Source organism: Chenopodium album, chromosome 24 (genome assembly GCF_948465745.1).
Source record: "Chenopodium album chromosome 24, dcCheAlbu1.1, whole genome shotgun sequence".
In the NCBI taxonomy this organism is placed as follows: domain Eukaryota; kingdom Viridiplantae; phylum Streptophyta; class Magnoliopsida; order Caryophyllales; family Amaranthaceae; genus Chenopodium; species Chenopodium album.
The window spans coordinates 34628988-34751343 of record NC_137857.1 but is presented as its reverse complement, the minus strand read 5'-3'; the positions used below and the strand labels follow the sequence as shown (position 1 = coordinate 34751343).

Genomic DNA, 122356 nt, shown 5'->3' with positions numbered 1-122356 from the left:
TGTGGTTTACTCTAAAAGACCAATAAGAAATTTGAGTGTGGTTTACTCTGAAAGACCCAAAAGAAATTTGAGTGTGGTTTACTCTGAAAGACCCAAAAGAAATTTGAGTGTGGTTTACTCTGAAAGACCCAAAAGAAATTTGAGTGTGGTTTACTCTGAAAGACCAATAAGAAATTTGAGTGTGGTTTACTCTGAAAAACTAAATATTTGATTGGAGCTTGGTTTTGCTTTGGAAAAACCACATATTATTATATTTGCAGGTTCGAAAAGAATGACGTTCCTGTTTGATGATGACAGATGAGTTCAAAAATTAAAGATGAATGTTCTCATCATTAAAGAAAAAACAAAAATTGAAGGCGCGCATCTCGGCTTCAACAATTTGAAGAATTTCCAATCGCAACGTTCGTGTTACTGCCGTTACGATTGCGGGAGGGTGTTAGAGATAATATCGGAAAATATATGTGTGATATATTTTCCGTATTGATCTTATTAGGAGAATAATATATTTAGGTTTATTACATGTTAAGATATTATTTAAGTATATCTTTTAGGAAGATTGTTTCCTATCTTATGTTCTTAGGTTTTGTATAAATACTCTACCTATTGATGAATAATAATCAAGCCATTCTATTCATTCTTCCTCTCTAATTTGTCAGACAGCGAGACCCAGTGATTGTCGTTCGAAAAGTGTTAGCCAAATCAAGTCAAATTCCAATAGACTTTATTTTTCCTCTTTTAAACTGGCTTGGTACATTTTATGCCATTCTATTTACCATGTACACATAGTAGTTCTTCATGTCAAAATTTTTTCCTCGTGAACTTAATGATCCCATGACAGAGTTAATCACTAACACTACTTTTTGGAATCATGTCGTATAATACTAGTTAACATGAGTTCTCTACACGAAATAGATCATAAATAAATTGATGCCCCTTATCTTAACTTTGTGTTTATAAAACAAAGATGATGTCATAGCTCATAGCAGTCTAAACAAGTTCATTAATTAACCCGCTGATAATCATTAAAATAAATGAACAATTGGATACATACACCTAACTAAAAATGCAGCACCTGCGTGCAGGATGCCTTATTAGGAAGCTTACAAAATACAAGAATTTCCAACGAAGTAATGAATTGAAATTTAGTTAGTCGAAGTTTCCGAACAAAATGACAGCTGCATTGACTTGCTTGAGGATTCATCGGTTTTAAGTTCCTTTATCATAGCACCTGTTTCAGATTGATTGTAAACGAACAAACCAGGTTGTTGAGGTGTAGGAAGTTCGGTATCACTATTAAGACTAATAGCTATTGAAGCCATTGTAGGTCTTCTTTCTGCATCTCCTTGAACGCATAATAGCCCTAGTTGAATGCATCTTATTACTTTGTTTCTTGTGTAAGAATCTCCTAAACATGAATCCACAATTTCTAAAGGACTTCCCTCTGTCCAATGCTTCCAAGCCTAAAAACATTACCAAGAATATTTTGTAAAACATTAACCGATTTATACAATTAAAGGAATTAAGAGATGGATATATCTATCTACATGTACTCACATATGTAAGAAGTTGTTCTCCTGTCCTTGATTGTCGAAAGCTGGTCCCTTTTCTACCACTTACAATCTCTAAAACCAGAACTCCAAAACTATATACATCCGATTTTAATGAAAACTCACCATTTAGCAAGTATTCCGGAGCCATGTAACCACTGGAAAACACATAATAGTGAGATTCCTTAAGACAAGTACATAAAGATGAATAATTTTATTGATCAACATATATATTGAAAGTAACTTACATAGTTCCGGCGACCCTGCTTGTGTTGGCTTGGCTTTCATCAACATTGAAGGGTCTTGCTGTGCCAAAGTCCGATATTTTAGGATTCATGTCAGCATCTAAGAGTATATTGCTAGCCTTAAGATCTCTGTGTACAATTCTCAAACGAGAGTCTTCGTGTAAATAGAGCATCCCTCGAGCAATGCCACATATAATTTTGTAACGTGTTGGCCAATCCAATCCTTCTTGTTTTCCATGATCTAACAAGTAATTTTAGGATTATAGTGTATTGTATATATATATATATATATATCATTTCAACCTAGCAATAATGAATTAGCTAAAATTAATCATCTTAAGTATTGTATTGTAAGTACTCATACCAAATAAGACGAAGTCAAGACTTTTGTTGGGAACAAATTCGTACACAAGCAACTTCTCGTATTCAGCCAAGCAAAATCCCAATAGCCTAACAAGGTTTCGGTGTTGGAGCTTGGCTACAAATACTACCTCGTTCATAAATTGCTCTACACCTTGATTAGAACCCACGGATAACCTCTTTACTGCTATTTCTTGTCCATTAGGAAGTATACCCTGATACAAGCAAAATCTCAAAATATCAAAAATGTTCATACAAAAGCCATACTTGGCTACAGCGTGTGACTAGGTTTTTAGTCTAGAGTTTAACTACCTTAGCTTCTGCATTTAGACTGGTTATATCCCAAATTAGGTGGCCGATTTTACCAAATTCATTAGGCCAGGACAACCTTGATAAACTTATTAATTGCATACAAAGAACACTACAAGTACATTGGAAGATGAAATTGTGGAAGCTAAGTCCAAAATTCTACCTTGTAAACTCCTCCAAATCCCCCTTCTCCTAGTTTATTATCTTCGGAAAAGTTATTTGTTGCCATTTGAAGTAATTTCAAATCATATTGCAGAGACTCAATATTTGGGAACTCTTCACCATCTGCATTGCAAAAAGTACTGTTTATTATATGATCAAACTACACTCAAAACACTGTTCATTTATAACATATATAAGAAGAAGCTTTTAGATGTATGTTATTTACTGTGATTGAAACTTGGGATATGATTCACTTGGTTTTGATTTTGTAGTAGTACTTCAGCATCTCCCAACTTTTTCCTCCCTTTACTCCACATCAGGTAGATACACACTGATAATTGAACCACTAAAATTGCTATTAAAGCAACAAGTGCAATCGTTACAGAACTTGATTTTCCCTTTCGTCCTGCAATAGCAAAATTAAATTGCAAAGTCAAATAACCACTTCTTTAATGCCAACACCCGTGACAACTGTTCACTTTATACGACCAAGGAGGTTCCATCTCAAAACCATATGACAATGAGGGGAGTAGCCTTTAATCTTATAAAGTGGACACAACTTTCTACTTTCTTTAGTGTGGGATACACATCCTAATATAAACTTTCATTTATGCACTTGATTTATGTGGGACAACACGTGCACTTATACTCACATGTGGGTTTTCTCATAGGCTCAACATTAGGGAGTCAAATTATGAGAGTTACAAAATATAAGGATTTTGAAATTACCTTTAGAAGACGTTGGTAGTTGTGATAAATGTGGTGTAGTAGTAGTAGGCAAACTAGGCACCAATGGTAGTGGCGGTGATGAGGACGAGGGCGATGGAGCAAGTTCATAAAAAGGGACGAGCTCATATATAGCTTTACAGCTAGGAGTCAACAATTTGGCTCCTTTGCTACTACTACAACAATCGGGTAAATAATTATTGGCAGTCGTTAAACACCTTAGGCACTCCGTTGTTGAAAGATCTGGTGTACATTGAGCCTCAGCATACACGGTCAAGAAGCTAGTAAACTTGGCCTCTTTGGTTGCATATTTCTTTGAAGATGTCGCGACATCATTAGCCAAGGTGTGCATGACTTCACCTACTAATTGATTGAAGCCGCTAGCATTTGTGGTGATGTTGTCATGGTTAGTCATGTACAACGGTGGAGAAGGGTCCATAATTCCGAAGATGGACTCGTTGGAGTAACGGACCATACAATCAATATACCTATTAACAAAATGTCAATACGTTCACACATGTTGTTACCGTGTGAGATATGCTTAGACCCATTGGAGACTAGACTTGGGAGTAAATGGACCATCCATTTAGAGTAATCAAAAGTAGTTTGTCTTTAAGGAAAAACATCTAAGCATGATTTGTCCAAAGTAGCTGGTCTTTATGGAAAAACTCATTTAAGTATTTACATGCATCCAAAAGTATGTACTTTATTGAATAAAAAGGGCGTATGGACTAAAAACACAGAATTTTTTATTTTATTTTATTTTATTTTATTTATTTATTTATTTTTTGTAGTAGGACTGTACTAGGGGCCGTTCTCTTACGTTGAAATTCAGTTCAATTCAGTTCAGTTTAGTTCAACTCCATCCGCTCAATTTAGTTCAGGTCAGGTCAGCAGCAGCTCCTAATTTCCTTCTCTTATAAAATATTCATTTCAGTTCAGTTCAGTCAATGAGAACAGACCCTAACTTGTACCGTATTATACAAGTTTTGCAAATAGCTACTTTATAAATTTCTTTTTTATTTTTAAAATTTTTTTTTTTGAAAATAACTATATTATACAATGTTGACTAGCTGTTAGCATACCTCAAAATAAAAATCATTCAAATAATCGTTATATTTGTGATGTACTGATGTTAGTAATGGGCCCCACTAACAAAAAGTTGAATGACTTCCATTTAAAGTAGTGATTTTCAATATAAAATTTATAAAGTACGTAGTAGTTTCTTGTAAAACTTGGTTATATAAGGTAGTTCTTTAGAAAAAAAAATCTTTTATCTTATTAATTAGCAAATAATCACGAATAATCTAATATGTAAATTGTACAAAAGAAGTAAGCCGAATGAACTATGATCAATTACTTACAATTTTATTAATTAATTACTTCACCTTGATAATTATTATTATAATACTGTATTATAATTGTTATTATTATTGTAGCTACTAGTACTTCTTAAAAAATTTTCTCCAGAGTATCAATATATATATATGGTGCCTATAAATCTATGATTAATATAGAGTTGATTAGGACTTACCAAACTGTAGCTACAACAGGCCGAGATGGGCATTCCTGTAATAAGCTCTTAATGGCTTTCGGCACACATGTTTGGCAATCTTTGTTCGAATCATCTCCACGACAAAGATAGAGGCCGAATATGGTGGAAGAACGACCGTGATGATCATACCTTACAACAGACGTATTGAAAAATCTCGTCTTGCCTAGGCCTTGTGTCGCATTTGTGGCTAGTGAAGAGAGGAGGGCATTAAGATTGGCCTCGTACGTGCTATTCGAAGCATAACTATCATTGGAACAAGCTGTTTTGAGTAAAGTATCGCCTGCAAGGCTTGTGTCGATGGTGTTGGCTATACAAAGCGCGAAGAACAAAAGAGCAAGAAATGGCCTTGAAGTTGTAATGTTGGTATACTTAGGCATACTTTCAACTTTCAAGTGAAATTTGAGATAATAACTAACCCAAAGAAGAAGTGGAGGAATAAATTAGACTATCAATGGAGAGTATAAAGATGAATTCTTTGCAAATTTAAAACATGGAATTTTCTTATATTTGCTTATTAGTGGTCATGATTGCATCATTAAGTCAACTTGACTTGCAAAAATTGTAACTAGACAAAAGAACAGGTCATAAAAAATTATATGTAATTCACTTTTCTTGTGAAATTAGAAAAAGTGGGCTTAATTTTGGTCAGCAAGATACAGCTAAAGAAAATTTTGATTGAAAGAAACTTCTTGGCTCGTTCAAATTGTCACTGGAGGTCCATGCACTTAGGTTCGATGGTGCAGATACAATGTTTTCTTAAATGGGCCTCTCCGGCCCAAGGTTCTAGATGCATGGTTGGCTTGATGTACTACGTAGCTTTTTTGGTCCATAAAAAAACCTCTACTAACTATCTACGTGTTTGTTCGGTAGATAACAAAAAAAAATTAAATACGAAGTACAAATATGAGAAATGAAAATTCATTGGAATTGAATCAACATACAATGATACAAGTATATTTTGGTTAGTTGTTTAGTTAATACAATACATTTGGGTTTATTTTAAGGTAAGGAGAATTCGCTTACAAGTAGGGGGAAATTAGGAATCCTACTTTGCTTAGGGTGAGAAACTGAGAATCAAACCCCTTTTACAGGAGCGGAAAGTGGGCCTCCAACTACTAGGCCAACTTTGGTTCACTTATTTGGTTTTTTTTTTTTTTTTAATCACAAATAAGATACATGTAAATATTGTTATGAAACCAATGAGGGTATTTTGTAAAAATTATATGATTCAAAACAGCTTCATAGTAAATCTTATACGAAGTATGTAATAGTAAGTGAAGCAGGAGTGATAATTACATTGTACTCTACAAGACTACACACCAATTGCTGTAGCAAGCTTGTGATTCTTCGATTATGATTTTATGAACATAATCAATGTTATCTAGGAACTACTGTTGAGGTTGTTAGATCATTTACAGAAGAATTACTAGCTGCTATCATATGATCAGCATCATTTCTTACAGAAATCGAAAGCACATTTGGCTGAGGGAGAGTCAATGATTCACCACTGAGTAAAGAAACCACAGTTGCCATAGCAGGTCTTTCTGCAGGGTCCTCTTGCACACAAAGAAGCGCGATATGAAGACATCTAAGCACCTCTTCCATTGAACATGGCACAGCTAGTAATGAGTCAACGAATTCCAACTCTCTGCCTTCATTCCAAAGCTTCCATGCCTACAAAAACAGCAACCATTATAATTTTAGTTAATAAAAGTTTGAATCCGGCTAATAAGTTCAGACAAAAGTTTTTTCGGGTTAGATGTATGAAGCCTTACATATGAAACAAGTGACTTAGAATGCTCTTTGAAGTAATGACTGCTTCGTATCCCACTGATGATCTCTAGAACAATAACTCCAAAGCTGAACACATCAGATTTTACAGAAAATAGGCCTTCCATTGCATACTCTGGCGCCATATATCCACTTTTAAATTAGACAAATTAAATGTCAGTTATAATTCAAGTCAGCATGCATAGTTTAACACAAATTTATTCAGGAAATTGTAGGAACTAGGAAGTCTACTTACTAGGTTCCGACAACTCTCTTTGTGTTAGCTATATTTTGATCAACACAAAAAATCCTTGCTATGCCGAAGTCTGAAATTTTTGCATTCATATCTTGATCCAATAGAACATTACTAGGCTTCAGATCCCTGTGAATGATCCTTATCCTGGCACCATCATGTAGATACAGAAGTCCTCGAGCAATTCCATTAATGATGTTAAATCGCGTCTCCCAATTCAGGTCTACACGCTTCTCTGCATCTGAAAATTATGTCAATTCAGCACTATGGTAACCAAATTGTAGATGCAGCATCTTATGAAATAGATGTTCATTATACCATAAATATACAAATCAAGGCTTTTATTTGGCAATAATTCATATACTAGAATCTTTTCTTGGCCTTCAATTCCACATCCCAACAGTCTGACAAGGTTCCTGTGCTGGAGATTTGCCATTAATATGATCTCGTTTTTTAATTCTTCTCCCCCTTGCCATGTTCTTCTTGCCAGCCTTTTTACAGCTAGTGTCGTTCCATCAGGAAGACGGCCCTGTAATCTTTCGTTTAGTTTCTTCTCAAGCAATAGATTATAAGGATAAATGCACTAACAAACACGAGTAAGGAAACGTTTAAACCTCATAGACAGCACCAAAACCACCTTGTCCGAGCAATTTTGCATCAGAAAAGTTATCTGTGGCATCTTTCAGGGTAGCTAAATCCATAGATGTCAATCCTTCAGTACTTACTAATTTACCTTCTTCTGTAACAACTACATCTTTAGGAATGGTTAAGGCCGATATCATCTCACTTTGATTCAAGTCATTACCTGTAAGAAATGTATTGTACCACAGTAAAAAGAAGTGTGGCCTGATACACAGCACCATTTCTATATATCGAAAATTGAAGTTGATACTTACCCTTTTGTACCTTCATCCGATAATAGACAGCAAAAAATGCAGCGATAACTATAACAAGTAATGTTGGAACACCAATTGCTATGATCAGCACCCAGGTTCTGCTTCTGCTCTCGGATGGAACGAATATCTCTGCTTTGTAATAAAGTTTATCAGATTTAAAGTTACTCATGAAGTTTAATAAAACTAACTCCAAACTTTAAAAAAGGGACTTAATGAAGAACTCACCGTTGACAGCAGTGGCATTATAAAAGCGGTATGCCTCAAATCTCATACTACAACTGAAGCTAAGAATTGATCCTCCTTGATGCAAAGAACAACATCCATCGAGATCTCCAAATGCAGAATTCAGACAATTGCTGCAATCAGAAGGGGAGATATCTCTAGTACATTGTACTAGTCCATATATCGTAGAGTCTGAAACTTTCGTCTGTCCAACAGCAAACATTTGACTAGAAGAATTAGAAGCAGCCTCAAAGGACAGTTCATGCATCAGACGCGACAAAACTTTACTAGATATTGCAGGATTGACTGTACGATTCTCATTTTCGTACTTTCCTCCATAAGTCATAGAAGAGAAAAACATGTAGTATGAGTAATGAACTTGACATAAATCAAGCCATATAGTTGCTTCTATTGCTTTACACTGTCTGAAAATTTCAAGGCTTGCATTCCGAACACAGAGTTTACAATCAGATGCTGACACATCTCCCCTACAAAGTGCTTGAGCATATACTTTGTTTTTATCACTCCCTGCAGAACCATTATAAAAACCTGAAATGGATGTATTCGAAGGAAGAGAATCGAGGAGGGTTCTAAGATTATTTTCAAACCGGATATTTCCTGTATAATTCCCGATTTCATTTTCAGTACAGGAAATAGAGATATGATCTGCACTTAAGACAGTTGCTGACAGAAAATACAAAAGTAGCAAAAATAGATTAATTGATAGTATTTTGCAACTCTTCATGTTTATATAAGGAAAATGTCAAAGGATTTACATCTTTGGTAGAGATAAAGGTTTTAAAGCTTTCAGATAAGATAACAACTGCCTATAAGTTGATTCCAAAAAAAAAAAATGCTGTTATTTCAGCATTGAAAATCAAATGTTCAAAGAGTTGACTAAGCATATTCCCTCATAAAACAAAGAAATGTCATATTTTATTTCCTAGTTGAGTTGAATGCAGTGAATTTCACGCTTTATCTAGTTTATTTTATGTATGTATTAATTGTACGATTTCTAGGAGATGTATAATAAAATTCTGTAAGTAAGTAAAACTCTAGTCGCCGTGTAAGTTGTATTCTGGATTTCTCAGACTTTACATTCTCTACTCATGGATGTGGCAAACAACCAAACACATATCAGTGAGCCACAGAAATTCTGTACATGTGTTGTTCTTTGCTGTTCGTAACCACTTATTAAGCTAAATCTTTCTCGCACTTGTTACAATAATGATTTCGACATAATTGTAGCCCTGTTCTTAAAGATGCCCAACTGCACATGGTTGCTTGCTTGAAAAAATAGCTAACAACAATTTGTATTTGTTTAATAAAAACGGTTTTAAACAATTATTGGAAATACAGAACTTGTCAGATTTCTGAAGTCAAATCTTCTTTGTTAAATTTAAATCTAGTATTTTACATATTATCTAAGTAGATGCACTGCATTTACAAAAGCAGTGACGTCCATCTCTTAATCTAAGTATCGTAATTGTTGTCCTTTTGTACGATGCATTCCGTGTATTTTTGTAGAAGTCAAGTCACACATTCAGGACATGAAAATATTGTGCTAATAATCTATCGCGGTCAAGACTTGATACTCACATTTTTATATAACGATGTAGTCTGATAGTTTGTCATCCTTCTGAATATATTAATGGTTTCAGACTAAGATTGCACAACTGAGAGGAAACAACTAGTACAATCAAATAGCAATTTCTTTACAATTTACAATAAAATAGCAATTTCATTCACCAAATACATCAAAAGTCTAATGAAATATAGCTTTAAATTAAAGATTGTACACTTAATCTATGAGTCAACTAACTAAAGTAATAGGACTGGCTTAGCTATATTTGTAAGCAATTGCATCAAGATTCATCGAGCAGAAATATCTGAAAGGGCAAAACATCTTAAAGGGGTTGGTGTTCGAGAACTTGTTTCATAGTGATCACCAAATCTTCCAACAGTAAAGGCAGGTTGTTTTGGAGAGTGGAGATTAACATTTTCGTGTTTTAACATGTGAACCACGAATGACATTGTGGGGCGTTCAGACGGATCCTCTTGAACACATAGTAATCCTATGTGCAAGCATCTCAAGAACTCGGTAGTGACATCACACGAATCATTACTTGTCAACATTGGTTCCATCAATTCTTTCCACCTTCCTTGGATCCATAATTTCCATGCCTGTATTTTCGATCAAATCTTTAGTGTATGAAAAAATTTAAACAACAGGAGATGAGAAAAAGCAGGACATTTTGGTCACTTACATAAGCTTGGAGGCTAGGACCATTTCCAGTAAAATGAAATCCAATGCTTTTTCTTCCTGTTATCATCTCTAGCAATATAATTCCGAAGCTGAATACATCAGATTTGACAGAATACATTCCTTCCATTGCATACTCCGGTGCCATATATCCACTGTTAATTGCAGCATTAGTAAACAGCAACTAGTACTGCTAGAAAATTATATTAGAAAATGGAAATAAGATCGAATTGTTAAGCTGATAAAGTACTTACTATGTACCAATCACTGTGATAGTGCTTGCTTCATGTTCTGTTGTTCCATAGATTCTAGCATTTCCAAAGTCTGAAATCTTAGGATTCAGGTCAGAGTCCAACAATACATTGCCAGGTTTTAAGTCTCGGTGTATGATTTTTAGTCGAGAATCCTCGTGTAGATACAGGATTCCTTGAGCAATCCCATTGATAATCTCAATCCGTTTGCTCCATGTAAGCTGTGCACTCTTCTGTGGATCTATGATCAGAACAGAAGTAAACAAATTTCAATCAAACTTTAGCTGGTTCCTGTTAACCTTATCAGATATGCTGAAATTGTGAATTTCTTTAAAGAACTAAAAGGCCTTTCTTGTCGTCGTACCATAAAGCCAAGAGTCTAAGTCACCAGAAGACAAAAGCTCATAGATAAGCAGCCTTTCAGCTCCATCTACACAGAATCCCAACAGTCTGACAAGATTCTTATGTTGAAGCTTCATGATTAGCAGAACTTCATTTTTGAATTCTTCTGTCCCTTGATCAGATGTGTTAGAGAGTCGTTTGACAGCAACTTTAGTACCATCTTTTAGGACACCCTATAGAGTTCATAACAAAGGCAAAGTCTTAATTAATTCGGTTCCAACATTTTGAACTGTCAGACTAAAAAAACCAAGGATTTACTGTCTTTTTTTCGTATGCTAACCTTGAAGACAGGGCCAAAACCGCCTTCTCCTAGCTTGTGTTTTTCAGAGAAGTTTTCTGTGGCAGCTTTAATACTTGCCAAATCAAACAAGGGACTGTCCATTCCTCGAAATTTTTTAGCTGCATATAATATGACTTATATGAGGCTGCTGCTTTATCTGGCCGAATAATGAGTATATGGAATTATGAACTGCAAGCAAAATTTAAACTCTTACCTTGACTTTTACGCCTTAGAATGATGTAGAGCACACAAGATCCTACAAGAGTTGCCAGGACACAAGCCAGCCCAATCGAAAGAATACGAGTTGTCCATTTCTTACCTAAAATCATTAGCAACAAAAAAAAAAAAAAAAAAAAAAAAAAAAAAACTTGAAGGTTAAAACAAATTTACTTAACAAAGTATAACTGTACACAAATTCAGAACTTACCCTGAATTGCAGGATCTTCTGCCGTTTCCCCATCATAAAAAGCGTAGAACTCATACCTTAGATAACAACTTTTACTATAAAGCCTTCCACCACGAAATTTATAGTTTTCTGAACCAAGAACGTCTACAATACCCTTGTGCAGACATCGTTGACAATCGCTTGGAGACAGGTCTAGAGTACATTGCACAAGACTATATACATGATGTGCACCTGAAAAAGGCGTTGATTGAGTTGCATACATATGATCCAAGGAAGTATTAGAAGTAGCCTTCAGAGCAAGGTCATGTAAGCTGGTGTTTACAACTGTTCTAAACTTCTCTGGTTCTGATACATATTTTTTGTTATACTTGTTGATATTTCCTGTCATATCTAAATGGCCGAAGAATCTTTGATTTGATACACGAAGCTGACTTTGTTCCCCCCAAACTGTTGCATCAGTTGAATTCGGACAAAGCCTACTAATTGCTTGTGTTGCCATGATCATACTTGTCCTGCACGTCTCGAGTGTGACATAATCGTAGCAAAGGTAAAGCCCATATGATGTAATACTGCCATTTCTGGCAGATGAGTTGTAGAATTTAGAGACAGAAGCATTTGAAGAAATTGAATTTAGAAGGCTGTTAACATTCTGCTGGAAAACACTTTCTGATGTACTGTTGTTGCTGTTAGCATCTGGGCAATACCAGTATGGTGGATCAGCAAGAACAAGAATGTTATTGAAGATGTTGATCATAAGCAAAATACTGAGCAGAAGATTATGCATTTTAGCTTATAGATTGTATGAAATATGAGGAAGGACTACATTAATAATAATAATCATCTAGTATGTATGCATAATAAAACAATCACAAATTAGAAATACAATATCTGAATACAGTAAGACTTTTTTTGTTGACAAGCAACTAGACTTTAATCAAAGACTCCCCCTATATAATTATCAAATACGAAGTATATTGATTTAAGATGTCCAGAAAAAATTGTCATATATTCCATCTAAGCACTTGACTGGATTTGTAAATCGGGCCTTAAACTATGTGACGAGAAGATGATAACAATGACATAACAAAGATAACTATATGTAAATTTAATATTGTATATGGAGTACTTATTATTTATTAATACTATGTAAATTTCAATTTTTATTTCATTTTATTTTATTTTATTTTTTTTTTTTTTTTTTTTTGCTATACAGAGACACAAGGGCTTTGTATTTATATCTCAAAACTTTACCAACTAAGGGTCTGTTCTCATTGACTGAACTGAACTGAAATGAATATTTTATAAGAGAAGGAAATTAGGAGTTGAATTGAGTTGAACTGAACTGAATTTCAACGTATGAGAACATGCCCTAAGTTAGCTGATATACAAAAGCAAAATCTAATGTAATATTGTTTGCAGTTACCACAATCAGTGATTCTGTCAATATGTGTAAGATGGTTATCCACTTATGTGATAATTAACTATTCTATTTTATTAAATTTTTTCAAGTAGCTTATCAATAGTTGAATTTTTATTGGATGGTACAATTCTCCGTAAAAAGTTTGACTTAGGATAAAATAATGGAATACAAGTAGTATACTCTTGATCGTTGTATTATTTTATTCAACGCATTAAACTTCCATGAAAGATTGTTTAATTAGTCAACTTTAATAATCTTAGGGTGTGATCAGTTGTTGGCTTGTTGGCCAAAGATTAGACAATAAAGATATCATTCGTAATGAAACGAGTAGACAAACCGTTATAACAGCTACTGATATACATGTAATCTTGTATATAGTATAATAGTATCTTCAACTAATTTATGTGTACGTGAGTTTATTTAAAGGGTAAGATGGGCATGGGCCGCATGCCGACATAGCGTGCCTGAGCCGTTGTTGAGACAAGGCCATAAAATTTCTATTTTATTGGGCTTATGTCGATCTTATATAAACAAAGCTCATGCATAGCTTACCCTATGTGCTATGACGGGTAGAGCCATGCTAATGTCCCCGATAATTTTCTATGTTTTGTTAAATTGGTAAGAAAATAAGTGTCAACAAACGGGCTGGCGCATAGTGCTTGTGTTGCATTTGTACCAAATCTTGAAAATGAAGCTCGTGAACAGCTCATGGCCTACCGGCTTCTCTCGTGCCATTCTGAGCTTGTGATGGGTTCAAGCCGTGTCGAGTCATTTTCGTGTCGTGTCTAACTAGCCCTTTGTGCCTAGGTATTGTAGTATTATAGTCGCATTGACTAATTTGTAGGCTCACAATATGTTGCTCAAGCCATGTACAAATTTAAATTAATATTCCTTGTGTTCTCTATTCAAAATAAAATATGGGGCAAACAAATAGAAATGGAGGGAGGTGAAGATTTTGTGTGCATCATATTCTTAGCGCATTTTGTATTCGGCTGGCCATATCATGTGACTGCTTGTAAAAAAAACAAAGTAACCCTTATAACATTGATTTAGTAATACTTTTAACACTGACAAAGTAATTCTTATACTCCCTCCGTCCCTAAATTACATTCCTCTTTCTAGCATTAATTCCTCACATAATAGAGAGAAAGAGAAATGTAATTTAGGAACAGAAGGAGTAACACATAATTTTCATGATGGTTGAACACTCCGGCCAACCACACATAAGAATTTGTGACTCTCATTGTTAGCGCTCAATCATTCATTCTAGAGAAAGCACCAAAAGGGCAAAGGTCCAAACTTTGAACACTCTACACAAATTCACGAAGAGAGAGAAAAACTCAAGATCATCGATGGCATACCTGGTACGAAACTTGAAGTTATTGGTCACCAAAATCTCATCTTCCAATACTTCGTCATCTCAAATTTTTCGAAGAGTAGCAAACTTACAAAGTTCTGCTTCGCCTGTTACCACGTTTCGTTGCCTCAATACGTTTCGTTCTTCAACTTGCTCGTTTCGTTCCTTTGGATCTGCTGCTTCTGGAGCTGGTAATCCTACTATTTCGTATCTTCAATACCCATGTTCTTGTTTTACGACTGACGTATTCAGAAATCTTAATTATACTTCAATTATAAGATGCACTCCAAGTGTTTGTGAAAATGCGTGAGTAACCAAAAAGTTATCTTTTTGGAAATTGTTTGCTACACTGTAGTAATTTAGATATTGGGTCTATATGTTTTACTTGATTGGCCATTTTGTATCATTATTTAGACCAATTTTCTATGTACAACGGCTTGTACATTGTGCGTAATACAACCAAGATTATTTGTTTTCCCATATGCTTGTTCCTTTGTACGATAAGAGCAATTTGAGATGTCAAAAACCGTTCTGACCCAAAAAAAGTCAAAAACTGACTTGTTTGGACACAATAATTAAGCATAATGCAAATTGAAAATAGACCCGACCCGACTTCACAAAGCTGACCTGATACCCAAATTGACACCTCTATGCAATTGTACAGTGTTGATCTTCATTAGTTGGGGATAAAGATTGTGTAAATTTTGCCTTTCCGTTCAATGGTAAAGCCTTAAAAGTAAGCTTTTGCAAATGTATTTGATATGACATATTCTATGTTGCTTAATTGTATGTTATTTTGTTATGAACAGAATGTTATAGAATGAATGATGATGATTATTGTCTTATTAGTTTGACTTGTATGTGTTTACCAAAAGCATGGTACATCGTTTGGGGTGTAATTGTAGTAAAGACTTTAAGATTTGTGTTGTTGGAGGTTATAGAACCGGTTCCATTCAATTCAACTAAATTGATTTTGTGTAACTTGTAAATAAATATAGGAAGAAGGGGGAAGGCGGGAGCCTGAACCTTGTTACATTGTTAGAGACATTATTGGGTAATGGTACAGATGATGATTAAATTCAGTTGTTAATTTGGCAGTAACTTGTATCATATTCTCCTTGTTTTGAGACTAGACAATGACATGGTAAATCATCAAGGGTTCCAGATGTGGAGTAATGGAGGTGGCTTATTTCACACATCAGCCTGTATTGATCCGACAGTAGTTGTCGAACTTGGTGCTGTTGTCCACCCAAAAGCTACTTTGGGTGCAAATGTTCATGTTAGATCAGGCGCTGTTATTGGACCTAGTGTTACAGTGGGTCATTCTACTACACTTGGGTATGCCTTCTTTGTCTTTTTACCCCTTGTCAACTTAGATTCTAGCTGTTTTCCTTGGCCTCCATTATAATTATTATATCAAACTAGTGGTTTTTATGCTTTATTATTTCAATACACATTGGAAGTATTCAGTCAAAGTTATGCAGCAGAAGAATGTCGAAAAATAAGCTTAAAGCACACCATTGATACGAGACTTTCACTTCTCCATTGTTAGATTATGAACTCCGGCAAACTATAACTAAAATTTAGACAGAAATGTAATGAGATAAGAGAGAGAAGCTCTCTTATAGAATATCTTTATGAAAATAATATGTGACTATCACTATTTATTATAGAAAATAAACTCTTAACAGAATGGCTTAACAGAATAGCTAGAGGGAACAGGGAACTCTGTTATGGTGTAAAAGAGGTTATTATTTTGTTCTTTGTGCACGGTGTCATGCCAGCTCATCTTCAATATACTTCGTACTTAATGTGTTCTCATAGGCTTACTCTGATGAAGTAAGTTTTTGATTATATCAATATATTTCTACCTTGGCTTGTTTATATGAGTATTTTCACCTGGCACATAGTTTCATCCTCTTTTTTCGTATGGATTTATAGAAGTGCACTTTGAGTGATAAATGATTAGTATTATAATCTTACTGTCAAATTGTCATTTCCTATTTCTACATCAGATTTCATCATCTAGTATTTGATCAAATTGTCTACTTTTTTCCAGATACAATGTTGTGCTGAGTAACTGCTCCATAGGTGATCTATGTGTTATTCATAGTGGAGTATGCATCGGACAAGATGGTAAATTAAACTTTCCATATGCTTGAAACAATTACAGTTTCTTAACTCACTTTGTCATCATTAACTATGTTCTAGGCTATTAAACTTGCTGTATGGAATTTTATTTGTGGCTAGAGTGATGTAAAGCTCTTCTGGTTTGTTGACTTTGTGTTGAGGCAAATGTGTCTTCCCTTACCCACTTGCCCATTTCTACAACTACAAGACTGGTGTCTGTGAATGATACCCTTTTTAATACTTTGCAGGATTTGGTTTTTTCGTAGATGAACATGGTAACATGACAAAAAAGCCTCAGGTTGTTATTTTTTAAACTCAATCACCGTCATTAAATTTTTGTCTAGATATGAAAATTTTTGTCCCTTTTTAGCAAATTTTATGTCAATTAGTGTTTGCTGACACTCCTATTTCCTTGTGATGGATTTACCTGTCGTGAAACTGGTTATGATGACCCTATTGTATGCTCCTTGTAAAAGTTATGGTTGTAGTCTGCTCTTATGCAGCCACTCTATTTTTCCTCTCTCGTATAGTGGTCTTAAAGGTTTTGAGATAATCGTGATATTACTATTGCTCAACTGTTGTAGTAATGCTCAATGAACCACATAAGAATCTTCTGAGGGAGGTCATTGGGTTGCAAGTACCACTAAGTGAGTTAGCCAAATTTACAATGTGAGTCTTGAATTATATCTCCAGACTTGACCCTGAGTTAGCCAAATTTACAATGTGAGTCTTGAATTATATCTCCAGACTTGACCCTGCCAATGAAATTTGAAGTTTGACCTGACTTCTTTATTAAGGCACTTTGTTGTTGTAATTGTTTGTTAAATTTTATACACTTTGACTTGTGCAAATGTTCATCAACATGTAGAATTTAGGCTGCAATGTGCATATGGATTAATATACTGGGGTTATTAAATCTTTAGCACCGCATTAAAACATCCCGCCTAGAGTAGCTGTTAATACGAATAACAGAAACTCTGTTAGAGCCATTTCTGTACTGTCCAAAATCCTTCCCCTCATCGGCTTGGTGGCTTGGAACCCTTTGTTTTTCTGTGGTTTGTGTTTCAGAAGGAAATTAGTGAAGTATATTGGTTATATTGGAAACCTGTATAATTAAAGATGTAATGAAGCCTGGCCTACAGTTTTTTTTTCTGCACTTTAAAATTGCTTATCTTCTATGTATTTCAACCCTATCTAACCCCGCCTCTACTCATTTTCAGACACTTTATGCAAGAATAGGAAATCATGTGGAGATAGGGGCAAATTCATGTGTTGACAGGGGAAGGTGAGTGTTCCTTTAATGTCAAATATAGGATGGGATCTATTTGTATATTTCCCCCTGCTAATTGTTCTTCTTTTTTATCCTATGGCTGAAAATTTTAATGTTAGCTGGAGAGACACGACAATAGGAGATTATACCAAAATAGATAATCTAGTCCAGGTGGGTTGTTCTGCTCCATCTGAAATTTAGCATTACTCTGAATGTTCAAATTTCATGATTAATGTCCTCTTATGTAGATTGGCCACAATGCAATAATTGGCAAGAGTTGTATCCTGTGTGGACAAGTTGGAATTGCTGGTTCAGTGACGTAAGATTCTGTGTCCTACAATTATTGCTTTTTTATTTTGGATGGTATTACCCTGCCATCTAGAGAAAATTTAGTTTTCGGGTGAAGGTTAAATCAATGAATATTGTTTTTTTTTCCCTCTTCCTTAGGATAGGTGACTATGTTACATTGGGTGGCAGAGTTGCAGTTCGCGATCATGTCTCTATTGTTTCAAAGGTACATGTATATTAATTCAGTTCTTTTCAGACATAACTTAGTGGATGTCTGTCATCTCAAAGTAAAATTTAGAATTACCCTTTTATTCTTTGCCATGGTTTTTGAAACTTTGGATAAACTTGGAATCAAGTCAATCAACTACATTGAGGGCTGCTTTGAGTTTTTGTGAAACTTTTTTGAACTTTTTATCAAAACTGCTGTATCTAACTTTCTAGCATTAGGTTCTTTATTTTATTTAGCTCCTAGATTTTCAATTGTAAATTCGTTTATTACAAATTAACTGGTGCTTGGTCTTTTTAGGTTCGTCTTGCAGCAATTAGCTGTGTCACAAAGGACATCAAAGAGCCTGGAGACTATGGTGGCTTTCCTGCAGTATGTTTCTTTTATTGTTAAGACCAAAAATGAATTAATCAAAGTTATTTGAATTGTTTCTATCTGGGACTGAGAATGCTCTACAGGTCCCTGTCCAGCAATGGCGCAGACAATTGGCCACTCAACGTCGGAACTGTAAGGACATAAAGAACTCTTGAGACTGTTAACAGCTGCTTTCTTAATACTGGCTTCCTGTGTTCTTGGGTTGAAACTTGAAAGAGCTATCATGGTTACAAATGTCTGTTATTGTGATCTCCTTGGTGAGTTGGTGAAGGCGTGAAGCTGCTAGAAAGGTAAAAGAGTTTCAGCTGTGAACTATCCTTTTGATGCAATTACTGCTTTCAAGATAAATTTGGCTGATGCATGTTGGTTGTTGATATCTACGTCCCATATGAGACATGGAGCTAAATATTTGAGAGGATTTTAAGATGCAACTTCGGGAACTTTTGAAGGAAGAAGCATGCAGTCTACAATTTGTCAGATTACCAAGTTTCTTTTTCTTCAGAGGGTTCTATTTATGACAGTGTTCAAAGGTACAGAGTACTTTTTCTCTTCATATGTACTAGTATATTTTTTCTACAGCAGTGATATCACAATTCACGAATATATTGAACATTTTGGAGTCTATTTTGAAGAGCTTGCTTACAGGCATACAGTAGTTAACTTGATTACTTTAGTAAAGCTATAAACTAAACTCCTTAATTAACATGTTTGTTATGCATGAACAGTTATTGCTGAAAGGATAGATTCAATAATTCTATAATTACTATGTTTCCCTTGTTACCAACTTACCATGAACAAAGGTGACTTTTCTTTGCTAACTTTGGAGTTATAAATGTAAGAATAATACTTCATACATAACAAAACATTTCTTTTACATGGGATGATTTGGAGATGTTATTTAGCATGACCCATTGCAGAGCTTTACCTTCTTTTCCCCTGAAATCTTTCCATCTGATCCAATTTTGAACTGACCTTGATATCTTAGATTAAGGTTCTTAGATTTACGACCCAGATCTTGATATTGAATTTCTGTCTTGAGTTCAACCTTCAACATTGCTTCTGATGAATTTGATATTGCCTTTCGAAGGAATTCCCATTGATGAACATCAGCATCAAAATGATCAGATACCATGTTTGTTTTGTCTTTAGGTAGTAGAAACCCAGGTGCAATAAGATTATCTGTCTGTCCCAAAGTATGTTTACCGTAGTTAACAGTGAATGAACTGTTATCATAGATAATGCTGTGAACTTTGTTTGGATTTTTTACGGCAAGTTGTATATTAATATTAAGGTGATGTTCAGTGTCAGTTGAATTTGGCACAGAAAAGTTAATGATGGTGAATGAAGGTGTTTTTGGACGCAAATCCAGCCAGAGAGCTAGTGCTAGGAGACCTAGGAGGGCGAGAATTGCGAAAATCCAAAATTGAAAGCTTTTGAATAATGTCATTTTTCCCCCCTCTATTATATGAATGAAAAGTTGCTGGTTGAAAATTGAAGATGACAAAATAAACAAATTATTATTCTACTCCGTAGCTTATAATAAAGCAAAGCTTCTAAATTACAATATGGAAGTATACTTGCTGAAGTAAACAATCAATTGATGAAAAGTAGATTCAGGGAATAAAAACAGAAAAACTAAAAGGAAAATATAATAAAGCTTGTAGATTAATTTTTGGCTTGTAAGTCGTAAACAAAGTTGAAGCTTCTCAGTGTAACAGGAAACTAGTGTTTTCTTCCTTCATGGTAATTCGATTGTGCATTGCTAGGAGGTTGGCATGCATGATGAAGACTACATCACAAATACGTCGACCTCACGTTAGTTTCATCGACATGATATCACACATTCGAATTGGGGAGCCGTCGGTTTTTTTTAAGGAAGCATTGCTCAAATGAATAAGAATGGTTTACCTAATCTACACTCCCTAAAGTGCTTTAGCTGAATTTATAACAAGAATTTTTACCTGTATTGTAGGCAGAACTATAACATACTTTATATCTGAGATGTGTTACATCATTTCGGCTCTTAAATTGTATGAATTCTTTACTTTATTCTTTGCCATATTAATTGGTTTGACTATACTCTTAAGTATTAAATAAACTATTTCTACAACAGTTTCAGATTACCAAGTTTCTTGTTCTTCAGACTTTAAGAGGGTGCTATTTATCTCTGTAATCTGTTATCTCCGTTTTAAGTTCATATCTGTAATCTGTTATCTCCGTTCTGATTTCATGTCTGTAATCTGTTATCTCCATTATTTTGAGTTCGGAGGTACAAAGTACTTTAAAGTAGTGATATCACAATTCATGAATAAGTTGTATATATTGGAGTCTTTTTTGAAGAGCTTGCTTACAGGCATACAACATTTGTTACTTGGACTTGGGTCTGATACTACAGGCACATGTCCAAATGTATGACTCAGTTATTTTGTGAAAATTTTCCTTGATTTTGAACTAAAATGATCAAGGCCGAACTGTCCTACCCAAGTCCAAGTGTACATTGAAGGTCTAACACGGGTACATGAGATGAAATGAAGAGTTTCGGTAACAAAGCATTAAATACGTAATTTGATACTGTTAATAAAGCTGTAAATTATACTCTGTATTTAACATGTCTGCTCTATGAACATTTGTTGCTAAAAGAATAGTTTCAATAATAATTCTATAACTACTATGTTTTCTTTGTTACCATGAACAAAGGTGACATTTCTTTGCTAACGCAAGAGTTATAATAGTAAGGTTAATACATCACAAAGCATTTCTTCTACATAGGATAATTTGGAATGCAATCTAGCATGACTTTTTGCATAGCTTTAGCTTCTTTTTCCCTACAATATCTCCATCTGACCTAATTTTGAACTGACCTTGATATCTGAGATTATATTTCTTGCTCTTATGACCCATTTCTTGATACCGAATTTCTGTCTTGAATTCAGCCTTCAACATTTCTTCTGATGAGTTTGATATTGCCTTTTGAAGAGCTTTCCATTGATGAAAATCAGCTTCAACATGATGAGATACAACTTCTGTTGGCTCTTTAGGTTTTTGAAAATTAAGCTCGACAAGATTTTGTGTCTGTGCCAAAGTATGATTACCATAATAAACCGTGAATACATTGTTATCATAGATGATGCTGCGAACTTGGTTTGGGTTTTCTACATGTAGATGTATTTGAACATAAAGGTGGTGTTCACTATCAGGTGATGGTGGCACGGAAAAATTATTGATGGTGACTGAAGGTGGTTGACGGCGCAAATCTAGCCATAGAGCTAGTGCTACGAGACCCAGGACAACGAATGTTATGAAAACCCACAATTTAAAGCTTCTAAATAATGTCATTTTTTTAGCACTCTACTACTATCAGAAAGAAAGGCTGCTGGTTGAAAGGTGAAGATGGACAAAATAAACAAATGGTTATTCTAGCTTATTATAATAGAGCAAAGCTTCTGAATTACAATATGGAAGTATACTTGCTATAATAAGCAATCAATTGATGAAAAGTGGATTCTAGGGAATATAAACATAAAAAATTATTAAAAAGTAAAACTTGTAGATTAATTTTTGGCTTGTAATAAGTAGCAAACAAGAATGAAGCATGCATCTCAGTGATTTTGTTACCACATGGTAAATTCGATTGTGCAGTGCTAGGAGGTAAATTGGCATGATGAAGACGATATTGCAAGTTCATCAACCTTCATGGAATCATGGATGTTTTGACTACATGATATCACACATTCGAGTTGGGGAGTCGGTTTCTTTTCAAGGAAGCATTCCTCAAATGAATAAGAATAGTATGTTCACCGAATTTCGCAGTGCTTTAGCTGAATTTATACAAGAAATTTACCTGTTTTGTAGACAGAACTATAACATACTTTATCTCTGTTATATCGAATATGTGCTTGCTTTTATAACAAAAGTTGTGTTACACTGTTGATTTACTCTTCCTCGTATACTTGGTTTGACTACACTTTCAGTATTATATGATAATTGATAAACTATTTCTACAACAGTATCAGTACACTTGATGAAAAACTAACAGTTTCATGCAGGTCTGCTTTCAGAGAAGCTTCTTAAGAATCTAACCAAATTCTGCATCCCTCTCTTGTTGATTTGCAGCTTGTTTATCTTCTGATCTTGAGCTGTTAACTGTGATCGATACCTGTTTCCAGGAATAGCTTTATACAATGCAAGGATTGTTTAAAAACTCGATCACTACAATAGTACAATATATATTTCTCTGCTGTACTGAATGATTGAATGTTACTAACTTATCTTTACTAAAACATTAGTCATTAACATAAAGTTAATGATAAGCAGAAGCTACTTTGCATGACCCTTTAGGCCTTTACTAGCTTGACCTTCTTCTTTTTGCCCAAAATCTTTCCATCTGATCCAATCTTGAACTGACCTTGATACTTGAGGTTATACTGCTTACTGGTACGGCCCAGATTATGATATCTAATCCCGGTCTTAAGCTCAACCATCAACAAAGCTTCTCCTGATGACTTTGATATTGCCTTTACAAGGACATCCTGCTGCTGATCATCAACTAGTACCTGACAGGTTACCGAGGTTTTTTTGTTTTTAGGTTGGTGATTGATTACTATATCTGTCTCACCCAAAATACGTTGTGCATACTTAACAGTCAGTACACTGTAATCATAGGTGATGCTGTAAGCATTGTTTGGGTTATTGACATCGAGGGCTATGTATATATCAGTGTGTTGGGGACTGCGGCCATTTGATGTTGGCACAGAAACGTCGACAATGGTGAATGATGGAGCTTGGTGGCGAAGATCTAGCCATAGTGCTAGTGCAACGATACCTAGCAAGAATAAGGCTATCAAACCCCAAATATAAAATTTTCTGTTTACTGTCATATTTTCGGCTTTTTTACTGCTACAGAGAAAGGTTATTGTTTGAAGATTTGAGAAAGTTAAACATTATGGTTATTCTATTTTTATAATGAAATCAAGCTTCTAAATTACTGTAGGAAGCTAAGTATACTTGTTGAAGGAGGCAATTAGTTGATGTAAAGTAAGTTAAGGAATAAAACTACAAAAATGGCAACCTTTTGTTTTGTTTCAAAGATGAAGATTATCAAATTGGCAGAAAATTTGTGCTTTTCTTCTTACATAGTTTATTCGATTTTGTACATTGTTGTATGAAATTGACATAACTACTTTATTCTAATGTACATATTGTTGCAAGGAAAAGCATTAGATTGTGCATGCTTTTGAGTTCAATTAAGAACTTTTCTCCTTTTTTTTTTCCTACCTAAAAACAAGAAATACTTTTTGCCGCTTTTAAATTCTATATCACAAACAGCTTAGGGGGTGTTTGGTTCAAGCATATTAGGTATAAGGTATGGGTTTGGAATGACCAAAACCCATACCTTGTGTTTGTTTCTTGAAATTTCATTTTTCAAACCCATACCTCAAACCCCCAAGGTATGGGTTTTTGAAACCCAAGGGAGGAGGTGGGTATGACTCATACCCATACCTTTAGGTTTAAAATTAAAAGGAAAACTATCATTCCTAGATAAGAACCAAACACATGAAATCAAGTATCAAGTTCCAACCCCATACCACCCAGGTTTCATTCCTCATTCCAAACCCATACCATTGTTTGAACCAAACGCCCCCTTAATGATTTTTTGAGGCAGAATACTTGTATTTATTCGAATGAGGACGTATAAAAATCATTCATTAAAAAAAGGTAATTTATGTCACATTACATTATATTCGATCAATAAACATACTCTCAACTTACATTATTAGATTAGATAATATTTCTATTTAAAATAACATAAAATAAGTTTCTCCTCTTACAAACATTTTCTTTTGATTAGGGAGCCGGTCAAGAGCTAGATTCTATTCTAACTATAAGGGGCAAAAACAGCTACATATGCACCCTTCTTACCTTCTTTCAAAAAATCCCTTATTTTTTCGGATTTTTCATAAAACGTAAAAAGGATAGTTTAGAAGATAGATACCGATATAGTAACCACACATTGCTTTCCTAGGGTTTATGTTTCCCAGGCTCGAGCTTTATTCCCTCATCACCCAAGCCTACCCTTCCACTTACATCAATTGGCACAAATGCTTCAAGATTAAGAAAGTGTAATTTTGTTGTCCATCCAAGTATAATATATCTCACCTTAGTTTCCAACCCAATCTTTAAAGTGCCACTTTCATATTTACCTCCAAATTTCATCTTATCATGGTTGAAATTCACAAGCACCAAATATGTATTATTGCTCTTACCACTTTGAAAGAAACCTTGCAATGTACTCATACCAACCAAAGAACCATTCTTATACAAAGTAATCTTGGATTCATCATATACAATTTCCTTAGCTTTGTTCGAGTTTGTAATCAACAACGATAAAATAATCGTCGAGTTCATCTCTAGCTTGACTTCGTCGTGATCTTGCATCGACAAGGCGGTGTTGTTGTCTAGGGTGCGGGGAATAGCGAGGTTTGTGATAGTGTATGTTGGAGGCCTTGGAATTACACACAATGTTATTACAACACAACAGAAAATAAGAACAGTAATAACTTCAAGGAACCAAATGTAAAGAGGGATTAGAGAAGGGTTTGTAGTTTCTTTGGAGATTGCCATTTTTGAAAATGAGTGCGTATACGATATGATGTTGCATGATGACTAATTTCATTCATTATATACATATTGCACGCAATATTGACATAACTACCACAATTATTTTTTTCTAAATAAGAAATGTTTTTTTTTTTTTTTAATTTAACCTCCAAATCAGAAAGCACTAACGCGTTTAATTATAAAAATATAAAAAGGCATCTTTTTGCAATATTCTTTTTTGTTGATGAAAAGTTATTATAGTTGAGATGTTCTTCTTTACTTGTTAAATAAGGGTTTTAGATTCTTTAACTGTTATTTTCATTCGTCTTAGTTATGCAAGTATTTTCACCATTTTGTTTTTCCTAATGTTTTCCGTTCTTTTAAATTAAAATGTGTTTTGATTTGAAAAGTTATTCAAGTAATTAATTGCGAAATTACTTTGTTTGAACAATGGACATGTTTATACTATCTCTTTCATCATCGCATATATCATCTTTTTATCTTTTTTCTCCTTAATTACCATACATTCCTTCATTATGCACCTAAAAGAAAACAGAAGAAGAAATTTTATTACTTACAAGTAGAATCCGAATTAGTGGAAGTTTGTAAACCGTGTTAAGATTGAGTAGGGAAAGAACAAAGAAGATATTCGTTTCAAATGTACTAACTTTAATTTATTCTGCTTAATTATTGTGTAATGCATACTACTACCGTACTATATTTAAAAGAAATAAAGGAAAAATACTCCATAATTGCATGCATGTGGGTTATTCCTTGCATTGTTAAGTAATAAGCTAATAACACAATTAATTAATAATTAGAATTAACATGGAAAGTGTGCTTTCTATAAAGTTAGTTGAAAATAAAGAAACAATTTAGAATACGTTGACTTAATGAAAGAGGTATGAACAGGACCTGATGAAAGAGGTATGAACGAACAGAGATACGAAGTATGATTTATACTACAAATAAAAAGGTGGTCAATTTCAACTCTCAAAAACCTCAAAAATTATCCGATTGGAAAACCTGACTTTGATATGACTTGATTTCTTTTATTTTTTTATGGATTTGAAATTGGTTTTTCATCCTAAAATACAATTTAACTTAGCTTGGACTTCGAAAAATTGGTATAACAGTTTAGGTAACTCGTTGGCTTAAATGAGAAAATGCTTTGAATGTTTGAACAACTAGCTAAAATTTATGAAAAGTTCTTAAGATTCTTAACAAAGAAAATAATTACAACTCATTTCTATGTCTCTTTGGTTTACAAACACGGTTATTTATAACTTAGATAACATCTTACTACTAATAATTAGGGTATTGTTCTCTCTCACTTATAACTAGTTTTGCTTAGCAAACGATCTGGAGTTAAATTTGGGAAGTCTCTTCTCAAATAATTAATCGTTTATGTGACTTGCAATCTAAAGTAAAATCCAATAACATCTATCATCTGTGTATATATGTCATTATTAATGAAAAAAAGTTTCCGCTAAAATTACATATTACATCATCATTTATCATTCCTATTCTTTGTTCTTGCAAATTCAAGGATAAAGAAAACAGTTCTTTATAAAAATGACATTGTGAATATTAATTAACCAAAATCATATTAATGCCTTTTGTTTTCCTTTCTCAAAAACTATCTTTTATGTAGGTTATGTATTTGTTGCAAAATTAATTACTTTCTAATTAACCTTTTAATGAATTTTTTTATTTCTATTCTAAATTCTGCAATGCCGAGTATTAATAATCTAGTTAACATGCTAAGGGCCTAAGGAAATCAATAGTTTGAACTATTCGATCAGATCAAGGAATTGATCAATGAAGCATAACCAGAGTTGTTATTTTCCAAAATTAAATTGGACAATTTAAAATCTTAAAATTTTACCGAAAGTCATTAAACCTGTTAATTTTTAAATTATACTAATAAAACCAAGTGACCCATACACAAGATAAAAAAAGCAAATGCATGTATAAGAAATTGCTTCTTTTGAAACTTTTAAACAGATATCAACTTGTTTTAAAAGTAAATCAATTAAGGAGCAGAAATATTACAATTAACAACATTTAATTAAAATCACAATTTTTTATAGAAAAAAAAAAAAACCACTAATATTAATTACAATAAGCAAAAGAAGCCTCCAAAGAATTCCCAAAAATATACTTATTACAATACATAAATAAGATTTTTATAAAAAAAATAATTACATCTCACCAAATGCCCTCAAACATTACAAAAAAATAATCAAAAAAAATAAATTAATTAATTAATTAAGTAAAATAAACAGGGCATTTTGTTCCGACTAAATGAGGCAAGAGCATACCATTAGGGCCCACTTGAGCAACACAATTAGCATGCATTTTATGTGTTTTACTCTTAGTACCCCACGATAATATCTCGAATTTAAAAACTGATGTCATTTGTAGTCGAAATGGGACGAACCCAGCCGTTAGATCTTTTTGCATCTCTGCCCACCGTTGAATCTTGACCGTCAAAGTGGGCCCTCCTAAACCCGTTTGAAGTATTGTTGTAGATTTGGACTCTTGATCAAATTCACTCGTTACCAATGGGATTCCACCAATTTGTTGTTCTTTGTAGAAAACTGCACATTCTATTGAATCATAGTGGACTGTAACCTGGAAATCAAAAACATTTAGAAATGTTGCATGGATATTTTAATGTTTAAGTAGAGCTGATCATTAGTCGGGTTAAAATGCATTTCACGTGTGGATGCAGTTATATGTGCTAGATTAACATACAAGGTTTTGATGTGCTCTTTTCATCTTAACTGATATACATTATACGTATTAGACTTGATTAGGTCTAATTTACACCAGATTAGGCCTGAACAACTAACCTTGATAAAATCAATAACGAACTTAATTTTGGTAAAGTAAACATAACACATCTATGATATTATGCGGAATATGTCCATATGAAGTCTCGTATAAAGAAGGGGGGGGGGGGTTTAAACTTGCAACTTAAGCAATCTATATGCTTGGTGTAGTTTAACTTTTCTTATTCTAACTAGCTGAATTATTAGTAAGATTACTTATTTTAGTAATCAGTAAATCAGATTAAACCTAGGATTATGAAAAAATAGATTACGCGACATTAAATAAGAATTTTGCGTTTAATATATCAAATTTGTTACAAAGAATAATTAAGTATAGACAAATTTTATAAGTAATTAACCCTCAATGTAATTATGTATATAGTAACAAAAGTAGTTACTTGAAACCTTAACTAAACATAATTATCATCAATTTACATGTAATTTAATCATAAGTTTTTAACTAATGTAGTTTGTCACTTAAAAGAACATTTAAGTTGATACTTATAACTAACCCTTTAGTGCTATGTAACTAAGTAAGTATATTTACACTATTATGGAATAAGTAAATGGATAATACATAAATCATACCTTATGATTGGGATTGCGGATTGTGACATTAAAATTGACAGCAACACTTTCCGGTGGCGCAGTTTGTTGGGCCTGGGCCAAAGCTGGAATGGAAAACTCCTGAATGTGAAACCTGGGCCTATGTGGACGGAGGCCCAGCCAAATGATAAAGGCGATTAGGCCCGCAATAAAGAAGATAAATAAAAAGATGGTGCATATGAACTTGGAGACTCTTGTGCTTAGGCTCTCCTTGACCCGGTGGGCATAGTACCGGACCGTGTGGGTACGGTGGTAGTACGGTTGTTGTCCGTTATGGTCTCTGTGGATCGGGAGGTGGTCGTGGTTGGGGTGGTTCATTCCTCGTGGCTATTTTTTTTTTCGCGCGTTTTTATATGGAGGAGTGGTGAAGAAATGAGAAGGGTTTTCAGTTTGAGTAAACACATTTACACATTGGTGTTTTAAGGTTATGTGTATATGTAGAGTAACACTTGAAGTATAGGATAGTTGCATGTAGAAAGAAAGGAATATGATAGATTGTAAAATGAATGGAAGTTTGTAGCAAAAGCTAAAGCCTAAAGTTATGTTTTCTTACGGGATCTTGGGCAAGCATTATGTTCGTTCGAATTCTTAGAATAATGATTTCAATATTCTTATATAAAAATGTACGTTCATGTTGGCTTGTAGGAGGATAAAGGGAGAGGCAATTTATGTCTTTTTGTATGACATACGGAGTATATACTTGAGCACCAAACATGGACTTATATATTCTTCAAAAAAATTAATCATCATAATTAATAAAAAATAAAAAACATTCACATACATCAATTCGATCATTTGATGATTTTTTTTTCAGTTGGTAAGAAAAAAAAAAGGCTGAGCAGTTTAAGGATGAGAAAAAAGGTATAGAAATCTCCACCTTAAAGAACATCTAGTGAGGTTTGATCTTGCAACCTTATGACAAGAGCAAATAGAAATTTTATTCGATTCATAAAAAATTCAAAAGTACATTATTTTTTACATATTTGTTGTTGCCTCAAGGCTTGTTACATTTCTTATCGTTTGGCATTGGTGAAATTCCTTGCGGATAGTTGAAAACATTGCAAGGATCAATGATTGTCTTGGCCTTGATTAATCTATCATAATTGTTAATAAAGTACTTCTCACCCCAAGATCTTTCTTTCTGAATTCTAGAATCAACATCATCATAGTTCTTTTCTCCAAGATCTAAATCTAAGTAGTTAATGTAGGTTGCCCTTGGATTAGACGAAACGTAGGGAGTCATGAACTTGTATAAACCCCTTACCCAAGCTATATATCTATCGTTGTTCACATCATCCTCTTTTCCCCATACCGCCGAATATTGGATGGTGAAGAGGTTTCCTTCTCGGTGAGGAAAAGCAATCGAGTCGTTGGCTATTCGAGCCATTTTTCCTCCATAAGGGTCCAACGTGATATGACCCTTAGTCTCCTTGGCGAGTATATCCATGACACCACGTACGCCATCTATGGGAATTGGTGTTGTTACATAGTCCGACTTTGATTTGAAATAGACTTTATTCCGAGCAAATCGATTCTTTAGATCATCAATTGTGCCTCGTTCACCTAGGTTGGTGAAGTACAAAACCGACTTTATCCAACTCACATATTTGCACTCATTTTCCTTGATTCTCAACTCGGGATACAATTCGTTCATTATAGAGATTGCTTCAAGTTTTGGGCCGAGGTATTGCCCAAAAATTACTGCATCAATATTAGTACCATTTCCGCTAGTATTATTAATTTTAATAATAATGGAAAGGAAAAACTCATCAGGTAAGAAAGGCCCAACCTTTTGCCATTTGTACACTAATTGAGAAATCTCGTTGACTTGACCACTTCTTAAGGCTTTAAGAGTAGTGACCTTAGGAGGCACCTTCACCAAATTAATCTTCCAAGCATACACAATTCCTAAACTACCCCCACCAACACCGCGAATGCCCCAAAATACATCCTCCCCCATGGCAGCCCGGTCCAAGACTTTTCCGGTTGGGCTCACGAGGAGGGCGTCGACCACATTGTCTGCAGCCAGCCCATATTTTCTAGACAAAAACCCAAAACCACCTCCTAATACGTGACCCCCAAACCCCATTGACCAGCACTTATTACCACCAGAGAACCCATACACTCCCTTAGATTGTGTTACTACGTTATAATACACTTGACCTGTGGTTGCACCACCCTCAACCCAAGCTGTTTTCGATCGTAAATCCACCTCCACTCGATCTAAATTCATCATATCGATGATCACAAATGGCTTCCCATCAGTTGAAACCGATGAAATGGCCTCGTAACTATGCCCACCACTCCTAATCCTGACCTCATAACCATTTTTCTTAGAGCAAAGAAAACTGCTTACAAGTTGTTCTTTGCTCTTAGGGAGTATAATAACAGATGGTTTCGGGTTTTTGGGGGTCGAATATCGAAGATTTTGAAGAGAAAATTCGAGAAGATTGTAGTATGATGTTGTGTTGAGTTGATTATGTGGAGTTGGTAGAAGAGAGAAATTTGTGACAAGGTGATTACTTAAGCAAGAAGTGATCGATTGTAATGGTTGTGACAAAGAAACAACACAAAGAGAAGTTAAAATCGTTAGTATGAGTCTAATAAGATTGAAAATAGCCATTTGTATTATATGATAATCTTTGCTAAGAAATGTGTTATTAGGAATTGATCGATTTACAATACCAATTTATAGAACAACTATGTGAAGAAAACTTACAAGATGTTCAACATGCCTAAAACTCGTGAGCCACTTATTTTTTTGTATTTAATGCTGAATTATTTAAAAGTTTATCATATGGTCATGGTCAATTGAATAATTAATGTCATAAGACTCATAACTTCCTAGAGAATAATTGAGATGTATTACCTTATAAAACATACAGGTATAACAAATATCAATTTTAAGTGAGATATTTTCATTTTTCATAACAAATCAAGTGAGATTTTTTTATTTTTCATAACAAATCAAGTGAGATATAGTTTCTCTATTCTTTTTTACTTGACCCGCTTTGATTTTTATATTATTCAGCACCCTCTTTTGACTGTGTTTTGTAAATTTTTTGTAAGGAAAAATATATTATGTGAGATCTTGTTAGAATTGTCTCAATATATGAGTGTTATCATAATATATAACTTTTATATTTTTTACTTATGCATGCAGATTAAAAGATATTAAATGTTAAAGTTTTGCATTGACAACCATGATAATTTAAATGAAACTAGTCAAGCAAAAATGAACAGAATATACTTTCTCCATTAGCACCATTACACATTTGACTTTATTCACTAATTTCTTTTTAATGTCAAATTTTTGATATTCAAATAATGAAAACTTATTAGTCATTTTGTTGCTTTTACAAGGAGCTTTATAGCCAAAACCTAAAAGAAAAACAAAAGTTAATAATTCCAACTATGGGCGATTTAATTTTAATAATCCCAACTAAGGTTTATTATCTAATAATCCCAACTATACTACTGCCTCCGTCCCCTTTTGATAGTCCCTTTTTGGCATTTTTCACGGGAATTAATAAACACAAATAAGAATGGTAAAAGTACATTGAAAAAGTAAATTGACATTAGATATGCAAAAAAATTAGAGAGAAAAAGTAATAAAAATACATGGGAAAACAAAATTTACATGGGAAATTTAAATTTGCACAAGTATTGTTGCAAATTGGAGGGAATTTTGGTAAAAAAATTAATATTAATGATTGTTGGAAAAAGCGAATGGAGTGAACATTTTGGAACTAAAATTTGTCTATAAGGGACTATCAAAAGGGGACGGATGTAGTATGTGTTTGCTTCTTATAATCCCAACCGGTCAACACCAAGTCAACGACCTGTTATGACAGGTTACCATGTGATTAGTCCAAAATTAAAAAATTAAAAATAAAAATAAAAAATAAAAAACTGATTGTTGCCACCTTAACCTCCACCACTCCAACTCCTTACCTACACCGCACTCACAACAACCATCACCCACAACAACAGCCGCTACACACATCAAACCACCACCAGTCTACCACCTTCACCACCAATCACATCGTCATCATCCCTACCACCGAAACCTGGCTGGTCGAGCCACTACCAACTCCACCGCATCATCACAACAACAACAAGGCAGCGGCGACCGCAACTCCAGCCACCAACTTCACCACTAGAACTCGACAAAAACATCTCAATCGCATGATCATCGAGACCCCCCTTCCCGAATTTTCTTCCTCTCACCTTCTCTGTCTCCCAAACACCCCCATTTGACGCGCGGCCGGAGTTTCGACGACTGAGAAACCATTGATTGGGTTTGACGTGCGGCCGAAGTTTTGGGGATTAAGAACGTTGGACGGCTAGTTTTGATGGCGGGAGGGATGGCCGGCCGTTTTCGGGGGGGGGGTTAGGAAGGTGGGAGGTGGCCGACCGCCGATTTTCGTGGGGCCGAGGGTTGGCTTAGGGTTTCACGGTGGGGGAGGGGGAGGTTGACAATGGTTTTTGTTTTTAGTTTTCTTTTTTTTTTTTTCTCTTTTGTTTTAATTTTTTTAATATTAAACCAATCACTTGGTGACACGTGACTTTAAAAAAAATAAAAAATAAATAAAAAAATTACCCTTTCAACAAGTCACTGGTCTTTGGGACCATTGGAGGTAAACTGACCCCATAGTTAGGATTATTAAATGATAAACCTTAGTTGGGATTTTTAAAAGTAAATCGCCCATAGTTGGATTATTAAAGTATACTTTTTCAAATCATAAAATATCCACACAATAAAAAATAAATAAATAAATAAATAATAGATTTATTTTGGGCTTAGCAATAAGCAAGAGTTCTACCTTTCGGGCATGCCATTGCAAACTTATTTTATATTAGTCTGATTTGATCTATTTACCTGAACTAGCCTTTGTCGCCATATTATATTAAAATATAACAATTCTAATACGAGTATATATATAATATTTTTTAAAAAAAAAAAAACAATTATATTGTATAGTACATCTCTTGCTTCAATAATTGTGTAGAGCATCAACAAGCTGAGCTTTCAAAAAGATATGGGATCACAATGACTACCCCATTTTGTTAAGAAAAATAAAAAAACAAAAACAAAAAAAAGATCGAATACCTTTTCGCTTACCAATCATTCACACACTCACACATTTCGGATTATAGTTTGAAATTAGTGAATAAGGTAACACTTTTTGTCTACGCCCAGTCTCCCACCATACCACATTTTCTTACTTCGTTTACTTGTCTAGTTGATGACTAGTTGCAAACAAATCATTTATAAAATTCGGATCATAGTTGCGTATGATCTTGATGATAATTGATCTCAAACAACATTGGATTATTATTATTATTTCTCTTTTCATCAAACATATGTACACTTAATTTACAACTCATCATGATATTGTACACTAGAAGAGGGAATCCCCTGTATATGATTGAATACATTTTGTTGATCAATAATGGTCTTGACTTTCACCAATCTATCATAGTTTCCCAAGAAATATTTCTCCCCCCAAACTCTAGCCTTTTCAACAATATCATCATCTTTATTCGTAAAATCGATTGTTCCAAGATCAAGGTCTACGTAATTGACATAAGTTGTCCTAGGGTTAGAAGCTACGAAAGGAGTCATGTAATCGTAAACTTTCCTAATCCAACTCAAAATCCGATTCTCATCATCTTGCTCTACCCAAAATGAAACGTACAAAATGTTGTATAGGTTGCCTTTTCGGTGAGGAAATGCTATCGAATCATTGCTTATCCGATCCATAATACCTCCATAAGGATCCAAGAGTAGAAGCCCCATAGGCTCTATAGCAACCATTTCAAGCGCACCCTCTAGTCCCTCGATTGAGATGGGTTACCGAACATAATCGGACTTGGTCTTGATGTAAGACTTATCTGCCCAATACCGCGATGTTAAATCATGGGTTGTACTCCCTTTAGGAAGGCCCGAAAAATACAAAACAGACTCAATCCAACTCATTTCGAGATACTCTTCTTCACCAATCTTCAACTCCGGATAATGTTGGTTTATAATTGACATCGCCTCAAGTCTTGACCCTAGATAAAACCCTTTAAAAGTAACATAAACTTCTTTACTTGTACTAGCAGTAAGATAGACTGAGATATGAAAACCATCATCCAAACTTGGTGCAACAAATTGCCACTTGTATACTAATTGAGCCAACTCATGAATTGGGCCTTGTTTAGTAACACTAAAGCAAGTAACCCTTTTAGGGACATGGACTAGTTGAACCTTCCACCCATAAACAACCCCGAAATTCCCGCCACCACCGCCTCGTAAAGCCCAAAACACCTCCTCCCCCATCTCAGCCCGGCCCATGACCCGGCCCTTTGCATCAATAAAACCCACATCCAACACATTATCAGCTGAAAGCCCATACTTCCGGCCCAAATTCCCAATCCCACCACCAGAAAAATGCCCACTAACACCAACTGTGGGCCCTACTCCAGCAGGAAACCCATAATAGCTACTGTGGGCTGCAATTGCAGAGTATAATTCCCCTAATGTTGCACCACCTTCAACCCAAGCTGACTCAGATTCAAGATCAACAATCACACGGTTGAGATTCATCATATCAATGGTAACAAATGGGTTTTTGCCACGTGGAATTGAGGATATACCTTCATAACTATGACCACCACACCTGATTCTAATCTCTAAGGATGATCCTCTGCAGCAGAGTACAGAGTTAGCTAACTGCTCCTTAGTCTCAGGTAAAATCACAGCCGTTGGTTTTGGGGTTGAATCTTTAGCAACCCTAAGATTTTGAAGAGAGAATTTTAGAAAATGATTGTAGTGTTTAGAAGAAATGTGGTTTGAATTTGGGTGTAAAGTAAAGTTTGTGATTTTGTGATTATTTAGACAATTAATTATGGGAAAATATGTGGTTTGAGAAAGAATGTTGGTAAATTGATTAAGAAAGATGAAAATTTGAAGAAAAAAGATTGGATTTTCATGAAATTTCGACATTGATGAAAGGAATTACAAGTAGTGGAAAGAGATAATGTAACACTGATGCTAGTGAAGGAGATATATAAATGGAAATTTATGTAAAGTGGTTGAGAATATTCACTATCACGTGTTTCATGGCGAAAATATTGTTGTCAGAAATTTTACCCCATACATTAGTTCAGTACTTCAGTGTGGCGAAAATATTGTTGTCAGAAATTTTACCACATACATTAGTTCAGTACTTCAGTGTGGTTCCTAAGTGGGTAACTTGCATGGTACAAACGGTGCACGGAAAAAACATATTATTTAAATGTAGAGAACATATAAATAGAGTGAAAAGAACATATTATTAAAATATACTTTCTCTGTTTTTTTTAGTTGACATCTTTCTATTATTACGCTTGTCAACGCACGTTTTTAACGCTAAATAACTTCAATTATCAACATTATAAAATTACAAAAAGTGGATATTAATCAAATATACATATATACGATTCAAATAAAATCTCACATGAATATATTTTATCGTATCTATATAAAATACAAAAGTGAGTCAAAGCGTGTTGTGTAAATAGTGTAAAAGTCAAACAGTGTCAATTAAAAAAACGGAGGAAGTACTAAACATATACCTAACGTTAAAAGAACATATTTGCACCAAAAAAAATAAAAAGAACATATGTCCATGTTCTTTGATCATCAGTGTAATGTACTTTTATTTGTGATATAATATTCATTACTTATTGTGAATTGTTCTTTAAATTTTGTCTTAAATTATGATGGGTATATTCAAGTAATGTTCATTAAATAGTAATATCATGTTCTTTATTAATATTACAGATATTCTTTAGATATAAAAGGAAAAACATAAAATTGAATGTTCTTTACAAAACTGCTATATGTTCTTTACAAAAAAACTACATGTTCTTTCCGCATTTTTTTTTTTGTCATATTACGTTCTGTGAGAGATGGCTATTAATTGATAATCATTGAATTGTTTTAGAAAATAATGGAGTACTTAATTTAGTATTAAAAAACCTCATAAAGTATAACTCCACTATCATTCCTTGGCTTTCTTGCCAAAGAAACAAATACTATTTGTATGCTACGTCCCCTCGGCAGGTAAAAGAGAAAGCCATTCACATATTAGAATGGCCTATCGTGCCGACGAAATCACAATATGTATGGAAGACATTATGTCATTCTTTTGTCCATGGAATGGGCAATTATTTTATTTTTATTGGAAACGATATACAGCAATTAGTGACAAGATGGAAAACTTAAGGACATATGCAATACAGCAATAATGTTGTTCAGCCCTCATTAGACAGGGGTTGGTCGAGATTTGAACTGTTTTTTTTTTTTTTTACCCAATATATAGTGGGTTTTCGTATTCGTCACTTAGTTAAGTACCATTAGCATGATAGGATTGAGGAATGAGGAGATGGAGGGATGGTTCCCCCCATGTGATGGGGGGTTCGATTCCTCATAGCCCCCTTTTCTGTGATAGGAAGGGGCCCCTCTCTCCGTAGTTTACCGTCCAAAAAAAATAAAAATTAGCAGGCAAAGATTTTAACGTTGGTAGGGCACCACTAGTCCAATATAAGCATAAATAAATAGAACAACCAATTAGCATAGAATATCATTAAGAAAGAACTATGATTAATGAAGTAATTATCAATTTATTAGTCATAGAGCAATCAAGTTAGGCATGTTCTATTAAAATTACAAACAATCATGTGTAAAACAAAAGGCAATAAAATAAATTAATACATAAAAATGAAATGAAATTAAATCTAAAAATAAATTCACAAAAAATAAGAATTAAGAATTAAAACCTCTCTTTTCCTTCTTGAATGTTCTTCATTTGAGCTCGATAGTGATTCTCGATAAACTTCTTAGCAGCCTTGACTTTCTCCATGGTCAAAGTTGAGTAATTTTTTTTTTTTAATTTTAATTGGAATAGAAATCAAAACACTTTGTTTCGATAAATTCACCGTTCATTGGGCCACGTGGCTAAAACTCGTCCCTAAACTTTCCTTTATTATCAAGTCAGTAAAAATATGAAGCTTGCTAAAAATATTAAAATATAAAAATCTGACTCAAGGTCCCTAAATTATTGATGACTAAATATCCCTAAACTTTTTTTGCTGACTCACAGTCCCTAAACTAATGCTTAGTCATCAAAGTCCCTAAAGGTTTGGCTGACAAACACCAAAGTGGGTGGTTGAGGGACTAAAAAGGCTCAAAAAGTTAAAGAGGGACTAAAATGGCACAAATACGTAAATTCGGGGACTGTATTTGTGCTTTACTCGCTCCAAGCACGAAATATGAAGACAAAAAAAAAATTAATAAATAAATAAATAAATAAGGTACGTACGTGGTTCACCTATTTTACCCTTTGTGCTTTAATACCTTCGAAGTCGAACTACAGTAGAGAATTGGTTCTCACTATTTATGTAATTACCTATAAAGAATAGACGAAATCAGAAACTACTAACTAGCTAGTTAGATCTTAAATTCAGGATGTATCTTCCTTGTATTAAGAGACCACCACTCTTATTGTTACCTGAATTTCCGAGACTCAATTAATTTATATCGCTTAAATTGTAAGCTATACAAGGACGTTCATATTTGATCACCCAATGTCATGAAATGAATTACTGTATTACTTAGTTTTATAGTATGATGAGTATATAACTGCATAATAATTGATACCGTTAATCTTCAACCCCATGTGTTAGATAAGCAACACTTACCCAACAATAAAAGGTTGGTATAACTTTTTTTTTTTTTAAATCTATGTTAGTTTGAGTTTTGTAGTAGTTCTAAGTGAATGTTTTATGTAATTAAGTACTTCTTCCGTTTCTATTTAGTTAACGCGTTTGATTTAGGCGCATATATTAAGGAGAGGAGAGAGAGTGATAGAGAATAGTATTACTTTAATTTGTCCAAAATTAGCTGCCATATATTGTTTCAATCCTTAATGTCATATGAAAATGTATGAACGTGATGATTTAATTTATTCAACATAATTCATTCTTTATTTCTAATAGCTTAATTTACGACGTGACTAGTTCTAGATAAATAGAGTGAGCATAAATTTTGTTTATATATGATAAAAATTTTAAACGGTTATAGCCTTCATTGAATAAAAAATAGTTTATAAACCATCAAGCTAAGCTCAAGTAGATGAACAATACTAACTAAGTGACAAGAAAATCATGTGCATGGGAACAAAAAGAAATATTACTTCAAGTAGCAATAACCGAACGAATGGAAAATATTTTATAATAAGTATGTTTAAAGACTAGCTAAAAGAAGATATATATAAGAATGAAATCATGCTGCAATACGTACAATTCACAAAGCTACTACAAACACAAAGCTAAACCTTGTGGCTTGTAGTATTAGAAATGGCTATTAGTCTAAAGATTATTATTCCTCTCTTCCTTCACTTGGTTATAGTTACGCCATTCATCCTCCACGGCCGTAAATGGCTATGGCCTACATCCAGGGTTTTACGCGACATCATGTCCACAAGCGGAGGCCATAACAAAGAAGATTATCAATGAAGTTATTGCGATTGCACCTTCACTTTCTGGCCCTTTGCTTAGGATGTTCTTTCATGATTGCTTTGTACGGGTATGCATCATTCATTCTTATATATGTTTTGTTATTATTGAGATTACTTAGTAATTTCCAACAAATGAAATTATATATATGTACGTGTTTCTAAAGTATAGTTATCTAATTTTTCAGGGTTGTGATGCGTCTATTCTTTTGGATTCTCCAATCAAACAAGCTGAAAAAGATGCACCTCCAAATCTTACACTTCGAGGGTTTCGGATTTTTGACAGAGTTAAAGATGCATTAGAGCAAGCATGTCCGGGAATTGTTTCATGTGCGGATATAGTTGCCATAATTGCAAGAGATGTTGTGGCCGCGGTAACTACACTACTTCCCCTTCTTATATAACTTAATCATGCACCTAAATTATACATACAACAAGGAACAATATATCCATTTTACACTTAAATTAAGTTTTTAATATTATTATTCGCCTTGAATTTATTAATAATATTGTAATGTATAATGTATGATGTATATTTACCTCTATATATAGGTTGGTGGACCGTATTGGGAGGTCGAAACTGGAAGAAGAGATGGTATAATATCATCTCTCAATGAAGCCCTAATTAGTCTTCCATCACCCTCATTAACAATAAACTCCCTTAAAGCAAGTTTTCAACAAAAAGGACTTACTACCAAAGATCTCGTTGTCCTTTCAGGTACTCGCACTTCCTATATATAATTAAATTAATACTCCATCCGTACCATTTAATTTAGGTATACACATGAATTTAGATCTTATAATCTTGTTATTACGTGCAATGCTGCAGGTGCACACACAATAGGAATTTCACATTGTTCATCATTCATAGATCGTTTATACAATTATACTGGTATAGATAACACCTCGGACCCAACCCTAGACCCCGAGTACATGGATAGATTAAAATTGAGTTGCACGAAAGATGGTCCAAATGCATTGGTGGAAATGGACCCTGGAAGTTACAAGACTTTCGATGTGCACTACTACGAGCTTGTGTCAAAGAGAAGAGGATTATTTCAATCGGATACTGCTTTACTTGATGATCCTGAAACCAAAGGTTATGTTGAAGCACATATATATGATGATAGTAGAGAAACTTTTTTCCATGATTTTGGAACATCAATGGTTAATTTGGGTAGGGTAGGGGTCCTTACCGGTAATTTTGGTGAAATTAGGAAAGTGTGCTCTAAGGTTAATTCGCTTTAATTTAATTCCAACATAGCCAAATGTTTAATTTTCCCATTTAATTTTTTTTTTTAATTTATTTATTTTATTTTATTATTATTTTTTTTTTTTTTTTGAATTTTGATTATTATATTAATGTATGCGTAAATTGAAAATGTCTGAAATTTTTTTCCTTGTGTAACAAAGAAATTGCAAGCAGCATTCTTAACTTTGGACACAATGGCTCCACGTAGTTGTCATGCAAAAAGCTGGGCCTTAAATTGTCGGAAATTTAGTGCTAGAAAATTGGATCTAATAAATTCCAAAATTGACAAGTTGCTTGTTTAAAAGGCCCAATAGTTTTGGAATGACCTTTTAGAAAAGGCCCTTTTATAGCTTTCGTAGGTAGAACTAGAAATAAGGTAGATCCAATCGATGATTTAGCAATTAGCACATAAGTGGGTAATTTAGAATGTGCTAAAGTAGATTGCACTACCACTAACTTCTATTAGAGGTGATTGAGTAATTTACTCCAACAGTTAGACCAACGAATAGTCAATTATAACATATTGAGAGTGAGGGAGAGCTCAAGTGGTTAGAGCTCCCTTCTTGGTTTCAAGTGATTTTGAAATCGATTCTTATCACTCGCCGTTGTGGCTCTCTAAACAACAAAAAAACATAGTCGACTACTCGATCTGTATAACATAGTCTTAATCAATTATAACGATTAGAAGTAATCACAAAATTAAAAGAGAAAATCATTCAAGATCTGAGAAGCCCCTTTTCAAATTTAGTTCATTATTGTATATTTTACCATAACAATATTTTTACAAACTTTAATTTATTAATAAGTATTTTTAAATTGAAAACCATCCGTATTAAATGTTGTATGTATATTGACCTACACAACTCATAAATGGTGACACGTGATCAATTACATTGTCTTATAATATTAAGGAGAATGAAATTAAAGTTCAGATCAAAAGCCAACGAGGATGTTTTAATTTGCATGCATGTGGGATGTGATCAAATTTTCATGAAATCCTGTCAAATCCCTACACTGCATCCTGCCCCTTATTTCATGGGTGCTCAATAGAATATTCAACACCTTTTACATAACAAACAAACCTGCCGCTTATTTTTCTTTCTTTTTGTTAACGTATATAATGATTATTCATAACCAATAACCTAGTTTATTTTAATCACATGTAATAAACCATACCTAGGTTACGCAAATGCAAGAGATTTTATACAATTTATTACCTCTGTTTCATATTTTTTTACAATTTTGACGTATTATTTATGAGATATAAAATATTCGAAATTGCAAAAATTATGAAATGGAGGTAGTATAAAAAAAATAAGAATTTGTATATTAGAATAACGACTCTTTTATCTATATATACGAAACATATAAAATATATTTGATATATAAGATATTTTGAAAATGCAATACGTAATAATAATAGAAAGTTGCTGGAGATAATAGAAAGTATGAAATCAGAACATCCATTTGGAGCTATATATTGATGATATTATTTGATAAAACAATAATCGATAATATTCCAACATCCATTTTTGGAGCTATGCATTGATATTTTGATAAAGCAAATAATGTCATTGTTTACAACTTCCTCCTAAAATTTGTCTTAGCCCTAGTTTGCAGTTTGCACGCTAGTGCATTTGGATTTTTAGTTGTAATTTTGTTAACATTTGATCTTCATCTGTCCCTTCATCAGTTCATCCTCTCCTAGATTATAAAGACAAGAAACAGTAATATTAAAGGTATTTGATAATTATCGTACGAAAAAATGGAGTATCATAATTTATAATGAACCTAGAAATTAATTTCGGTCATCAAATGAATATAATTATTTATGATTGGACGATCAATGTGACAAGCTTGATGTGTGTGTTTTAATGGCAATTTGTGATTTTGCAATGTTTGTTGCATCCTATGGAGTAAATTAATTTGATTTATTTTTAAATTTTTAAATCAAATAAACAATCAACCTGAACTTATGTACAATAAACTTAGAGTCCATATCCCCTCAAAAAAAAAAAAAAAAAAAAAAAAAAAAAAAACTTAGAGTACATAAGTAGCTAAATAAAATAATTAAGAATTTAAAAAAAAAAAATTGAATGCTCCTTTTTTTTATTTAAAAAAAAAGAGCTAATAAACTTAGTTGTATGCGGCTCCTATTTTACGAATGGTTGAATTTAGGTTGAATTTTATTAGTTATATCATTGAATTTTTTAATTGGAACCAAAACATTAAATTTTATAATATTTGACTTTTTCCTGTATTACTATTGACCAATTTAATTGCTTCAGATGCAATTGGCTCTCGATTTTCAGATTTTATTTCTCATATTATTAAGAAAGATATATACCGAGTTTCATGATTTTGTGGTTATGAGATTAAATCATACTGATGAAGTTGGGGTACTTCGAGTGCAGTGGCATTGCTTGCCTTACTTAAATTACCCTACCCTCACGGCCTCACCTCCAATGTGACTTGAGTAAGTGTAATGTGCATACTAGATTAAGATGAGAGGCCTTAATTGAGACTCGCACTTGAGAAAATTGCCTACAAAATGAATGATCAAACAATAATTTTAGTTGTATGAAAACCTTCACTAGGCCTGTTCACGGATCGGATATCCGATCCGAAATGTGATTTCGGATCGGATATCCAAAGACTCGGATATCAAAAATTGATATCCAAATCCGATTTGAAAAATTCGGATATCCGATATTCGGATATCCAAAATTTTCGGATCGGATGCTTCGGATATCCATTATCCAATATTAAGTAAAATTGTTATGATTACTTTCTAAATTTCACTAATTTTACCGTTTTTTTATTGCTAAGTTGTACAAAATATTTTAACAAAAATAGTAGTCTTTTTGCAATTAATATTATCATCAAATATATTAAGAATATTACAATAAGTTAATAATACAGGGTTAGTTTTATATGAACAATTTAAAAATTTTATATATATTTCACTATTTTAGGCTTTATATTTCGGATATCGGATATCCAAAATTATGAAAATTAATATCCAAATCCGCATCCGATATCCGCTTTTTCGGATCAGATATCCGATCCGAAATGAAAACTCGGATCGGATATCCAAAAATTCGGATCGGTTGCGGATCGGATTATCAGATTTTCGGATTCTCGGATAGTTTTGTACAGGCCTAACCTTCACACACACACACAAAGGCAAAGCTATTATATGTGTACGAGTACAAGTTTGGAAAAGCCGTGATGATCTTGAAAGAGAAAAGGCTAGAAAATTTCATTAATTTTAATTGCAACCAAAAAAAAAAAACCATAATAAATGCACCAATTAACACTTATTAGTTATTACTTGATGGTTTGCATCTCAATTCTTAGCTCAAAAAAATGTGTTTCTTGATTCTTATAATTCTGGATCCACCACTACCAATCTTAATTCTTACATAGAATCATCATCATTCCACGAATTATTGATACATTTAAGTGTTTTTGTCCTTTATTTTTTGAAGGACAAAGTTCATTAATTAATCAGAATCTAATAAAGCATTTCTCTATCTCCATGATATGATGCTAAACTTTCCTTTCTCCTTTTCAATTTTTCTTTTTGTCATCTTATGAAGTGTTAAAAACATCAAATGTAATTTGTCAAAAAATAATTCAAAAATAACAAAATTAATTATATATACTGAATAAATTTACTAGGATGTACATGTTGAAGAAAAACAAAATTATTGTAAGAAAATATGTAGATACACTTAGATGTTTATCCCGTGATATGTGGTTGGTCAATGTCCTACAAAATTACAAATATATATACGAAAATTATAAAATGAGATCTTACTTTATTAATCAAATTATAGAGCTTGTCATTACCCTCTAACCAACCCCACCAACCAGATGATCCATATGGTACACATAGCTGTGTATTTGTTTTTGTAATGGTAATTTTGTACCTTCCTTTCAATCATAATCCTGTATATCACAGTCTTCGGTACATGGAAATCTTTTACAGTATATTTTTCTAAGCTTTACATTTTGAAAATCAATGTATATAAGTAGCGTTTTAGCAAGGATATACTTCTTGGCCTCGGATCCTTAACTTGTTTGCATTGTGCATAGTTTTAAATGTACACTACCTTTGAATATCAATATCCTTTGCATAATACAGTGCTCTTTAGTAAAATTATGATGCGAAGTTGATATCATGAATATATAAATTGAAACAAATCTTGTAATTAATTATATACTTTCTCTTCTTTATGATTTTCCACACGATTTTCAGGCATGCACTCAACTCTTCATTTTATCTCAAATACTTGTTTCGGATGCTCGAGTGCTCGACACTCCAAGATGGGTATGAACACTTCGACACTTCATTTTGGATGAAAATTTACACAATATAGCCGAACCATACAGGCATACACTGGATACCCTAGTTTAACTACCAAAGGCAACAAAAGTTTTTGATGATTGGTCATGCACATAGATAGTAAAAACAATGGAGTAATATAAAGCAATAATAATGGCTTTAATTGTTGGTAAATTAGCTAAGCTAAGTTATCTCCAAAAGGGGATTAGGTGTATGTATCACACCAATAAAACCTTTAAACTTAAATTGGGCCTTAAATGTAGTAAAGGCTTAATAATTAGGGTTAATGATTGTTCGTTTGTGATTTGACCTAACTATAACTAAATGCTACTCGCATATATTGGTTGTATGTTAATTCTAGCTATTAAAGTAAAATGACGTTAGTTGGTTAAGATTAATTCATGATTAGCATTTTTGGATCAATTTGTTCGACATTGCAGTGAATTGGAATATATCCTTTTTCGTAAAGCATATATAAGGAGGAATTGGAATAAGTTCAAGTGCCTAAAGGTATTGTTGGCTACGTACCCTTGCTGCAATGGTTCATCTTCTAGGGCAAGCTCGGACGAAAACGCGGCCTACGGAGAAGATAGCCATAGCCAAGCTAGACAGTCTACTGCTGGCCACTGGCCTAGGAATATATATTATTGCACTATTGCAGTAATGGTGCTTGTCTTTAAGATTTATCTCTAGCTTCCAAATTTAGGGTTATGGCGGAACCCTTCCTTAACTAGCTTAGGAGGTGGCCTCTCCCTATTCTTAGGGGTTGTTTGTACGATGAGTTGTCAAATTTGTATCATTTTTTAATCTTAGGTAAAAAGGTATATGGAACATAATATAACTTGTCTCATCACTTGCTAATACTTCATATCTAAAATTGCATTACACATATCGATTCAGGTTGATTTTAAACTACGTTACAATTACTACGTATAAAATATTAAAAGTTTAATAACAAATACGAATAGAAATTAAATTTTATTACAAACCGTGTCAAAAAAATACTTCATATGTCTTACAATCACAAAAAATAAATAAAAAAATAATAATAATCATCGTTATATTCAAACATGTGACTGCTATGGAATCATTGAAAAAAATTCTCATTAGCAATCATCTCTTTTAACAACATAACTAAGTTTCTTCGTAAAAGTATAAACATCTAATATAAAAAATATATTTAAGAATTTGTTGACCTCATTCCATGTAACAGGTTAAAATCAAAATTGACACACCATGAATTTCAAAAATAGCCAGTAAACTAATGTATAAACAATAAAGTCTTGTAAGGATGGTTTTAGAAGATCTTGTCAAAAAAAAAAAAAAGAAGAGGATGGTTTTAGAAGAAATCACTATTACTACTTCATCATCAAGTTATATACAACTAACAAGTATATAAAATGAAACACATCTCATTTTTCTTCTTCCAAAATTAAACACACGTAGGAGGGGGGGTAAAAAGATGGAATTGATTTACAACATCATTTTGCAATAATGTGAAATTCTTGATTACTGAACCCACAACAAGCAATCCAAAGAAGACCTATCCAAATCAAGAAATCAATTGAAGTAGAATTGCAACATCAAGCATGATATACATACAATTAATTAATTAATTATAATGAAAATAATTAATATATTATTAAAACATTTAGTAGGGTCTACAAAATATTAGAGAACGTGAAGGTGAATGAAAGGAATGTTGGTGGCACTTCTCATTCGGTTTGGAATGTACTTGTAATCGTGTATTTGTGGTGCGGATCATTTGCCGACCTCAACGCCCCCATAAAATGTCACTATTTTAGGGCCTTCACTTCAACTCCATCACTTTGTGTTAAGGCAATGAGTCAAATTTTTAATTTTTGTTTTTTTCTTTTGGTTATAGATTGTGTGTTTTTATATTTTTTTAAGGCTCAAATACCAAAGAGAATGATCTTTTTTTTGTTTTTCTCCTCTAATTTCTTCTCCTCAATCACTACAATCTCTAAAATTATTTGTTCAAGAGAGGTTGTTATTGGATATTGGCAATGGTAAGCATCGATTTTGACATAGATTTTTTCATTATTTTTTGCTAATAGTAGTTGTCTAATCTCTTTGAATTATTTTCTTTCAGCTAATGATGATTGATCTAGACTTGCTCTAATGAAGAGTATTATTCACCTTAATTGTTCAAATTATTGTGTGACAAGATTCTCACATTGATTTTTCTTTGTGGCTTGATGGGGTACGACGTGTTTGCACCATTTATCGATTAGCTCCCAAATCTTCCCAAGCTTAGGCTAATAGCGGAAGAATTGAAGATATTTGTTTGACATTTTTGTACATAATTTTAATTCTATAAAGATCATATGTGTGGTCTAAGGTATACAACATACATAAAAATCTAATTTTCTCAAATACTACGTATATCTTGAACACTAGGGTTTTTTTTTTTTTTTTTTTTTTTTTTTTTTTTTTTTTCTGTTTTTAGGAAAACGGATGGAATCCACTCCTGAATAAATTTCAATTTTTTTTACGAGTATATATATTTTTTACGGTTCTAAAATATCATATAAGATTAGGAACCTTAAATTGGTAGTAAAATCCTGTCCACCATGGTAATATTTTTACTAAAGACAAAAAAAAAATTAAACTTCTTCAATCTTTAAGCATTAGTCATTTAACATTTCTTATTTTTCCTTGAGAGAATCAGCTTGCAAACTTTAAATTCATGGATAATTTTATTAGTTCCGAGTTGGGGTCCTACTGCCCTAGAAAGCATCTCGGTGCATAACTTGTATGTCCAATAATAAAATGTTGTTTCAAGCCTAAATTTAAAGTCTATAATCCACAAAATTGGGTCATTTTCGAAGATATCGAGAATCAATGTCCAAAAATCAAATGATGATGGGAGGTGCAACCTGGGGTCAAAATGGTTGCTTAGAAATATATATACACCCACTAGTAAGTCACATAAAGGGATGTGATAGCCTTGAGTCAGTAATGGGAGGCATTGTCCTTAATTATCTCGCTAAATGGATAAGGAAGAGGCAAAGTGGATGGTTTCAACCACATAAGTGACCTCCTGGACTCTTATGGAATCCAAGGGAATCACCTTGACCTCTATCCTGTTCGGGTCCCGAAATGTTGAAAATTCTCTGAAAGTAAAGGCTATAAATGGTATTCAACCTTGTAGCCTAGAAATCTTTTCTTTATTGAATATACAAATAACACCGTGCACAATCTATAATCACAAAATCGAGCCATTTTTCAAAGATTTTAGGTTCAGGTGTCAAAATTTCAAATGATGGTGGAAGATGTATCTTAGGGTGATATAATATTGTTTGAAATCGTATATGTCAGTAATCAGATACATAAAGGCTGGTGATGACTTTAACTAGCTAAATAATTAGTTGAATGCAAATAAAGTGGCTGGTTTCAACCACCCAAGTGGCCAATTAAGCTCACAAGGTTTCACAAGTTCCATGGAAAGCATATCACCAAAATTGTTTCTTTTTTAGGCACGAAAATGTCAAAAAAATAAATAAATAAATAAAACAATCCAAAATTTAAAGCTATTATATATCTATGTTTTTGGACCAATTTTGATAAACAAAAAAATAGAATTGAAGTGGATGTATACATGTAGGGGTGTCTCCTAGGATCATAACAGTTTGCTTGGAACTACAACATGTCTTCCAACGATTTTATAAAATCTAAAGAAGGAATTTGGTTCAATTATTTAACTTGCCTATTAATAAATTCATACTTCACTTATTATATATGCCTTTTAAATAATTTCGTTTGAGTAGATTAAGATGAAAATCTTTAAAATAGAAAAAGAAACGTCATACCCAAGCTTCTAATTTAGAGTTTAGACCATGTAATTAATTGCACCCAAAAAAAAAAGAAAAAGAATAAAATAAAATCGTATTCCTACCAAACTAGTGATGAACAACTTTGCAACATTATAAGCGCACTTCACAATTTCTTCTTTAAATTCCTGTACACTACAAATAAAAAGTTATAAGGCCGGGCAAATAATGTAGATAAACTTTAATCATTATATCTATCTCTACAAAATTTAACCACCTAAACTTTTACATCTACCCCTTGAAAAATATATTTTCACTACCCTATTAGGAAATTAAAAGATCGATAAACCTTTAAATTAATAAACACATGCAAAGAATTCAAAATCGCTCGCTTGATAAATATTACTCCGTATTATATAACCTAATCTTTTTAAAAACGTGATTAGTTTTAAAATAGGTTTTAAAAAGAGCTTCATATGTTCCATCATCAATTCTTCATAATTTAATGGTGAAACGTATTGAGGAGATCATAATGATGTCTTATTGTTAAAATTAGCTCACAATCATAATATATACTCGTATAGCCTTAGAAAGTTATGGTGGATGTCAAGTTATGTAGCTCAATGATTAAATTAATAGGCCATCCCACTTCTGGAGGATCAATCGACCGAGATAGGCCATTTATCACTTAACTATTAAAAAAAACTTGATAGAGACCCCAAAACTATCATTACCTTGTTGAATTTATCGATCATATTCATATATATGCTAGCTACATGGCCAAGAATAGCATTAACAAACACTATCTCCCCAAGGCGCTAGATAATAATTAATCAAGAATTCTAGAATGACATTTATTAGGATATATATTGACGAATAATAATATAATATCAAGAGGAAACGCGTTGTTTGCCAGATTGATCAATGAAAAAGTTAATTATCATACGAATTTTAATATTAATTTTTACTTTCTTCGTTTCTTTTTAATTGACATGTGTCACTAGTCACATTTGTCAACATAAGCTCGACCATATATATTTGTATTGGTCGACAAATTTTTGAAATTGTTAAATTGCACATCAATATGAATTTAACAAAACCTTAATTGAATATATGTATAGTTACTACATACAAATTATAGGAAATATCCCGTCAAAAAAATCATTGAAAATATGGTCAAAGAAAAGTGAGTAAACAGTGTTAAAGTCAACATGTGTCAACTAAAAGGAAATTACTAAAGTAAAAGTATAATACTGGCATGATCTCATCTTTCCTTTTACGTTGCGTTGCACAAATAGAACCCCTACTTTGTTTGCTTTATTTCCATTACATTGAGAAAAAAAATTAGGTAAAAGGGATAATAATAAGGCTAGTTTTTGATAAGTAAGATAAAAATAAAAAATAAAAAATAAAAGGAAAAAAAAAAGTTTTAAATTCACATACTACGTATAAAGATTAATTAATAAAGGTTATCCAAATTTTGTTTTCAACTATTATAACTAAAGTAAATTTCAATAAATTTATATGAAGAAAGTTCAGGTGAATTGAATTCAGCATTGTGCTCTCTTATTTTCATTGATATGTCTAAATGTTTTTCAAATATTTGCATTGCACCTTTCAATTCTCAAGATATGGAGATCAAGAGATTGTTTTTGGCTGCTTCTCAATCCTAATCTCATAATTCATATATGATCGCATGGCTCTCAAGTCTTGCACTCGCTCTTGCGGCTTGCCCCATTAGTCTATAGGTCAAGTAGAGACGTGGCACTTGCTTCATATTAGTGGCCAAAGTGCATGCATTATTCGATCGTATAGTTTGTTTTCAAAACATAAATGGGACCAAAATGCGCTGCGAATTTTTGTGGTCTCTTGTAATTGCATTGAAACTTGAAATATGGGGCCAAAAAGTACGTTGATTTTTGATAGATTTTTCCCTATTGGTTGCACTCGTGTTTAGGCTTCCATGCAAATGAAAACTACTTCTTTCATGAAAAAAATCAAGATAACTTAAAAATCTTAAGATAAGTTATTTTCAGATTAATAAGCTCAAATAAGTAATTAAATTTCATTTACTTCAATTTGTATATTCAATTAATACTATTGCCTTGTTTAAATTTGCACCCAAGAGGTTAAATGCTAGCCAGAGATGTCAGTTGTTCATTTGTTTGTATGAGGAGCTTATTCGACTAATTCAATGAGTTAATATTACATGTTTGTCTCAAAATGTTTAATAAAAAATACTCCCTCCGTCCCCTTTTAATAGTCCCTTATGGGCAAATTTTAGTCTCAAAATGTTCACCCCATTTGCTTTTTCTAACAACCATTAATATTAATTTTTTTTTACCAAAATTTCCTCCAATTTGCAACAATACTTGTGCAAATTTAAATTTTCAATGTAAATTTTGTTTTCCCATGTACTTTTATTACTTTCTCTCTCTACTTTTTTTCATATCCAATGTCAATTTAATTACTTTTTCAATTTACTTTAAATATTCTTATTTGTGTTTATTAATTCCCGTGAAAAATGCCCATAAAGGACTATCAAAAGGGGACGGAGGGAGTAGTTATTAACTGATAATTGCTTTATCAAGTAATATGACTATAAGAATATGTGCATGTCTAGTTTAATACTTACTCCGTATTAGGATTTAGGAGAATGGTAGAAGATGTCTCATACTCTTATGGTTTGTTTTATTTTTATTTTTTTTCACACACCAATGCATTTAACTGAACACTATTTAAAAAAAATGAATTTAAATGAACACTATTCAAAAAAAAAAAAAATGAATTTAACTGAACTAATCAATCCTAAAATAATATTGATACTTTGTGAATAGATCAAACAAGTACTTGATTGATTTGTTAAAGAGGCAAAAATCAAAATATGATATGGAGTATAAATATTAAAGATATAGCGTATAATAATATTCTATTTTAGAATGATTTACTTATATCCTTGAAAGATAATATTTAAATATACAATGATCAAAGGTTAATTGCACTTAAACCTAATACAGGGGATAGGAATTCGGGCTTTAACTAAAACACATTAAAGTATAAAGGGCCTGTTAACTTCAGCTTAATTTCAATTTAGTTCAGTTCAGCTCCAAACAGTTCAGTTCAATTCAGCTAAATCAGTTCAGTTTATCAATAAATGTGAACAGGCTCTAAGGATCATTATACATCACTATTTGTTTTTAGTTTGCAAAATTTTCATGTTTGGTATATACAAATGTAACGTTCTACTTTTTACAACTTCATCAATCAACCAAACTCTTTGCAAAATTTTCATGTTCGACATATACAAATATAACGTTCTATTTTTACGACTATATCATAAGCTAAACTCATTATATCCATGACAAAACAAAACACAAAAGTATACGCCGAACATGAAATTTTGACATGTTTATAACTTCGTTCCATGAAGAGACGAGGTAGGCAAAAAACTAATACCTACTTAAGGTTTTGTACTTTAGTAGGTAAGAACTAGGAAGATCTAAAAATACTAATATTGCCCGTGATTGGGAATTATCCTAGAAGATTATAATCACACAAATATAATTAAATCTATATAATTATTCGTATAACCTATAGTTTTTATGAAATTATAAATAAGACCAACCTTCCTACTAGCCACTAGCCAAAGTTCTCTGTCTACCCACTTACATCATCACAACCTTTGCTTCATTTTCTCTCTCCTCAAAAACAGAGGCGTAGCAGTTACACACCAAGTTATTAAAATTCCACCCTTCATTTCTTTTTTATTCTAAAATTTCATCTTTCTTCTTCTCAAACTTTGACTTACACAAATCCAATCAACATCATAAATTACCAATCATCGATTTTTTTTTTTTTTGGGATTCTACAATTTATGATATATTCTTGTATACATATATTTCTTTATTAACCAGACATAGCCTAAATTCTTACATATCCAGAATTTTTATCATCTAAATTTGACTTTAAAGTCAGTCTCTTTCTTTTGTTCTTGAAATTTTATAAATACCCAGATTATAATTCTGGTTAATTTCGCAAATTTCTTCAATTTTTCCTTATTTTGGGTTTTCCGGCAATCAAACAGGGCAAAAGCTGATTATCCAAAAATGGTGAGCATTTTTTTCAGAAAAAAAGAAAAGAATACAAATTATTTTATCTGGGTTACTGTGAAATTCTATTTTTGGATTAACTGTTTTATTGGGTACTGTGTAAATGTGCAAGCAATCATTTCAATTTATTACTAATAATCTCTGTTTTTTTGGAATTATTTTCAGGAATTAAAGGCTGAATTTCTTGGAGAAAATTCACAGGGCAATAAAAAAACAGGGGTTTATGATGATCAAATGAATGGTTTTAAGTATGAAAATGGTGGTGATAAATCTGATTGTTACATAGTTGACTTAGAGAATTTCTCCAATTGTGGAATCGACAAACACAACTCAACTACTACAAATTCATCACGAATTACTGTAAGTTCTTTTTTTTCCTCTTCTTTTCAAATGGGCAGTTATTGAAAACATTGACGTATATTTTTGTCATACATTTTCCTAAATTAATACAAATACTCGGTAAATTTTTAGAATATTTTTTCATTTTACATTTCCAAATCGTTTTTGTTATGTTTAAATTTCCATTATTTATACCATTAATTCGGGTTTTTTTTTATTAAAAAAAAAAATTGGGCTAATTGGTGGTTGGATGGTTTCTAGTTATGAATATTATCTTACTTGGTCCATATTATGGAGTGATTATTGATTTATATGTGATGTCTTCATGTCTACCTTTTAACTTTCGGCCATAATTGGGATAAGATTTTAATTTTTTTTTTTCCTTGGAATTTTGTCATCAATTCTATCCATTTTACTTTTTCAATACAAATTTTTAATTTTTATTTAACTTGTTAAAGCTACTTATATTCCAATATACTTGAAAAGCAACATAATAAAGTCGATATAACTCACTTATAAGTAGATTCACTCATTCAAGATTAAAGAGATTATGTTACATTTTTGTAGTTTTGAAACATGTAAGGTTGCATATATTAAATTATACGATGTGTCGCTCTACATAAAACTTCCAAAATTAATGTGTATCCAAACTTTTAATTACAATAATAACAACCAAGTATGTTGGGTAATTTGGTTTGTAACTAGTTGTGTATTCCTTTTAAATTCCATAAATTTGGAAGTACATGTCAAGTAAAAAATTTCATATGGTATGTCCTAAATGAGGTAAGATATGGTTAGTAGAATTTTGTAATGTTTGCATAGAAAAATGGCATTTGGCATGGACTTGTAACGTGGGCTACTTTTTTGTGTGTTTTGTATTGAGCGGTTGAAAGAATTTTATAGATTTTTTGATGTATTTTTTTAAAAAAGTAAAAATTATAAAAATATAAAAATTTGAATAGTTTGTTATTATGTGTTTGGTTTAGGTGAATCATAACATTTGCTTGCTAAAGATGTTTCCTTTTTATTGATTTTGATTTTATTTTTTAATTTGTGGACATACAAAAGTTGCAAAGAAGCCTTTCTAGAAAAGTTTCTCAGCGTGGCGCCGAGAGGAAGCTTAATGATAGAGACACCCTTGCTCCTGCCTCATCCCCTAGAGGTATGGCTTTATCTTATATCTTCGGTAGTTTAATGTTAAACAACGTTGTATGTTACAGTGCACCAGACTCTGACTAATTTGAAATTAAGCGTAATACAATGTATATCATTGACTTAATTATATGTTATGTAGTTCAATCTATGACGTGACATCATAGTTTTGATTAAGTTGATGATTGTGAATATACTTATCCTTTGATGAGCCTATCCTAAGTAGCTTCTATTGTGGGCCCGTAGTTCTTACTACATCATTTTCATAAAAGGGGTGTGGGATGGGCAAGGGCACTTTGATTGAATTGGTTAAAACTAGATAACTCCACTCCTTAATCTGTTACAATACGTGTCATAAATAAAAAGTACATAGCAAATGGCTTGTTTAATAGGCGGTAATAAACGTACGTAATGGTGATAAGTTACAAATATGTTTGTAGTATGATTTTATTATATTCTCCTGTTAGATTTAACGTTTGTAGTAATAGCCATCACAATTTTGGCTTTTGTCAGAGAACTTGTGCAAATTAGTAGTTGAATGTTTTTCGGTTAGATGAGAAAATTAAAGAGAAATTCTATACTCCGTTTAAAGAGGAGCTTAATGATTAACTTATTATTGATTTTTAAATATAAAAGAATTGTTCTGATTACCTTATATTATAACGCGGTATTTGAGCAAATTTTATTACGAAGTACTTGATTTTTGGCAAGTCTTCTCATTTCTCAGCTGTCAGACAGTTCGAATTAGCATACTTTAGTAGTTTAGTTATACGGAGTATTAGAATATTAGAGTAATTAGACTAATCATAGGTTAACATACTGGGATCCTCTCCGGTACTTGACAGCCAGGTTACGGGTGGAATTAGGGATACGATGGTCTAGTAATCGGATAGAATCCTTGGTATAATAGTATGTCCTAGTTAATCCGTATCCATGTGTCCTTTGAAAGTGGTGTTTAACAATGATAGTATCACAGTTGGCATTAGGATTATGAGTACCATCATCATCATGATTATCATTGTCATTATCTTTTCCCTTATTGTTGGTGCTACTCGTTTAGTTGTTTTTGCACGTAACCAAATGTTTGTAGTCAACAATTAATCAAACATTAAACATCAAACATGACTAATTACAATTGAAAGATATGTTAGGATAACGCCTAAAGCACTACTCCTTTTATTTTATTTTTCTTAATTTATGTTTTATCAGAATTCACGATCATAAATCTGAACTGAGTCACATTGCACATTTGCACATCTATTTAGGTAGTGGCTTAGTCGTCTCTGTGCCAGGTAGCTTTATAGTCATTCTAGTTAATGAAAATTAAAATACTTAATCAAATATTTTATTTATGTGTGCAAATTGTTGGGTTGGTCCACAAAAATATTTTGCAATGGAATTAAACCACTTGCTCTGCTGTATTATGTCTGAGTTGTTGTTTTCAGGCCTCATAAATAACATAGATGTCAAAAGTTGACTTTGGATTTTTAATGAATTTATAATGCAGTGACGGGGTATGTCAAAGATGTGCTATGTTACTCAAACTCGGGTACAAGTATCAAGTATGTGTACATGTCAAGATGTTCTAGTGTCGGATTTGATTATCTTTTGAAAATTTTCCATAGTTAAGGCTCAAAATGAAATGTCTAGTGTCTACTCACACTAAGGCTAAGGCTTCTACATAGACCAAACGGCCAATTGAAGTAAAATGAAGAGTTCGAGTAATGTGTATCAATATGGTTGTGAGGTCCATAATTGTGTAAGCCTAAAATGAAGTTTCAGGAATCAGGACAATACAACCTTATCAAACTTATGCTTTTTTGTTTTCTTTTTTGGAGGTAGCATTCATAATTTCATTGATTGTTATTGTTAATAATGCAGAAAATGTATTGCTTGTATATTGTACCGCCTTTATACCACCAATGCAATGTTTGTATTGTGCACTTCTGAGGGAACATTGAATAATGGAAAACTTAATTACTGATACCATTTTCTTCCCCAATACACTAAAAGTTCCTTTAAATTTTGCAGCTGCACAAGTTATAAGCACGCCAGAAAAGTGTCCATCTCCTACACTACCTATGGGGTCCCAAGATCACGCCGCTAACAACCACCAGCAGCAACCACAGCATCAGATCACAATCAAAACAGGCAGCATGAACACTATGGCAGATGGTAGAATTGGAAAGAGATCGAGTTTCAAACGATCTTCATACAGTTGGTATTCTGACCCTAAAAGAATCCTCCTCTTCTTTGCCACTCTGTAAGTCTTTTTAGTTATTCTGCATTCAAATCCACTCTGTTTGCCAGACTGATACTGTCAACTAACGCGATATTCTGAAATTCTTTCAACAGATCGAGTATGGGAACAATGTTGCTCATTTACTTCACGCTGTCTACGAGTAAGGCTGATGTTGTAGAGGGTGTCTTAGATTGGCAGTAATGATTCAACACCAACACAAATGAGAATTGTACAGAGTATTTTGTCAGAATTCGAAACACAGTATGGAAAAGTTTCGTCTTTTTTCGATAAGGTGTGGCGTAGATTTGAGCTACACAGATGGAATGTGAGCTGCATGAGTTATACAGCAAAGAATTGCACTATGAAAGATTCATGCTTGAATTCTTACGTTATTAAAGAGAAAAGCAACATTTGATATATTTGTATAGTTTTGTTTTGGTCCATGCTTCTTACATACAAAGAATATGTTATAGAGAATGTTCAGAAAGCTTTAATAACTTTAGCTTTTTGCTGATCTTAGCAGCCCCATTAATCATCTTTTTAACTTTAATTTTTGTGTACTTTTGATAGTTAAAAAAAACCGCACCAAATTAGCTTTTTGTTGTGTGTGGGATTCATGTGAAGAAGTAAAAGAATAATTTTGTGTTGTTAAGCTCTTGCAACAAGAAATTCCCCCTATTGGCCTATTGTACTCGTGCGCTTGGATGCATATTGCCTTCATTTTGTCTGTTTGGTGAACACTTGTATCAGTTGTATGTACCCGAGTGCATCTAGAAATATTATTTTAATAATTTGATGGTTTATGAATGAGCAAAGAATACTTTTGAATACTTTTGGGTACAATTATCTCTCTAGATGCATAATCAAGGTTTCGTGCTTTTTTCTTTATTGCATTTTAGTGATGTTTTTGGTGTATGTTACTTTTAATATCCATGTGTTGAGTAGTATGCACTCAATTTTATTCACTTAAATATGCCGTTCAACCTTTGTGCTTGCAAAAGCAACATCATTACTACTCAATATATACCCCTTCTAGCCAGAAAAAAGTGGGCTTTGTTTTCCCCCCTTGTTACTTTTTGTTGGGGCCTGCCAAAGAAAAAATAATTTTGAAGTTACTTGTACTCACATTCTTCTGCTATTTAGAATGCTTAGATAATTAGAGAAACAAAGATAAGACTAAAACACCTTAATTAAGATATATAAGGGCAGATACGAAAGGCATAGTTTGCAAGTTGCAAATTAGAGCCTGTAAATGAAGGTGGAAAATATGTAGAGGAACATTTGCATTAACGGTTGCACCTTGTATGTTCCTCAACATATTTTTTTCCGTGTGCTTGAAAAAATATACAATGCATAAAAGTATATAAGAATATAAGATCCTCAAATATTTCATTTAATATCAACCTATGTTTTATTAGATGACCTCTCAATGTAACTTATTTTTTTCCTTGAAGTTATTGAAATGTACTCAATAACTAAATTCGATGGAAAAACAAGTACGACTTGAAGCTATTCATATCGTACCACACCATAACATTTTTGGGTGTGCAAACTGCAAAGGGGAGGAATAAGACCCTTAAGAAAGAGATTTTAAATCATTCCATAGTATAGAGAGCTACGTACACCCAACAGTATGTATAAGTGTTTTTGCCCATATCGGCCCTACAACATAGTAGCACTTTCCAACATGATGCCAAATGCAACTATAAGATATAAATTTTCCACGAGGCACGGGGCCGAAGAGAGAATGGTAGGTGCACATCCAAAGGTACAATATTGATAGTCATATGGTAGAGATAGTTGTTAGGGCTACAATAATTGGGACTATAGGGTTGGTGGTTACTTATTGACAATGGTAGTTTAGAAAGGAAAGAATAAAAATTTAAATAAAAAAAAGGGCCACCTCTTGATAATTTGATTCCTTCTATAATTTGATTTACTTTGATAATACCTGGTCTAAAGTCAAAGGATGTTTCTTTGGGCTAACAGATCTAGTGCTAGGCCCATGAGTCAGAGTCCATTTACGCATGTGGGACCGAGCAACGGTCCAAAATACATGGTACTTGTCTTAAGGCCTGCCTATAGGCCCATTTCAAGTCCATTGCCATTACTCTAGTACAGAGTATTGTACAATGTTGTGTGAATCAAATCAATTAATAGAAATTTGAAGCAACTAGAATCTGAAATGTAGCAGCAGCTATGGAGTATTTTGCATAGAAGTGCCTCTCAAGAACATGCAACTACCACACAGCATACGTTAAATGATTCACATCGCACATATATTGCTCAAGTGTTGACATCCCGTTATTGTTATGACTATGCAGAAATCGATAATAACCAAGTCCTGTGAATCTGTGATCCAGATAATTGATATTAACATTTAACAGCCATATACACAGCAGTATTGACTCTGGCAGTCGAGTCTGATGATGAAAGTATATCGATATTAATGACCATATATATACATAGGAGTTAGGACTACAGGAGTAAAGACTTCAATGATGTACTGATGTAATGCATGGATATGCAAATATGCCAATCAGCTTTGTCAAATAAGGGTTCAATGTCTTACTCTGCCTCCTTATTCACACATTGGAAACTTCTGATTAAGATTGATGATCAGTTCAACATCTCTAATAGCGCTTTGATATGCTGGGCAATGATCGCTTCTGCTTTCTGTCAGAATATAACCTTAAGATAACAGCTGCCGTCTCTTCGATGGCTTTACTAGTCACCTCTGTCATCAATTAAATTTGGTGTCAGAATATGGCTGATGCTGAAAGAAGTAAACCATCAGAAAAAACTGCGCAAATCTTTTTAATCCACAATAGAAATATGCTAATTTACACATGAACAATAGGCCTACTTGAGTACTTACCAATTACAGGCCAGCTGGGATTTTGTGCAAATATTTTACCCGCGTGTTCCAACTCCTTTTTCACATAACCCATCTGTGCGTAGTTGTGTATTTCATGTTCAGCTATGCCCAGTGTCTTGGCTCGTGATTTTCTAATTGTTTGCAAGACAACCGGATCAATAGTCAAACCAAAAACTTTGTGTGGATCTATCTCGAACAAAGTTTTGGGTAATTCTACGCCCATTACAATAGGAACGTTTGCTACTTTATATCCTTTTTGTGCAAGGTAAATTGACAGAGGAGTCTTTCCAGTCCGAGAGACACCAGTGAGTACAATATCAGCCTTGCGCAAGTTCTGAGGTAGAGCCCCATCATCTTGTTTTATGGTGAACTCAATGGCTTCAATCCTTTGGAAGTAGTCTTCACTCAATAAAATTCTACCTCCTGCACCACGGGGAAGCCCTGAAGGCGAAACACCAAGGTGAGAAGAAATTGCCTCAGTTATTGGGCCAAGGACATCAGTGCATTGTACACCCCATAACTGGCAGGCTTTTCTTGCAGCATCAGCCATTGAAGGATCAGCAAGTGTATAGACAAGCAGAGCATTTTCTTTTGCAGCTTGTCTCACAATTTCTATAAGTCGCTCAATATCATCTACCTGCTCAAGTATCAAGCACATATAATCAGGAAGCAAGCAGAATAAAGAGAGAACTATAGAAATTATTGACAGGACTGCAAGACACTGTTTCCACATTTCTGTAAGGTGTTATAATTACTCGAAATTAAAATATATTCACCCTTTATACAAAAGATGCGGTGTTTAACAGAAACAATTAATAATCTCTGGCTTATCTTACACATTGTAAAACAGATCGCATGCAGAACACATCTACAACAGCAATAGTAATAGTTGCAAGGTTCATATCACATCCAAAGTTCATTTTTTCAAGTTTTTTGCTTTTAACAATCTCACTCAGAAAGTTCTTTCACCTCAAGTAAAACACTTCAACATGGCGTATTACAAAGACAAAAAACTCATAATGTCCAAGCAAAGAGAATAGAAAACCATGGCCACCTTATCTCCCCTGCGCTTAATGGCCTTAATCTTAAAATAAGTTTTAATAGCACACATGGAAGAAAGATATGATTCTGATCATCAGTAATTCAAATATTGCAAATATCATATTTGTTAGTACCAAAAGAAAGCACTGATTAAAAATTCTCAACAACATACTCATTTTTCCACCTCTATGTTATTGTTCCATACACCAGGAGGAGTCAAGGAAAGCTACCTTTGAGGTTATGAGCTGTCTAACACAGGTCTAGAGATCAGACAATAACATAATTTTTTTATAAAATCCTTGATCTTTACAATAAAGGCCACTTCTAACTTCCATATGCTTAACCAAGAGACTCTTAACTGTCTAAAGACAAGGTACATTAACATTCAATAACTAACTAAAATCAATACAAACATACATGCACACAAGTACACGCTACAATTGTTGCTTAAACACTGTTAATTAGATGCAGATGCTCATTAACATTTAATACAAACCCCAGTGTAAGTCTGTGACTGAGATTCTAAAGCTATTAAGAGATTCAATGTTAAGTCGCAACTCTACTGCCAGGAGCCACCGAAGCTCAATAGAATTAACAAGATATATTCGCGGTGCCAATAGAATTTACAAGCTCAGTAGAACTCTAGAAGATGTATATGTATATCTAACAGACATTAATCAGGTCTTAGCTAAACCAATCAATCAAAGCCTTAATCCCATCCTCGTTCAAATCCATAAACCTCATTGCTTCTGTTTACAACACAGAATACAAGCAGAAATAATGTCTCATATCTCACTGTAAAACTTGACTACCAGCCTACCCATACTTATTAGCCTTGAACATGCATACACCATTAAGGCATTCAATCTCTTCACCTGACCTATTACATTTTATATACTACCTCCGATCCAAATTACTCGCAACTTTGGGTATTATTTGTGAGATATAAAATATTCTAAAGTTGCGAGTAATTTGGACCGGAGGTAGTATATTTCTTACATCAAATATCAATAGAATCTAAAGACAATGTTTTTTTTAAAAAAAATTTCACAATGCCACACCCCTTGTAGCTCAAAAGGTAACTTACCAATTTAATACGAAGTATAACACTACTATTGTTCAAAGATAAATTGATGCTTCTTAGGTGGTTCTTTCCAATAGCAAGGTATTATCTATGCTTACCCTCCTCTATCTATCAATCTATGGCTCTATGCTACTCAAACACATTATTTCACAAGTACCCGTGTTACATTCTTGTCTATCTATACCACTCGAATACATCATTTCACCCCAAGTACCCATATCATATTCTTTTCACTCCTAAGAACAGACGCTTCAACAATTCAATTGAGTCCGAAATAACAGAAAAATTTTCATAACATAATCAAGTCCAACACTTGAACACGTACGCGTACTCACATCCGACAAGGGTAAAATACCTCATTGAACCCGAACAACCATTAGGCAATACAAAACATGACAATTTAGAACTTAATTATAAAAAATAACAATTGTAATGGAAAACTTACCCCAGAAAACAAGTGAGTATTAACAGAACAACCATGATCAACTAAACAATGGTCAAACTGCCCTAACGCCGCACTAACGGAATGCTCCGCCGTCCAACCAGTGCCATCAGAAACCATGTAAATCGTTTTCCCCTCCTTCGTTTCTCCGTCATCTTCTCTCTCTTCATCAGATAAACCCTCACCGGTTCGAACCGGAGGTTTGTCTACCGGAACCGCTGCCTGAACCGGTTTATCAGCCGTCAGATCCAGTTTACGGCCGGACCGGATTGACCGAGCTCTGGACCAGAGGTTGAGCTTCGCACTACCCTTTAGTTTCCGAGGCTGTGGTTTGGAGGGAGGTTCGGAGGAGAGAGAAATGGTTGGTTTGGGTTCGGGTTGGCTCGGACTCGGGTTCGGGAGATTAAACCTAGTCGCGGCTAACATTTTTTTTGGTTTTTCTAAGCAAAAAATTTAATTTAAAATTAAAATTTGACGATATTTTTCAAGGGTCTGTTGCACTTGCACAATTGGGCTATTTGGGCCTTTGATTCTAGGTGAATTGGATGAACCTTATATGTAATCCTAAATGATATCTTCATTTGATATATTTTTAAGGAAAAAAAAAAGATGAAAGTATGAAAGACTTGTTTCAAAAATAAAATTATTGATAAATACTTAACTTCATTTTTTTAGTTGACACGTGTCCTTTTTAGAAATTTTATTTTTGTTGACACGTTTCCTCTTTTAAATAAGTTTGATATCTTCTTGCACTTAGTGTACCGGAAAATTTTTGTGTACACCCGGTTTTCAGTAATTTACTATACATCGGGTATACTTTTGCCAGATTTAGTGTCACTTTTGTCAAATTTAGTGTCACTTTTGTCAAATTTATCAATGAAGCATAAAAAACTCATATATATCAGGGTAACTTTTATGCGTTTTAGTGTAACTTTTACGTATTTTATTGTCACTTTATAATGGATGTCAGTAATTTACTGAACATCCGTTTTATTTAAAAGTTTGTGTAGTGTACCTTACTTGCTTTATTATTCTCTCTCATTCACTCTCCTCTCCTTAATATGTGTGTCTAAATGGAACGTGCTAACAAAATAGAAACGGAGGAAGTATTATCTGATAGAGAATATCCATAGAATATTCTCATCTTAGGTTTAGGATATATTTTGTATTATATTTTGGAAAGATAATCTTATACAAAATATATCCTAAACCTAAGATGAGAATATTCTATGGATATTCTCTATCATTATCATACCATGGAGCATATGTTATTGTGCTCGGGTTTTTTGGTAGGTGGCACATGAAATTTGTACATTGATACATAAACACACTTGCATTGGAAACAATTCAACAATATAATAGATCAAACTAATATACTAGTATTAGAGATCCTCCAACTTCTTTAACACGGGACAAATTTATAGTGGGTTTTAGTTACAAATGAGGAAGCGAGAAAGTCCTATCTTATGACCAAATTCTCTAACATCTTGTTGAACTTGTTGTCTATACTCTCCAAAGCTAAACTTCCTATATATCGAAGGCTCCGTATAACTTTGTATAATTGCATCACTTGATGGACTTAAAAAATATGCGATCGAAAACCTTTCCACACTTGGATTTGCGACAACTCTATGCACCACACTCTTATACACACCATTGCTCCAAGCCTGCAAATGAAATTTCTTTTAGCAACCTTCACTTTTTTTTATATTATTTGAAACAACAAGTTGAATTTTCTAATTGTGTTTTGTTCAAATCACATTTGCAGGGCTAATCATATCAAACTTGATCAATCAAATTATTTTATTTCAAATAGTGCTGTTTTAATAAATACGAAATACTTCCTCCGTTCTTTTTTACTTGACTCACTTTGACTTTTACACTATTCATCGCCCCTTCTTTGACCGTTTTTTTGTGAATGATATGTAAAAAATAATATATTTATGTGAGATCATTTTAAATCCGTCTCTATAAGTACTATTATAATGTACAACTTTTATAATTTTTACTTATGGAAAAATTAAGTTATTGATCATTAAAATTTTGCATTGACAAGCGTGATTATTAGAGTTTGGTTTGTTATATTTATGTTAATATTGTATTTTTGGCAAGATTATCTTTTAGGAGTTTTAGGCTTATTAGGTTTCCTAATGTATTGTGTATATATATGTGTTGATGATGGTTAAGCCATTTTCTCCACAATTTTATTGAGTTTAACATGGTATCAGGCCTCTCTTTTTTTTTTTTTTTTTTTTTGGTGCAAATGAGGGGCTAAGCCCCGGGAAAAACTAGAATAACAAAAAACTACGGGGGAACAAAACGTGACAAAGCCACACCTACGACATCATCATGTAAAATTCTCCCTAAAGCTAAAGGGGGACTTGAATCAACTCAATATCGTTGTTCTGAGAAACTCCTTGATTGGCTAACCAATCCGCTGCTCTGTTTGCTTCTCGATAAATATGATGTACTTCAAATCGCCAATTATTTTCTTCTAGGATCTTCTTACAACTTGCTATGTTATGAACTGCTTCACCAACATATTGATGCGGCTTCTTCAAAGTTAGAACCAAGGCTTGGCCTCTCTAATTTCTAGAGATTTTTTTTCAATCTTGGTTTGTTCTTCCGCTTAATTATCTATTCCGCGAATTAGTGAGATTAGGGCTTCAATTTTCTTGATTTTTTTACGACATCAATTTGGTTTCACTTTGGTTTTTTGGTCGAAATTAGGGCTCACAAACCCTAATTCTTCTTCGTTTTTTTTTTGGTGTGCTTCTTGTTTGTGAGTGCGTGGTGTTGTGCTCATCCAGGGTGCTGCAAGGTCACGTATTTTCTGCTCGAATTTGTTTGTGCGCTGCAGTGTGTATTGTGGTGTACGAAGTGTGGTGCTGCGGTGTCGTGGTGCTGCTGCGTTGTTTGTCTTGTTGCTGTGTGGTGCGTGGGTGCGTGCCGTGTAGCGTGTGGTGGTTTGTTGTGGTGCTGTGTGGTACTACTAGTGGTGTTAGCAAGTGCGTGCTGCTGCCTATTGTTGTGGTACTGCTTGTTTGTTCTGTGGTTTGGTTTTGGTTATAGTGTGCTACGGTGTGCGTGGTGCTCTATATTTCTTCGTGTGGGTAGGCTATTTTTTTAGTTGGTGCTTACTCTTTATTTTATTACTGGAAGTTTGGTTTTGGTCTTGCCGTTATTACTTGTTGCTTCCTTTCAATCACAATTTTTTTGTTTTGGGGTTGCAATTAAGTTGGTTTTCTTTTCTCTTTGTGGTGGTGTCCTTTTATTAGAAGATATAAGAGTTGGTGGCTCATTTTTTTTTCATTCCTTACTTGTTGTCATTCTTTTGTGGGAGCAAGTTCACTTTGGAGTATTCCTTTTTATTTGGTTTGTGGATTTTGGAGGTGCTATAATTTGGTGGTGTTACTGCTGCACACCGTCTCGTTTTTGGTTTATCGATCAATAGCTCATATCTTGGTCTATTATTGAGCTAGTTTGGTCTTTTGTTTGTGGTTGGTGCTCTGTTTTGTTTACTGGGTGTTTGCTATTGTTCGGTTAGTGTGTTGTTGAGCTGCTTGGTGTTCTTTTGCAATGGGGGCTCAATCTAACCGTACATTTGAGCGTCTTACTGCCGCAGATCGTAGGAGTGTTCCTACTATCACCGATGAGCAATGGAAAGAACTTCTGTCTGTCGTTCAGTGCTCGGGCTCTTCGTCTATTTGCACCTATAATTCTGTCGATTGGCTCATTGACACTGGAGCTTCAAATCATATGTCTGGTAATATTGATTTATTTACTCATTTATCTGATATTTCGTCGCCTGTTGGACTGCCTAATGGGAAGAGCACTACTGCTACCAAAGAAGGGAGAGTTATTTTGTCTGATAATTTAACTCTTGATAATGTTCTTTATGTTCCCGCTCTTAAATGCAATTTGTTGTCTGTGTCTCAGTTATTAGAAAAACAAACCTATTCTGTTATGTTCACTGACAAGCTATGCATTATTCAGGACCGCAGTTTGAGAAATCTGATTGGAGCGGGGGAGCAGTGTGATGGGGTCTATATTTTTCGTCCGGTTCGTGCTCGGAATCCTCAGGCAAACAAAGTAAACAAAGTGGTGATTTCAGATGCGAGTTTGTTATGGAACAAACGTCTTGGTCACCCATCGATGCAAGTGGTTAGTTCTCTTCCAGGAGTTTCTAGTAGTATTCATGATCATAGTAGTGTTTCTGGTTGTGCATTTGATTGTGATATCTGTTTTATGGGGAAGCAACCCCGTAACTCTTTTCCTCTGAGTACGAATAGAGCATCTGGTATATTCGATTTAATTCATTGTGATATTTGGGGTCCAAATAAGATTTTGTCTAGTTGTGATGCTCGGTATTTTCTTACCATTGTCGATGATTTTTCGCGTTCTACTTGGGTGTTCTTAATGGTTGGTAAATATGAAGCTTCTCAGTTGGTTCGTGAGTTTTGTGCTATGGCTAAGACTCAATTTGGCCGTAAGGTCAAGGTGGTTCGTAGTGATAATGGTCAGGAGTTCCACAGTTTGGGTTCTTTCTTTGCTAAGAAAGGCATTTTGCATCAAACGTCGTGTGTTGACACGGCTCAACAGAATGGTAGAGTTGAGCGTAAACATTGTCACATTTTAAATGTGGCACGAGCTCTTCGATTTCAGGCTAGGTTGCCCAAGTATTTTTGGGGTGAGTGTGTTATGACGGCAGTGCATTTGATTAATCGGACTCCGACTTCAATTCTCAATGGTAAGACTCCTCATGAGTGTTTGTTTGGACAAGCACTACTAAAATTCGGCCAATTTGCGACCGTTTTTCTACGACCGTCATGAAAACGGTCGCAAAATATGAAATTTGCGACCGTTTTTAAGGCGGTCGCAGATTTGCGACCATTTTTGGGTTATAAAACGGTCGCAAAGGTATTTAAATAATTTTTTATAATAAAATACATGGCAAAAATAATTCAAAAAAAAATAATGATATTGCGACCGTTAGTAGCGGTCACAAATTTATACAATTGCAACCGTTTGAGAGTCGGTCGCAAATTTCTACAATTGCGACCGTTTTAGAGTCGGTCGCAAATCACTAAAATTGCGACCGTTTGTGAGTCGGTCGCAAATCACTAAAATTGCGACCGTTTATTGCCTGTCGCAAAAGATTTATTTTTTGTTTAAAAAAAAGGTAATATAAAAGAGGAACACACCCTAACCCTAATAAGTGTACAGCCGCTCCACTTCCCCTCTCTCATTTTTTTCATTTCTCTTTCTTCTTCTCACGCCTCTCTCCTCTTTCCTCTCTCTCTTTCCTCTTCTTCTTTCCCTGATCTACTCCCCCTTCTCTTTTTGTTTCATCCCCGTTTTTTTTCCTCTTCTCTTTCCCCTCTCTCTTCTTTATCCTTCTCACGCCCCTCCTCTTTCACTCTCATCTCCTAATTCTCTGAATTTCACTGCCGAAAATGAAGCAAAGCACTTGAGAATTGAAGAATAAGAAGCCGAAAATCGCTGCTCATTCAAGCTTTGGCTCAAATCGGAAGCTTCGCTTGTGGTGTTGATGCCGGCAATTTCTCTCTCCTCCATGCTGCTTGCCACCGTCACGACCACACACTGTACACAAGACCTCACCGTCACAAGAACGAGCCTAAGAGAAGTCAAGGTTTTTTAGATCTGATTTTTTTTTTTTTTTTTTGAAAACTTCTAGATCTGATATTTAATTTAGGTTATATTGTTGATCTCAATTTATTGTTTCGAATTTTTTATTATGTATAATTATTTAATTGTAATTTTAATTTTTAATTTTGAAAGATCTATATTATTGTTTTATTTCTGATTTGTGTTTTTTTATTGTTATTTTAGTTTATAATTTTTGAAAGATCTATGTTATTGCTTTATTTGTAATTTGTGGGTAATTTTCTGTAATTTGTATAATTATTGTATAACTTTATTTCTGATTTTGTGGGTAATTTTCTTAATTTTTTTAAATTTTGTGGGCGGCGGTGGGTTGAGGTGGTTTCGGGTAGCGGCGCTGAGTTGAGGTGGTTACAGGTGAGCGGCGTTGGGTTAAGGTGGTTTCAGGTGAGCGGCGGCTGATTTACTATTTAGGGTGGGGAGTTGTGGTGGGTTGGCGGTGGTGGTTGGTTAGGTGGTTTCAGATGAGCAGCGGCGGGTTTTCGTGGTTAGGGTGGGCAGAAGTGGTGGGTAAAGGTGGTTTGGGTTGGCAGTGGTAGTGGGCAAAGGTGTTTTCGGTGGTGTGAGGCTGGATGTGAAGTACAGAAGTGTGATTTTTCTTTTTTTTTGTTTTTTTTAAAATTTTAGCGACGGCTTATGGCGGTCGCTAATTCCAAAAATTGCGACCGCTGATATTACCTGTCGCAATTTTTAATTTTTGCGACCGTTTTCTAAACAGTCGTTGAAAATAATAAAAACGGTCGCAAAAAATCTGCGACCGTCAAACGGTCGCAAAAATGATTTTTTGCGACCACGTGAATAACGACCACCACCTTACGACTGTTGACGGTCGCAATTAATTACTAATTGCGACCGTTTTTACTATAATCTGCGACCGTCAGAGACGGTCGCAATTTGGCCGAATTTTAGTAGTGAAGTGCCGTCTTATGATAGCTTACGGGTTTTTGGTTGTCTTGCTTATGCTACGAATCGTCCTCGGGTTAAGGACAAGTTTGGTTCTCGGAGTCGTAAGTGTATTTTTGTTGGTTATCCTCACGGGAAAAAGGGTTGGCGACTCTATGATTTGGAGTCGAATGATTTTTTTGTAAGTCGCGATGTGCAATTTTTTGAAGATAAATTCCCGTATTTAGAGTCTCTTCCGGATGACCGACGTTTATTGTGGGAAAAATACTTTGCGTCTCCGCCGATTTGGGAGGACGATGATTTTAGGCAATTTGATGTGTATGATGATCGTGTGGGGGGTGCGAATGCCGAAAATTTTGGTGTGCATGATGTTCGTGAGGGGGGTGCGAATGCCGAAACAGTCCGCACCACAGCCCAGCCGCGGCGTGCACAACCCAGCCGCAACCAGGCCGTGGCACAGCCTGCCCAGCACACCCCCACCCAGCCACAGCCTGATGGCAGCACGCTGGAATTTCCAGCAAAGGCTACTGCCCAGCCCGCTGGAATTCCAGCGGCAGCTGGCCTGGGCAGTGGCAGACAACGCCCAGCCAGCCAGCACTGGGCAGCCCACATCCCAGCCTGGACTGGCTAGGCAGCCTGACCCCACCGGGCTGACCACACCTCCGACAGTGGCAGCTCGGCAGTCTTTGGTGGCCGGCGATGGTGTTTTGCGTGGTGGAGCTTCGTCGGAAAATGCCACTACGAGTGTTTTAGAGCAAGAATTAAACGACGACAATATTTTTATAAATCCGGATTTTTTGAGGGGGAGTTCGTCGGATAATTTGGGTCGTGGCCATCGTGAAAAACGTCCTCCTTCTTGGCATCGAAATTATGTCACTCATACTATCATCACTGAAAATATAGACCCATCTACATCAACTGTCGTCCCTCCTCAATCACATTCCTCAGGTAAACCTTTTCCTATAGCTTGTCATGTTGAATATAATCGTTTTTCTAACAGACACAGGTGTTTTCTGGCGACGATCACTAAGGGAAAGGAACCGTCTTCATTCAAAGAGGCGGTTAAAGACGTCGGTTGGCGTAAGGCTATGCAAGATGAGATTGATGCTTTAGAACGCAATGGCACATGGACCGTTGTGGATCTTCCTCCAGGCAAGAGGGCTATTGGTAGTGGTTGGGTGTATAAAATCAAGTACACCGACAAATCTAAGGTGGAACGTCTCAAGGCTCGTTTGGTTGTTTATGGCAACCGTCAAGTTGAAGGTGTTGATTATAATGAGACGTTCGCTCCAGTTGCAAAGATGACTATGGTACGTGTTTTGTTGTCTGTTGCAGTATCTTTGAATTGGGAGTTGCATCAGATGGATATTCATAATGCATTTCTTCATGGTGATTTGGATGAAGAAGTATATATGCAGTTTCCTCCAGGGTACGGTACTCCGACACCTGGCAAAGTTTGCAGGTTGGAGAAATCTTTGTATGGCTTGAAACAAGCCCCGAGACAATGGTTTTCAAAACTGTCAAGTGCTCTGCGAGGTTTTGGGTTCAAAAACTCATATGCTGATTAATCTCTATTTAGCTATGTACAAGGCAGTGTCTCTTTGCATGTCCTTGTATATGTTGATGACTTGATAATTGCAAGCTCTTCTCATGATGCTATTGTTCGTTTTAAAGCCTATTTGAGCAAATGCTTCTATATGAAGGATTTGGGATTGCTTAAGTATTTCTTAGGCATTGAAGTTGCTCGGAGTCCCGAGGGCATCTTTCTTTCTCAACGAAAGTATGCTCTAGATATTTTGACTGAGGCAGGAATGTTGGGTTGTAAACCCATAGATACTCCGATGGAGCAGAATCATCGTCTTGCACATGCTTCTGGTGAGCCATTCACTCATCCGGAACAGTATCGTCGTTTGGTTGGTCGTTTGGTTTATTTGTCGGTCACTCGACCGGAGTTGAGTTATTTAGTGCATGTTTTGGCACAGTTTTTGAGTGTTCCACAGGTTTCTCATTGGGATGCGGCCATTCGTGTCTTACGCTATCTTAAAGGTAGTCCAGGGCAGGGTATTTTGTTGCGACCTACGACGGATTTACGATTAACAACGTTTTGTGATAGTGATTGGGCGGCATGCCCGTTGAGTCGGCGTTCGTTGTCAGGTTATTTTGTTTTCTTAGGTCGTTCCCCTGTTTCTTGGAAGACTAAGAAACAGCCTACTGTAGCCACGTCCTCTTCTGAAGCCGAATACAGGTCTATGTCTCTCACTTCTCGTGAGTTGAAATGGTTGAAAATGTTGTTGTTTGTTCTTGGTGTTAAGCATTCAAAGCCTATGCAGTTGTGATAATCAGTCGGCTTTGCATATCGCTAAGAATCCGGTGTTTCATGAACGTACGAAACATATAGAGGTAGATTGTCATTTTGTTCGTGATGAGTTGATAAACGGTAATATTTCTACCTCATATGTTTCGACAGGTAATCAGTTGGCAGATATTCTCACCAAGGCTCTTGGACGTCAGCAGTTTGGTTTTCTCTTACGCAAGTTGGGCATTCGTGATTTACATGCTCCAACTTGAGTGGGAGTATTAGAGTTTGGTTTGTTATATTTATGTTAATATTGTATTTTTGGCAAGATTATCTTTTAGGAGTTTTAGGCTTATTAGGTTTCCTAATGTATTGTGTATATATATGTGTTGATGATCAATACAAAGGTTAAGCCATTTTCTCCACAATTTTATTGAGTTTAACAGTGATAAAAGAAACAGGTCAAGTAATAAAGAACAGAGGAAATATATCATAATTGAAATCAAATGATAAGCTACCTGGAATAAATCTCCAATATTGACAATAAGGGCCTCAGGGTTTGGTCTAACTGAGATCCATTTTCCATCTTTAAAAAGTTGCAAACCACCAACTTGATCTTGGTATAAAATTGTGAGGAAGTCACTGTCTGTATGTGGCATCAAACCAAGAACATGAGAATATTTAGGGCATGGAGGGTATCGATTCATCCTTAGATAGCTAGTAGTTGACAAACACTTGTTCTCTATGAAGGTCAATTCATCATGCCCCACTTTTTCAGCCAATATATTTGCCAATCTATTTGACAGTTCAAATACAATAGTGGAAAATTGTTTCACCGTTGAGCTGCATAAAAGAGAAAGAAAAGTAAAGGTATATTGATGTTAGTTTTCTAGTAGTCAAACAGTTATTCATTTAAGGTTTTAGGGGGTATGTTCACATTTACTAAGCTGAACTGAACTAAATTGAATAGAGCTGAAATGAATATTTTATGAGAGAATGAAATTAGGAACTAAACTGAAGTGATTGGAGCTCAACTAAACTGAATTGAACTGAAATTAAGGTGAAGTGAATAAGCCCTCACTCGTTGTTACATCATTCAAATCTATTTTATTAATATTTCATGTTTTTAACACTAATATAGTCGTTTGAAAAGGACACATTTAAAATGCTTTGGATTGGATTTAAAAAGTAAATAACTGTGGACCCAATTTAAAGGCCTACCCTTCTGCTGCTTCACGTGGCTTCACGTGAGGCCCAACACTTTCTGAGAGGCCCAGGCCCACTTCCAAGCCATTTATCCGGTAAATACTAGCACATAAAAATGATTAAGGCAAAACAAAACATCAAAGAATGCAAGCCTCGGCGTTTTTAAGTGCATGTAGGGTTGCAACTCATACAAGCATTGCTGCATTGGTGTGGCATATAAGGATAACGAAAAATCGACCATAAAACAGACACAAAAATGAGTAAAAGTGACAATTAAGTCATTTGTATCGAGTCAATACAAGCCTCGTATATAATCGATAAAAACACCACTAGTTTAACAACAATGTGTAGCAGCGCACAAAATCAAGCAATAGTTGTCACGAACCCGCAAAACACCATGTATACTAGGTCATGTTCGGGAAATATTTTTATCTCAAAAAACATGGTAATATATAGAGGTTTTAATGGTGTGAACGTATGGTAGTTTGCAAGGATCAACAACAAAAGGTAGAAGATGCTCACAAACTAGCTAGCAAAAAATGGCCGTTTGAGATTTGATTTTGTACAATGCTACTTTTGTATTTTAATATATATATATAGGGGAGGGATCCGATGAGAATAGGCCCATATGTGAGAATTTGTATTTATATGAGAACTGATCTTAAATTTAGAACATGTGAGTACAAATTTAGAACATAAAAGTAAAAATTTAGAACATGTGACTCAAATTAAAATTTAGAACATATGAGTAATATTTTAGAACATCAGCGTGAGTAATATGTTTAGAACATCTTATTTAAGAATTTGAACAAGTGACTAAATATTTAGTAAATTTGCTTTATGAAATTTTAAACATGAGTAAAATTTTGATCATCTGATTTAAGATTATGAACATGTGAATAAAAATTTAGAATAAATTGATATAGAATATAGAACATGTGAGTAAAAAATTTAGAATATACGAGTAAAAAATAGAACATACGCTTTAAAATCTAGAACATATATTAAAAATCTTAGAGCACACGTTTTAAAATTTAGAACATACAAGTTAAAATTTTAGAACAAGTTTTTTTAAAATTTATAATATCAAACTTAACTAATTTATAGTTTTGAACATTTGATTTAATTTAGAACGCCTAAGGAAAAGTTTAATTAGAACATCATATTTAAAATTTAGAACATAAGAGTTAAAATTTAGAACATAAAGAGCGTTCTCACATAAGAAAAATTCTCACATAAGATAAATTCTCATATATATATACCTCTGTTTCATATTAGTTTCATATTATGTTTAACATTTATTAAAAATAGAAGTTACACATTATCGTTATTATGTGCAACAAATATTTAATTTCCTTTTTAAGTTGTTATTTCTCTCTATCTCACTCTCATTGCATGAATTTCCATCCATTCAATACTCACAAACAAATTATGCCTATGAGTCTGTGTTAAGAGTCCTTAATTAAGGCCCTTGTTACACATAATATGAAAGTATGAAACTGAAGTAGTAATATATTTCACACATTCTCCGCTAACACCTAAAATGGATGAGGTGCAAGCCCTATGGACGTGGAGACAAAGCAAAATTCATGCTCCACAATTATCAAATTCAAAACATATTTTTTTACCTTGGAAAATAAAATTTGTGATGCTTTGAATACCAATAATGGCCCTCTTTTAGACTATTAAAAACCCCAAAACATCATCATAGTGTGTTCCTATACTTACTACTTTGGACAGGGTTTTAAGCTGGCTAATTTGTGATGTTTATAGCCCCACAATTTGAGTTTGAACTACTTCCATATACCCTACTAACAACATTATTGACATGAACACCTGCATTGTAGGCCACCTTCTTTACTCAATTGGGAAGTTGGCTGAATTCTCAAAATGTAAGGGTTGAATGGTTGATGGAGTTTAGTTGTTTACAACCCAAACAAATTGTTTTATTTGTCCAATTAATAGCATAGTGCCATGAATCACCACTTCATCACATTGACATAGTTCTGGTAGAGATATTGAACTTCGATTCAACCAATAAAAATTTGTATTTTTTAAACTAATTAATCAACATTGCTTCCATTCAAAAAAAAAAAGCAAAAAAAATTAATCAACATTGCTTTCAAGTCATGACTTTTAAGAGAGTTGCTAACAGAAAGGGTTGAACTTAAAAGTGCTTTCAATTTCCTTTAAATTTTCTTATTTAAACTTATTAGACTTTATTAAAATTTATATACAGTTGTAAATTAAACTTTTATTAAAATGAATTTATTTTATATGAACTTACTCCCTCCGTGTTTAAAATAAGTGTTACAGTTTGATTAAGCACGCATGTCAAGACACGTTTTTGACCATTTATTTGTCTAATTATATGTTAGTGAAATGATAGGAAAATTGGTATTATAAAAGTATACATTATAACGAATCCAACTATATATTATACAACAACATTTAATTTTTATATATTAGTAAAGAAATCAAGTCAAAACAAATAAATAGTAAAAAAAGTCAAACTATAACATTTATTAAAATATAGAGGGAGTATTATATTTACACAAACTTTTTAAAAAATCGGGTGTACAGTAATTATTGTACATCCATTATAAAGATAGCTTAAAGTGATTAAAAGTTACCTTTGAAATGAATAAAAGTTACCCCAATATGCGTAAAAGTAACCCAATTCAAATAAAAATTATCTACATTTTATTAGTAAAGAATCACATTTTAAATGACTAAAAATCAATTATTAGTGATTGAATGTAATTAAATTACCTTTATAAAACTTTTCTTGTTATCTATTTATATAAAAATTGTATTATGTTTATAGTTACCCAAAAACAGGCAAAAAATTACCCTAAAATTAGCTAAAAGTTACCCTTATACTGCTCGTTGTACACTAATATTAATGTAAATCGGATGTATACAAAAGCTTTTGTTATATTTATCGAAATCTATAGTAACTTATATTTTCTAAAACTAATAAAAATAAAAGCCGTACAGAATTTAGCTTCAAGAAATAAGGAAAACGCTTTTGACAATTTTTTTTGTCTCATCCATAAAAACTTAAGCCTTTACAAAAAAAAATGGTCAAATTCTTCATCAAATAAAATACTTGGGACATTTATTACTCCTTATCTTATTGGTACGGAGTAAGAATTTTCAGTTTGATTTTAATCATTTGTGAAGACAAGCCCATCCATTGAAAAGATGAACGTCAGAACGTCATATCGCACAATTTGTGGTTAGGATTACCATTTTAAATGAGGCGAGAATTATCCAACACCTAACCTAACCTCCCCTCCTATCACTAGAAAGATCATTATATGTAATTATACGTAATGTGCAACTTTTTTTGGTTTGCGAATTTACCTATCGACATTGCATACTCTACAAGCTTTTTATGTAGCACCAGTTTGACAGTTATTGATTTTTTTTTTCCTAAAAAAAAAAATAAAGTTTGACAGTTACAGATTAGATGCTAGTCGTTTGATGTTTGAGTTAGAGCCTGTTATGATTTACTTAACTGAGCTGAACTGAAGTGAACTGATTGGAGCTGGACTGAACTGAATTGAGTTGAAATGAATTGTTTATGAGAGAAAGAAATTAGGAACTAAACTAAACTGGAATTAAACTGAAGAGAACAGACCCTTAGCTGCTAACTTTTAGCATGCTGATTGTATTGTATTAGGGTCTGTTCACATTTACTGAACTGAACTGATTAGAGCTGAACTAAGTGAACTGAACTGATTGGAATTGAACTGAACTGAATTGAGCTGAAATGAATATTTTATGTGAGAGGGAAATTAAGAGCTGAACTGAACTGATTGGAACTGAACTGAACTGAAATGATTAGAGCTGAACTGAACTGAACTGAACTGAACTGAAATTAAGTAAATGTGAACAGGCCCTTAATCGGTTTTTTTTTTTTTTTTTGGTGGAGAAACAAAAAAAAAAATAAATATATACTTCATTTCATTTTTTTTTAAGGAAATACTTCATTTCTGATCAAACCTCACTTATCTTTTAATTTTGCTACAATTTCTCTTTTTACCACAGTCCTCTCTCACCCAAAAACCGCCCCTCAAAGAGCTTATAAGTTTTTTTTTTTTTTTTGCTGTTTTGAGATCTACAATAAGGACGGATGATAAGAGTCAATTATCCTGAAATCGAGAGGGAAGCTCTAGCCACATGAGCTATCCTCAGTTTCTCACTCTCAAGTCTCAAAGAATTTATAAATTTTAAGGGTGTGTCATGCACGATAATTTTCAATGTCATTATCAATTTACAACTATTTTAATCTGTGTCAAAAAATTGCAAAAATTAGTGTGAATTAAATTATCGAAACATTTACTAAAATGACACGTAATCATGAAAAAACTGATTAGCTAACTATGTACTTTAAAGTTACGCATTTGAGCATTTGGTTATTTTATACATTTCGGTGTGGTATTGTTAAAGTGTTAATTTTCTTGTTAACTAAATGAAAAATTTTAAGGTTATGTACAAACCTTGCGAATAAATTTTTTTTGTACACACTATTAAAATCACTCTATTATTTCATTCAAAAATGTGCAAACTAAAATAATATTATTACATATTATTCAGACAATCTATTATTTCTTATTCAACTTTTCTTTTGATATGAACTCTAATTAGATATCAATATATTTTAAATTAAGTTTTGGTAATACTTGATATAATAATTAATAGTTATCAATAAATAAATTATATATTTATTGATTGATATTCTTATGTAGATATTGGTTATCAAGGTAATTTTCTTAACAAAAATAAGTAATAAAAATCTTAAATCTTATGTTAGTAATCTACTACATGTATGATATTTTTCCTAAATAAGTTATTGTATTTTATTCTTTTGATAATTAAAAATCTAGATGATAATTATTTTTTTTACAATTAAGGTTATTTAAATTTTAGTCAACTCTTTTTTACTTCATTAAAACTTAACTTAAAAGAAGATTTCATCTAACAAAATAAAATAAAATTATTTAAGGACACACCAGACGATAACATGTGTCATTGTTGGTGTGTCTTTTTGTATATAGTTGTTAATTGTTAATTTGATTTACACTACCTTAAGTAATCAGATCTAATAATCGTTTCCTAAATTAACCTAACATTGGTGAACTACTTTTACTTTGAAACAAATTTTGCGATGCAACTCATTAATTTAGTTGTGAATTGAAATTGAGCCATCTTTATTTTCCCTAACTGGGCTTATCTTTAGATTTTCAAAACTTAAAAATAATTTGAACCAATTTTTTATGAAATAGGTAAAAATATGGTGAACAAAACACAGCCTACACCTAAATAACAACCAAAATATATAATCTGAGTGTATGCATGAGCATGTACCATGTACCAATAACGTACTTGACTTTTGTAGGTTACAGGTACACTATCTAAAGGCCAAAGGAAAATAGTTAAGAAGCATTAGTTTAATTACGTACCATAGATTGCTAGCATTAGCATTAGCATTACCATTGCCAAAAAATCTTGAACCAGTGTTGCAAATATCATTCATAGGAATGTGAAATGCTTCAGACCAAGATAATTGTGTTAAGCAACTTGGTGTAGGAGAACCCCAACGGTAGCTTCCAGGAGATAGCCTTAAGTTCATAAAACTATCTTCATTTTTCTTGTTAAATGGCTCCCTAAACACCTTCACTTGCTCCTTGATCATCTCCTCCAAAATATGGCGCGATATGCCATGGTTCACCACTTGGAAGAATCCCCACTCCTTAGAGGCATCCGCAATTTCTGTCTTGCATTGTTCTCTTTCTTTGCCCGTTGCAGCCACCAACTGCCCTAAGTCAATAAGGGGTAAGTCGTCCACTTTGATTGTGTTCGTGGTGGTGGTGGTGGTGGTGATGAGGGGTAGTGAAATGTTGTGTTTGAGAAAGAGATTCTTATATGTCTCTTCGAATGGAGGTTCTGATGAGTCGTTTGTATTATGTTCCATTGTTGCTTCCTATTGATACATAGGAGTTTTTAGGTTAGATGGTATGAGGAAAAAAAAACAAAAAACCCTCTTAAATCTTGTTAAATTGTTGGATTTTTACATGTAATCCGTATGTAATCTATGTATGTACACAATATATAGACATTGGGTAGGTTAATAGGTTAAACTAAAATAGATGGAGAGTTCATATATTCAACTAATAATCGAATATGTACTTCATAAGAATTTGTGATCAATGGCTTAGCTAGAGAATTAACAATTTGTAGAGTACTTAGCTAGGATGGGAGCTAGTATAGGTAAGACCTTACAACAAGAAGATATAGAGTACTTTGATCATATTTAAATAGGAAAAAAAAAAACAAAAAGAGCGAATTTAAGGAGAAAAACCAACCTTATAGATTGATGAGGCTAACAAGAAGATGAGGCAGTAGAAGTTTTGTGTTGTGGGTTGCATGTAATTGTATGCGTATATTTTTTTTCATAAGAATCGATGATTATTTATACTTCATTTTCCGAAACCTTGAGAATTGTATTACAGCTGGTCACTGCTCATTAAAGATAATCGTAAGGATAAAATGACGTGTGAGCCAAATTAGGTGAAAGTGGGCCTTGGGCCTTCACGTGGGATAAGGCTTCTTTTAGTAGGTCGTAGTCTAATGAATTTGTTGGATGTGACCTTTGCTAAACTGTTAAATTGAAATGTGATAGAGGACCATGTATGTGGATTACTAAGCCACAGAGCCACACACATGGCTAAATGGGATCAAAAGTTTTATGGAACGCAAATGGAAAATATTTCGTATCATGTTACGTAGTATATTTATTCCTCACTAAAACAATAGATTGATAAAATCATGCTGTATTATACCTATTTTTTAGGGACACAACTTACAAACTTACAATACAATAAGTATATAATATATTTTTTAAACTGATACTCCATATTAATTTAGAAATGTGTGATACTCCAACTAATAGTCTAATACTCCGTATTAATTTAGACGGATGTCCACAGTATAATAAAAGTTGTTTTACAAGTAAAAGGAGGTATGAAGAATTACAAGTACTCCGTACAAAACCAAGTTTAGAACATTATAATTTGACAGATCACCTCTAAATTTTCGCAAGAAAAGTTTTAAAATGGGGAGACATAGTAGCAAACAATCAAACATCCTTCGAAAAATATGTGGACAATAAACAGACACTAGTTGTCTGTAAGATTATATCTTTGATCTTATGTTCGAACATGTTTATATTGCATCCAAAATATAAACAGTTATAGTGTACGGAATAATGACTAACATTATCCGTAATCCAGGCTGCGAAGGGCCTGCTCTATAGAAACACATATAGCCAAAAAAAACGACACATGTGCTTCTGTAACTTGTTTTTCCTCCGTTTTTAAATAGTTGTAACACATATTTTTTTTTACGCTATTTAAGATAAGTGGGGTTTACATGATTTAGGGCCTGTTCACATTTACTTAATTTCAGTTCAGTTCAGCTCTTAATTTCTCTCTCACATAAAATATTCATTTCAGCTCAATTCAGTTCAGTTCAGTTCATTTCAGTTCCAATCAGTTCAGTTCAGTTCAGTTCCAATCAGCTCAGTTCAGTTCAGCTCAATTTAGTAAATATGAACAGGCCCTTAATACACTTTAAAATGGGATGAGAGGCTTTTTGGAGTATAATTTAGTAGATCTTGTGCTTTAAATAAGAGAAATAGTACAATTTTTTCCTAAAAAACTTTTCATTTAGGAAATTTTGCATTTAACCACCTTTTAAATCTTTTTTTTTTGCAAAAAACCACCTTTTAAAAAAAATGTTGTAGGGGACCACCTATTTTCAAAAAAATGTTGCAGCTTGACACCTGTCGCCGGAAAGTGAGTCTTGACTTAAAACTCCGGTGTTGACCAAGGCATGTGCGACGCACGTGACATTAAAAAACCCCCTAACCCCCCCCCCCCCCTTTTTTTTCTTTTTCCCCCAAATCTGTCGATTTCTCTCTCTCTCTCTCCTCCTCCTCTATGTTTCTTCTTCTATGTTCTTCGCATTAACTTCAAATCGACCATGGCTGACCAATTTGCAGACAAGATTAGACCTTTCATTTAATTGTTGCGGTTGGAATAGTTGCGTCCTGGGTAAACCAAAAAAGGTAAAAAAATTTGACCTTTCATTTTCTACTGCTACTTTTTCTCATGCATTTGCATCATCTTCTCTGAAAAATTCTCTGAACTCGTCTTTGGTTGTCATCAATGGTGAAAGGTACAAGAGGCAAAGGGAAGGCTCAATTTGAGGAGGGGACCAGATAGGAGATTGCTCATATTCCTAGGTATGGTTTTTTTGCCCTTTTTTGAATTTTTAATTGTATTTTGAGTTGGGTGGGGCAATAAAGTAATGGGAACTGTTAATCCCCAATTAATTAACTAATTAACCAATGATGATGTTGCATGTGGTTGTGTGGTAGTGGTAATGTCTAATTTTTTGTTGTTATTCCATGTTGTTAATTAGTGATTTAATTTGGAATTAGTGCATTTTTAAGTACTTTACTATCGCTGCTGGTCGAATTTGCTGTTGTTGTTGAGTATGTGTTGGTTTATGTTCAGGTTTAATGGCAGAGATAATGTGTTTCTACCTTGCATTGGTATAGACTAAAAAGGGGAAAAATGAATTTAAGACTGTATTATGGGGGTGTATTTGTCACTGATCAAAAGAAAAGGGTTACTACTTATGAACCAGGGCCTACTGGTTATAATGGGCTTAGTTTACATCCAAATGTAGAAGAAGCATGTTACTTTGAGTTTGTATATTGGATTAGGCATGAGTTAAAATAGGATGATGTGGGTCAGATTTGGTTTAGAAAAAAGGATTGTACTCTTTTCAATGGTAGGAAACAATTGGAAAGTGATAAAGAGATTCCAGAGTTGTTAGAATCTCCTGACAGTGATGGGTGGTACAACCTATATGTGGTTCACCATGAGAGGGTACAGGAAGTTGAGGGCAATAAAGGACAAGATGATGAGGATGATGATGTGTTGGAGGATGAGTATGATGTATTTAGGACTGGTTCAATATTGAACACTTGGTGGGGTTGGCTAAAAAGGGTAAAGGGGTAGCTGAGTCATCAAGTCAAATGGTCCCACCTGAAGAAATAGATAACCCTAGATCTGAAAATACATGCTCACAAATAACTCTTTCAACTGTTAACCACCCTTCTTCCTTCTCACAGCAAACCAACCCCAAAAAAACCCCTTCTTCAAACACTTTCAGAAAACTGATAGATTATGTTAATAATCTATTGTAATTATACTGTGAATATTTTAGTGTATATTTTTCCTTAGTTAGCTTTAGCCTAACCTAGTTTACTTGATGTATATATACTCACTTTACAGTAATGAGAAAGCACAGCAAATATTCTCTCATCTCTCATATTCTCTCATGGTATCACGAGTCTAGGTTACGATATCCTATAAACCCTAGCTCTCTTCCGCTTTCTCTTTCTCCATTTTCTTCTACTTACCTTCCTGTTTTCCTTCAATGGCCGAATCCTCCAAGCTCCATCCTGCGACTTTGGTCAATAACATCAAGGCTTATATCCCTATAACCCTTGATTACGATGGTAAGCAATATAACAATTGGTCTACCCTTTTTCAACTCCATTGCCGCGCTAATTTGGTCATCGATCATATTATACCAAAACCTTTTGAACAAGCGGTTGAACCGTCCGTGAAGGAGGGGCTGTTGACAAAGCCCTATGGCAGCATCTTGACGATATTGTGCGTCAATGGATCTACAACACTATTTCTATTGACCTTTTCAATTCCATTATCGACTCGGATGATCTTACGGTGGATGCATGGAACCGATTAGAAATGTTTTTCCACAATAACAAGACTGCTAGGGCATTGCAATTAGATTCCCAATTCACAAACACAAAACTTGAGCAATTTGATGGTGTAAAGGCTTACTGCACTCATCTAAAAACTCTTGCTGATGGTTTGAAGAATGTTGGAGACAAAATCTCCGATAATTGAATGGCTCTTCAATTGCTTAAAGGCCTCTTGGAGGAGTACAAGCCTTTTCGCACTTCCGTTCGACACCTAAACCCGCTGCCTTCATTTGATGTTCTTCGATTAATGCTTGAACTCGAGGAACAGGGGAACGCTGCTGATTTGTCTCACGAACCTCATGATGAGGCTCACATCACGCACACCTCTCAATCGGCTTCACCACACAATTCTGAAAATTCTCACAATTCTTCTCAATCTCGTGGGAGTAATCACCGTTCTGGTGGCCGGAAAAATAAGGCAAAAGGTGGCGCCACCAAGGGGAAGGGTGGCGCCGGGCAGCAGCAGCAGTGTGGTGGCTCCACACAGCAGCAACAGCCACAACGTGGAGCACCAGCACCACAGCAGCAGGGCTGGGCTTACCCTCCTCCTTAGGCGTACTGGCAGCCAGGGAATTGGGCTTTGCCTCCCTGTCCCTATCCATCTCAGGGCCCAGGCCCACAGCAATGGGCAGCAGCTAGGCCCATGACCTCTCAGCCCGGAGTTCTAGGGCCGAGACCACCTCAAGCATACTTTGTGAATGATCCATCTCAAGCTTCGGGTTTTATGCCGACCAACATTGAGCAGGTGATGCACACCATGTCCCTTGCCGACCCGAATTACTATATGGACACCGGTGCTACGTCACATATGACAAACTCTCAAGGTAATTTGTCATCATATTTTCGTTTGAGCAAAAGTAATAATAATTCTATTATTGTTGGTGATGGTAGCAAAATTCCGATTCATGGTTATGGTCACAAATTCTTGAGCCAAAACACACTTAAACTCAACAATGTTCTTCATGTTCCCAAACTTGTCAAAAATCTTATCTCAGTTAGAAAATTCACTTCTGACAATAATGTTTCAATTGAGTTTGATCCTTTTGGGTTTTCTGTGAAGGACTTGCAGACGGGGAGCAAAATAGTGAGATGTAATAGCAATGGTGATCTTTATCCTTTCTTCACCGATCATCAACTCCTTTCGGCCTCTATTCCATCAGCTTTTTCGGTCATCTCCCCTAGTGTGTGGCATTCCCGTTTAGGTCATCCGGGAAATGCAATCTTAAGCTCTTTGCGTAGTAGTAATCTTATCAATTGTAATAAGGCTAATAAACATGTATGCCATTCTTGTCCTTTTGGGAAAATTAATAAAAATGCCTTTTTATGATTCTTTGTCTCAAACTACTATGCCATTTGATATTGTTCATAGTGACTTATGGACGTCTCCCGTTCTTAGTACTCTCGGTCACAAATATTATGATGTTCTTTTCCTTGATGATTATACAAATTTTTTATGGACTTTTCCGATATCATCTAAATCTCAAGTCTATAGTTTGTTCAATCGTGTTAGAGCATATATTAAAACCCAATTTGAGAGAGAAATAAAAGCTAACTAAGGAAAGATATACACTAAAATATTCACAATATAATTACAATAGATTATTAACATAATCTATCAAAAACCAAACAGATCTAACCCAGCTCCTAGATCTAAAAAGTGGTTAGAAGCAGCTCAGGTGGCTATTGATGATAGTGAGGTGGCAGTTGTAGAAGGTGAACATCAGGGAGTAGTGGTTGAAGGCTTTAGTGAATCTGATGGTAGTGATGCTGAGTGGAGTGACAGTGACAATGAGGATGATGAGGATGATGATTTGTTTGCTGAAAATGTGGATGCTGGCATAACTGAGAGGGTTACTAGGAGTCTGGGTGGGGCTGCAACTCAACAACTGGTTCAGTTTGAGGGTGGGCAGAATGATGGACAGCAAGATGGAATAGTGGACTTAGATGCTGATGTTGTTTTGAATGAGTCTGATGATGAGAGCATACCTGATTCAGATGATGAGAGGGGTATCCACTATCCTGTTTTCAACCCAGATGTGGATTTCAAAGACAAGATTCAGTTGTCCCTAGGTCTCAAATTTCCTTCTTTTTATGTGTTTAGGAGAGCACTAAGGTATCATGCAATAGAGAGTGGTTATAACTACTACTTTCTACATAATGACAGCAAGAGAGTAACTGTTTTTTGTGTGAATAAGTGTGGTTGCAATTGGAAGCATGGTAGGATTGTCATGTGTACATGTGGGCAAACTAGGAAATGCATGTTCAAGGTTCATTGTAGGAAAGTGAAAGGTGAAAGCACAGTTCAAATCAAAGCCTTGAACTTGACTCACATTTGTGGGAGGCAACATGTTAACAACAAAGTCACATCACAATATTTAGTTGAGAGATTTTTGGATGAATGGAAGGACACACCTACATGGAAACTGAGAGATTTCATGGTTAGGGCTAGAAGGGTGACAGGTGTTACTCTTGGTTATTACAAGTGCTATAGAGCTAGGGAAAAAGCAATGAAAATGATTCATGGTGATGCTGCAGACCAATACAGAAGGGTTTGGGATTACTGTGAAGCAATTAGGGTATACAATCCAGGAAGTACAGCAGTAGTGAAGTGCATTGGCATGGAACATCCACCCCCACTCTTCCAGAGGATGTATGTGTGTTTGCAACCATGTAAGGAGGGATTTATGGAAGGTTGTAGACCCATACTAGGAGTTGATGGTTGCCACTTAAGAGGACCTGTTCTTGGGATATGTTTGGCTGCAGTGGGCAAGGATGGGAACAACAAGTTGTTCCCTGTTGCATGGGCTATAGTTGAAGTAGAAAATTCTGAAACCTAGGAGTGGTTCCTTGAGTTACTTGTAGCAGACTTGGGCAGTGTAGCACAAGACTTGACCTGGGTGGGAGATACAGCAAGCCCTGTCACATGGATGTTTGATAGGCAGAAGGTCAGTACAAAGTTCAATGATTTTCAAACTAAAAATAGCTCTGTTGATGTAGCTTTTATTCATTACTTCAGTTTGTATTTGATGCAGGGCTTGTTGGAGGCTTTCAATAAAGTCATACCTAGGGCTGAAATCAAATTTTGTTGCAGACATATATGGGCAAACTTCAAGCTCAAATTCTCAAGGGTGCTGTTCAAGCAATACTTCTACAGGGCAGCAAGGGCAAGTACAAAGGTGACACCTAATTACTCTCTAATAATTTCACTTCAAATTGTATTTTTAATTTGTTATGATGTACTAAAATTGAGTATAATTCACTCCAGTTTCACTTTGACCAACAAATGGAGGCAATCTAGTTAATTTCACAAGATGCTTACAATTATTTGAACAAGATTCCACCTAAATATTGGTCAAGGCATGCATTTAGTAGTAGGTCCAAATCTGGGATGTTGCTAAATAATGTCTGTGAAAGCTTTAACAATGTGATTAGGGAAGCTAGATCTATGCCTATCATAGGAATGATGGAGTGGATTAGGAGATGGGTAATGAAGAGGTGTTGTGCTAAGAGAGAAAGGCTAGCCAAGTTTGAGGGTGTCATAATGCCATCTGTGGTAAAGATGATAGAGAGAGCAAGTGAGGAAGTTAGCAAGTGTGATGTAACTCAAGCAGATGTGCATGAGTTTGAGGTTGACCATGTCACAACTGGGGAGACGTATGTTGTTAACTTGCAGACTAGAAATGTGGTTGTTTTAGGTGGGAGCTACTTGGTATTCCATGTTACCATGCATTGGCTTGCATTGCATTACAAAGGTTCAATTGGAAGGATTATGTCCACACAGCATACCATATTTCTACGTATGCTAAGACATATGCCCCTGCATTCCACCCTATGCCAGGAAAAAATCAATGGCCAAAGAGTACATTACCAAAGCCTTTGCCACCTGAATTCAAGAAACAACCTGGCAGACCTAAGGGAAAGAAAAGAATCAAAGAACCAGGGGAAGGACAAGATGCTTATGTGGTCAGACCAAAGAAGCAAAATGGATGAAAAAATGTGGTCAAACTGGCCATTATCAGAAGACTTGCAAAAATCCACCAGCCCCAGTCAATGCTGAGATTAACAAGGGTGGCAGACCAAAAAATGCTCAACCTGTCTTTGCTGGAACATCTAGCCAATCAGGTGCTGCAACATCTAACACAACAACTCCTCCTAATTCTACCTCACAAGCTGCTGCCAAGTCTGGTAAAAAAAGGGGAAGACCTCCTGCCGCAAATGCTTCAAAAAGTGCACCAAAAACTTCCAAGGGTGCAGCTGCAAAGGTGTCAACAGCTCCAGCAACATCTAAGGGTCCAACTGCCTCAAAGAAGCAAAAGACTACTTCTGCCAGTGTTATAAGCTCTCATGCTTCTACTTCATGAATTTGTTGTATAATGCCAACATTTTATTGCTTTTGAAGTTTATGTATTTGAACAAGTTAATGGTTGTTAGTGTGTCTGACATTTGCAACAATACTTAATTAAGATGCACTTATTTTGACTACATTTGCCTTCCCTAATGTGTTGGTTATTTTTCTGAATTTTTTTTGCATATCAAACAGGGGATATCACAACAATTGACCAATACAAAATTAGAAAAATGGAGCCAAGCTCATTTCATTGCAATTCAACACTACACTAACACAGTGAGTACACTTAGTACATAACAACACCTAAATCAGCCAACTATTTCATACTACTACCTACTATTAGAAGTACAATTCATGCTAACATTTTCACCATGATAATACTAAGTAAAACAGAAACAGCCACACATAGCATCATAGTTACTCCAAAGCTATCACCTTGCCCCTTCTTCGACTTCTTCACCTTCATTTTAAGTTTATCAAACGCATCCTTCAACCTCTTATTTTCATTCTCTGAGCAGCATAATCTTGTTTGCAAAACATTAACTTGTCCCTTCAAAAGTTGCTTGTCTGTTAGAAGAAGATTTATCGCATCGCGTTACCAACTTGTCATATCCTCATCAACCCACCTAAAGAACTTGCAGCCCCTTTGATTTGTCTCTGGGTTGTAAAATTTGCATGCCTCGAATCTTCGTGTTGGGTTCTCGTGAGTCCAAGACTTCAACCTTGCAATTGGGACACCACAACCACACTTTTTGTTTGCTGCAGATTCAGACATTGCACCTGCGTGAACCAATTTTAGGGAGAATTAAGCTAACCCTAATTTTCTCAGTATGCAAATAGCCACAATAAAAGGAATTAATTGAGAAGGGACTAAGAAGGACATTTCAGAAAACGAGAATAAAGAGAAAAGCAAAAAAACTTACTTGAAGCTGCTGCAATGGAGGAGATGCGAGGAAGAAGGCTGATGGACGAACAAGAGAAACAGGGGAGGAGAGAGAGAGAAATCGACAGATTTGGGGGAAGAAGAAAAAAAAGGGGGGTTAGGGGTTTTTTTTAATTTCACGTGCGTCGCACGTGCCTTGGTCAACACCGGAGTTTTAAGTCAAGACTCACTTTCCGGCGACAGGTGTCAACCTGCAACATTTTTTTGAAAATAGGTGGTCCCCTGCAACATTTTTTTTAAAAGGTGGTTTTTTGCAAAAAAAAAGATTTAAAAGGTGGTTAAATGCAAAATTTCCTTTCATTTATAATGTGTTGCAAGTAGTGTGACATTTCCATTTTAGAAAAGTGTTATAACTATTAAAAAACGAAGATTGTATTAAGTTTCAGATTTCTAGTCAACAAAATATGGTTCAAAGTGAGCTTTAACTATACGGAGTATATTGTAGTTTTGTAGCTTTAGTTTTCTTTTGCTGTTGTTCTTTGTTTTACGTTTCGTCTTTTCATTTGTGCTTTGTTTGTTTTGCTTTCTCTTTGGGGCTTGCCCCTCGATTGCACACCCCCCCATCCCCCCCCCCCCCCCACAAAAAAAAAAAAAAAAAAAAAAAAAAAAAAAAAAAAAAAAACTATTTTGTAAATCTAATTTATAAGATAATACATCATTGTGTGAGACCTTGCATTATATTGATATATTCAAAAAAAATTATGATTTTGATAAATACAATAGTTAAAGATATTTTATGTAGTAGTTAAGTGAACGTAATTTTATATATCTATATTGGTCTGATTTGAACTTTCATAATGTAGTAAGATTTTAGGATTTTCAGTTAAGTGAAAGGAAAATAAGTTAAGTGTCATACCAATATATAACGTTTGGGCGGTTATGTATTACACATATCAATCAAGACCAATATGAGGCAAATTAAAGGAATTGAAATGGTGTAGGTTGACCTATTTTTGTTGACAAGTCAATAGCTAGTTTTGAAATTCAAATCGAAGCATCTTCATGTGTCAAATACTATAAATGTATTGATCAAAGAGTAGAGAAAGCATGGCATTGCTCAAACAAAACTATAAATGCTGGAATATGTGAAACATTAGCTTAATCCAAATACTGTATGTGAAAGTCAGTGTCAATATGATTCCCTTAGGCAAGAATATATAGCAAGGCACTAAGGCAATCGTGTCCAAAAGCAATAGAAAAAATATTGTGTAGAACGGACTCATGTGAGTCCGTTCTACTTACAGGCCCGCGCGCGGCCCGACTATTAATTATCAATCATTTTTTGATTTTTTTTTTTAAAAAAAAAAACGTCTTCCAACGTTCCGCCTTTCTCCTCCTTCTTCTTCCCCACGTTTTCTGCAGTTACACTCCATTACTCTCAACTTAACTACATTTTCCCTAAAATTTCGCATCACTTCTTCATTTTCTAGCTTATATTTGCATGTACTTAATTTTCATTTTTTTTTACATAAACCCTAATTTCCGTCTTCCTCACCTACATTAATGGCTGGCCTTCCTCCTACTGATGATTCTCCTTTAAAAGTTTATATGAAACGAACTAAACGATCATCAAAACAGCCTCCGAAGATAGTTGAAATGCCAGAAAGGTTAATAAATTTTTTAGTTATTATTTGCTCATTCGTTTTTTATGAAAACAATTGTCAGTAATTTTTTTTTTATTCTTGTTCTTGTTTTGTAGGGATGATTCACAGCATTCTAAGAAGCGTGGTCCTAAACAAGGTTCTAAAAGAAGTCGATCTGTGAGGTGTGATATTCGAAATAAATTCTTTTAAATTCGGAAAAATATTGTTTTGTATATTCAGATGCACGCCAGGTGTTCGATGAAATGTAAATTGTTGTTTTTACTTTGAATATTCTTGTGTAGGATTTTGTTATTTTTGATGTAATTACATTAGTTGTAATTTTGATTATTTTGAGGATTGACTATTATATAGTCAGGAATTATATTATTTATATCAGAAATAAGCATTTTATTATATTATCTTTAATTGTATTATTTTATTTTGCTAATAGTATATGTTTTTCAGTATTTAGATGTTTTTCATCAGAAATTAAGTTGTTGTTGTCTGTATTCAAATTTATCTTACTCAGGAATTAGCATATCAGGAATTAGATTTTATAGATCAGGTATTATGATATATTATTCAGAAATAAAATTAACACGGCCAGGTTTAAGATAAAATTAGTCAGGAAATAGATTATAACAGTCAGGAGTTGTTATACAAATAAAATTTGCAGTAATTAAATATTTGACAATTTATTATACCCAGGAATTACATTATGTTAGTCAGGAATTAGATAGTTTTTGTCAGAAAATAGATATGGATAGTCAGTTTAAAAATAATAATATTTAGATACATTATAACTCGTCAGGTTTTAGATAATATTTGTCAGAATATAGATAATAATATTCAGGAATAATAATTTCAATATTTAAATAGAGTAATTAAATTTTTACAATTTATAACATTATTCAGTAATTAGCATATATTAGTCAGGAATTAGATAATTATTAACAGAAAATAGATATGGATTGTCAGTTTTAGGATAAAGATATTCATATGTATTATAACTTAGTCAGTTTTAAGATAATACTAGTCAGAATATAGATAATAATAGTCAGGAATAATAATATCAATATTTAAATAGAGTAATTAAATGTTTTAATATTTATAACATTAGTCAGGAATTAGATAGTTTTTGTCAGTAAATAGATATGGATAGTCAGTTTACAAATAATAATATTCACATCTATTATAACTCAGTCAGGTTTAAGATAATATTAGTCAGAAAATAGATAATTATTCTCAGGAATTGTAATATCAGTATTTATATAGAGTAATTAAATGTTTTAAAATTTATAACACTCAGGAATTATTATATATTAGTCAGGAATTAGATAGTTATTGTCAGAAAATAGATATGGATAGTCAGTTTTAGGATAATAATATTCACATAATAATACTCAGTCAGGTTTAAGATAATATTAGTCAGGAAATAGATAATTAGAGTCAGGAATTTTAATATCAGCATTACATACAGTAATTATATATTTTAAATTTTATAATAGTCAGGAATTAAATGTTTTAAAAGATAATTATGCTAAGAAAATAACATAATTTTTTTCAGGAATATGTGTGTCTTATTCATGTTTTTTATTTTTCAGTGCTCTTACTGAAGATGATATTTCAGACCTTGAAATTGGTGCTAAATCTGGTCCTGGTTATCTTTGTACAATTATGGAAGATTTTAGTGATGAGCAAAAGAAGGATGTTATAGACATTGGTTTTGGTGGATTGCTTCAAATGAATTTGCAGGACAATATCAGTCATCAGTTGTACAACTATATAGTAACTCATTTTAATCCTCATGCTAGAAATCTTATTGTTGGTAAAAAGGAACATGCAATTCATATTGATAGTTCTGATATTGCTGATGTGTTGGGTATTCCTTTTACTGATATACCTGTGAAAGAGATTTCTAAAATGAAGAAATCAATCAATCCTGATGAATATTTGAAGATAGAGTGGAGGAGGTTCTTGGGTTTGGATTTAGAGGATGACTCTGAACAGGGAAATGAATCTGAAGCACAGAATCAAAAGAAGAGGAAAACAGAAGAAAAAGCTGTTCAGGGTAGGAAGAAGAAGAAGACATATGTCAATATTATTACTTATAAGATGATGTTTGAGAGATATAGAGATGGTGGTGCTGATTTTAAAAAGCTATTTGTTATGTTTGCTGTGTCTACATTTTTGGCTCCAATTGCTGATAAGTCTCCTAATTTTAATATCATCAAGTCTTTAGAAGATGTGCGTTTCATTAAGGCTTTCAACTGGGCTGGTTATGTTATGGACTTCTTATGTGCGTCAATAACAGATTTTCAAGCCTTTGTTTTGAAAAAAAAGCAAGGGAAGGAGTTGAAGACAAAATCTAAACAAGTAAATGGCTGTCTAGTTGCTTTTGTAATTGCATTTTTACAAAAGTTTGAGTTTGGGACAACTTTACATCGCAAGCCGTTTATTTCGAACTGGACCTGTGAAAGTTTGAACCAGAGGATTAAGTCTGTTGCTGAAAATATGGATTATGGTACCGTGAGACTGTACCCTGCTGCTTCACCAAAACAATATGCTGGCAAATCTGAACAGGCTCTTCTTAAAACTTTAAGGCTTGACAGTATTGAGTTTAAGATTGAAGACAGTGATGAAGATGAATATTTGGATTAAAATAAGGAAAAAAAAGAAGGAAGATTAGGTTGTACAATCAACTAGCTTTGAATTGAAGGATATAGATGACAAAGCTAGATATGTAATGTACAAGATTCCCAAAGAGTTTCCTACTGATGCTGAAATTGATAATATGGACATCGATGTAAGTTTAAACTGCCATCTTTTATTACATTTTTAGATTTTTTATTATTTGCTCTCTTTAATTAGAAATTAGAATACTTTTATCATGAATAATAAACTGTTATCAGACTATTCAACATTAATAATTTCAGTCAGAAAGTAGAATACTTTTATCAGGAATAATAAATTGTTAGTCAAGAATATGGTAACTTTTGTCAGAAAATTAAATTAATATATTAAAGTTGTTGATTTGATAATGTATAATTATTGTCAGGATTTAACATTATATTATCAGGAATTATGTACTTTGTATCAGAAATTAGCATTTTCTGATATTTTATTTTGAGTATAGTATATGTTTGTTAGGATTTAAATTCTTTTCATCAGAAATTAAGTTGTATTTGTCAGCAATAAGAAACTATTAGTCAGTAATAAGAAACTATCAGTCAGGAATATTGTAAATTTGGTCAGGAAATGAAATTAATATATTAAGTTTATTGTTGATTTATTTACTTTGTTGTAATTTGGCAATACATTATTATTGCCAGGATTTTCTACCACATACTATCAGGAATTATATACTTTCTATCAGAAATTAGCATTATCTAATATTATACTTAAATTTATTGATTTATTTTGATTAGTATCAGTTTGCCAGGATTTAATTTCCTTTCATCAGAAATTAAGTTGTTTGTCAAAAATAAAAAACTATAGTCAGGAATAACATAAACCCTCTCAGAAATTAGATTACTATTATCAGCAGTAAGAATTATGTTATTTTTTTACATTTTACTTATTTATTTTTTATTTTATTTGTTGATTAGCCTGTGAAGAAGAAAATGATGAAATTCGGTCGAGATTTGAAGATTGTATTAGAGAATCAAATAGACTTTGCTATTGATTTGAAGGATGAAGCAAAATCATATTCACAAGAATCTCAATCTCAAGGAGAGGATGATTACTATTCAAATCCTGAATTTTTAGCAAAAATTGATGCAATAGTTGAAGCTGCAATGCAGACTAAAACTTTAGCTACTGATTTGGATCAGTTTGATAAAACAAAACTTAAATCTGATGCAATTGTAAGATGGATTGTACATTGAATATGCATAGAGGTGAGGACATTTATGACTGCATTAGCAACTGGGTTAGGCGTTTTCCTTCATTCAACATAGCCGAAGCCGATTTGGTAAATTTTTAACTTTATTTCTTCTTTATATATTGTATATTCAGGAATAAGCTAAACCTAGTATGATTCAAGCTTTTATTAGTCAGATTTTATATTATTTTAAGTCAGGAATTATATTACTATAATCAGGAAACAATTTATTTATGTTAGTAATTAAACTGTGTTAGTAAGGAAAAAATATTATATAGTTAGGAATTAAATTGTTTTAGTCAGGAATAATATTGTTTTAGCCAGGAATAAAATTGTTTTAGTCAGGAAAAAAATTGTGTTAGTCAGTTATAAAATTTTGTAAGTCAGGAATATAAATGTTTTACTCAGATAATATGATCTTTTAATCTGTTATTTGGTTCTTTTATTCAGTTAACAAATGTATTACTTATTGTGAAAATTATGTTTTATTTATTTTGCAGCTATTCTTTCCCATCGCGTTCGATAATCATCATACTCTGCTGGTTTTCAATTTCATTGATGGTATTGGTCCAAGAATAGATTGGATAAATAACAGGACTGATATTGATCGAGATAGATTAAATGGAATAGACAGAGTGCTGGTAAGCTAATTTTAAATTAAATTTGTGAAAATTATATTTTTAGATGCTTTTAAATTTTATAATTTATATATTTATAATTACAGATTAGAGCTGTTGGTATCTTTCTGAAAAAGCATGAACATCGACATGGTGACATAAACTTGGAAGAATTGGATTGGCATGAACCTAAGTTTACATGGCAAACAAGCCATGGAAATGAGGATTGTAGCCTTTTTACATTAATGTGTATGAAAAAGTACAATGGTATATCTGGAGGTCTTGTCGACTTGAAATATGTAAGTATTTTTTCTCCTTTGTTTTTGGATTTATAACTACTGTTTTTTAGTGTTCTTATATTGTTTTTTATATAAATTTATAGAAGCAAAATCGGAAGATATATAGATGCCAACTTGCTTATCAGATGGCTACAAGAGAAGAGAATATTTTGCGGAAGAAATTGTGGAATGATTGCATTGAGTTTTCAATTAACAAGCTTAAAATTTGGAAAGCTCAACCTGCAAGAAAGAAGCTAGAGGCCAAATATCAAAAAGAAAAGGAAGCCATTGAAAGGGAAAAAGAGAGGCAGTGGAAGTTGATGCAAAAACAAAAAGAAAAAGATGAAAAAGAGAAGCAACAATTGGAAATTGATCAACAACTTCAGAAAAATGAAGAAGATGAGGAAGAGGAAGAGGAAGATTAGATTTTTTTTTTTTTAAACAATTAATCATACATGTACATATATTTTATTTTTTTTTTGTAGTTAGGCATTATTTTTCTTTTGTATAGATACTTATAAATTTGTTTTATATATGTATATATTTTCTATTAAATCCGTTTTCTGTTAATCATACATCTATATATTAGTCATATATTAAAATACTTGTGTCAGAAATTAATATCAAATTTTAATTTTAAAAATTTTAAATATCAAACTTAAAATGACTAAAATGTTTGTCATAAATTAAATTACTCTTCTCAGAAATTACTTTATCTATTTTAGCAATAAATTTCTTTTGGTTAAGAATAAAATTTTGTTGGTCAGGAATAAATTTGAGTCAGTCAGCAATAAACTTCATTTAGACAGGAATTAAGTTGACTTACTCAGGAATAAACTTGAGTTAATCAGAATTTAGTTTTTTTAAATCAGGAATAGAGTTGAGTCTGTCAGGAATAATTTTGAGTTAATCAGGAAATAGATTTTTTAAATCAGGAATAGAGTTGAGTCTGTCAGAAATAAACTTGGGTTAGTCAGGCATAAAATTTTTAAAGTCAGGAATGATATTGTGTTAGCCAGTAATTCAATTAGTTTACTTAAGAATAATATTCTAGAAGTCAAGAATTAAGTCAAGAATTAAATTTCGATTATCAGAAATTAAAATGTAATAGTCAGTAATAAAATTGAGTTATCACAAATTAAATCAGGCATGAAACTGTGTAAATCAGGATTAAAATTAGTTTAGTCAGGAATAAAATTAGATTTTTAAAGTCAGGGATAAACTTCAGTTACTCAGCAATAAGATTTTTAAAGTCAGTAATAAAGTAAGGTTAGTCAGGCATAACATTTATCTGATCAGAAAATAAAATAATTTTTTTCAGAAGTAAAATCAAACCTCAAAATGGCAAAATATAGTATTGTTTAGACAAGAATAAACTTGAATTAGTCAGGAATAAACTTAAGTTAATCAGGATTAAGATTTTTTTAATCAGGAATAGAGTCGAGTCAGTCAGGAATAAACTTGAATTAGTCGGGAATAAGATGTTTATAATCAGGAATTAAAATGAGTTAGTCTGTGATACAATTAGTTTATTTAAGAATAAGATTCTAGAAGTCAAGAATTAACTCAGGAATTAAAACTCGTTTATCAGAAATTAAAATGTAATAGTCAGTAATAAAATTGAGTTATCAAAAATTAAATCAGGCATGAATTGTGTAAATCAGGATTAAAATTAGTTTAATCAGGAGTAATCAAACCCCAAAATGGCAAAATATAGTATTGTTTACAATTATCTTGAATAATAAAATAAAAAATTTGAAGATTGACTTTATGATAGGAGAAGGCAGCAATAGGGATGAATTAAATGAGTTGTGGATTAGGAGTTATTGTTCCAAACTCATTTGGATCTCTTGTTGCTGTTCTTCTTCTTTCAAAATGTCATCTAATTCTTTTGTTCTTCTTTGGCCTTCCCTTTGTTTTTGGTCGTTTTGGATCTTTAACTGTATTTCTTCTTTCTTCTTCTTCATCAAGTTCACGAATTTTTTCTTCATTTGTTTGGAACACTTTCCTTACAGATTTGTACATTTGTTCCAAAGCATCATCACATATTTTTGATGCTTCTTCATTCCCTTGGCATACTGTCACAAGGTTGTAAAAATTCTTTGTTATTGATTGCCTCCAAGGAGTGGTTATTAATGAATAATCTGTGGTTGAATTTCCTAATCAAAAAAAAAAAAAAAAAAGATTACTACATTTTTGTTAGTAATAAGAATAATAATATTATAATATCAGAAATATAATTATTTATATTATGAAAATAAAAGTCAGCAACGAGCTATGTGATAATATTTTTATTTTATGTTTCAGCCATAAATTTTCTGACAAAATTGATATTATTCCTGATAAATTTTAATTGTCAGTAGAAATGTCAAATTATTGCAAAAAGTCTTACAAAACAGAATAAAGTAATTTATTGCCTCATTGAAAATTCATTATAATGTAGAAAAAGTCATTTATTGCATCATTAAAAAGTCATTCTAATTTGACTAAGTTAATAAATTTTTCTGTTAAATTACATATTAATTATTACTGTTCATACATAACTCTTTTCTATTTAAAGGCTGTTCTAAATTAAGTTTTTTCTATTAAAAGAGTTATATTATAACAACCTCTATTGTGTTCTATAAAAGGTGCATTCTTGTAAAAATAACTTATATTTTTCTTCATCTAATCTATCATCAAAATAATGGCTGATTTCTACGCAAATAAGGAGAAGTGTACAATTATTGTTAAACCAATTGATCGCATTAGTATGGTAAATATATTACATTAACTTTTAAATTTATAAATTTGTTTTGTGTTTTTAGTAAAGATTAAATGATATTAAAATTGATTTTTTTTTTCTTTCAGGGTCTTCCTGATGATTGGAAATTTTTTCTTCTGAAATTCAAGAACTTTGTTAGAGTCTTTGCTGGGAAGAATGGCAAAGAAGATAGACATTGGGAAGTAAGAGTCTTAAGCATACCAGAAAATACAGGTTGTGGTGGTATGTTGATTGATCGTGAATGGGAAAACTTTGTAGCTGCAAACAACATAGTTGTTTGAGACAGACTTGATGTTTATCATGATCATTATAACATTTATATTAGAATTTTTAATGCTGATGGTACTGAAAGGCTTCCTAATGAAGGAGGAAGTGGTACCAATGTATAAGTTTTTAAATATTTATATCATTTTATGTGTAAAATAAATCTGATTTTATATCAGAAATAATAATAAATGTATCAGTTATTATAATATTTTGTTCATGAATAATAATATTATAATATGTTGTTCAGTGTTCATTATGTTCAGGAATTAGATTGTTTTTTTCATTTATTAGAGTTGTTTTGTCAGGAATTAAATTATGTTTGTCAGGTATTAAAATTTTTTGACTACATGGGAATTAGATTGTTTCAGGAATAAAAAAATTTCAATCAGAAATTAGTTATTATAAATTAGAGAGGATCAGGAATAAGGTATATTTTTTCAGTTTTAGGATTTCTTTGGTCAGGAATTAAAATATGTATGTCAGGTATTTTAAATTTTATTCAGGAATTAATCTGAATATATCAGGAATTAAATTGTATGTTTCAGGAATAAACTTGTTTCAATCAGTAATATTATTATCTTTTTCATGTATTATACATTAAGAAAATCTATGTCAGCAAATTATTTATGACAGTAGTTAAAATGTTTATCTCAGGAATAAAGATATTTTTTTATACTAAATAAACATGAAATAAATTTTAAAATAACAAAGTATGTACGTACCTAATTCACTGCCATCCCAAATGTTTGATTTAGCAAGCTTGGTCCAACGTTTCAGAATGTATCTCTCTGGTATAGCATGTATGCTGTACATTTGCATTATCTTGATAATGTGAAAGCACAGCAATCCAGTCTCTGTGAAGCACATACAAGAACACATAAACTCATTGTTTTGAGTGTAATATATGACTTGATAGGTGTGCATATAATCTTCATCAAGAGAAACATCAAAGAATTTGACATATTGCATTGAAGTGGCTTTTTCTCTTGCATATGCTCCAAGACTTGTTTCAAATTCCAGCCTAAAATCCTTGTATATGTTTAGAGTATAAACTTCAGCTGCATGTTTTAATATCTTTGTTGTTGTTCTTGGTCTCTCAGTAGTACATCTGAAGTTGTCACTCCTTTCAGTGCTTCTCCATCTTTTCACAGTAGCCTCAAAAATATGAAAGAACTCCAAAAGCTTTGTGGTTTTGTTGGCCTTAAATGAAATTGCTCTGTTTGTTACTTCTACCCTTTGAGATGAAAGAATTCCAGCTGAGAAAATATCCTTGCTCAATGATGTGCACCATTTATCTCGTAGACCATATAACCTATCAAACCATTCTTTTTTCTCTAGCCCATGTTTTTGAACCATCTTGTGCCAACAATCTTCAAAGTCAGATTCAGAATCACATCCACTTAAGCATTTGTGAAACATATTTTTGAATTCAGGATTTGTTTTTAGAGTACCAAAGTGTGAGACAAAATTCTTTTGCAAATGCCATAGACATAGCCTATGTCTTGAGTTTGGATAAACCTGCAACAAAATTAAAATTACTGTAGTCAGTAATATGACTATTATAATCAGAAATTAGAAACATTTAGTCAGAAATTACATAAATTATGTAAGATATTAGTATATTTTTCTCAGGCATAACAGAGTTAGAAATTAGCAATTTGATTATTTGTATAATCAGGAATTAAAACTATTTTGTCAGGAATTACATACTTTTCCTCAGGAATTAGATAACATAGGTAAAACAATGTAATAATAATAAAAAGGAATATATTTAAAAATTATCTTTTTTTTTTAAATATTTTTTCTTTGTCTATAAAAGTATTATTTACTCATACATTTTGCATGTTTTTGTACTTTGGTATATTCTCTCTCCTACAACAAACTTTTTTTGCAATATTCCTCAAAAATGGAAAACAATTCTCAGTCTTCTACTTCATCAAACGATCCAGAAGAAAATGCAATTGATAACTTTGAAAAAAAGTTAAATGAACTGTTGGATAGAAGAGATAGAATGAAGAATGGATTGATGAAGCTCTATGAAAAGGTTGAAAAGAATGAAATCGAAGAACTAAGCAAGAGAAAGAGAGCACAAGAGATATGGCAGGAAACCCAGAACAAAAAGCAGAAAGAAGAAGATCAACACAAGAAGGAAGAGAAAGAACAAAAAGAAGATCAAAAGAAAAAACAAGGTTAATATCTGAGGAAGAACATAAAGAAGATTAAGATTTTAGGGTTTTTTTCTTTATTTTTATTTTCTGTTAATTTATAGTCACAATGAATATCATTAAAATATATGAAAAATATGATATGCTATTTTGTTTATGTTTCTGTATTTCCTATTTTTATTATCAAAAGATTTATTTAGTAATGGTTTAAAATGATGTGGTTTTGTTGGTTTTTATTCATATATTGATTATTTTTTTTAGTATTAATAATTTTTCGTCAGGAATTATATTATATTAGTCAAGAATTAAATATTTTTAATCAGGAATTATATTACATTAAATTATGAACATGAAATATATATTATTAGTCAAGAATTAAACAGATATTTATCAGGAATTATATAATTTCTGTCAAGTATTGATCTGTTTTTATCAGTTATTAAGTTATTCTAATCTAGGAACAATATATTATGAAGAATAAAATTCTTACCTCTGGTATGGCGTTACTCATTGCAAGATCCTGATCAGTGAAGATTGATTTTGGTTCGATTCCACACATCGACTTTTTGAAAATTTTAAGAAGCCAAACAAATGTGTCAGTCTTTTCGTCACTTATGAATGCACATCCAAACATTGTTGTTCTCCAGTGACAGTTTATACCAACAAATGGTGCACATATCAACCCATATTTGTTTGTTCTGTATGTTGTATCAAAGATTAAAACATCACCATAGGCTTTGAAATCTTCAAGCATTTGAGAATCTCGCCAAAAATAGCTCACGACATTGTTTTCTTCTCCAAATTTCAGTCTAAAAGAATGAAGGATCATTATCTGCTCTCTCTTGAAGGGTATCCAATACATTCTGCATGTCTCCACCTTCAACCATACTCATTTTCACCCTTGATACATAGTTTAGGTGATCTCTCTTAGTATGACCTACACATTCTTCTCCTCCAGCTTCATTGGTGATATAATTGTAAGCATCCATTGGTTTGATACCACTTTCAACCATGCTTTCAATTAGTTCACCCATTGGTGCTGATATTTGCCTTTCTGATCTTAGATGATTACGTTGAACTACTATAACCAATTCATGATTATGTTCCAACTCATGTGTAACAGCTTCGAAATTTCCTTCTTTGGTTTTCTTGAAACGAATATGAGCTTTGCAACCAGTTCTTGTCTCATTTACCTCCCTATCTTTTCTCTTTTTTTCATCAGTTTTACCCAATATGGGTATTTCCGCTGAATTTTGTTCAGCTGCCATCTTCATTTTACCCTTTGTATGCCCTTCTTTAGAACACCTAAAATAAAACTCATACAATTGATCATTATTATCTCTTCTCTTTGTTGATTTTCTGACACTGAAACCAACAGTCCTTGAATGAGCTTTGTATAAAACAAATCCCTCATTGTAGTCTGATACAGTATAACCTGCTAGACATTTACTTATGTTTTCATCCTTCTCATATTTGTAATAATCTGCAAGAAAAGTATATATGAAACATATCATAATTTATTTTTGTCAGGAAATAAAATATTATACACAGTAAATAAATGTTCTTTAAATTTATGATAATCATAATTTATTTTCTCAGTCAGGATTATGTTTACATTTAATCAGGAAATAGATAATATAAGTCAGAAATAATAATATTTGTATCTGATTATAATATGTTGTTGATTATTTTTTCAGGAATTAGATTATTTATGTCACTTATTAGTTTTGTTTTGTCAGGAATTAAATTTTGTATGTCAGGTATTAAAATATTATGATATCAGAAATTAGATTATATATCAGGAATAAAATTGTTTCAATCAGAAATAAGATTACGTTTGTCAGCTTTAATATTTCTTTGGTCAGGAAATAAAATATGTACGTCAGGAATTAATTTGAATATATCAGAAATTAAATTGTATGCTTCAGGAATAAACTTGTTTCAATCAGGAATAATATTAATTTAATTTCAGTAACAAAAAATAGTCAAAATATCAAAATAATGTTCGAATCAGAAATTAGATTATAATATTCAGGAATAAAGTTATATTAGTCAGGAAAATAGATAATAATTACTGAGGACATAAATGATATGGTCAGGTTTAAGATAAATATAGTCAGGAAATTAGAATTTAATAACTCATGACCTTCCCTCTTCTCTTTTCAAAAAACACGTAAAATCATTTACCAGACATAAAATTAATTGAATAAAAATGAAATGAATATACTAGAAAAGAGGTTAATTATAAATGAAAAGACATAATTGAAAAGGTATGACTCTCCCTCTTCCAAAACACTGCATCTATTCACATTCTTAACATTATATATAAGTAACCATATTGTTAACAAACTGTATTCAGAAAAACAAAAACAAAAATCCGTATAAACTGCTTCAGTTAGAAATTTTAATTAATCTCATAAGAATTTAACTACTGCTATTACAAAAGGTATATTTTTTTTCGTATTATGATTATACCTTTGTTACTGTTGTTTTATTGAGTTTTGTTATGATTTATGTTTTCATTTTGTTTTGTTTAGATGGCTAATCAAATCCCACACCCAATTGACGCCTTAGAAGATGCACATCCAGCAATGGCTGTTGAAGAAATACTTTGCATGCATATTTTCCCTAGGTGCACATTCAAAGCCCAGGCAATGATTAACTGTACATGTAGATATTATAATGAATTATGGTATTATAAATATTGGATTCCAGAAACAGCAAGAAGAAATCATAATTCAAATGAATGGTGGGTTGCATATGACATTATGAGGCATAAGGGTTATGGGTTTCATAATGGCATGGTGCAAGACTGGGCTGAATTTCTGAATGGATTACGTTTTGTTTTTGGTGAAGAAGAAGCCAGCAAATTAAAGAGAAAAAGAGAAGAGGCAAATCATCCATGCAGAGAGGCAAAAAGAATTAAAATTGAGGAAGATTATCTTGTAGTTTATTTTCAATGTTTTGTACTTTATCATAATTAAATAACATTTCAGTAATATATAATTTGGAAATTTAGTTTATGTATTTTATTTTTGGAAATTTGGTTGATGTTATTTTATTTTTGGAAATTTGGTTGATGTTATTTTCTTTTTTGTTTTAGTTGATGATATCAGTAGCTTATACTCAGGAATTAGCATATCTTAAACAGGAATTAAATTCAGAAATAAAATTAACTCAGTCAGGTTTAAGATAAAATTAGTCAGGAAATAGATAATAATAGTCAGTAATTAAATGTTTGAAAATTTATTATACCAAGGAATTACATTATGTTAGTCAGGAATTAAATAGTTCTTGTCAGGAATTACATGATGTTAGTCAGGAATTAGATATGTATAGTCAGTTTAAAAATAATAATATTTTGATACATTATAACTCGTCAGGTTTAATATAATATTAGTCAGAAAATAGATAATAATATTCAGGAATAATAATATCTATATTTAAATAGAGTAATTACATCATGTTAGTCAGGAATTAGATAGTTCTTGTCAGAAAAAAGATATGTATGGTCAATTTAAAAATAATAATATTCAGGAATAATAATATCTATATTTAAATAGAGTAATTACATCATGTTAGTCAGGAATTAGATAGTTCTTTTCAGAAAAAAGATATGTATGGTCAGTTTAAAAATAATAATATTTTGATACATTACAACTCGTCAGGTTTAATATAATATTAGTCAGAAAAAAGATAATAATATTCAGGAATAATAATATGAATATTTAAATAGAGTAATTTAATGTTTTAAGATTTATAACATTAGTCAGAAATTAGCATATATTAGTCAGGAATTAGATAATTATTGTCAGAAAACAGATATGGATAGTCAGTTTTAGGATAATAATATTCTCATGTATTATAACTCAGTTAGGTTTAAGATAATATTAGTCAGAAAATAGAATTATCTGTATACCTATTATACTTGCAGTATCTTCATCTCTTTCTGCATCATCTCTTTCTTCATTTATATTTTCTTCTAGAATAACATTATCTGCTGCATTCATCATTAGTGTTAGTATATTTGAATTTCAATTTGAAATTATCAAAGGCATGCAATCATAAGTTGAAATTGAATTCGATCGAATACTATAGTAAACTGAGTATCTGAAAATAAATTAGGCCTGATTTCAAATTATAAGTTGAAATTAACTACGATCTGAAATTCGATTGGCATTAATTGCTAATAATAAGTAGAAATTAACTCCAATTTAAATATGATCTGATATTAAATTGAAATTTAATATGATCTGAAATTCAATTTGGCTTGCATGCGAATTATAAGTCGAAATTCATATTTCAAAATCGGTATAATACAATCTGAAATCATGCGAATTATAAATCGAAATCAATATTATATGAAATTTGAAATTACATGCAAAGAAAATTATGAATTAGATTGTACCTTTTTCAGCAGTAATTGAGCTGCAAATTGATTCTATAGGTGAATCAGAATCTCCTTCAATCATCATCCTATTGTTTGATTTCTCCATGTTTTTCTGGAATTTGCAGATTTGAATTATATGAATTTTGCAGATTTGAATTTTATGAAATTTTGGGAAAGTGGTTGAATTTCAGTGAATGACGGCGCTCGAAATTTTATGAAAATGATTAAAATGATGAAAACGACAAAATTAAGACAATTTATAAAATGGCGCGCGGGCTTTGGTCGGGTTGGTCAGGCCCGCGCCTTTTTAATTAATGAGCCCGGACTCACGTGAGTCCGGTCTCACGCAAAACGTTCTGAAAGCAATAACGATAGACAATATGCAATCACAGATGCAAGGCTAGAAAGAGTACTTGTTCGTTTGTTCGAAAATAAATGTGAATCAAATCTCACATGCATACACTCTTTCATTTCACTTGCCCTATGTGGTTCGCCCATGCCTGGGCGATTTAGGTTGGTTTTATGTGGGTTTTATCTCCTTATTCTTTATAGGATATATTATATGAGTATATTTTAAGGAGCACTATATATATAAATATACACTCGTTCTGGGGTTTTTCCTAACAGATAAATTCAGAAATTTGAGATTTTTATGTTGTATTTCTTATTTGTGAGTTTTGAGAGAAGTAGCATTATTACAAAGCAGAGAGAGTAGAGACATCATTCCATTTTAGTTGATTGTAATTTGTTTTCTTTCAAGATCACTAATTAAAGCTAGTATTTTCAATTGCTTGCCTGTAGACGTAGTCAATGCGTTGTAGGCCGCCTAGTGAAGCACGTCAAATCTGTGTATTTTTCTTGTTTGATTTTGCATTCAAAATTTAATTTGTTCTTTCTCACATCCTTTATACCATATGATTTATTATATTATGGAACCACACACTAGTACATAATATCTAAGAAAATTAAAACAAAAAAGGGGCTAAGCAAATTGTATGAATAAAATTAGTAGGACCATATTCCTTTTACATGCATGTACCAAAATCGTTGAGAAAGGCCAACAATTCTTAGGTGACATTAATTTTACTACTACAAATTTATAGCAACTATACCCGTAATAATATATCTTTCTAAGCGTGTGTGGCTTGACCGCTTGAACATCAATAATAAGATCAGATTTTTTAGCCCGCACTGATCACCTATGACGACGACGACGAAAAAAAAAAAAAGCAAGCTCGAGTTTTGCTTATGTGACTAATCCTTACGCACGTACCACACTATACAAAACTTATAATCTCCTCAATCTATATACTTTGTATATAAAAATCATTATTAGTTGCATATAAGAAAGCGAGAAAGTCCTATCTTATAACCATATTCTTGAACATCTTGTTGAACTTGTTGTCTATACTCTCTAAAGCTAAATTTCCTATACATTGAAGGCTCCTTGAAACTTTGTATAATTGCATCACCTGATGGACAAAGGAAATACGCTGTCGAAAACCTTTCAAGTCTTGGATTAGCGACAACTCTATGCACCACACTCTTGTACACACCATTGCTCCAAGCCTATAAAATAATTCACCTCAATCTAAGTATAAAATAATGTGTTTGAATTTCATATTAGTGGATGAGATAGGTCATACAAAGTATTTAAGTACCATAAATCAAGTTACTTTGGTGTATTATTTGTGAGATATAAAAAATTCCAAAGTTGCATATCATATGAGCCAGATATATTATTTTAAATTAATCGAGTATGTTGTATTAGATTTTTGGAAAGAAAAAAGATAATTTACCTGAAATAGATCACCAATATTGACAATAAGAGCCTCAGGATTAGGCTTAACTGAAATCCATTTTCCATCTTTAACAAGCTGCAATCCACCAACTTGATCTTGGTATAAAATTGTGAGAAAATCACTGTCTGTGTGTGGCATCAATCCAAAAACATGGGAATATTTAGGGCATGGTGGGTATCTATTCATCCTTAGGTAGCAAGTATTTGGCAAACAATTGTCCTCAAAAAAGGTTAGTTCTTCATCATGCCCCAATTTTTCTGCTAATATATTTGTTAATTTATTCGCCAATTCAGATACTGTGATGGCAAATTGTTTCACTGTTGAGCTGCAAAAAAATCAAGAAGTGCAAAATATGAGAAATGATTATGAATAAAATTGTTTTTTCAATTGTTGTTTAAGCAGTTAAGCCTTTAAGGATATTAAAGTTAGTTCATTTAAAAAAAAAAAAAAAAAAAAAGAAAAGGACACATTCTAAATGCCTAAGATCTTGAGAGCAAAGTGTAGCTGGCTGTAGGCCCAAAGCAAAGGCCGGGCCTACAAATATTCACGTGGTTTCACGTGAGGCCCAACTATGTGAGTGGTGAGCATCACGTGAGGCCCAAGCCCACTTTCCTACTAGTTTGGAGTTTTGAGTTTTTTTTTTTTTTTTTTTTTTTTTTTTGAAACATACTAGTTTGGAGATTGGCCAGCTGTTACTAGACACTTTAAAAAACCATTTTTTTTTTTTTTTTTTTAGGAAAACCTTTATAAAAATCTAATACTAGTAATTATTTTTATTTTTTTAAAAAAAATGCTCTCCTTCAGGTAGAAAATCAATAAATTCCACCTCATGATTCTGGAATTTTATCATTATCTTTAATTCTAATTTGGAATTTTGGTTTTATAAAAAGTAATAAATTGGTTAATAATGAAAACAAATGTGAAAGCATAATTTCCAAAGATAGGTATGTATTACAAGAATAAGTTCACACTGTAGATTGATGTATCAAAACACTAGATGAAAAGGTTGAATCATTATCAGAATTTGAAATGAGACAATTGTTTAGATAATGCAAAGATGTAAACCTTTTCCCACTTAGTGGCATTGACATAATCTATTTTGGGGGGGGGGGGGGGGGAGGAGTTTATGGACTTAAAGAATCAACCAATTGGCTCGTTATCATACGAAGAAATAAGACTATTGTTTAGAGAATACAGAACAAAGGAGATAACATTTTTACAATTTGTGATGTTAACTTAACCTACCTGATGAGGGAAATTTCTTAACTTAAAGAACAAAGTTCTATACAAACAATTATTGTAAATTTTGTAAGCATTTAATATTGAACTCAACTTATGACTTTGACAATCCATGTGATAGCGTAACATCATAATAAATAAATAAGTTTAATTAAACAGAAATGGTTACATAAGATATTCATGATAGTGTCACCTCATCACCAAACTTTTTAATGTTTTCAAAAATTTTCCTTCTTACCCAATATCCCAATAACAAATGTAATAAATGAAGATTAATGATAAAAGTGAGATGCTTAAAGTGAATTAGCGTCATCACCATAATTCTTAAGACATGACTCTTCTTACACATTACGTCAGGAGTAAATTTCTTGATCTATCACCTAAAGCTATAATACAGATCGTGAATATTGTATCAAAAAAAGTTGTGACTTTGTATTTGATAGGGTATTAAAATAGGTTTCAAATCAACATAACTTTTGTGTTCAACAAGAGAGCAAGCCACACAAATGAAGTTTCTATAATAAAGTAATCCTTTTTGGTAAGTTTTCGTGTCAACCACAAAAGGATAACACTTTATAATTGCCCACAATACGACTGACGGATTGATATTTTTCTTGGTAAGTTCATCAAAGAAATTCTTGTGACATTCAATCTCCTACTTTTCTTATCTTATTAATCTACAAAGTCAAAAGATAAGAAAATTCTCTAATTTTGGAGGCAAACCCCAGCATTGAAAAGATGAACGTCATATCGCATAATTTTGTGACTAGGAAAAAAAAATTTAAATGAGGCTAGAATTTTGAACACCTAACCCAACTTAGATTCACACAAAGAATGAATATCATCATGCCTATTAGTATCTTGTGTGTAAGGGCATGTTCTCTTCAGCTTATTTTCAGTTCAGTTCAGCTCTAATAAGTCCAATTTAGTTCAGTTCAGTTCGGTTCTTATCTTAATTTCCTTTCTCATAAAATATTCAGTTCAATTTAGTTCAGTTCAGTTTAGCTCCAATAAATTCAATTTAGTTCTATTCAACTCAATTTAGCTCAGTTCAGTCAATCAGAATAGGCCCTAAGAGTATATAAGTATATAACATAGGTCATAGGACTAAAGTTACATTCCACTTGAATAATGTTTTTAAGGCCCTAATATGTCCACTTATTTCAAGAAAAAAACAAATTCAAATACGGTCTAATAAGTTTAGAAAAAGTAATTAAGTTAAAGAAAAATAAGTTTTAAACCTTTAATAAGGATTAATGAAGGGTTCCTCAAAGTCAATTTACAGCTAAAATAGTTATAATAGTTCATTTTAGTTTAAGTTAGTTTAGGTAATACGTTCATATATATAATAAAAAATCAAATTCACACCCTTTTTGACAAATAATTCACGCCCTTAATGAAACCATAAGTCTTTAAGTTTTTGACATGTCTTCTAATATCAATGTTAAAACCCATTGTAAACCGTAGGTATTTCCTCTTTTTATTACTTGCAACGTTTGGATTTTATGATACTCATACATAAGTTCAACTATTATTTTCTTTAATATTAGATTGATAGTAACTACAAAGACTTGAAATTGTAAATCTACATTAAGACAAATTTAAGAAAATCTCAGCTATCAAATTAACACTTGAAGTATTAAATATATGTAGTACTCGACAAATTTAATCCACCAGGATCAAATTGAACTATGCAGTTCTGTAAATATAGATCATTTTATTGATGATAATCACGTAGCTATGTAATTTCTTGTTAAACATGAGTCAATAAATACTCAAACTAATTAAAATATATAAATAATGTAAAAGGTTAAAATGTTGCCAAAAAAAAATAATAAATAAACATAAAAAGAGAGAGAGAGAGAGAGAGAGAGAGAGAGAGAGAGAGAGAGAAATATTATATCTAAAAGGCAAAATTTGTCAAGGTGCAATTGCAACAACAATTGTTACGTACCATAACTTGCTAACTTGAGGATTGCCGTTGCCAATATTTCTTGAACCAGTGTTGCAAATATCAGTCATAGGAATGTGAAAGGCTTCAGACCAAGATAATTGTGTCAAGCAATTTGGTGTAGGAGAGCCCCAACGGTAACTTCCAGGAGATAGCCTTAAGCTCATACAATTATCTTCTTTTTTCTTGTTAAATGGCTCCCTAAACACTTTCACTTGCTCCTTGGTCATTTCCTCCAAGATATGGCGCGATATGCCATGGTTCACCACTTGGAAGAACCCCCACTCCCTAGAGGCTTCCGCGATTGCTGTCTTGCATTGTTCTCTCTCTTTGGCCGTGCCAGCCACCAGCTGCCCTAAGTCTATTAGGGGTAAATCGTGCTCTTCGATTGTAGTAGTGGTGGTGGTGGTGATGAGTGGTTTAATGTTGTGTTTTAAGAAGAGGTTCTTGTATGTTTCTTCAAATGGAGGGTCTGATGACCTATTTGCATTACGGTCCATTGTTGATTGCTGTAATCAACAAAGAAATGAAGGATGATTAATTACTTTGTTCATATATACAAATAGAGAAAATGAGAAAAGAGCTATCTAATGAAAGTAAAAAAAAAAAAAAAAAAAAAAATCTAACCTAGTAGATTTGGAGAAGAACTTACTAGAATATGAGGTAATTTAAGTTTTGTGTTATGGATTACGTGTGAAAGTATAAACTTTTTTCATGAATAATGATCTATGTTTATACTAGGTCGTGAAAATAATCTTCAAAATGGTATTACAGTTGGCTACAGCTCATTAACAGGAGTCAATATGACACTGTGATTTGCGGACTAAGTCATAATTGAAAGCGGGCCGTTACTTAATTCTCAATCATTTTTTGATTTTTATAACTCATGACGTTCACCTCTCTAAGTAACTAGGTTCCTGGCTACACACATGACACTTGGCTAATTTTTTGGGATAAAAGTGTTGGGAGCATATTCATTAATATGAAGCATTATTGATGAAAGAAGCAAATAAATGTGATTTTGGGAACTACTCAAAAGTCATGTTAAAGAAAATCAAATCATCTTGTCAAAAAAAAAAAAAAAGAAAATCAAATCATAAGTACTTCGTTCTGAATACATATATTTCTGTTTAAAAGCTAGTATTGGCCCGCTATTTATATCAAGAAAAGTCTATGATCAATGATAGTATTATTCACATGATGGACAAATTGATAATGGCATATACAAGTAGATTTTTACCAAACATCACCTCATTTTAGAAATGAGAATAATGCAAGATCACTAGTTTATGGCAAGATCTATAAATGTTGAAACATATTGTTGCCCACTTGTGAGTGTTCCAGATTGGAGAAAGAGGAGAGATGGTTTCGTTTTATAAGGTAGAGGAGTACCTTCTACTATTGCCAATAGGTTTTAGTATGGAATTGAAGCTCCAAACCCTTGTTTGTGGACCAAACTCTCCTCCTCCTTGTCCGGGTTGCCAAGATCCATTTCATATTGTCTTGAAATTTAATAATAAACTAGTATTCTTGCATTCTCTCTTCTAAAATGAGGTTATTTTCTACACCCAAAGTAAAGTTTGTCATAAAGGGTATTTTTTTTCCCATACAAGTTTTTTCCCTTTTAGTGAGTAGTGATGACATAGAATTTAGTTGTAAAAGTTGTTCTTTACGACCTTAAAGTCGTGGAACTAAACCTTAATCGATACATTTAAGAAAAACATTATTCTTACTCCGTGTTACGTACCGACATACTTGTACACATAACAAAAAATTTATTTTCGAATATTATTCAGTATAATTAATTCATGTTATCTTTTTTCCTGCTATTAGTTGTAGGAAATGTGGATTTAACATAGAGATAAGGTTCAAGCTCATAGAAAAGGCTTTTGGGAAAGGCATTCCATTCCTAAGCTAGTTTCCTCCCTTGAATATAACCTTTCAAGAGCCTAATTTCAATTTAATTGAGAAGCCTCATCGATAGGGCATCCAACATACCAACACGGCAACACATAGATATCTTGAATTCATTTTTTAAAAATTATGCACTAAAGCAAGTAATAATTTGTAGTTTGCGTTATTCAATTCACCTTAAAATAATAATATTCAATAAAAAAATAATTTATGTTCAGTAAAATAATATATATTTTTTTTTAGTAATTTTTATGAGCAACTATATAGATAATCAATACAATAAATTTTAATACAGTAAATAAAAATGCTATGAGAACCGCTAAAGTATTTTTTTTTCAAGGCGTGTTTCACAACCAATCACATACAACTATACAAGTACCTTAATTAGGTGTTGAAACTTTAAGGTCAAACATGTACTTCCTTTTATGTCTAGCAAACACCTTAAATAAAGGCACCTTAAAAATCTTAAATTTTAAGGTGATGAAATGAATTGGGATGTTATTTTGAGAAACCTCATCTTAACACTATTTTTTTACTCTGTAGTCCTTAATTGTTGAATATGTTGATGTTGCTTTCCAGATTTTAATTATGAAGTTAAAGGTGTTCTTAATAAAAACGTACCAACTTTCTTCAAAACTAAATTAAAACATAAATGAAACCCTAACCTAGTATATAGAGAATATTTTCAGAATTCAACGGGCAGAAATATTATTATAATTTTATATAATTAGGTTCAAGACTTAATTAATTACTTATGATTGTTGACATATTACTCAAACTTCTACTTGTAATAACTAGGAAATGGGAAAAAGATTCAAGCGTGTTACGACTGTTACCTGATTAACAACATTTTTCCTGAGGTGCTCCACTACCTTAGCAGAAGCCATTTGATTCTGGTTAAAAAATATACATAAATTAGTTTTAAAAATTTACCACAAAATGATAAAATAATGAAAGGGTGACATATAATAAACCATAACAAGTATATAACTAAAAAAAATCACCGTCTAATAACAATTAATCTTCAGATCTTGTAGATCTTGTTTATTACTTTTTTTTTTTTGACACAACTTGTTCATTACTTTATTTTATGATCTTTTCTAGATGGTTTTGGTCTTGTTTCCTACAGAGTTTTGATTAAAGTTTATAGCATCACAAAACCAAGAAAATTTTGACAATTACCACCTTCTGTTATGTCCATTTTAGCATTTACCACCTTCTATTTTTTTTTTTTTTTTGAAAATTATCACCTTCTATTTGCAAAAACATCAAAAGTTACCACCTTCTTGCCTCCCAACTACCACATGACGTCATTTTGGGCCCATTCTTTCCCTTTCCACCCTATCTCCCTCACATTTCTCATTTCTAACTTGATTCTCATCCCCCCCTTTCACTTTTTTTCCCCCAAACAATCAAAAACACTTCAATATTCACTCCTCCAAATCAAAATTAACGAACAATTATTGGTGGTTTGGGGAAAAAAAAGTGAAAGGGGAGATGAGAATCCAAATAGGAATGAGAAATGTGAGGAAAATAGGGAGGAAAGGGAAAGAATGGGCCCAAAATAACGTCACATGGTAGTTGGGAGGCAAGAAGGTGGTAACTTTTGATGTTTTTGAAAATAGAAGGTGGTAATTTTCAAAAAAAAAAAAAAAAAAATAGAATGTGGTAATTGCTAAAATGGACATAACAGAAGGTGGTAATTGTCAAAATTTCCCAAATCCAATAACAATAAGCTTATGAAGCAAAGTTGCGTTTATAGATGTGTACAATATTTCTTCACACTGTAGTTCATATTGTACTCAATTTACTGAATTCATTGTCAAAGACTCAAACTCAAAGGTACTAAATTCAACTGAAAACAAAATGTGGCTTATTAATTACTGTGTTTACTTTGTCATAGAAGCTTCTTCCAGAGGTATACACATAATCTAGACTTTCAATAAGTATGAAAATTTTGCTAGACATCACCGACAATATTTTATATCTTATAAAAATAACTCAGAATCATCTTAGGCTCAAAATATCAAACTTCATAACATAATCCAAAAAACCAGCGTATTTTTAGTCGTTAAGTGTAACCTAGTGGGCTTTAGCCTCAAAATTTTATTGTTTGTACTTTGTACCCTATGTTCAATTATTCAAGCCACATCCCTACCCCTCCCCCTTATAAACTATCGAGTAAGAAGTTATGTTAGTTGATACACTAGTAATTTCTCAAAAAAAAAAAAAAAAGAGTTGATACACTAGTTTAAAAAAATGAAAATATGAACAAAATGAAAATACAATACCTTAAAACGCATTAGAAGATTTCTCATACAGCAATTGTACACAATTGTACCATACGACCACAAAAAAAAACACATGGGATTCGATTGAATATGCTCTCTTTTCATCAATCGTACTATATAAATCTTTTACAGTATGCTATCTATGCATTGAATGAAATTCTGATTACTCTCCACATTTTCACGTTGTAAATCAGAATTTTACATTCAAATGAGGACAAAACCCATTGGAGGGTGGAGAGAATCTAATCTAACTAATAATGATAAGAAAAAAAAGGTCCTGCTGTAATGTCATTGTTTGCATGAAAAGAAGCCACCCAATGAGGAAATTAAAGAATGAAAAGAGAGAGAGAGAAAATCACATTACAATCATTACACATTAATAACGATCCAAATAAATACAAATGTTACTATAATCAGAGAGATTTCTGTTTTCTGATTCAAATAAAAATAAAATAAAAATAAACAAAAATAATAAAGAATAAAAAATATTAAAAAAGAGTGACATTTTTTACCCCAAGACAAAAGCAAGAACTTTACTAGATTCTAATTTTTCCCATGTTTCACTAATAAGAAAGGTTTAAAATTTAAAATGGTAACAATAATCATACCTACCTACCTACCTATTCTAAATCCCGAAATTTCACTTTTCGGTTAGGAATATGCTTATTTTGTTTATATTCCGACTTTTCATTCAGAGATAAGTCAGTTTTGTTTATGAACCCCATAGAAATGAACGCAGTCTGATGTTGTTATACTCTAAATTACCAAAAATTCACTTCATAAAAGCTTTATCATTAATTAATATTATCTTTTTACATGCCCTAGACTTGGCTATACTTTTATTAGTACTACTTAACTCACTTACACCATATAATACAACAACATAATGGTTATTAATAAGAAATGCAAAAATAATATTACTTTAGTAAGGTGAAAGAAGAAGCTAGAATCATAATGTAAGACTTACATGAATGGAGATATATAGTATGTAGGAGGAGAATAGTTGAGCGAAACTTTGAATGGAGATATATAGTATGATGTGAGGAAATATAAAAACTATGTAATATATTTATAGTAAAAGGATTGGTTATTATTATCATATAAAGAAGCTAAGGTTGGATATTTCTTTCTATATACTTGTATATATAAGTAGCTAGGAAAAGAGACTATATACAGTGAATTTAAAATAGGTGATGCAAAATCATAGAAACAAGGATTGAGGGTTTATGAATATAAGAAAGAACACGCGTCTTTGTACTTCATCATAGAAAATGAAAATGAGAACTTTAATTTTCTGTAGCTATATATGTATGTAAGTGATTGCAAAGTTTTTTTTTATTTTTTTGAAAATAAAAAAATGAATAATTGTACTATAAATCGGTTGCCTAAAATTGGCAATAGATATGAATCGTTGAATATAGTGAGAATATATTCATTTTATTTGGAAATTATAATTATGGAGGAGAGAGAGAGAGAAAGAGAGGGAGAGATCCAAGGAAGAGGGAACATGAGCACTATGAGAGGGAAAAGACAGCACCCTTGCAAAGTTCAACTGGTGAGAATTGAACCAAGTAATTCAATTATAAACCAATATATATTGTGAATATTCTTTTTCTTTCATTTGGGCTTGTTCTTTCGTTCTCTCCCTCACACCTTACCTACCTGCACTGCACACTTAGTACTAGTATACTAGACTACTAGCTACTAATAAGGAATAGCTTACTTGTAATATTTTGGTTAGGAATGGAAATAGATTTGAATTAAAGATAGCTTTGAATTGGGTCAGACATAGCATAAAAAAACACGAGAATGGACACAGGGCAAGCATGGTATGGCTACATGTCGGTTGTTAGCCTAAACCAGGCAACTTTGAATTGTTCAACTAAGGTTTTGGAGGTCATTATGACCCTAAACGCTAAAATTTGCGATTGAAATTGTCAACAAAAAAATATATTAGAAACGCCTCAATTTGCATGCAAGAAAATGTCTTGACTGCATGTATGGAAATTGAGGCATTTTAATGCCAATTTGAACTCAAATTTGTTTCTTAAGGTCAAAATAAATGATCTCCAAACACCTTAATCGAGTGATTTAAGTGACTAAAAATTAAAGCATGCTCGTATTTTTTTCAGTTTCATAAATTCTTATGGGACAAATTATTAGAATAATAAATTTAAATGGAATATTCCCTAAGATTCCTATTCCGATCACCATTGCACTCATTATTTTTCGCAAGTACTTGAATAGGTATGTAGTTTTGTGTTAAGAGCAAATACCTTATGTCATACGAAGTATTATTTTGCACATACATATAATTGTTGAGATTATTTAGAGTCAATTTTCCTTCATTCTAACAAGTATTAGCATGACTATATTTTTTCCTTATGTATATTACATAAATTACAAACATTGGTCAAAGTGATTTACGAGTATATAAATAGTGCACAAAAGCCATAGTTAAGCATTTATTTTGAAATGAGAGGAGTATAATTTTAATTTTTAAGGGCAGTATTTATGTTGCTCATTTGTTTCATTAAAAAAGAGGTAATTGTATACTCAACATAAAATCACCAATCCGGTGCAATGTCCGGACCAGTGGGACCACATATTAGTTAAAACTTAAAAGAGAAAATGAGTTGTTAATGTCTTTCTCGCATCGATTAACGTCGAATGAATGTATGTAGATCACTAATGACTAGATAAACTATCACATGATATAATCTAGATTGTTGTACCAAAAAAGAAAAAAGGTAGGTTCGATTGTTCAAAAATCGAAACCATCTGATTCATTGAACAATGCCTGTTTCTGGCAATTTTTATAAGTAGTAAAAGTTTTTTTTAAGACATAAAGTGTTATTATTGCACCTAAAAAAAAAAAAAAAAAAGTGTTGTTATTATTAGCAAAAAGGGTGTCTTTATTTAGTATTCCAATTAGTGGCTTTGAAATATAATGGCTACCCAACTATTGTAGTTGGGTATTCCAATTAGTGGCTTAGTGCTTGTTTGATTTTTGATTATATATAGAATGCGCTAGATCAAGATCATTTCTCATACGCATGCAATTTCATTTGTATATATGAACTACTAAATTTTATTTAATTTGTTTGATTTATTATATTCACTAATTAAAGGGATTTTTTAAAAGTTGCAAAATCTTGTGTTTTTACCAACTATGCAAGTCATCAGTCATGTGTGAAGTATAAGAGATTTAATCGCTTGCTCTTTAACAATCTCTTACCTCAAATTTGGATGTAAATCATCACTTAGGCCCTGTTCTCTTACGTTGAAATTCAGTTCAGTTCAGCTCTATTCAATTCAGTTCAGTTCAGCTCAACTCCTAATTTCCTTCTCTTATAAAGTATTCAGTTAAGTTCAGTTCAGTTCAATTCTGAGAACAGGCCCTTAGCCATGTGTGTAAATCTTCTAAAATGCGAAAACTAGCCTTTGTAAATCTTATATTAATAAGCACCAGTATGTACAAAAATAAAGTCATTTCAAAATTAAAGCTAGTTATTTGAATATTGATATAGAGTAAAACATATTTCTAGGCTTCAGCCATCAGTTTAAGCTTTTAGTTGAGTTTGTCCATTAACATAGTATCAGAGTCAAACCCCCGATATGGGACCGTAAATGGCTAAAGTTCACTGGTCCAAGAGTAGGTCCATTTGAGAGGTAGTGAAGAAGCACTCTATCCCGAAAAATCACATGAGACAAAGTTAAAAGAGACCTGGAGAAGTGTTGAAGAATAGACTTGCCAAGTATCACCACATGTTAGTGTCCAACATTGGTTGATGAAGAGAGAGTTAATCACTTTATTAGTTTAAGGGGCTAGTCCTCCTATTATCAAGTGGTTTTGGAATAGAATCTCTTTTGGTCTTGTGAAGTGGACTCTCTCTAAGTAACAAGTACGGCCCAAGCCCATATTTAATATGGTATCGGAGCCATCGTGACACAAAGGTCATGGGTTCAAATCTTATCCACCCCCACTTTCAAGTGGAATATTTCACGCTGGGTATGAGGAGGGCCCGTGCTATAACCAAACTTCAAACCCAATAGGCTCTCGTTTAAGGGGGCGTGATAAAGAGTATAAAACATATACAACGAACAAATATTGTAGGTATTGCTCTCACTAAGTTTATGACTTGACATTATTACTATATGTTACAGGCTAAAGTTTATTTCTTATTGTCTGATTGTGAATAAAATTCTATTTTTGAAAAAATAAAATCACATATCCCTACCTTATAAAAAGTTTTTAAAAAAACTCTTATGAATACTGCATCGACATTTATATCCCTAAAAATATTCTTTTACGTATTTACCCCTATTGAATTCAAAAGCTTTAAAATTGTCTCTTGAATCACCAAAAATGATTAATTATTTGTGTTTATTCAAATATTTAAAGCATTTTTTTAGACTATCCATTTTTTACACTCTCCAGTTTGTACAAAGTATATAATTATATGATGACTTGTTTAATTTATTTAATTCATCTCATCAAAAAGTATTTATCAATTACTATGCAAATAGATATAATAAAATACCATGCAAATATGCATAAGCCATAAAGACCACCAACAATAATACTCATTAAAGCTCATATTGTGCGCGTAAGAATTCCTAGTAAAAATATGATTGTAAAAACTTCAACTAATAGGAGGTGCAAATAGATATAATAAAATACCATGCAAATATGCATAAGCCATAAAGACCACCAACAATAATACTCATTAAAGCACGTATTGTGCGCGTAAGAATTCCCAGTAAAAATGAACATTTAATAATAAAAAAATAAACACATAAAAAAATGAACATTTAGTACTTATAATGCATATGTTTCATAATCATATTATTTTTTATTTCTTCAAATTTTTATGTTCATAAAATGCATTATATTCATAATAATATTTTATATGTTCATATATAATTTCAAATATTCATAATGTAAATATGTGTTGTTCATGAAATGTTAATTAAATCTGCTTATGCATATATTGTCTTTCTTAAATGTTTATATTCATATTTTTTTACGTATATGTTAACCTTTTCACTTTAAGAAAACCAATGCTTACGTTCATATTTTGAAAATGTTATGTTCACTTTCTGAAATGCATAAGTTCATATATTTTTATGCCTATATTTACATTCTGAAAAGCTAATGTTGACGTTTAAGGAAACCTATGCATATATTCATATTTTGCATGATTATGTTCATTGATAAAAAAATGCAGAAAATCAGATAAAATTCAATTCATTAGAATTAAGAAAATCATATATTACCTCCGTTAACATTTAGTTGCAACTTTGGAATATTTTATGTCTCTCAAATAATACCCTAAAATTGCAACTAAATGTTAACAGAGGTAGTATAACCTAATCAATCGAAGTTAATCACAAAGTCACCACATAAGAAATCGAAAATCACATATTTTTATGCTTATATTCACATTCTGAAAAGCTAACTGGTAAAATTGGTGCATGGTAATATCTTTGTGCTTAACATTTAGTTTTTTTTATAGTGTATTGAATGAGCCAAATTAGGAAGACAATCTATCTCCTTTGTACTAATAGACGACGTTGCATGAAATTTGGAGTAGAAACTTACAAAGTGGCGATTGAAGTGGAAATTTTATTATATAAATTATAAATAATAGTGTAATATTTAATCGTTAATAGAAGAGAAAAATTACATAAATGTTTGGACTAAGTCCATTGTCCTAAGCCCATTGACTTGGAATTAAGAAAATACCCCTTCATTATCCAGCCCATCATTAGTCAGAAAAAAGTACGGAGTTACCCCTAATCTATCTAACTAAGTACAATTTCTGCCACCTGAAAGTACATCTATAAATAGCTCTCCAATCATTAGCAATGGTAACTTTTTCCTAATTCTCTAACTTTCTCTCTCTACTTTCTCTCTCTAAAGTACGGTCGCTGACTTAAGTATCGGAGGGGCTTTTCCGGGTCACACCCCCGGGGCAGCTAACCTTCTTTCTCTTTTGCAGGCCTAGCTCTCGGACAGCAAGGCATAGCCGAGGGAAATTCGGACACTCATTGGACTTTGCCTTAAGACATCTTGACATTACTACCTTAACCCCGAGGAATACTCTGTTTTTCAGAAACAATAACAGTGTAACTATGTAAGTTTGATGGGAGAGAGCAAATAAAAAAGTGTGTAAATAATGAGAAATGAAGAAAGTGTCGCGATTAATTCGGTGATCTCAAATTGAATAAATTATACATATACGGTGCTCTGACAATTACTTTTCTAGAGGTTACGTCGGTTTATACTTAGTCGACTCGACGAAGACAGGCAGTGCACTGTTGAGTACAGAGTGCATCACTCATACATACGGAGTACGAGTATTATTTTAATAGACGTGGCGACTGTCTCAGGGACATTTTCCTCTTTCATATAACCCGTATAATAATAGTAGTCGGCAGAATACATACAAAATAAATAAATAAATAGATAAATAATGATAGGGATTTTCATAATAATTGTACAGTACTCCTTATAGAGTGTACATTTGTGGATGATAACGTGTACAGTTGAAATTTTTTGTGCGTTGAAATGACTTGTGAATAATCCATCACAATCGATACAAAAGTTTGTGTTAGTTATTATTACTTGTCATTTATTCCCCACTAACCTTAACAATGTTATAATCTAGAAAAGCTTGTAATGATAGCTAAGGGCCTAAGGTTAAAGGTTTAAAGTTAGTCGGCAATATAAATAGTTATTATTATTAAAAGTGCGATTTAGTAACATGATCTGATCTAGTCTAATTTGATTTAATTGAACTTATTAATAATAAGTTCTACTTGTACTAAAGTAGTTTAATTAAAGTTTAATTAATTTTTAGTTATAAAACGCACTATTTGATATTTATATATTAAATTAATTGGGTCCACTGTTATTGAGATATTATCGGATGCTAAAAGATTTGATAGAATATTTCCTTATATTTATCTTCTCTATTTCAGTTAATTTCCCGATCTTTGTAAACTCTATATATTCCTGATTATTATCAATGAGAAAGCAGGCTATTCTACTCTAATTATTTTCCAATTTACTCTAATTTATCATGGTATCAAGAGCAGGTTGATTTTTTTCCAAAATTAATAAAATTGATTAATCATGTCCGGTGACGATATTCCACCGCCACCACCACCACCACCACCACCTACTAAGAGTGAACCTAATTCCCCATACTATCTCGGACCGCAAGATCGGCCCGGGGACTACATCACATCCACACGTCTCAAAGGCGACAATTATGATGAATGGGCGGCTGACATTCAGACGGCCTTGGAAGCACGCCGGAAGTTTGAGTTCTTGGACGGCACAATTAATGAACCCCAATCTCCCTGTACAAAGTCCGATTGGACTGCGATTAACGCCATGTTAATTTCATGGCTTTCGAACACCATAGATCCAGAAGTGAAGGCTTCTATTTCGAAATTCAGAGAGGTAAAGCCCTTTTGGGATCACCTCAAGAAGAGATTCGCACAGACCAATGGACCACGCATTCAGCAACTCCGATCTTCGCTCGCCAAGTGTGAGTAGACCAAATCCATGCCGGTTTCTGTATACTACGGAAAATTACATTTAATTTGGCAAGAACTTGACCACCATAAACCATTGATTTCTTGTGCGTGTTGTGCATCTTGTACAGCAGGGAGGCTTCACGAACAGAGGAGGGAACAATCTCGGCTTCATGACTTCTTGATGGGTTTATACTCTGATTTTTACTCTTCCCTTCGTACTAATATTTTATCGCAGGATCCATTGCCAAGCCTCGATAAGGCATATCAGCTCGTGGTACAAGACGAGCGTGTTCGAACTGCTCGACAGGAATCCGAGCCGAAATCCACAGAGGCTGTCGGATTCACTGTTCGGGCCAATTCTGGTGGGGGGCGAGGCTCCACTGATCGGGTCTGCACTTATTGCAAGAAGCCGGGGCACGACTTCTCAAATTGCTGGTTAAAAACTCCCTGCCCTCACTGCAACAAAAAGGGCCATGACCCGAGACGATGCTACGAGGTACACGGGTACCCTGCTGGCTGGGTGCCTGGGCAGCAGCTCAAGGCAGAGGTGTGCGTGCTAATGCTACAACAGTTGAGGGCGAGTCACATTCCTTAGGTCCGACCTTTACAACGGAGCAATGGAAGGCGCTTTCGGGATTTATTGGTAACACAAATATTCCTGAAAATCGTCTTCATGGTAAGTTTGATGATTCTTGTTGGATTATTGATACCGGAGCTACTCATCATGTAACCGGTAATCAAACTTGGTTATTTGACACTCGTTATATTGAATGTCCCGTTGGATTGCCGAACGGTGAAAGTGTGCTTGCTACATTGGAAGTGTAGGGAATATTTCAAGCATTATGATCCCAAACTTGAACCCCACTGTGATCATACACTAAAGTATGGTGGCGTTCCAAAGGGAAAGAAAAGAGAGCAAAAGAGTCACCAACAAGTTTTAGGAACTTGTAAACCCAAAAGACAATCCAAAAGGACCATCAACTCCATAAGGTCTTGAACCAAACAGGGTCCGGGGATGAGGGTACGAATCCAATCTACAAAAGAAAGGACCCGCCCTATAAAATAGGCCTCTACTTTGTTCTGCTCGTATTCATGTGCGCTTTTCAAATAACATACAAACATTACATTAAACCTAACCTGTTTAATCTATGTTGGTTGAAATTAATGCACAAACAAAACTATTATTGGCGATCACTTGAATTAAAATCATATTAGCCTAAACAAAATTATTAATTATCTTATTAAGCGTGATTTCAAGTACAAATTCCCTTTAACAATTATAAAAGGTGTAATCAAGCAATAACAATATAAAATATATCAAGCAACATAATAATAAATCAATAACAATAATGATGATAATAGCATGATAAGGCATAATAAAGCATAATAATAATAGCAAGATCCTAGGCATGATACTAACAAGATTAATAACAAATCCTAGCATGTCACTAAGCAATAAAGATCAAAGCTTTAAACCTAACATGGTACTAACATGCTAACATGATATTAGAAAAGATTAAAGGCACCCTAAACATGATACTAGAAAGCAATAGATAACATCCTAACATGATACTAGGAATATTAAACATCCTAACATGATACTAGGAAGCATAAAACAGTAATAAACATGCTTTCTACATTGTGAAAGAAATAGAGAGTAAGCTAATCTACTTACTTTGAAGCCTCGTACCTCTTTCTAATAACAAAATACACAAGTTAGTAAACTTCAATGAAAATAATAAAGAATTAAATTAAATAATTAAATTGAAATCAAATTAAATAAAGTTTTGACTAGTTCTGGACCAAACCCTCAAAAATTATCAAACCTTGCACGTCTAGGGCGAAGGCAACTTCGAACTTGGCTAAGAGATTTTAAGTCTTGCGAATGCGGAATTGTATTTGAAAGGTTGGTTTAGAAAGAGAGAGAGAAAATAAGAATTAAGAAATTCTTGATGAGAGTTGATGATTGAGAAAATTGATGAAAGTTCATCTATGAAAACAGAGATTCGGGACCCTATTTATAAGGAAAATAGTCCGGAAAAATACAGAATTTGATAAGGAATAAAACTACACGCTGTCGCCAGGAATCGACTCTGTCGCGAGGCGACAAACTTGTCGTTTGACGACAACCTGTATTAGCGTGTTTTCTCCACGCGGAATCCGATATTTAATCAACTTGATCTATGGAATCCGTACAGAAGGTAAAATACGTATTTTTAAGATAATAATAATAATGTTTTATTCCAAATAAAAGACTATTTTAAAATAAATAATTATTAAATCTAATAATATTAGAATTAAAAAGAACCTTCTAGAAACTTCTAGAAAATTATAATTAATCCTAATGATTTTAGGAATAATAATTAATATTGGGCCCTCCTCTAGATCATTGGGCCGTATGTACATAATTAACCGGGCCCAGTTT

At 33.0% G+C, this 122356-nt stretch overlaps 13 protein-coding genes and 2 pseudogenes across 22 annotated transcripts; 5 read left to right on the top strand and 10 right to left on the bottom strand.

Annotated features, from left to right (window-relative positions):
* Nucleotides 1-938: 938 nt before the first annotated feature.
* On the bottom strand, nucleotides 939-5384 carry LOC145611831 (cysteine-rich receptor-like protein kinase 25). Its single transcript, XM_081667202.1, has 8 exons — nucleotides 4884-5384; nucleotides 3353-3837; nucleotides 2850-3029; nucleotides 2625-2746; nucleotides 2157-2367; nucleotides 1796-2033; nucleotides 1555-1705; nucleotides 939-1460 (listed from the first exon to the last, which is right to left on the bottom strand). Exons 1-8 carry the CDS (start codon nucleotides 5279-5281, stop codon nucleotides 1143-1145), a joined length of 2103 nt encoding a protein of 700 aa, XP_081523328.1. The 5' UTR covers nucleotides 5282-5384; the 3' UTR covers nucleotides 939-1142.
* A 783-nt stretch (nucleotides 5385-6167) lies between these two features.
* On the bottom strand, nucleotides 6168-8790 carry LOC145610921 (cysteine-rich receptor-like protein kinase 25). The gene is made up of 7 exons (XM_081666182.1): nucleotides 8049-8790; nucleotides 7824-7952; nucleotides 7542-7732; nucleotides 7246-7456; nucleotides 6931-7168; nucleotides 6680-6827; nucleotides 6168-6578 (listed from the first exon to the last, which is right to left on the bottom strand). Exons 1-7 carry the CDS (start codon nucleotides 8788-8790, stop codon nucleotides 6282-6284), a joined length of 1956 nt encoding a protein of 651 aa, XP_081522308.1. The 3' UTR covers nucleotides 6168-6281.
* A 1127-nt stretch (nucleotides 8791-9917) lies between these two features.
* On the bottom strand, nucleotides 9918-12431 carry LOC145610920 (cysteine-rich receptor-like protein kinase 10). The gene is made up of 7 exons (XM_081666181.1): nucleotides 11669-12431; nucleotides 11456-11560; nucleotides 11242-11360; nucleotides 10924-11134; nucleotides 10563-10800; nucleotides 10313-10463; nucleotides 9918-10229 (listed from the first exon to the last, which is right to left on the bottom strand). The coding sequence occupies exons 1-7, from the start codon at nucleotides 12429-12431 to the stop codon at nucleotides 9918-9920; spliced, it is 1899 nt and encodes a 632-aa protein (XP_081522307.1).
* Nucleotides 12432-14334: 1903 nt separating this feature from the next.
* Nucleotides 14335-22339, top strand: LOC145610202 (putative UDP-3-O-acylglucosamine N-acyltransferase 2, mitochondrial). Of its 10 annotated transcripts, XR_014106250.1 has the most exons (12): nucleotides 14335-14615; nucleotides 15558-15762; nucleotides 16484-16560; nucleotides 16803-16852; nucleotides 17775-17839; nucleotides 17944-17995; nucleotides 18073-18143; nucleotides 18272-18338; nucleotides 18639-18710; nucleotides 18797-19003; nucleotides 19107-19243; nucleotides 20480-20626. XR_014106250.1 is itself a non-coding variant. In XM_081665484.1 (10 exons), exons 1-10 carry the CDS (start codon nucleotides 14420-14422, stop codon nucleotides 18866-18868), a joined length of 927 nt encoding a protein of 308 aa, XP_081521610.1. In that variant the 5' UTR covers nucleotides 14335-14419; the 3' UTR covers nucleotides 18869-19337. The 10 variants fall into 10 exon arrangements, 1 of the variants encoding a protein (XP_081521610.1); XR_014106247.1 differs by lacking the exon at nucleotides 20480-20626 and adding an exon at nucleotides 21647-22339 and having other exon boundaries at nucleotides 18797-19243; XR_014106248.1 differs by lacking the exon at nucleotides 20480-20626 and adding an exon at nucleotides 20827-21122 and having other exon boundaries at nucleotides 18797-19243.
* Nucleotides 22340-27267: 4928 nt separating this feature from the next.
* LOC145612397 (NDR1/HIN1-like protein 26) lies at nucleotides 27268-29169 on the bottom strand. Its single transcript, XM_081667772.1, has 2 exons — nucleotides 28736-29169; nucleotides 27268-27947 (listed from the first exon to the last, which is right to left on the bottom strand). The coding sequence occupies exons 1-2, from the start codon at nucleotides 29069-29071 to the stop codon at nucleotides 27582-27584; spliced, it is 702 nt and encodes a 233-aa protein (XP_081523898.1). The 5' UTR covers nucleotides 29072-29169; the 3' UTR covers nucleotides 27268-27581.
* Nucleotides 29170-29747: 578 nt separating this feature from the next.
* Nucleotides 29748-31376, bottom strand: LOC145610918 (berberine bridge enzyme-like D-2 pseudogene; annotated as a pseudogene).
* A 2189-nt stretch (nucleotides 31377-33565) lies between these two features.
* Nucleotides 33566-35747, bottom strand: LOC145612450 (berberine bridge enzyme-like D-2 pseudogene; annotated as a pseudogene).
* A 2965-nt stretch (nucleotides 35748-38712) lies between these two features.
* LOC145610917 (peroxidase 56-like) lies at nucleotides 38713-40919 on the top strand. Its single transcript, XM_081666180.1, has 5 exons — nucleotides 38713-38727; nucleotides 39195-39371; nucleotides 39489-39674; nucleotides 39853-40018; nucleotides 40130-40919. Exons 1-5 carry the CDS (start codon nucleotides 38713-38715, stop codon nucleotides 40546-40548), a joined length of 963 nt encoding a protein of 320 aa, XP_081522306.1. The 3' UTR covers nucleotides 40549-40919.
* An 11390-nt stretch (nucleotides 40920-52309) lies between these two features.
* On the top strand, nucleotides 52310-57098 carry LOC145611575 (uncharacterized). The gene is made up of 5 exons (XM_081666915.1): nucleotides 52310-52806; nucleotides 52972-53166; nucleotides 54214-54307; nucleotides 56329-56560; nucleotides 56653-57098. The coding sequence occupies exons 1-5, from the start codon at nucleotides 52804-52806 to the stop codon at nucleotides 56738-56740; spliced, it is 612 nt and encodes a 203-aa protein (XP_081523041.1). The 5' UTR covers nucleotides 52310-52803; the 3' UTR covers nucleotides 56741-57098.
* Nucleotides 57099-58836: 1738 nt separating this feature from the next.
* Nucleotides 58837-62492, bottom strand: LOC145611881 (pyruvate, phosphate dikinase regulatory protein 1, chloroplastic-like). The gene is made up of 3 exons (XM_081667260.1): nucleotides 61988-62492; nucleotides 59418-60054; nucleotides 58837-59276 (listed from the first exon to the last, which is right to left on the bottom strand). The coding sequence occupies exons 1-3, from the start codon at nucleotides 62408-62410 to the stop codon at nucleotides 59173-59175; spliced, it is 1164 nt and encodes a 387-aa protein (XP_081523386.1). The 5' UTR covers nucleotides 62411-62492; the 3' UTR covers nucleotides 58837-59172.
* A 771-nt stretch (nucleotides 62493-63263) lies between these two features.
* LOC145610282 (gibberellin 2-beta-dioxygenase 8-like) lies at nucleotides 63264-78496 on the bottom strand. The gene is made up of 4 exons (XM_081665600.1): nucleotides 78449-78496; nucleotides 77546-78066; nucleotides 71387-71711; nucleotides 63264-63651 (listed from the first exon to the last, which is right to left on the bottom strand). Exons 2-4 carry the CDS (start codon nucleotides 78055-78057, stop codon nucleotides 63415-63417), a joined length of 1074 nt encoding a protein of 357 aa, XP_081521726.1. The 5' UTR covers nucleotides 78058-78066; nucleotides 78449-78496; the 3' UTR covers nucleotides 63264-63414.
* A 3097-nt stretch (nucleotides 78497-81593) lies between these two features.
* LOC145610916 (uncharacterized) lies at nucleotides 81594-82090 on the top strand. Its single transcript, XM_081666179.1, has 2 exons — nucleotides 81594-81675; nucleotides 81789-82090. The coding sequence occupies exons 1-2, from the start codon at nucleotides 81594-81596 to the stop codon at nucleotides 82088-82090; spliced, it is 384 nt and encodes a 127-aa protein (XP_081522305.1).
* Nucleotides 82091-97218: 15128 nt separating this feature from the next.
* On the bottom strand, nucleotides 97219-99352 carry LOC145610915 (protein FAR-RED IMPAIRED RESPONSE 1-like). Its single transcript, XM_081666178.1, has 4 exons — nucleotides 99284-99352; nucleotides 97862-98146; nucleotides 97351-97450; nucleotides 97219-97235 (listed from the first exon to the last, which is right to left on the bottom strand). The coding sequence occupies exons 1-4, from the start codon at nucleotides 99350-99352 to the stop codon at nucleotides 97219-97221; spliced, it is 471 nt and encodes a 156-aa protein (XP_081522304.1).
* Nucleotides 99353-104515: 5163 nt separating this feature from the next.
* LOC145611986 (gibberellin 2-beta-dioxygenase 8-like) lies at nucleotides 104516-110976 on the bottom strand. The gene is made up of 4 exons (XM_081667364.1): nucleotides 110926-110976; nucleotides 108179-108684; nucleotides 104983-105310; nucleotides 104516-104752 (listed from the first exon to the last, which is right to left on the bottom strand). The coding sequence occupies exons 1-4, from the start codon at nucleotides 110974-110976 to the stop codon at nucleotides 104516-104518; spliced, it is 1122 nt and encodes a 373-aa protein (XP_081523490.1).
* An 8545-nt stretch (nucleotides 110977-119521) lies between these two features.
* Nucleotides 119522-120526, top strand: LOC145610914 (uncharacterized). The gene is made up of 2 exons (XM_081666177.1): nucleotides 119522-119942; nucleotides 120063-120526. Exons 1-2 carry the CDS (start codon nucleotides 119522-119524, stop codon nucleotides 120524-120526), a joined length of 885 nt encoding a protein of 294 aa, XP_081522303.1.
* Nucleotides 120527-122356: the final 1830 nt, after the last annotated feature.

Coding starts and splice junctions, on each gene's coding strand:
- LOC145610914 (XM_081666177.1), top strand. CDS start 119,522: ATGTCCGGTGACGATATTCCACCGCCACCACCACCACCACCACCACCT. Junction 119,943..120,062: donor CCGATCTTCGCTCGCCAAGT/GTGAGTAGACCA, acceptor CTTGTACAGCAG/GGAGGCTTCACGAACAGAGG.
- LOC145612397 (XM_081667772.1), bottom strand. CDS start 29,071: ATGAACCACCCCAACCACGACCACCTCCCGATCCACAGAGACCATAAC. Junction 27,948..28,735: donor TCCGCAATCCCAATCATAAG/GTATGATTTATG, acceptor TTTGATTTCCAG/GTTACAGTCCACTATGATTC.
- LOC145610282 (XM_081665600.1), bottom strand. CDS start 78,057: ATGGAACATAATACAAACGACTCATCAGAACCTCCATTCGAAGAGACA. Junction 71,712..77,545: donor GCTAATGCTAGCAATCTATG/GTACGTAATTAA, acceptor TCTTTTATGCAG/CTCAACGGTGAAACAATTTT. Junction 63,652..71,386: donor ATATTGGAGATTTATTCCAG/GTAGCTTATCAT, acceptor TTTCATTTGCAG/GCTTGGAGCAATGGTGTGTA.
- LOC145610920 (XM_081666181.1), bottom strand. CDS start 12,431: ATGCATAATCTTCTGCTCAGTATTTTGCTTATGATCAACATCTTCAAT. Junction 11,361..11,455: donor TCTAAGGCGTAAAAGTCAAG/GTAAGAGTTTAA, acceptor TATTATATGCAG/CTAAAAAATTTCGAGGAATG. Junction 11,135..11,241: donor GTTTTGGCCCTGTCTTCAAG/GTTAGCATACGA, acceptor TGAACTCTATAG/GGTGTCCTAAAAGATGGTAC.
- LOC145611986 (XM_081667364.1), bottom strand. CDS start 110,976: ATGGCTTCTGCTAAGGTAGTGGAGCACCTCAGGAAAAATGTTGTTAAT. Junction 108,685..110,925: donor GGAAAAATGTTGTTAATCAG/GTAACAGTCGTA, acceptor TGTTGATTACAG/CAATCAACAATGGACCGTAA. Junction 105,311..108,178: donor CCTCAAGTTAGCAAGTTATG/GTACGTAACAAT, acceptor ATTTTTTTGCAG/CTCAACAGTGAAACAATTTG.
- LOC145611881 (XM_081667260.1), bottom strand. CDS start 62,410: ATGTTAGCCGCGACTAGGTTTAATCTCCCGAACCCGAGTCCGAGCCAA. Junction 60,055..61,987: donor ATACTCACTTGTTTTCTGGG/GTAAGTTTTCCA, acceptor ATACTTGAGCAG/GTAGATGATATTGAGCGACT. Junction 59,277..59,417: donor TCCCAGCTGGCCTGTAATTG/GTAAGTACTCAA, acceptor AATTGATGACAG/AGGTGACTAGTAAAGCCATC.
- LOC145611831 (XM_081667202.1), bottom strand. CDS start 5,281: ATGCCTAAGTATACCAACATTACAACTTCAAGGCCATTTCTTGCTCTT. Junction 2,747..2,849: donor TATCCCAAGTTTCAATCACA/GTAAATAACATA, acceptor TTTGCAATGCAG/ATGGTGAAGAGTTCCCAAAT. Junction 1,461..1,554: donor GAGAACAACTTCTTACATAT/GTGAGTACATGT, acceptor TAATGTTTTTAG/GCTTGGAAGCATTGGACAGA.
- LOC145610915 (XM_081666178.1), bottom strand. CDS start 99,352: ATGTGTGGAATCGAACCAAAATCAATCTTCACTGATCAGGATCTTGCA. Junction 98,147..99,283: donor TGAGTAACGCCATACCAGAG/GTAAGAATTTTA, acceptor ATTTTGTTGCAG/GTTTATCCAAACTCAAGACA. Junction 97,451..97,861: donor GAATTCTTTCATCTCAAAGG/GTAGAAGTAACA, acceptor CACATTATCAAG/ATAATGCAAATGTACAGCAT.
- LOC145610202 (XM_081665484.1), top strand. CDS start 14,420: ATGGCATACCTGGTACGAAACTTGAAGTTATTGGTCACCAAAATCTCA. Junction 17,996..18,072: donor AAATAGATAATCTAGTCCAG/GTGGGTTGTTCT, acceptor CCTCTTATGTAG/ATTGGCCACAATGCAATAAT. Junction 18,711..18,796: donor ACTATGGTGGCTTTCCTGCA/GTATGTTTCTTT, acceptor AATGCTCTACAG/GTCCCTGTCCAGCAATGGCG.
- LOC145611575 (XM_081666915.1), top strand. Junction 53,167..54,213: donor CAAATTCATCACGAATTACT/GTAAGTTCTTTT, acceptor GACATACAAAAG/TTGCAAAGAAGCCTTTCTAG. Junction 56,561..56,652: donor CTCCTCTTCTTTGCCACTCT/GTAAGTCTTTTT, acceptor TTCTTTCAACAG/ATCGAGTATGGGAACAATGT.
- LOC145610917 (XM_081666180.1), top strand. Junction 39,372..39,488: donor TTCATGATTGCTTTGTACGG/GTATGCATCATT, acceptor CTAATTTTTCAG/GGTTGTGATGCGTCTATTCT. Junction 39,675..39,852: donor CAAGAGATGTTGTGGCCGCG/GTAACTACACTA, acceptor CTCTATATATAG/GTTGGTGGACCGTATTGGGA.
- LOC145610916 (XM_081666179.1), top strand. CDS start 81,594: ATGGCCGAATCCTCCAAGCTCCATCCTGCGACTTTGGTCAATAACATC. Junction 81,676..81,788: donor TATAACCCTTGATTACGATG/GTAAGCAATATA, acceptor CCGTCCGTGAAG/GAGGGGCTGTTGACAAAGCC.
- LOC145610921 (XM_081666182.1), bottom strand. CDS start 8,790: ATGAAGAGTTGCAAAATACTATCAATTAATCTATTTTTGCTACTTTTG. Junction 7,733..7,823: donor TCGGATGAAGGTACAAAAGG/GTAAGTATCAAC, acceptor CATTTCTTACAG/GTAATGACTTGAATCAAAGT. Junction 7,169..7,245: donor CCTTGATTTGTATATTTATG/GTATAATGAACA, acceptor CATAATTTTCAG/ATGCAGAGAAGCGTGTAGAC.